At 36.3% G+C, this 121,896-nt stretch overlaps 9 protein-coding genes and 1 pseudogene across 9 annotated transcripts; 8 read left to right on the forward strand and 2 right to left on the reverse strand.

Moving 5' to 3' along the window:
* Positions 1-3,274: 3,274 nt before the first annotated feature.
* On the forward strand, positions 3,275-12,330 carry LOC132266525 (endochitinase-like; annotated as a pseudogene).
* A 6,303-nt stretch (positions 12,331-18,633) lies between these two features.
* On the reverse strand, positions 18,634-27,434 carry LOC132316298 (probable protein phosphatase 2C 78). Its single transcript, XM_059814802.1, has 7 exons — positions 27,408-27,434; positions 27,179-27,289; positions 22,800-22,848; positions 19,886-20,019; positions 19,446-19,751; positions 19,267-19,372; positions 18,634-19,172 (listed from the first exon to the last, which is right to left on the reverse strand). The coding sequence occupies exons 1-7, from the start codon at positions 27,432-27,434 to the stop codon at positions 18,844-18,846; spliced, it is 1,062 nt and encodes a 353-aa protein (XP_059670785.1). The 3' UTR covers positions 18,634-18,843.
* A 5,865-nt stretch (positions 27,435-33,299) lies between these two features.
* LOC132316299 (uncharacterized) lies at positions 33,300-34,250 on the forward strand. The gene has a single exon (XM_059814803.1). It carries the CDS (start codon positions 33,300-33,302, stop codon positions 34,197-34,199), a length of 900 nt encoding a protein of 299 aa, XP_059670786.1. The 3' UTR covers positions 34,200-34,250.
* A 30,735-nt stretch (positions 34,251-64,985) lies between these two features.
* On the forward strand, positions 64,986-65,891 carry LOC132316300 (uncharacterized). The gene has a single exon (XM_059814804.1). The coding sequence runs from the start codon at positions 64,986-64,988 to the stop codon at positions 65,889-65,891; it is 906 nt and encodes a 301-aa protein (XP_059670787.1).
* A 2,780-nt stretch (positions 65,892-68,671) lies between these two features.
* LOC132316301 (uncharacterized) lies at positions 68,672-69,580 on the forward strand. Its single transcript, XM_059814805.1, has one exon. The coding sequence runs from the start codon at positions 68,672-68,674 to the stop codon at positions 69,578-69,580; it is 909 nt and encodes a 302-aa protein (XP_059670788.1).
* A 1,507-nt stretch (positions 69,581-71,087) lies between these two features.
* Positions 71,088-75,403, forward strand: LOC132266528 (uncharacterized). The gene is made up of 7 exons (XM_059767419.1): positions 71,088-71,290; positions 71,408-71,540; positions 73,522-73,625; positions 73,719-73,890; positions 74,039-74,179; positions 74,293-74,381; positions 74,558-75,403. The coding sequence occupies exons 1-7, from the start codon at positions 71,199-71,201 to the stop codon at positions 75,183-75,185; spliced, it is 1,359 nt and encodes a 452-aa protein (XP_059623402.1). The 5' UTR covers positions 71,088-71,198; the 3' UTR covers positions 75,186-75,403.
* Positions 75,404-76,840: 1,437 nt separating this feature from the next.
* LOC132266529 (lysine histidine transporter-like 8) lies at positions 76,841-80,116 on the forward strand. The gene is made up of 5 exons (XM_059767420.1): positions 76,841-77,337; positions 77,824-77,960; positions 78,120-78,547; positions 79,183-79,314; positions 79,403-80,116. The coding sequence occupies exons 1-5, from the start codon at positions 76,943-76,945 to the stop codon at positions 79,892-79,894; spliced, it is 1,584 nt and encodes a 527-aa protein (XP_059623403.1). The 5' UTR covers positions 76,841-76,942; the 3' UTR covers positions 79,895-80,116.
* Positions 80,117-83,023: 2,907 nt separating this feature from the next.
* On the forward strand, positions 83,024-88,270 carry LOC132267500 (cation/H(+) antiporter 1-like). The gene is made up of 4 exons (XM_059768659.1): positions 83,024-83,437; positions 84,673-85,671; positions 86,122-87,035; positions 87,529-88,270. Exons 1-4 carry the CDS (start codon positions 83,285-83,287, stop codon positions 87,803-87,805), a joined length of 2,343 nt encoding a protein of 780 aa, XP_059624642.1. The 5' UTR covers positions 83,024-83,284; the 3' UTR covers positions 87,806-88,270.
* A 1,972-nt stretch (positions 88,271-90,242) lies between these two features.
* On the forward strand, positions 90,243-117,122 carry LOC132316302 (GDSL esterase/lipase At5g33370-like). Its single transcript, XM_059814806.1, has 7 exons — positions 90,243-90,480; positions 90,593-90,957; positions 91,057-91,285; positions 91,594-91,658; positions 102,666-102,677; positions 116,388-116,643; positions 116,890-117,122. The coding sequence occupies exons 1-7, from the start codon at positions 90,243-90,245 to the stop codon at positions 117,120-117,122; spliced, it is 1,398 nt and encodes a 465-aa protein (XP_059670789.1).
* A 1,947-nt stretch (positions 117,123-119,069) lies between these two features.
* Positions 119,070-120,701, reverse strand: LOC132266530 (uncharacterized). Its single transcript, XM_059767422.1, has 3 exons — positions 120,322-120,701; positions 119,935-120,199; positions 119,070-119,549 (listed from the first exon to the last, which is right to left on the reverse strand). Exons 1-3 carry the CDS (start codon positions 120,443-120,445, stop codon positions 119,330-119,332), a joined length of 609 nt encoding a protein of 202 aa, XP_059623405.1. The 5' UTR covers positions 120,446-120,701; the 3' UTR covers positions 119,070-119,329.
* Between the last annotated feature and the right edge of the window lie 1,195 nt (positions 120,702-121,896).

Raw genomic sequence — 121,896 nt, forward strand, 5'->3', positions numbered from 1 at the left:
TGATATTCCCTCGGGTTTGGGCTTGGGCCTGATCAACCCATGTCTCGGATTCGAGGGGTATCACAGCTGTGATGAGGTCGGAATGATTTGTGGCTCTGTGGTTGGATTTGGGTCTGTGATTGGTTTTGTTGCAGATAGTTTTGTGATTTTTGCAATTTGGACTGTATCGGCTGCGATGGAGTCTTAGGGGCAAAATTGTAACTTTAACATTACACAAATTTTTTTTTAGATTTTTTCATTAAACAAATAATTTAACTCTAAAGACAAAAATGTAAATTCTTATCAATTCACTAACCACAAACAGTTAATTTGGGTTTCTCTGTTATATTGTTGCCATTTTTTATTTACATGTATAAGTTAAAAAACTTAAAGGGTCCTTTGCATAATTTGCCCTTATATATATGAATGTATGTGCCATATACGGTTCATAATTCTCCACCCATTTTTGCTCTAATTTATGTATGTATGTATATATATATGTGTGTATGTGTGTATGTGTGTGTACCCAAAAGATTTACAACTCCCTCTTGTAATCCATGTCCGATTGATTTTCTTTGCATTCAATTTCATGCGGTTGATATACATGGGTAACTGTGTGTGTATTTGTGTGATTGGCGGTGGCCCGTCGCCACGGTAATGATGGTGAAAATGTGATTGATGAGTGTGCGTGGATGTCAGTCTAGTGGCGATGGATATTTTAGTTGGTTAACACGAGTTCTATTAGTAGTTAAGTTATTTTATACACTAAATAATTTTTTAATAACTCAATACATAGTTAAAGGGGGGTAACAATGACATTTTACATATAAAAAATGGTCTGACATATTTAAAAAGTAATTTTTGGGATATGAATAAAAAACAAAACAAATGTTAATAAGGTGAGTGATAGTATTTTTAAAAAAATATTTTTAATGTGTTATTTGACCAAACAAAGTATCAGTGTTATTAACCCTATACAATATTATATCTCACAACTTGCTGTGCAATCAATTGCATCACCCGAATAACCTCGAAAATCATATAGTCTACTATTTTGAAGCCAGCCAACCATTTTTCACTTGAAGATAAGTATTTTGAAAACCTTTTATATCTCTATACATAACCTTACTAACTTGTCGTTCTTATCGAATCAAAGTATAGACATCAATCTTGAGTCTTGAAATCAAATAGACAGTTAAAATTTAATCAAACTTGTTTTAACATCAAAATTTGCCAATATATAATATTATATCTCACAACATGGACCGTTGGAATTAATATGTGTAGTACATTTATAGATAGGTACTTGAAGAAAGATCCTTCCAACAATTCATAGTACTGTGGAATCAATTGCATCATCAGTATGATCTCCCACTTGTTGCATCATCAGTAAAATGGTTGTAGCGTTGTGTTTTTCACATCTTTTGTACTCTTGCCATTTCCTCTGCCTTACTTTATTAATGCTCTTTTCTTTTTTTGTGTTTTACACATGATATGCATGATCCACTATTGTGAAGCCAGCCAACCATTCTTGTGACTTGAAGATAAATAATTTGAAAACGTTTTAAATTCAAATTCTCTCAACTTCTCCTGTCCTCCCCCACACATTTACTTTATTAACATCTCGTTCTTATCGAATTAAAATATAGATATGATCTATATTTTCAATTCCGTATTTGATGTTGAGTCTTAAAAATCAAATCAACAATTATAACTCGATCGAACTTGTTTTGACACCGAAATTTGCCAACATATAATAGGCTTAATTTTATTGGCACCCCCTCAAATTTGGCTAAATATCACATTAAAATACTTTTTAAAAAATACTATCACTTAGGTCCAAAATGACTTTTTCGTCAATGATACCGTTAAAAAAGTGTGAAAAGAAAATTTTATCTCTAATTTTTTAGTACTTTTTATTCCAAATTATCAACAATCTAAAATAACTATTTTAACTTCATTCATTCCTCTAACCTACCTGCTCCCGCCTCTCTCATGCATGCAACAAATCATTTGGAATTATTAGGCAGTGTTTTGTATATAACCTGGATATTGCTTTTTCATGGACCATGCATGTGACTGTTAGGTGGATACTATCAGGTTGCCACGAATATATATTCTTATTATTTCTAATTAAAATTGAAGAAAAAGTTTCCAAAAAAAAAAAAAAAGTTGAAGAAAAAGTATTAATTAGTCAATCCAACTTATTTTGACACCAAAATTTATAAATATATAATATTATATCTCACAACTCGGACCACTTAATTAATATGTATAGTACATTTATTGGTAGATTCTTAGTAACTTGAAGACTGGTCCTTCTAACAATTCATAACACTGTGCAATCAATTGCATCACCTCTAAAATCATATAATCCACTATTGTGAAGCCAACCAAGCAGTCTTGACTTGAAAAGACTAAATACATGTTGAAAGATTTATACCTTTAAATTATAACTCAAGTTTTTAAAGAACACGGTAACAGAGTCAAATGTGTTGAGTTCAAATTTCATCATCATCTTAATTAAAAAATTGAAAAATAAGCGTTAAAAAAAAAAAAAAAAAAGAACCGTGAGGTGACGTGTTGAAAGATATAAATATTAAAGTTACACCCAGTCCAACAGCTTAAACTTTTGGAATAAATAGTTTTTTGTTTTTTTGAAAGGTTAAATTCAATTAAGTATAGGTAGAATACAAATATATAGGCTTATATATTAAGTAAAGGTAGATGGCTGTTAACAATGCATGCCCATATACATACCCTTCTAATCTCATCTGCTTGACACATACTAAAAAAGATGGGGTTTTGGACTCTCATTCTCTTTGCCTTGATGATAAATATTTTGAAAACGTTTTTAATGTATAATCTCTCAACCTCTTGTGTCTACACACATTTATCTTATTAATGTGTTATTTTTTATCGAATCAAAGTATTGACACGATTGGTATTTTCAATTTCCCATTCAATCTTAAGTCTTAAAAATCAAATCGTCAATTACAACTCAATTGAACTTATTTTAACATCAAAATTTATCAATATATAATATTATATCTTACAACTTAGACCAATCAATTAATACAATTATAAGTATGTTCTTAGTAACTTGAAGATAGGTCCTTCCAACAATACCTCTAAAATCATATAATCCACTATTGTGAAGCCAGCCGACCATTATTGACTTGAAGACAAATATTTTGAAAACCTTTTAAATGCATATGCTCTCAGTGAGACTCAATACATGCCCTTATATATACCCTTCTAGTCACTTTGCCTTGACACATAGTAAAAATTAAAGATGAGGTTTTGGACTCTCATTCTCTTTGCCTTAGCCTCATTATTAGCTATATGCGCTGAACAATGCGGTAGACAAGCTGGGGGTGCATTATGCCCAAATGGGCTATGCTGCAGTGAAAATGGTTATTGTGGCACCACACCACCTTACTGCGCAGATGGTTGCCAGAGCCAATGCACCGGTGGTCCAACTCCAAGTCCCCCTCCCCCCACTCCAACCCCTTCCCCCTGTGCTGGCGATGACGACGACATTAGCTGCATCATCACCCCATCTCTTTTTGACCAAATGCTTGCATTATTGCATACCAGAATGATGCTAGATGTCCCAGTAATGGATTCTACCAATACGATGCTTTTTTTCATCACTGCTGCGAAATCTTTCAATGGATTTGGCACGACCGGAAATGTTGCTACACGAAAAAGGGAGCTTGTAGCATTCTTGGCTCAAACATCTCACGAAACAACAGGTTAATTAGTTTAAATCTTAACCCTCAAGTTGTTTACTATGATTAAGATTCCTAAGGTCCTGTACTTTCTTTCTTTTTTTGTTGGTTACACGTAGAGCCTAATTGTTTTTGGTGCAGGTGGGTGGCCTACTGCCCCAGGTGGTCCATATGCATGGGGATATTGCTTCATTGAGGAAGTAGGGACACCGCACTATCCCTGTGATGAGAGCTGGCCATGCAATCCCAATACAGAGTACTATGGTCGAGGACCCATCCAACTCACTCAGTATGTTAATTCGACAATGATGATCATTTTATTTTGACACCAAAAAAACACAATATTTTTAACTTTTTTTGATTTTATTTAATTTAATTTTTTTTTTTATAAAAGTTCTATGAAAACAAACTTCTTGTACTTTAATTAGTATATTACTTTATATCTACAAATAGGTCAGTTATTATATATATATATATCCACGCCAAGGCAGTACGGCAACTTCAAGGAAGGTTGAGATGTGGAATCATTTCTACTGGAATTTTTCTGTGAAATAAAAGAATGGGTGCAATCAGCATAAGTATTTGTGAAGATTTGCTTTGGAGATGACTTTAACCTTGCTTTCTTGATTATTATTATTTTTTTTCAGTAACTACAACTATGTGCAAGCGGGTGAAGCCATTAGTGAGGATCTCATAAACAACCGTAACTGGTGCCATCTGGTTTTGAATGACGCCACAGTCTAACAAACCCTCAAGCCACAATGTCATCACCGGAATATGGATACCGTCGAATGCAGACATATGAGCAAATTAGGTCCCGGGTTACGGTGTGATCACCAACATAATCAATGGTGGGCTGGAGTGTGGCCATGGTCCAGATGATAGGGTGGAAAATCGGATTGGATTCTACAAGAGGTACTGTGACATAGTTGGGTTGAGCTATATATGGGGACAACTTGGATTGCAACAATCAAAAACCTTTTAGTTTGGGGTATGGAATTGATTACAAGAGTATTAGTAACGTCTGGTACGTAAAATGATGGGATAGACCATCCTATGCAACTCTCTAAATAAAGAGAATTTGAGAACAACTACTTAACATTGTGTTCTCTACTATTCGAATTTGAAGCTTCTGTGTGAGTTTGTTTTCTACTTATTGTGTTCTCTACAATAGTATATGAATTTGAGAACTACTTATTGTGTTTTCTAGTCTGTAATGAAATCTGAGTCACTCTATGGAGCATTTGTGTGTTTTTAATTGTATTTTTATTTTAATCTATGTTATATATATATGCGCTCGCACACACACATATATATATATGCACACACATGTGAAATGCCAATGATGCCCCTCACCTAAGATGAGAAAACTTAGATAAGTTCCCGAGTTTGAAAGTTGTCCCGACTTCAAAAAATTCTAAGATCAATTCTGTCACTTATAAATGACTTAATATAATTAAAATTACATTTCTAAAATTCTCGGCTCAAGAAAATGACCAAAACAATCCACAGGACCCGCGTGGCACACAAAATAAGGTGCAAAAAATAAATAAAATAAAAATTCGAAAAAATCTATAAAAAAACTGGGACATTACAATTGTATTGATAATTGAATAAATAAAAATTAAATTCTACTCTTTGCAGCACACATATTTATAATAAAATAAAACCTAATACTAAATAAAACTAAAAACATAAAATACCTAATAGCAAAAGAAAAATAATTCTTAAAAACTAACTAAAATTAAAATTCCTATAAAAAAAATAATAAAAATTACTAACTAGATATTTTTTAATGTGTTGTTTTTATCGAATCAAAGTATTGACACAAAAAAACAATATTTTTTAATTTTATTTGATTTAATTTTTAGAAAACATTGTTCTATGAAAGCAAACTTCTTGTACTTTCATTAGTATATTACTTTATATCTACAAATAGGTCAATTATTATATACTTTGTTGATTACAAATTTTTTTTTTTCAGCAACTTCAACTATGCAAAAGCGGGTGAAGCCATTGGTGAGGATCTCATAAACAACCTGGAACTGGTAGTCAACAACTTAATCATATCATTCAAGACTACCCTTTGATTTTGGATGATGCCACAGTATAACAAACCCTCAAGCCATGATGTCATCACCGGAATATGGATACCGTCGGTATTAGATATAATAGTAAATCGGGTCCCGACTCCCGAGTTACTGTGACTTTTGTTGGGTTGAGCTATGGGGACAACTTGGATTGCAACGATCAATTGCCTTTTAGTTTGGGGTATGGAATTGATCACAAGAGTATTAGTAATATCTGAGTGCATAAAATGATGGGATAGACCATCCTATATATGCAACTATCTAAATAAAGAGAACAACTATTTATTGTGTTCTCTAGTATTGGAATTTGAAGTTTCTCTGTAAGTAAGTTTGTTTTCTACTTCTCTACTCTAGTATGAGAATTTTTTTTTTAAATTTTTTTATTTATTTATTTATTATTTTTTTTTGTTGGAAACAGGAACTCCCCTGGGCAGGGCCCCTTAGGGACCCACCCCAAGTTACAAACCTGTGCCACGCGCACCGGCCCCTCAACAGGCACAGCAGTAAATCGAGAGGAATAGATGGCTTGGGAAGAGTCAAACACCGGCCATTTCAAACCTAGCGCCAAGCTCTAACCATCACAGCTACGCCCCCGGGGGCTACTCTAGTATGAGAATTTGAGAGCAACTACTTATTGTGTTCTCTAGTGTATAATGAAATCTACTCTATGGAGCATTTGTGTATTTTTATTTTAATCAATGAACTTGTCTTCAAAATACATACCTTCTTAATGTCACTATTGTATCATCTAGTTCACTTATGTTCCCAACAAATCCAGAATACTGATTACTTTGAACTATAATATGTGGAACTAATTCTGGTGATCAAAACGAGTCGGGATCGAATTGCAATTATTGTTCATCATCAAGCCTCGGTCTAGGAAGCAAAAGTTCGACATTTTTGATTTGATAATAAACAACTATTAGACATGGTAAGTGTGTGAGAATCACTTAAAATAAGGTTACAAATTGTTTTTCTAAAATTAGGGTTTTTTAGCAGTCCAACCAGTTGGTCCTCATTATGGAACCGGTTGCTTTTTCTGTGCAAAAACATGCCTTGGAATGGCCCTTGTAATATTGTACAGTTTTTTCCTTTTCAAATAAATTCTTACCTACCCTCAAAAAAATAAAATAAAATAAAATTCCTTTCTCATGTGGTTGACATAAATGTGCAAGAAACTTGACAATGTGAGAAAATAAAGCTCGACCACGCACATGTGACACCAAAAAAAAATAAAAAATAAAAACCTTTCTCAGGTGGTTGACATTAATGTGCAAGAAACTTGACAATGTGAGAAAATAAAACTCGACCGCGCACATGGTTTTTTTTTTTATTTAGATAAAGGGTAAGCTATAATAGAAGAAGGAAGAATGTACAGAGAGCCCCCAAGTATGGGGGAACAAAAAGAACCAAAACAATACATCAACAGTACAATGAGAAACCCAAGAAGCTTTAAACCAGAGGCCTAATTGTGACGATGCTCATACATACAAAATGAGGTAAACTAATTGTGACATAATCCCATCCTTGGAGATTCCCCGAACAACATCAAATGAGTTAAATTAATCTGGGAGGATCCAAGTGTGACACCCAACAAAAGCGCAGCCATCCAAGAATATCTTCTATAAATCCTCCATTGATCCTTTTTTATTTAGCTCAACTCCACTCTTCAAAACCAGTGATGCAATTCTTGCTCTGATGCAGCTCTTGATGAGATTAATGGTATGAGGGGCACTAGATGTTTTGTTCCTGAAAGCTCTAGCATTCCTTTCAAGCCAAATGTAACAAACAGCAGCAGAGAGCAAGAGTTTGTGAATTGTGTAACCTTCCTTGCTCCAAAGAGATGAACACCAAAGAATTAGTTCTTTCCAACAATCAGGCCTAATGTAGAATCCAGCAACATTTTGAATGAAATCCCATATTGCTCGACTAAACTTGCACTTGAAGAATAGGTGATCAATTGATTCCCAATTAGAAAGGCAAAGATAACATGCATTAGTGTAATGTTTGTGTAGCATTGGCTTTGCATCAAGAGTGTAAAATCTTTCTTTGACTGCCAACCAGAAAATGTGACTGTGTTTAGGGATGCAATGCTTGAACCAGACTAACTTATGCCAAGTAAAAGACAGTGAGGGTGGATAAAAGTATTCCATAATGAGATTCTGAGAAAATCCCAAAGGTAAACTTGGAAGCCATTCAGTTGAATCAAGAACTAGTGATGGTAGGGGGATGCTTTGGAGCTGTGTAGTGAAAGATTCAAAAAGGAAAAAGGGAAAAGACTGTAGGGAGGCTGGAATTGTCCATTGTGAGTTGGATATTAGACTATCAACTTTGACACTTGTGTCAAGTTGAAGAATATCCATCTCTGATAGGCCCAACTGATCACAAATTGGACCATTTGGCAGCCAAAAGTCAATCCACATCCTAGTGTCAGTGCCAGCTCCAATTCTGTGTATGATAACCCCCCTAGCCATATCCCTTTGCTTTAATAACTTTCTCCAGAACCTTGAACTGAGAGAGGATGGTTTAAGAGTCCAAAAACTTTTGTTTTTGATGAGGTATTTATAGGTCCAATCCACCCAAATGCTGTTCTTCCTAGAGCAAAACTTCCATACGTGTTTAAGGCAAGAAACTCTATTAGCAAGGTCAATACAATTGAAACCAAGACCACCATTTAATTTAGGCCTACAAATTGCAGCCCAAGCCACTTTAGCACCACTCTTCTTCAAACCAACTCCAGACCAATAGAAGCATCTTAAAATCTAATTAACCTGCTCAATGACTCTCATAAGGAGAATGAAAGCTTGAGACCAATAAGTTTGGATGGAGTGAAGAATGGATTTAATAAAAATAGCCCTTCCTGCATAGGAGAGGAATCTTGAGGTCCAAGTTGAGATTCTAGGTGTGATCGATTTTATGGACTAGAGATTGACAGTCTGTGGCATTGATTGCATAAGAGGTCAAAGGTAATCCTAGGTATGTGATTGGTAGAACCCCAGCACCAAATTGTAGAAGTGAGAGAATAGCTACTCTGGTATGGCTATTAACTCTAGAGAAGAAAACTTGACTCTTTGCACAATTAATAAAGAGACCAGAGAACTGAAGGAAATTAGTTAGGGCAGAATGTAACACATTGACAGAGGCAAGATTTCCTAAGGAGAAGAGAAGCAAATCATCAGCAAAAGCAAGGTGACTAATGTTCAACTTACTATACCTCCAATGGAACATAAAATAACAGCTTGATGAAATTACATTTTCAAGAGATAAGGATAAGACTTCCATAGCAAGAACAAACAACAATGGAGAGATGGGGTCACCTTGTCTAACCCCTCTCTTTCACTTGAAAAAACCAAAGAGCTCCCCATTGAGTGAGATAGAATAAGAAGGAGTGGAGATACATTGTGCAATCCAATTAATATATTGTAATGGAAAACCAAACTGGTGGAGAGTGTCAAGGATGAATTGCCAATGCAGTGAATCAAAGGCCTTCCTAAGGTCAATTTTCAATGTACAACAAGGTGGGTGGTTGGATCTATGGTACCCATTGAGAAGTTCATGGGCTAAAATGATATTGTCTGTAATATGCCTACCTTTTATGAATGCAGTGTGTGCAGGTTGATGATAGAAGGTAGGGCCAAGTTAAGTTTGTTTGCAATTAGCTTGGAAATGCATTTGTAGCTAAGATTGCAGCAAGAGATAGGCCTAAAGTCACTCACTGTGGAAGGGTTTTGAACTTTTGGCACAAGGGCAATATAGGAACAGTTGATTTCAGAAAGCATTCTCCCAGAGATGAAAAAATCCTTAATTGCATTAATGATGTCTTGACCAATAATTGGCCAAGCATGGATGAAGAAACATGAGTTAAAGCCATCAGGTCCGGGGCTTTTATAAGGGTTAAAAGAGAGAATGCAATCCCTGATTTCACATCTTTTGTACTCTTCCCAGTTTACTCTGTCTTACTTTATTAATGCTCTTTTCTTTTCTTTTCTTTTTTTGTCTTTTACACATGATATGCATGGTCCACTATTGTGAAGATAGCCAACCATAAACTGCTAGTTGTGTTTGTTTATCAGCCGTAAATTGCTTTTAGCTATATACAATATTGAATAAGATTCGAACTCATTTGTTTATACATATGTTTGGAAGGAGAATATAAAAGAGAGACTAAATTACATTGTTTTTTTACAGTGGCTCTCCCCAAAATTGCATCTTGTAAGTTTAAAATTCAGGAAAGGATGGAGGCAAAAGATGTAGAGCTTTTTTTATTATATATATATATATTTTTTTCTGACAAAACCACTTATAGAAAAGAGCAACACAATCACCACTAATTGATACAAAAGGAAGTGTATGGGAGACGCTTTACTACCCTGATCACATAATACAAAAAGTGCGTTACAAGCTCCACGTGAGTTCCAGCGCCAAAAAAATTAATAATGATTGAGGTCTGAAACAGATTTTGAAGCCACCTGTGCACATGGCCTACCATTTCGCACAAGGCGTGGACTTTTCTTAGTTTAGACCTATCAGCAAAATAAGTAACATTTATAAGGTCAACAAGAAAAAAATGAACTATCCTTAAGAGAACCCCATCTGTAAAGATAAGACTCCTGTCATTTTGAATAGGAGGGTTTATTAATATGAACACGCCCATACACCATCATCAGTCACGAAACGAAGCTAAGAGAGGTAGATTTGGCAGCTAGGTATTAGTGCTCTTTTATTTAATTTTTTTTGTCTTTTACACTTGATATGCATGGTCCTCTACTATGAATATTTGTCTTGACTTGAAGACAAATATTTTGAAAACGTTTTAAATACATGTTCTCTGAACTTCCCCTGTTCTCCACAAATATGTAATCGTGTCGTTCTTATGCAATCAAAATATATATATGATTCATATCTTCAATTCGAGAACCCATTCAACTCACTCAGTATGTCTCCAAGTTCTCTAGCTAGCCTGGCACATTAATTCGACAATGATGATCATTTTATTTTGACACAAAAAAAAAAAAAAAAAAAAAAACACAATATTTTTTGTACTTTCATTAATATATTACTTTATATCCACAAATAGGTCACTTATGCTAGAAATTTGGTGTGAATGAAAATTGTTAATCAAGGAGTTTGTAATTGAAGTGGTGCCACCATAACTTTTGCCACATTAATAACCCATGAATCTGATTATTCACGTAGAGTGTTTCTGTAATAAGAGTTTCCAAATTACAGCAAATTATTGACACGTGATTCAACGTAATTGAGAATGGGTTGGAAAGTAAGATAGCATGCATGATGACTATATTTGTGAGTTTGGATTATAAACGTTGACAAAACATAACATTTTGTGTATATTGTAGCAATGTGAATATAGTCGTACATTGAACCATTACAACCCCTTGAAACATTGCATCCAATAGACGTGTATGATGAATGAAATTCAGTTATTGATTAGTTAATCAGGTGCAATGGTTGGTGAACTGACACACCCAATAACCAAGAGACACCAGTTTGTTTTTAAATACCCACATTGGTTGCAGAATTCAATTGTTCAATTCTCTGATTCTTCTCTCTCTCCCTATACTTGAACCCAACCCAAGTGGGTTCAAATCACAAGTTAAGTGGTCCGAGCCACTTAGACTATAATATAATTTCACCGAGTGATTTTAAAATTGGTCCGAGCCATTTGGTTTGAGTTGCACCAATTTTATCTTTTTTATAGTATAGATGTATTTTTTAAGTCAGACGGAGGAGGTTCGTCGTATCCACGAGTTTGTAGTATATTACTAATGGATGTAGATCGTTATATCTGGGAGATAAGTGTCATAGAGTCCGTCAGCACCATGTGAGGTGTAAATTGTCTTAAGAACATAGTATTCAATACTAGCTTTGGTCCAAATTCTTTATTTATTATTTATTATTCTATTGTTTTAATTTACATATGTAATTAAATATCGAATTGCATATTTAATTTATTAATTTTTTAACATATTATTAATTATCTCATGACATATTAGTATAAAGGTTATTATATCTTAAATGTCACGAAGCATATATATTTTCCAACAAGTTTTTATATATTAGCCGGAAGGTTGGAGATGTGGAATCAATTCCTAGTAAATGACGTGAAATAGTCATTACTACTTGATTTTTTCTGTGAATTAAAAGAATGGATGGCAAGTATATGTGAAGATTAACTTTGGAGATGAGTTTAACCTTGCTTGATTTTTTTTTTTTCAGCAACTACAACTATGCACAAGCCACTGAAGGCATTGGTGAGGGTCTCATAAACAACCCGGAACCGGTAGCCAACAACGCAATCATATCATTCAAGACTGACATCTGGTTTTGGATGACGCCACAGTATAACAAACCCTCAAGCCACGATGTCATCACCGGAATATGGATACCGTCGAATACAGACATATCAGCAAATCAGGTCCCGGGTTACTGTGTGGATCACCAACATAATCAATGGTGGGCTGGAGTGTGGCCATGGTCCAGCTGATAGGGTGGAAAATCGGATTGGATTCTACAAGAGGTACTGTGACATAGTTGGCTTGAGCTATAGGGACAACTTGGATTGCAACAATCAAACGCCTTTTAGTTTGGGGTATGAAATTGATTACAAGAGTATTAGTAATGTCTGGTACGTAAAATGATGGGATAGACCATCCTATATATGCAACTATCTAAATAAAGAGATTTTGAGAACAACTACTTATATATTGTGTTCTCTAGTCTGTAATGAAATCTACTCTATATATGGAGCATTTGTGTATTTTTATTTTAATCTATGAACTTGTCTTCAAAATACATACCTTCTTAATGTCACTGTTGTATCATCTAGTTCACTTATGTTCCCAACGAATCCAGAATACAGATTCATTTGAACTACATGCTAATACGTGGAGCTAATTCTTCTTCCTTCACCAAATTTCTAAGGAAAGAATGATTGAACTGCTCTCTTTAACTTCTTGGACATTGCTTTCCTGATTTATATTTTGAACTATTGAGAAATAAAACACTCTCTCCCTCAACTTTATTGTGAAGGGAATATAGCATTGCAATTTCATAATACAAACAAAATAAAAATAAAAAATCATGAGTGTCAAAGGTTGGGGCAAGAACAAACAAGATGGGGGTTCCATATCCAACCATCTTCTTGGATTGAGTTAATCACGTGGGCCTCTCATCTCTGGAAGGGCAACTCTGAATTCCATAGCAACTCAGTTTCCAAAATAAGTTTGGTTACTCTGGTTTACAAAGTTTGGACGGAGCGTAATAGGAGGATTTTTCAGGAGAAGCATCTCTCAGCCAATTCGGTTTTACATCTCACTTTGGAATCCACTCGATCCAAACTACTGCATTCATCAATCACTGATTCATACAATGCTCGAAGAGTGGCTGTTGAATGGGAGCGCTCACTGAAGGGATTGCTAGACCTCCGGCCAAACCACCTGACCACAGGAATTGAAGCTTCAAGCTCGCACTAGGGTTTGAGCTCCATGTTCACCAGATTGCAAGGAAGCCTATAACGGTCATATAATGAACATTTGAATGCAGTCCTTGGGCTGGGTGTAATTGGGTTGTGGGCTTAATATACACTTGGTCCGGTTGCTGTTTGGGCCAGGCTGCACTTTCTGGGCTGTAATTTTGTTCATATATATCTATAAATTGAAATTTTAACTTCAAAAAAAAAAAAAAAATTAATAATAATAATAAAAGACCAAATATAACTTTCAAAAAAAATAATAATCATATTATTAACTTTCAAAAAAAAAAAAAAAAGAAAAAAAAGATCAAATATGATAGTGAGGCAAAACCATTTCTCCATATATCCCGGTTCACCTCATTAACTAGAAAATATGAGTTACTTGTAGAAGAGTAATGCTATTGTTTGACCACAAAAAATTAGTCCATTCCAAGTGGAAGTGCGGGCGTGCCAGGATTCGCGGAGAATCCAATTAAATTACACTGATCTTCTTTGTTGTAATACATTTCCATCCTTGTATAGATATTGCATTTTATGGCAATAACCATGTATTTTAGGACTAGAATTGGAATTTAAAAGTTGTAAAATTGCTAACATCAGTATTTTTCATCATTGATCATGTTAAACGTTATCGGGTTAAAAAATGTAACCTCATTTAATTGGTCAGTGGCAAGTCAACAAGATAATGTTTACCTTAAAACTGCCTTTTTCTTAAATTAGAAAATGTAACCTCATTTAAACATGTAACCTCATTTAAACGGACACGGGTATGACATGACACGGATACAGTGACATGACAAATTTTAAAAAAATAAAACACATACACGACCGGAGTACGCCTATAAAATTGTATATATATATATTCAAAATCCATAATATCATAAATCTAACCTCCCCCACAAAAATACTGCAATAAAATAAATACATTAATTAAGAACAAAACAAAGTTATCAACAACTTTACTGTTTACATTTTACGCACATCCACAAATATAATTGTTCTGATTTCTCTATTTTTCTTGCTACGATCTAAAAGTTTATTTAATTTCAGTACTGAAATGAATGAATCAAATAAAAAAAATAAACATAATGGAATCATAAAATTTAATAAAAGTAGAAGTTCAGAATTTCAGACAAAAGAGTCAAAAGAGTTAAACTTCTAAAATTATATTAGGTACCCCATTTTTCGTTTACAAAATTACAAAATATACCCCGCCGTATCTGGTACGTGTCCCCTGCGTGCCCCTGTCATGTCCTCCGCATATCCCCGCGTGTCCGTGCTGTGTCCACCCTGTGTCTAATAAAAAATAATTTCTGTACACTTCACAAAAGTGTCGAACACGTGTCCCAGCTTCCAGCTTCGGACACGCGTGTCCATGTCGAATACGTGTCCGACATTGGTACGAGATCTTAGGAGGGGTGTTCATGCTTCATGGCCTAACACTAAATAAAAATAAAAACATAAAATACCTAATAACAAAAGAAAAATAATTCCTAGAAACTAACTAAAATTAAAATTTGTATAAAAAAAAATATAATATATATATATATATATATAAGTAAAATTACTAGCTAGATAAAATTATCTTACATTACTTTCTCCTACTTTTCTGGCAAAGAGTTGGTGGCTACTTAGTGGGCTATTGGAGTCACATGGTGCAGTTTAAGACAAGGAAACGAGTTGCCACTCTTGGATGATATAATCTCTCTATCACACACATTTATTTAGAATACATAGATGTGTAGGAATTTTAGTTTATTTTTTTATTTTTTATGTGGAGGCATAATTGTTGGTACATAGCAATGACAAATGCATAAAAGATGCATATAAGACAGGACAAGTTGTGGGATTTCTAAATATATCTACGTGGAAACTAATTACCGCCAGCTGATATATCTACGTAGAAGGTAACAATTAATGCTATTTTTGAAATTCTAGGAATATAAAGAAATGATAAAAAAAAAACAAAAAAAAACAAAAAAAAAAATAGGAAAAACCCAGAAGAAACAATAGTGTATGTTTTTAACACTCACTCAATTAGAGATTTGGCAAGGGTAAAAGTAAATTTCTTTTTTAGAAGTTTTGAAAAGGTAGAATTAAAAAATCAAATAAAAAAAGTATGAAATAAAAACATAATTTATTAGTTTCAATTCAATTCATGTTCATGAACAAGTAATTGATTAGTGAAGTCAAATCCGTATACTGTTTGGCGGTTCTGTTTGTATAAACTATAATGAGATTACACAAGTTTGATTATATAAGATTGTGATCAAACAACTTGCCTTGAACACATTTTAAAAATAATTTTATAATTTTGACAAGTCCTTATTTTTAGATAATGGAGTAATGAAAATACTTCTTCAATTTTTCTTTTTTTGCTTTCATGGATAGATTTCTTTCTTGGCCTACCAAAATAAATTAAAAAAAAAAAAATCTTTCCACTCCGCTGTTTTGATGGATATTTCATTCTTTTGATACTATATATCATATATAACTTCATCCAATACACTAGGATCATAAGAGCTGTGTAATCATAGTTTCAAACTAAAATCACAAAAGAGAAAATCTGTCCTTTGATGAAATTTCCCATAAATTATTTGAAAACATATTCCTTTTTTTTTTTTCCCTGGGTAAAATTTGAAAACATATTCTTTAGATATCCTTAGAAATAATTTTGCTCAGATGTATATTTGTTCAAAATGTATTTCCATGAGTTGCATAGTTGTGAATCATGAATCACTTTTCAATTAAATATTCAAGAGTTCTATCTAATAATATTCTTAGAGATTTTTATATATTTATTCTCTTTGTAAATAAGCTCTTTTCTAACTGCAAAATCTCCAATTACGTCATAGAATGTTCTCTGTCACCTTAAGCTACAATTTTGTATCCACCTTCAACTATCCAACCATTTTAGCCAATCACATCACATAACACGGTTAAATTTGAATTAAGAGAAATTATTTAATGATCTTAACCATTTATATTTAGAGATCAATTCTAAATAATAAATTAAAATCAATCATCTACCAGCGCTTTTGTCTATCACCTTAAACTAAGTGCCAAATAGACATATTTTTAAAATACGTGCCCGCCTCAAAAGCACTTCAAAGTTCAAACCACCGCTCTATCAAAGTTGATCTATCTCTCCTAGTCGATCTTTCTCAGAAGCATAAGTGATAATGAAATAACGATACAACAGATGATGAAGTCTAAACAGAATCACAAGTTATAACAAAATTGTAACGCAATAGCTAATGAAATTGACAACAGAAACCTCACAGCCTTGCTGCAGCTGATGAAATCCAACAGAAACACAATTCACGGCAAAATGCAGTGTCAGCAACTTAGATTCTCACAACAAAAGACTACATTAATTGGGCTTGGTAGCGAGGTATAGATGGATTAACAAATTTATATTTAGTTAACAAGAAATACCAATCTATAATATACTAATCTACGAAAAATAATGTCAACCTAATAATATTCGATCTTGAAGACATTAATAATATTACAAGTTTAAGTTAAACAACAATTAAAGACGCTCAATCCCACCATTGATGATGCAGTAAGAATGAGGCTCTTTTCAATAAATAAAAAAATTGTTCATACCAATTTGCGAAGAAATAGCGTCTACCAACCTAACCAGATCCCTGCAATGAGCCTTTTTGTTGATGAGTTCCCGCCCAGGTCTAATGCGTTGGAGGAGTATGGTAAATGGTCGCCGCATTGGGCCTTATGACATAGACTTGTGCTGAAAAAAAAAAAAAAAATCATAATGGGTGACTAAATTAATGAAAACCATAATAATAGGAAGTAGGAAAAATACAATTCCATAAGAATGAAGGCTTCTCTTTTCTTCGAGATTTTGAAGAAGGTGAACGTTAATACTATTTTTGAATTAGGAAAAATTATTACGTAGTCCTCATCATTGATATTTGAAGATCAATTCTAAAAGATAAATCAAAACCAATCATTTATAAGATTTTTCGTCAATCACATTAAACTAAGTATACATGTCTAATCCACGTCTCAAAAGCAATTAATTGTCCTACGTCCTATCACATTTATTCCTCCGGTCTATCTCTTACAGAAGCACAATAATGAAATTATTGTAGTTGATGAAGGGTTAATAAAAGTACAAGTTACAACAAAATTATAACGCAATAACTGATAAAATCGACAACAGAAACTTACGATCACACTGTAACTGATAAAATCCCGACAGATACACAATTCACCACCAAATGTGCTGTCAGCGACTCAGATTCTCACAACAAAACACAAATCAGCTGGGCTTGGTAGCGTTGCATGGATGGAGTAATAAGACATTAATAATATTACAAGTTTAAATTGAGCAACAACAACAAAACACGCTCGATCCCACCATTGATGATGCAGTAAGAATGAGGTTTTTTTCAATCAAAAAATGGTCTACGCGTTGTAGGAGGATGGTAAATGGTTGCCACATTGGGCCTTTTGACGTGGACTTATGCTGGACAATGTGGAATATGTTTTTCTTCGGGTATGCCCAGATTTTACTTGTAAATTCTTCTTTTCTCTTTAATATTATTCTTACTTATTTATCCAAATATATATGTTTATATTGTTACATGACTCATGTAACTTATTTAATACATTTAAATTAAATATGTTACATGACTCGTGTAACTTATTTAATACATTTAAATTAAATAAGTGATGTATCCCATTAATTAATTTAAGTATAAAATACATATATAATGAAAAATAAAATAACATAATGAGTGACTAAATTAATGAAAACAATAATAATAGGAGCAATACAATTGAAGGGTTCTCTTTTCTTCAATTTTTTTTTTTTAAATTTTTTTTTATTTTTGAACTGTTACATGCATTTCACAATAATAATGTTTGGATACCAAGGTTTTGAAGGTGGTGAAGATTTATGTTATTTTTGAAATTCTAGGAACGGAAAGAAATGGAACTCCTTGAGAAAGGAAAAATCCAGAAGAAACAATAGTGTACGGTTTTAAGTTTTTAAGACTCACTCAGTTAGAGATTTGACAAGGGTCAAATGAAATTTCTTTTTTATTAGTTTTGAATAGGTAAAATTAAAAAATCAAATAAAAAAAAATATTAAAAAAAAAAAAAAAGTATGAAATAAAATCCGCGGTATATTGTTTGGCTCTGTCTGTATAAACTATAATGAGATTACTCAAGACTATGTAAGATTGTGATCAAGCAACTTGTCTTGAACACATTTTAAAAATAATTTTATAATTTTGACAAGTACTTATTTTAGATAAATGGAGTAATGAAAATACCTCTTCAATTTTTCTTTCTTTGCTTTCATTGATAGATTTCTCTCTTGGTCTACCAAAATAAATTAAAAAGAAAATCTTTCCACTCCTCCGTTTTGATGGATATTTCATTCTTTTGATACTATATAATATATATCATATATAACTTCATCCAATACACTCATAAGATAACTAGGAAAAAAAAAATACACTCATAAGATCATAAGAGAAAACACTTACAAAAATAAAACAGAGAAAGCAAATCTCTACGTTCTCAAATTGATGACCACCACGCTAACATTGTTTGAAGTATGTCTGGCCAACGCCAGGCTCGTAAGCAGGGCGGAGGCGCAAAAACATGCCCGGTCGGAATTTTCTTGGCCGAAACCAATTTCCGGCCAGTATAGACTGTTCGACTCTGCAGTTGCAGCTGCCCTCCCACGGAGGCACGTTCGAGCAAGGCGGCGGGCCTTCTCGTTCGTTACCACCTCCCAGAGGCCCTTGCTGGCGAGTATCAAAAACTCGTCACCCGCCGTCCGATCTATGACGGTGACCTCAGGTTGACAAATAACATAGGGCTTCAGGTAGTCATCACCTGCACAGACAACACTCTATAAATAAATAAATATATATATATATATATGACAGTATATGATTGTAATAACTAATGGTAGTAATTTCATTCCTACCAATTGCTCTTGACGTGTTTAGAACCCCTAGAACACGGGGGCAATCCCAGGTGATAACTTGTCCTCCGGCAGCTTGGATTCGGCTCAGCTCATCAGAACGATCGGGCTGTATTGCGAAATTAATAGTCAAAATTTCATTGACGACCAGACATACTATTTAAAAATGACGACCAACAAACCTTGTGATCGACAGAGAGAGGCACAGCTTTGCCTTTGCGGAATAGGACAGCTCGGGAGTCGCCACAGTTTGCGACAACGATCTTATCAGGCGAAACCATTGACACCACAGCCGTAGATCCAACGGCTTCGTACACCGGCATTCGAAGCTCACACGGGCAGTTTCCGTCGCCGTCCAGTTCAGCCACCTCTCTATCCATGCGAAAGAAGCTTCGCTCCATCGCGCTCTCCCAATCTGTTAATCCTTCGCTGCTTTCCAACTCTTCCTTCACTAACCCGTGTAATCGATCCATACACTTCACCGCCACCTAAAAAAAATAACACACAAATTTCTATTAGTACCAAAAAAAAAAAAAAAAAAAAAAAAAAAAAAACACCTAAATTGAAACTTCTAAACATAACATAAAATATCATAACGATTGACTTTAAATTATACACTTACATGAGAACATCCATGACCGTCGTAAACACCGAAGTAGTGTAATCCATCTTCTCTCATGCTAAGAGAGGGATAAACGGCCACCGCGTCCTCCATTTCCCTGCTCCTCCCGCACACCGAGGTGAAACCGAACTTTGGATCCATCTCCTTTGTCTTTGATTTTCCGTGAAATTAAGGTCTCAAATTCTAAACACTTTCAAAGGCTACTTAGTCTTGTATCGCACAAAATTGAAGATAAAATTGAGATGCAGAGAAATATATGAAATAGATTAATCACGAAAAGGTCCCATTTATAGAACATTCAAGACTGTTCGGGCAACGATCAGCTGCCCTTCCAATCACGGGCGGGCACTCTTAAAGATATGGATCCACCAGTAAATTAAGTCATGATTTATTATTATTATTATTATTATTATTATTTGGCATAATCAAGACATGAAACGCCAAACTAATTAAAATACACCACGAAATAAAATGTGTTCACTTATTTTTAAAACTATTCACAATAAGTTAGTATAATCCGTTTGCAATGGGGGAAGTGTGAACATAGCGATAACTATTACAAAAATATAATAAAATAAAGAAAAATTACATATAAATGAAGTCAAAGTTCCATGTTTATTTAGAGGCTAAGTTAAAGTTCTATATTTCTCTAAAATGGATTGCTGAGGTGGCACATGATTTTTTACTGTTTAGAAATTGTGGTGCCTAAAATACCCTTCCGCGAAGGTACTACTTTTTCTTCGAAGGTACTACTTTTTTGAACTGAAGGTATTACTTTTTGACGTCCAGGTACCATGTTTTTTAAACACCCGCGAAGGTACTACTTTTTCTCCGAAGGTACTACTTTTTTGAACTGAAGGTACTACTTTTTTGTTAGGGAAGGGCATTTTAGGCACCACAATTTTCTAAACAGTAAAAAACCATGTGCCACCTCAGCAATCCATTTTAGAGAAATATGAAACTTTGACTCAGTCTCTAAGTAAATATGAAACTTTGACTCCATTTATATGTAATTTTCCCATAAAATAATATCTTTATCCTTTAATTATCTACTAGATAACTTTGTTAAGAATACCCTAAAATTATTATGAAAGTAATGACAAATTGATAAAAATAGGCTACTGCAATATCTAAACAAAAATTTGATCTCACTCTTTTCCAAAACCCAAAAATCACTATCACTATCACTATTTTCTTGATTTTAAATGACTAGACTGTCATTTTTTTCTATGCAACTTTTTAATATCGCTAGATTTTAAATGACTTTATTTGAGTGTAATATATATATATATATAGTTAAAGGTTAAAAAGAATGTACAAAACAGCCCCAACGATAGAGGACAACAACCAACAAGAAGTAAATACAAAACCAAAACAAACAAATCAAAAGCTTTGATGGAAAACTACAACAATGTAGACCAATCTAATAGAGTAACAGCAAAAGCTCAGCAGATAGCAGCACCTCAAGTGAAAATGTATGCCAAAATTATGATACCCAGCAATGTAGACCTCGGCTCATAGCAGCACCATCGACAGCACCAGCAACAGGCAAAGCAAGACAGATTAATCATGAATAAGGGCCTGGTCATATGCCAAACTGCAACCTTCCATGAAAAGTTTCTGCAGGTCCTCAAGTCTATTCAGATTCCTTAGGTCTGATGATTTCTTCAGTTTGAATATTGAAGCCAGCCTCCCTCTGATGCTTTTCTTTATCTAGCAGATGATAGTGTTTGGGGATGAGGATGAGTTCTTGAAAGCTCTATTATTTCTCTCCATCCAAAGGAAATAAACAGCAACAGAAAGTAACAATTTGTGCACCAAGAATCCCTTAGAACTCCAATGTGAAGAACACCAAAGGATTAATCACTCCAAGAAGATGGTTCAATATAAATCCTAATTGTGTGCTGAATGAAAGACCAAATGACTTTTGAGAACTGGCATTGGAAAAATAGATGATCCAATGATTCATTATTGGCAAGACAAAGATAACAAGCATTGAAATGGTGTTTGTGTCTCATTGGTTTCCTATCCAGTGTATAAATTCTTCTTTTTATGGCCAACCAGGTGATGAAGCTGTGTTTTGGGATATGGTGTTTAAACCAAATGATCTTGTGCCATGGAAAAATGAAGGTAAGGGAAGGAGGTAGCTGATTGTATGAGCAAAGGGAAAAATTACAATTTGGAGAGGATAGCCATATTATTGAATCTGTTCCAGAGGGAGGGTCTGGTAACTCATTTAACTGAGTTTGAAAATTATGAAAGAATGGGATGTGGGCAAGTGAGTTGGGAACAATCCAATGATCTAAGGAAATTAGTCTGTCAACTTTGACCCTCAAGTCCAGTCGAAGAATTTCCCCATCCATTTAAGTGTAATTACACATTCTAACTGCAACATATCTTGTTAACCATAAATTATCTTATGTAGTCCTAATGGAAATGACCAAAGCTGAAAACATTTTAACAAAGGGAAAATTACATATAAATGGAGTCAAAGTTCCATATTTACTTAGAGGCTGAGTCAAAGTTCCATATTTCTCTAAAATGGATTGCTGAGGTGGCACATGGTTTTTTACTGTTTAGAAATTGTGATGCCTAAAATACCCTTCCGCGAAGGTACTACTTTTTCTTCGAAGGTACTACTTTTTTGAACTGAAGGTACTACTTTTTGGCGTCCAGGTACCATGTTTTTTAAACACCCGCGAAGATACTACTTTTTCTCCAAAGGTACTACTTTTTTGAACTGAAGGTACTACTTTTTTGCACTGAAGGTATTACTTTTTTGTTAGGGAAGGGCATTTTAGGCACCACAATTTTCTAAACAGTAAAAAATCATGTGCCACCTCAGCAATCCATTTTAGAGAAATATGAAACTTTGACTCAGTCTGTAAGTAAATATGGAACTTTGACTCCATTTATATGTAATTTTCCCCTGTTAAAACTTGCCTTCTTTTGTAATTGTCTCCCTACATGGCGCTTATGGGACTTTCTTTACACAAATTCTCGCCCATTTGCGTGCGCGTATTTTTAATTTTGTTTTCCGATTAAGATGATGATGGTACTACTTTTATTTTAAATTAAAAAATTTCAAGGGATTGAAATTTCAAAAATAATTTTCTTACATTAGCAAATTTCTAACTATTTAAGAACATTTTAGTTTTTATTATATATTGACTTTGTTGAAAAGTACACTTATTTTGTTAGAAATATAAATTATTTGAAAACACGTTCTAGGTATAAATTATTTTGCTAGATGTTTGTTTGTCCAAAATGTACATTCCATAAGTTGCATAGTTATAAATCATGAATCACTTCTCAATCAAACATTCAAGAGTTCTATAGATTTTTATATATTTATTCTACTAGTTTCTACATTTTTTGTGTGTTATTTTAAATTTTAAATAAGGCCTATAAATAAGCTATTTCCTAATCACAAAACCGCCAATTGAATCACAAAGTTGTTGGTCACCTTAAACCACAATTTTCTACCCAAAAAATTATTAAATGATTATCATCTATTATCAGTGTTTTCATCAATCATCTTAAACTAAGCGCTGCTTGCGAATCCACGCCTTTTCTTAAAGTACGTGCCAATCCACGCCTCGAGAAGCACTCTAGTATCCACATCCCACCGCCAATCTCTCCCACAAAAAGCTAATGAATTATAACGTCATACTTGATGAAATCAACGACAGTACAGTATTGATAAAATTCCAAACACAATTCTCAACGAAACGCAACGTGAGTGGTTCAGATTCTCATAACAAAGTACACATACGTAAGCGTTGCTTGAGTAAAATTAAATTTGAATGTTTGTAAGGGGTGATAATTTAGATTATTTTTGTTTTTTTAGATCATATCAAGAACAGTACGTTACACAAAAACAATTTGTTATTTAATAAATGGGATTCTATTTTATTTAATAGATTTAAATTAAATAGGTATTGTAAGTTGTAATCATTAATTAATTTAGGTATAAAATGTATATATAATGGAAAAAAATAACATAATGGGTGACTAAATTAATGAAAACAATAATAATTGGGACAATACAAGTCCACACCAAAGAAGAAAAAGAAGAAAAAAAGGCAAATACAATATCCATATTAAATTTATATTAATTAACTAATATAAATATTCATAATGATTAGGTTAAAATAGGTTATTAGTTAATTGGGTTGAACTCACATGATTAATTAACCATGTCTAATCACAGTTAAAGTCTATTCAAATCCAGTAACTTCGTATTTTTTTTTTTTTTTTTTAAATTTTTACTTATAGAGATGTCAACACAGTAGATTTGGATGAACAACTCTTTTCCAAGTCCATCCTATCAATAAAAATATTTTCTCAAACCTAATTCGGTGCATCTTGCATCGGAGTCAGAGCACCCTGATATACATATTATTTTAAGAAAAACAATTCAATCTTAAATAAAGTTAAGATTAATTTTGGATTTTTTCTATACAACTTTTTAATATGGCTAGATTTTAAATGACTTTCTTTGAGTCTAATTATCAAAACATGACATTCAAACTGCAACATATCTTTATGTAGTCCCAATGGAAATGACCAAAGCCGAAATTTTTTTAACCAAACTTGCCTTCAATTGTAATTGTCTCCCTCCATGGCGCTTATGGGACTTTCATTACACAAATTCACGCCCATTTTAGTGCACGTATTTTTTTAATTTGTTTTCAATTAAGATGATGATACTTAAAAAAAAAATAAAAAATAAAAAATAGATAAAAAAATTCATGGAATTGAAATTTCAAAAACAATCTTCTTACATTAGCAAATTTCTAACTATTTAAGAACATTTTAGTTTTTATTATATATTGACTTTGATGAAAAGTACACTTATTTTATTAAAAATATAAACTATTCGAAAACACGTTCTTTAAATATCCCTACATAGAGATTATTTTGCTAGATGTTTATTTGTGCAAAATGTACATTCCATGAGTTGCATAGTTGTGAATCACTTTTCAATCAAATATTCAAGAGTTTTATCAAATATTGTTCTTAGAAGTTTTTATATATTTATTCTACTAGCTTCCATAATTATTTTTTTTTTTATTATTTTTTTGTGTTATTTTAAATTTAAATAAGTTCTTTTCTAACATCGAAGCCTATAATTTGAATCACAAAGTATTGTAGTACAATTTTCTATCCACCTTAAACCATCTAATCATTTTAGTGATTTTAAATTATTCAATCACATCATATGGTGCAGGAAAAAATTATTAAATGATCATCATCTAGTGTTTTCGTCAATCCCCTTAAACTAGGTGCCTAATACATTTTTCCTTAAAGCACGTGCCAATCCACGCATTGAGAGGCGGGTTGCAATAGTTGATGAAATGGACAACAGTAGTTAATATCCGAACACAAGTATAATTCTCAACAAAGCGCAATGCTTGAATTCTCACCAAAAAAAACACGATTCTCATAACAAAAGTACAAATCAACATATCATGGTAACAAGCGTATATTTTTTTAACTAGAAACACTAATCTACAAATTAAATTTGAAAGTTGTTAAGGAGTGATAATTTATATTGTTTTTATTTATTTATTTATTTTTTACTGATCATAAAAATCTAAATCTAATAATATTATGTTACCATCTCAACTCAAAAACTCGACAAAATATACAACTTGTCTTCACCCAGGGGTTTTGTATCATTTTTTATAGATTTAAATTAAATAGATGATGTAAGTTGTAACCAATTAATTAATTGAAGTATAAAATGCATAAATAATAATTAAAAAAATGAACATAATGGGCGACCAAATTAATGAAAACAATAATAATTGATATATAAATGGGCCACCGGCCAGCGTGTCCTCCATTTCCCTCCTGCTTCCGCACACCGAGGTGAAGCCGAACTTTGGATCCATCTCCTTTGTCTTTGATTTCCCGTGAAAGAAATTTGAATTGCGCAAAAAATAAAAATAAGGTCTCAAACACAAAATTGAAGATGAAAATGAGATGCAAACAAATATCTAGAAGAGAATAATAGTGCAAAGGTCCCATTTATAGAACATTCAGGACGGATCGGGCATCGATCAGCTGCCCTTCCAATCACGGGCACCCTTAAATTGATACGGGTCCACCAGTAAATTAAGTCATGATTTATTATTATTATTATTATTTTTTTTTTGGGCATAATGGCATGAAATGGCAAACTAATTAAAATACACCACGAAATAAATTATCTTATGTAGAATGACAAAAGCTAACCAAACTTGCCTTCCTTTGTAATTGTCTCCTCCATGGCGCGCTTATGGGACTTTCTCTACATAAATTCACGCCCATTTTGCGTGCACGTATTTTTAAATTCTGTTTATACTACTTTTATTTTAAATTGAAAATTTTCAAGGGATTGAAATTTAAAAATTAATCTTCTTACATTAGCAAATTTCTAAACTATTTAAGAACTTTTTGTTTTTATTATATATTAACTTGATGAAAAGTACACTTATTTTATTAAAAATATAAACTATTTGGAAACACGTTCTTTAAATATCCCTACATAAAAATTATTTTGCTAGATGCTTATTTGTTCAAAATGTACATTCCATGAGTAGTTGTGAATCATGAATCAATTTTCAATCAAATATACAAGAGTTCTTTCAAATATTGTTCTTATAAATTTTTATATATTTATTCTACTAGTTTCTACAAAAAATTTTGTGTTCTTTCAAATTTTAAATAATGTCTATAACTATAAATAAGCTCTTTCCTAACCACAAACCCAATAATTGAATCACAAAGTATTGTTCAATCACATCATATAGTGCAGTTAAATCTGGAAAAAAAAAATTATTAAATGATCCTCATCATCGTCTAAACTAAATGTCCATAAATCTTTTCTTAAAGTATGTGTCAATCTACGCCTTGAGAAGCACATCGGACCACAATAGCTGATGAAATTGACAACAGTAATCCAACAATCACACAGTATCCGATAAAATAGGAACAGAAGTACAATTCTCAACAAAATATATCAGAATAACACAATTCTCAACAAACGTAGCTTCAGTGACCTCAGCAAAACGCAATGTCAATGACTCGAATTCTCACAAAAGGTATAATTCTCAACAAAATGCAGCGTATATAATGCATGGGTAACAAACGTATATTTTTTTACCTAGAAATTGTAATCTACCATATATAATACTTTAACTTAAAAAAATATCATAATGGGTGACTATATTAATAAAAACAATAATAATTGAGACAATAGTGCAGCTTCAAACTATTATCACCAAGTGAGAGAGAGTGTCTCACCCGAGCAACAATGCCAAACTTTTCCAACTTTTGAACTGAATCATCCACATCAAAGTTACAGCACTCACCAAACTCTTCTTGAATTAGTTCCTCACACCGCAGGTCAAGGTCCTATTTCAGATTATCTCAAAAATCAAAGACCAGTAATTCCGAAACAATTATATCCAATATGATGTAGGAATCAAGAAAACAATGACTGAAAATGGGGAAAAGGTAAAGTGATGCATACCTGTAGCGTAGCTTTGCCCTGTTCCATCAATATAAAGAATGAAATAATTACCTCACACGAAGACTCTCTCCTGAGAGTCTGAGACTACGTCTCTCTCTCTCTCTCTCTCATAAACGCCAACTATTAGAAACCCCGTTGCAATAGGAAAAGGGGATGGGGTAATTTCTAACAGCATCCATTGAGGTTGATGGACTTTTGATTGACTATCAATTAAGCCTTATGAATCATAATCTAGCAATTCCTTAAATGATTAACACAATCACTGGAATCTATTAACCTAATGGAGGTGGAAGTTTAACCTTAATTCTGCTTTATAGTTTATACTGCAGTGAACGTATTTGTTAGCAAATATGATAGTCTAATAGTCAAGAATAATGGGATGTGACTTACCTTCTTAGCCAAGGTATTATAGACTAAAATTATGAAATGTAACTTTATTTATGCATATGTCTAGGTTAGAATTAGCAAAATCTGCAGTGATTATATTTAGTTCTCTTTCTTGTAATATTAATATTAACATGTGTTTTTTTAGTACATAAATACCATAGGTTGGAAAGAGTGATTATTCTCAACAAAACGCGGTGTTAGTGACTCAAATTCTTAAAAAAAAAAAAAAAAACAATTCTCAACAAAACGCAACGGCAGTGACTCAGATTCTCACAAAAATTACCATTCTCAACAAAACGCAGGGCCAGTGACTCGGATTCTCACAAAAAAAAAAAACACAATTCTCAATTAAATGCAATGCCCATGACTCGAATTCTCGTAACAAAAGCACAAATCAATTAATAAAGTATAATGCATGGGTAACAAGCGTATATATTTTTTTTAACTAGAAATACTAATCTACAATATATAATACTTTGTGATGTACTCAAAAATAATAAACGTAACTTAAAAAAATTATCCTAGAAGAAATTTTTAATTTCACTATTTATAAAAATTAAAACTGAATGTTGTTAAGGAGTGATAATTCATATTGTTTTTATACTGATCATAAAAATCTCAATTTAATAATATTATGTTACCATCTAACTCTAAAACTTGACACAAATAACAACTTTTTTAAACCATTTAATAAGTCCATTTAATAAGTGGGTTTTTATCATATTTTATAGATTTAAATTAAATAGATGATGTAAGTTGTAACACATTAATTAATTAAAGGATAAAATACACATATAATAATAAAAAAAATAACATAATGGGTGACTAAATTAATGAAAACAATAATAATTGGGACAATACAAATTTAATAAGTGGATTTTTATCATATTTTATAGATTTAAATTAAATAGATGACGTAAGTTGTAACACATTAATTAATTAAAGGATAAAATACACATATAATAATAAAAAAATAACATAATGGGTGACTAAATTAATGAAAACAATAATAATTGGGACAATACAAAAGAGAGTGACGAGTGAGGTGGGGCTTCTTTTGGCGGCAGCTCAAAAAAGTCACCTTTGTTAATCATATTTTATCCTTGAAAAAAAAAAAAATCATATTTTATCCAATAGTATTTGCCTCTTTTCTTTTAGTACATCGTAATGGGTGTCACAAGTTGATATCATTTTTTCTCTCTTTTTATATTTTATTCTCTAATTTATTACCCAGGAAAGGAAAATGACTGACGCACGCCTTTCGGCTATTACAACTCCTCGCCTGTATTTCTTTCGTTGGAGTTAAGTCATATAAAATGGAGGAAGAATATGAAAATAATAAATTTAAGTTATAAATAATGAGAATTTAATTCAGAGTGTGCACGAAGCGTAAGAGTATGAACACACTCGGAGCGACACACATTAAGAAAGATTGTGTAATGTAGGTTTGAAGAGAATTAATACCAAAAGTTTTAATTATTTGATAAAATAAAAATAAAAATTAAAGGGAAAAGAAGAGAAGGTGAAAGCAAGGAGAGAAGAAACCGTCCGGACCAGCCCAGCGTTTTTTCATCTCTCTAAGATTGGGTGGAAGAGTTGAGGAAAACAAATAAAAATTGCTCCAAAAATATGAAATAATATTTTCTCCCTTCAATTATTCATAGAATTACTCTGTTAAAATATACTTTATAATTTTCTATCATTCATTCTATTCAACCAAACAATAAGTGAACGAGAAAACATTATTTTTCAAACAATACCTCATATGATTATAACCTTATATCTTCCATTCATTTTTTAATCACTCATATCGAATTGGAGCATTATGATGCTCCAGTCATATCTCCCTTCTACAACGTCGGCAAAATTTGACTAAAAAGGGATGAAACCGACTCTTATAGCCAAGATCCATAAAGAAAATAGAAGAAGAAAGGGAGAGGTATATTTGTCCAAAATATCTCCTGCGAAACCTTATCGATTTCAAAAAATCTTAAAAAATTTCAAAATCAAAATATCTCAGAAAATAATAATGTTGTAACGCTCTCAAAATAAAATATGATGTCCAATGTGTTCCAAATGAAATATATATGTCCAATATATCTCACAAATAATAAATGTAAATTGTTGAAAAAAGAATAACAAATGACCCGAAATCCGAAAATGTTGAAAAAAAAAATGAAAAAAATAAAAAAAATAGACAAGTCCTCATATCAATATTAAATTTCTGAACACTTTTTTTTTTTAAAGATAAATAAATTTTATAAAACCAAGAGAATTACAAGCTAGGAAGTTAGCCTAGCGTCACGAAGTGATTCCTAATGACGCCAGGAGTATGGAAGACACGCATGCTGGTTGGCAAAGAGCAAAGTTTGACTGGGAATGGTTCCACGGAAGGGGCGTGCAGGACCACGGGATGGTACCTCTTTAGAATTTAGGCAGGTCGACTCGGTTGAGTGCGAGGTGCTTGTCGCTGGTCGTGGACTTGACTATGAAGAAGGGAGTTGGCCATCCCTGCACAAATTGGTCGGGAGCTGGAGCCGTTCCCCTAATAAGACCAAGGCAGGTCGAAACCAGTCAGCATGTATCCTTGGGAAGGCAGGTCATGGTAGCTGACCAGGGCGCTTGCGCGAGCTGAAGCAATGTCTTGGTGCCGCATGGGCCGTGCCGCTACTCCAATTCTCTAGGCCCGTGACAAATGGTTTCAGAATAGGACTTGGGGTAAAGCACAGTGGGGTGCCCCCTTGTCGATCCGAGAGGGGTCTGAGAATGAAGACAGTGCACTGAAGTTGCGTCGATGAGGAGGAATCAATGCAGTTGGGGGGAGAGCCTCCATCTCCCCAGGAAGAGGCGTTCGTTGCAGTTGCGCACTGGAGGGCAGGAGGATCGCGAGCACCAAAGTTAATGCGAGCTCCTTGGGTGATGCAAACCATGGTGAAGGGCGGGCATCAAGTCGACAGGAGGCCCTTGTTTGCTCGGGATGTCACGGAGGCGGCATGATGGAGAAGAATCACGTCCTTAAGTAGTGGATGTCCCCTTGGTCCGAGGCCTATCATTAGGCGAGTACAGTGTAGGGAGCTGCACAAGGAAGCGATGGTAGGAAGGCGAGCTTACCGCTTGGAGGCAGACTTTGGAAGGGAATGGACGCAGTAGTGAAGCGCCGTATTGCGACGAGGGCGTCGCAGGATTTGGGTGGGAGAGAATGTCACAAAGTGATTCCTAATGATGCCCAGGAGTATGGAAGACACGCATGCTAGTTAGCAAAGAGCAGAGTTTGATTGGAAATGGTTCCAGGGAAAGGGCGTGCAGGACCACAGGATGGTACCTCTTCAGAATTCAGCCAGGTCGACTCGGTTGAGTGCGAGGTGTTTGTCACTAATCATGAACTTGACTATGAAGAAGGGAGTTGGTCATCCCTGCACAAACTGGTCGGGAGCTGGAGCCGTTCCCCTGATGAGACCAAGGCAGGTCGAAACCAGTCAGCATATATCTTTGGGAGTGCAGATCGTGGTGGCTGACCAGGGCGCTTGCGCGAGCTGAAGCAACGCCTTGGTGCCGCACGGGCCGTTCCGCTGCACTAAATCTCTAGGCCTGTGACACTAAGCTAACCAAACATTACAAGCCCAAAGTATAAGGACTCCACAAAGGCAACCCATACAAGAGCAGCATAAAATAAAAAGTTGCCCAAAGCTGGACACAACACACAACAGTGAGCATGGAGACTGATTCTCGCCCTTCAAGATTTAGTTGCTGTCAAGAGGCTTTGCCGGTGGTCGGATAACAAAAGCTGGGAGTTCCCATTCTTCAATAATATGCCTGGAGCTTAGGGAATTTGTGAGTTGAGATGACAATAGCTTTTGTCTAATTGTGTCTAATACTTGTTGCTGAAGTGCATTTTGGGACAAGAAATTCTTCTTGAAAATTCTCAATTTATGAACACTTCTTGCATTGTAAAAAAAAAAAAAAAAAAAAAAATTAAATTAAATTAAATTTATTAATTGATTAGAGTTTAATTATATATATATTTAACTTAAACTTCTGTATTGATTAGAGTATAATTAAAAAGAAACCGTAAATGAGGAAGAGAGATATAAATCTTTGGGCTCAATACAGAAGGATAATGCCCATAAAATATATATTCATATATGCAATTATGCATACATTGACTGTCAATTTATTCATATTGAAAAAATGTACAATAATAGGTCCATCACCATCCATATTCAAATCCGGAGCAAAAGTACTTGCTCACTTGATTGGGACTAAGGACTACCGGCCTGTACGATCACATGGTACTCAAGAATCTGCAGAAAAGATGCCTCTGTTGCCTCTCTTTTTCAAAGAATTGGTGTCTACTTCGTGGGCTATTGCAGTCACATGTGCAATTAAAGACAAGGAAACAGGTTGCGCTCTTGGATAATATAACATATATCTCTCTCTCTCTCTCACACACACACACATTCATTTAGAATAGATGTGGATTGTGGAGGCATAATTGTTGTTACATAACAATTGGCAATTGAGATAGGACTAAGTTGTGGGATTTATATATAAATATGTATAGATATTACAGCAAGTTAAGGTTTACTAGGGTTATATATTTACTCTTCCAAGTGGTCTTATAAATTAGAAAGTTATAATTCAATTGACTTTATGGCAGCAAGTAGGCTTTTGGGTTGAAAGTTTTGGTCACCAACTCTGAAATAAAGTAAGAAAGTTTAAAGATGCATCATAATATTCCAAATGCTACATAATTAGTGAAAAATCAAGTTTACAAAATATAAGATATAGCCGGTACCCATTATATATATATATATATATATATATATATATCAGAAAATGAGTTCTCGGAACCATAAAAACAATGTTCTTGCCTAATAAACTAATATATATATACACACACACACACAAGGTTGATTACATTCAGGTTGTTTTTAAACTATGCTAAAATTCTATCCACAACCTAAAAATTCTATGACTCATCCAAACCAGAAGAAGCAGTGCATAGAATGGTGACACGCGGATCACAAATAATTGTTGTATGCATATTTTTTTAACTTTCTTTTTTGTTTATGTGCCTTTGATCCTAAGCATATTTTGAAACTTTGTGCATGCATATAAAATTAATTTTCTTTTTAGGTCGTCATATCTCGACTTTCTTTTCTTTATTACAAAAATATATTCGGTTATTGTTGTTGATGACCTGAGGTTCTTCAGTATGAGACACCCTAGACAGCCAGCTTCAATTTTTTAGTAGCAGAGGGTAATGTGGCAATAATTGAGCAATTTGTACAACAAACACATTATAAAAAGACACTTTATTTGATCTTTGTTGGCCAAATGTGTGACAGATAATCAAATTCAAAGGAGAGATCACACTGGTACCACATGCTCATCACATTTTTTATGAATAGTCTACAACTATATGTCTAGGTATAAAAAGAGAAGCACAAAGCTCTTATTTAGCATCACAAATTCGAGCATTCTGTCGAAAAAAAGAGAGCAAATATGGCTGGTTCTTCAAAAGCCAACAAATGCTACAACATTCGATCAATTACTTTGCCTTGCAGATCGCATCCTAGCACCCTTAGAATCGAAGAGGAGCTGAACAAGCTCAAAGCATGGGAGGCATCACCTATGCCAACCGCGGAGAATGTCTGCAATGGTCTGTCCGGACTTGAAGAGTTGTACAAATGTATGGATGATCTCTACAACTTGCCGATGACTCAACAAGCTCTCTCTCAGCACCAACATGAGAAATGGATCAATGAGTTGTTGGATGGATCGTTGAGGCTCTTAGATGTTTGTGGTACTACAAGAGATGCCGTGTCACAAATGAAGGAACATGTCAGAGACCTTCAATCCTCTCTTCAAAGGAGAAAGGGAGACTCGAGAACTGAAAGCAGAATAGTCAAATACAATTGCTTTAGAAAGAAGATGGAGAAGGATGCTAGAAAGTTGATTGCAGCGTTGAAGCGATTTGATAACAAAATTGAGGCCTCGCTGCTGTTAGATGTAGACCACGACACATCATCTGTGATCAGAGTGCTAAGGGAAGTTAGTGTGTTGAGTAGTTGTGTCTTTCAATCCCTTCTCTTGTTCCTTTCTGTGCCTATCTTGAAAGCAAAGCCAACAAAGTGGTCATTGGTTTCAAAAATGTTGCGCAATGGGAAAGTAGCATGCGAAGAGCAACAGGACATTGTCATCAATGAGTTGAAAAGCGTAGATGTTGCATTGCAGACCCTGCGCGGATCTAAGTCAAGTGAAGGAGACGACAACATTCAAATTGCACAAAGCAGCCTGGAGGCTTTGGGAGCTAGAATTGAAGGTGTGGAGAATGGTTTGGAGGGCATGTTTAGGCGGTTGATCAAAACAAGAGCCTCTCTCCTAAATATTGTCTCCCAATAATTTGATCTCGATAGAGTCTTTCATCCCCAAATCCTGCACAGGCATCAAAGTTTTTAGAGGGCATGCTTAAGGATTTCAGTTTTCAATTCAACAGCTATGTACATGAACCAACTATGTAGTTATATAAAAAATAGAATATAACTTTTAGTGTCAAAATAAATATATATTCTCTCTCTCTTTCCCCATTTTTGTTTCAACTGAAAATATAATGTTTTTCAATGCACATAAGCCCTTATGCTTCTGCATAATGTTGCAACATGGAGTAGAAATAATGTTACTAAAGAAATAATTGGAGAAATTTCAGTCCTGGCACAGGAAGATGGGAAATGACGTTACATCAATCGATTGGACTTAAACAAATTCATTGTACTTAGCTTTTATGTTGCATGATTCACGGAAATTTTATCCGTGATCTTATCTACATATCTCTGATCAAAGAGCTAACCGGAGAATGAAGAAGGGCGTCATAAATTTGATACCAAATGAATCTCCAGAGGTCTTTGACTGCACCCAAAAAAAAAAAAAAAAACACAATTTGTTTTAAAAAAATAATTTATTTACTTTTAACTTGTCAAATATCATATATTTGGTTAATAAATTGCAAAATAAATCTCTGAAAACCAATTTGTAATAACTATCAACCAACAAACCCTTTGGAGGCTATTACAATGTGGAGGTGAATGCAACTACAGAACATATTAGCTGTATTTCATGATAATATAATCATATGACTACATATTTGTTAGTTACATGGGGAGGCTGCAAAGCTCAAGGGAGACATCGCGACTGCATGTCACTCGTGCACACATATATAAATTATATCTCCATTATTTTGTCTTACCTACCAATAACAATTTACATCTTGCAATCAATCAATAATATGGTTCTTGTCCTCTATAGATCTCAATCTACAGAATGGCATATTTATATAAGTTTTCATCTTTTATCTAGGTTCTTCATCTCTAGACAACTTCACAATTCCAATTATTTCTTCTTCTTTATCTGAAAGGCAAAGAGCCTTAATGAATATGATTTAATGCAATTTATATATATATATATATATATATCTATATATTCTGTACTTGCTCTCCATGCTTTTTTTGTTCATGAGATGCATACACTCCAATCCACTGGTAAATTTTATTTCAATAATATATCTTTAAAAAGATTGGATTCTTATTGATAAGATGGTACAAACAATGACTGGGGAGGCTAAAAAAGCATACAAACTTTGGCCTGCAGCAAGAAAAGTAATCATGAAAAGTGTTCATGAGCAGAGGAATACTTTATGTTTGATTTATGCAACCTCAATGATTAGAATTTTAATAATCCAAGATAATAATGAATGGAAATACTAGTATAAATTTTCCTCAAATGAATTGTTTATGTATAGACATGTTCTTGTCGAATTATAGAGTCAGAGCCAATAATTCTTTCTGATCTAGAAATTTGCAGTAATACAAACAGACAGTGCTCATAAAATTAATATATGTTCATCTACGCATACAATGATTGTCAATTCATTCATGTTTAAAAATGTACAATGATAGGTCCATCTCCATCCATATTCCACTCATGGAACAAAAGTACCCGTTGATTGGGACAAAGGACTACCGGTCTGTATGATCACATGGTACCCAAGAATCTAGCAGAAAATACATCTGCTGCATAATATATGAATTTTTTTCTTTTTTTTTAAGAGACAAGCAAACAAGTTGCCCCTCTTGGTTAATACAATCTCTGTCTCTGTCTCTGTCTCTCTCCATTCAGGTAGAATAGATGGATGTGGAGGCATGATTGTTGGTACAAGTTCTGAGATTTCTAGGTATATATAATATGTAGTGATTACATCAAGTGAAGGTTATATGCATGTTTACTCTTCCAAGTGGGCTTTGGGTTAAAAGGTTTGGTCAGGAATTCAGAAATGAAGCAAGAAATCTTAAAGATCTGTCCTACTATTCCAAATGCTACATAATTGGTGAAAAATAAAGTTCATAAAATGTAAGATAATTGTTGCATCCATGACTCATCCAAACCAATTGAAGCGTCACTGCATAGAATGGTGACACGCGGATCAAAAATAATTCTTGCATGCATATTTTTTAACTTTCTTTTTTGTTTATGTGCCTTTGATCCTAAGCATATTCTGAAAATTTGTGCAAGCATATAAAATTAACTATCTTTTTTGATCGTCATATCTTTATTACATAAATATATTCTGTTGTTGTACGTTCTTGATGACCTGAGGTTGTTCAGAATGAGACACCATAAACAGGCCACGTCTACGGAGATGAAGCAGCTTCAATTTTTTAGTAGCAGCAGAGGGTAATGTGGCAGCAATGGAGCAATGCAGGGGAGTCAAAAAGGGAGGCGAGTCATTGGCAATTTGTACAACAGACATATAATAAAAAGACACTTCATACCTATTTCATTACCAAGGGGACTAAAGAAATAACACATTATTTGATCTTTGTTGGCCAAATGTGTGACAAGATAATCAAATTCAAAGGAGATCGAGCCCACACTGGCAGTCTGGCACCACATGCTCATCACTTTTTTATGAATAGTCTATAAGTATATGCCTAGGTATAAAAAGAGAAGCATACAGCCCTTAGTTGCATCACAAATTTTAGCATTCTGTGAAAAAGAAAAAAAAAAAATTAATAATAATAATAATAATAATAATAATAATAAAGAAAAAAAGAAAAAGAAAAAAAAAGAAGCAAATATGTCTAGTTCTTCAAAAGCCAACAAATGCTACCACGTCCGTTCAATTACTTTACCTTGCAGATCACATTCTAGCATTGTTAGAATTGAAGAAGAGCTGAACAAGCTCAAAGTATGGGAAGTATCATCTGTGCCAACTGCAGAGACAGTTTGCAATGGTCTATCCGGGCTTGAAGAGTTATACAATTGTGTTGATGATCTCTACAATTTGCCAATGACTCAAAAAGCTCTCTCTCAGCACCAACATGAGAAATGGTTCAATGAGTTGTTGGATTGATCTTCGAGACTGTAACGACCTGAACCCGTGGGTCCGAATCGCTAACTGGGTCCTTATCCGAACCCGAGGTCAACTAAGGACACTACCGTCCTTTCCTACGTCAATATATAATATACGAGTCATACCATGGTTTTAAAGAAATTAGAAGATAACAATAATAATGAAATGAAATCATAGTTACGAAATATGTCAAAACAGTCTACTAACCCATCAAACCCTGTGGAGAAGCGTCGTCCGCCACCTGCCATCCATGTCCTGAAAAATGTTAAAATGATGGGGTGAGCTAAACGCTCAGTAAGAAGTGTCTAAGACACACCTCTTATGACTCCGTGAATCCACATAGAGAATAGAAAGCAAGAGAACGGAATTATATCTCGGGGGTCAAGTAAAGTCACTGTATCATTAACAAACATACCTATCTCAACCCATTACCAAATGCACCACGTATGCCAATTATGTGCCATGCTATGCAATATCACTCCCCATTTCCTAAACCATACCGTTTCAACTTCCAAACCGTTAGTGTAATCCGACCCAAGGTACCTCCAAGGCGTCACGAAAGGGGGATTGGCTAACCATCCACGACCACAAGGCACCTCCAAGGCGTCGCATCCGGCCTGGTTAGCTCAATCACACAGGGTCTCTCCCTAGTCCCCTCTCTAGACCACACTAACACCACGGACCACTAGGCGCCTCCTATGCGTTCGGGTTTTCACAAACACTTTTCAAAAAACTTTTCCCTGAAACAATTTCATTGGTTTTAAAAAATATACTTTTCCCCTTTTTCTTTCCCAATGGATGCATAAATGCTTTATGATTTCAAATGCTAAATTCAACAACTATATTTTATACATTTTACCCATATCATAATCACAAACTTGTAAAAGATTATTTTAAATATTTATTTCTACGATCATGACATCAAATTTCCATGGCAATTGAAATATATAAAGTAAACAACTTGTCATTTCTAAGCATACTTCTTCACTACAAGGATGTAACTAAATTTACAAACTCATTTATCACATAGCATACATCCACCACTTTACATATAATCTACCACAATCACATAGTCAAAATAATTGAAATTAAACATGCTTATACTCAATTTAAGAAGGAAAATTCACATAGAACCTAAGAAATTATGAATTAGAGCACCCCTACCTCAAAAGTAACCAAAATATATCCCCAGCCAGAAAAGTCAACGCCGGTCAACGCGGTCAATGCCGGTCAACAAAAGTCAACGCCGGTCAACAAAAGTCAACGCCGGTCAACGGCGGCGGAACGGAAAAAATGTTTGGTGGGAATGTAGCCGTCAACGAGGTGATTCTACTATTCCAAAGGGTGAGCTTCGGAATCCGACTTCAAGTGGCTCAAAACCTCATTCGAAGCCTTAGATCGGAAAATTTTCAAAAATTCATAAAATAATCACCCCTCCTCCAAAAATTAAATCCTTTGACTATGTGATAGAGAACGATGAGAGGAACGTTTTCTATCAAGGAATCAAAATCAGAAACCCTACCGTTTGGCCGAAAAATGGAAGAGAATAATAAAGCTCAAAGAAAAAAGAAAAAGAAGACAGAGGGAGAGAGATATTGCGCCAGAGAGAGAGATAGAAAATGTCTACAAAATGACCATTGGTCAATATAATGACAAGTCAAAGTGGGGCCAATCAGAAAAATAAATAAAAAAGAAATATTATAGAGGCCCTTAGATATATGTGGTATTACAAGAGATGTCATGTCACAAATGAAGGAAAATGTAAAAGAGATTGAATCTTCTCTTTGAAAGAGAAAGAGAGACTCGAGCACTGAAAGCAGCATAGTCAAATACACTTGCTTTAGAAAGAAGATGGAGAAGAATGCTAGAAAGTTGATTGCAGCATTGAAGCAAGTTGATAAGAAAATTGAGGCCTCACTGCTCTTAGATCCAAGGCACAACGCATCATCTGTGATCAGAGTTCTAAGGGAAGTTAGTATATTGAGTAGTTGTATCTTTCAATCCCTTCTCTTGTTCTTGTCTGTGCCAATTTTGAAACCAAAGCCAACAAAGTGGTCATTGGTTTCAATAATGTTGCACAATGGGAAAGTAGCATGCGAAGACCAACATGACATTGTCATCAATAAGTGGAAAAGTGTAGATGTCGTGCTGCAGATCCTGCGCAGATCTAACTCATGTAAAAGGGACAATATTCAAATTGCACAAAATAGCTTGGAGGTATTGGGAGCTAGAATTGAATCTGTGGAGAATGGTTTGGAGTGCATGTTTAGGCGGTTGATCAAAACAAGAGCCTGTCTCCTGAATATTGTCTCCTAATAATTTGATCTCTATGGAGTTTTTCATCCCTAAATCCTGCATAGGCATCCAAGTTTTTAGATGGCATGCTTAAGGATTTCAATTTTCAATTCAACAGCTATGTACATGAACCAATTCTATAGTTATACGAAGAATAGAACAGATTTTAGTGTCATACTAAATATATTTTCTCTCTCTCTCTCTCTCTTTCCCTATTTTTGTTTCGACTATAAATCTAATGTCTTTCAATGCACATAAGTCTTGTGCTTGTGCATAATGTTGAAACATGGAGTAGATTTCTAAAGAAATAAAGGGAGAAATTTCAGTCCTGGCACAAGAAGATGAGAAATGATATTACAGCAATCAATTGGACTTAAGCAAATGCATCTGTACTTAACTTATATATTGCATAATTCACAGAAATTTCAACCGTGATCCATGTATCTGATCAGAGGGCTAACTCATTCAATCCTTTGATGCTCCTGGAGAATGAAGGAGGCTGGTTGTTCACAATAATTTCTTTAATTCAAGGGCATCATAAACTTGATGCCATATTAATCTCCGGAGGTCCTAATCAAAGGTCTTTTTAACTTGTGGATATATATTGAGGAGGCCCGAAGTGACATGGGCCGGATATGACTTGCAAACGCGACATCCGGTCCGTACCGATGGGTCAGGCCCATAGAAAGACACTGCCATATGGGCCGAACGCGAATAAGCCCATCAAAGATGACCAGAACTCATAGAGGAACGGGCCTAGATCCAGCAGTCCATCGACATTTGTAAATATCTATAAATAGGAGAAGTAATGGATAGAGTAGGGAGAGATATTTTTTGATTGAAATGCAAGAATTCTAGAGAGAGAAAGGGAGGAGGAATTTCTTGCATCTTCAATTGGCGCCGTCTGTGGGAAACGTGGAAGATTGATTGGTCATTGATTAATATCGCGTGGATTCAGACCAATCCGGGGGGAACGAAACTCGATCTTTGGGAATTGGATCCAGATCTGAGCGATTGTGACCTACTCTGGAGGAATTTTAGTTCCTGTTACTTTGGCAGAAGTGGCTTCAGATCTACGCAACAACGAGTTGTTCGATTGTGGTAGGATCTGACGGATTTAGAATTCGAACAATTCAGATCTCGTCAACCGTGAGCATAATTCGGAGAATTCGAATCCAAATCTGAAAAATTCCCACTCACGAAGCTCGGATCTACTCACGAACTTGAGATTAATGCCTTTACTCCGTTCAGGAATAATGATAGGTGAAAGCTCCAATCCGATGGAGGCTGTCCAGCAAACGAAGCTTGAGCAGTTGATGAACTTGATCGAGGCTCTCAAAAAAGAGAATGCAGAATTGAAAGCTGGAATGCAACATCAGCAAATACCTGCGGTTTCGCGTCCACTTCCGGCCGGTGAAGGAGGTGTTCAATCTAATATCGCGCATCAAGGCGAGCAGGACAAGAACAATCAGTCAGCTTTCCACCGTGATGAAAGGAGGATGGATGATTTGCTGCCAAATGCTCGTCGAGTTGAGGATCACGAAGGATCGACTCACGTTGATCCGCGACATGAGCAGATCAGACAGAACAAAGCCATGACCTTCGATCCGCATCGGGAAAGGTTCAACCGAGAGGAGGTGATAGAGGTTGATCGTCGCCAAGTTGCGTCGCCCTGGCAAAGAGAGCTCATAGAGGAACGGTCGTTCGATCCGTCCTACCGGCCCTCCATGGCTACAATTACTCATCACGGTTCGGAGAGCAGAACCGTAGCTCACTGAGCTACCACTGGGCGCCAAAGAGAGAATGAAGCACTCCGATCCGCGGCTCGGAAGGTTGATTCACCATTCACTGACGAGATCCTGAATGCCCCGCATCCAAGGAAGTTTGCTATGCCAGTCTTTATTCTGTTTGACGGAACAACCGATCCGATCGATCATGTGTACCATATCCAGTTGAAGATGGCCCTGAATACGGAAAACGACGCTTTAATGTGCAAATGTTTCCCTACAAGCCTAGCTGGACCGGCGCTCAGCTGGTTCAAGAACTTGCCTAAGAGCTCCATTGGTAGCTTCTGAGACCTGTGTGATCGGTTCATAAGCCAGTACTATGGGAACAAGCGTCCGCCAAAGGACATCTCAAGCCTATTCACAATGAGACAGCACAAAGATGAACGTCTCCAGGCTTTTCTCACCAGGTTTAATCTCACTAAGAGTATGGTGATCGAATACCACCCTTCTACAGCGGTTCAAGCCTTTAAGTTAGCCATGACACGTGGCACTCCGTTCCATACCAATCTGGTAGTGAACACGCCGACGACTATGGATGAACTCAATGAAAGAGCCGACGGCTTTGTGCGCCTAGAAGAAGAGGAGGCAGCCAATGCTCGGACAGCGTCGCTCGTGTCGACCGACGAAAAGTCCAAGGCAAAGATCAGGCAGAAGCAGGCTCAGCCGCAGCGTCAGACCTCCTGGAAGGCAGAAAAGAGGTCCAGGGAGGAAGAGCTGATCACTCCGCTGAATGTCACTCTAGCGAGGCTATATCAGGAGAACAAAGATAAGTTTCATCCACCATTGCCAATTAGGCAACCCCTCGAACAGAGGGATCAGACTAAACATTGTGCTTTCCATTCCGATTTCGGTCATCAGACTAATGAATGCAGGAATTTGAGAAGGCAAGTGGAGATGTTGATAGCTAGAGGGGAGTTCGCGAGTTATGTTCAAGGCTCGGCGACAGAGCAGAATCGACCGATGGAACAAGTAAAAAGGAGTCATAAACAAAGCTCCCATAATTCATAACCAGGTCGTATAATCAATGCTATCCATGGTCGACCTGAGCCCAGCGAAGATTCAGATGAGCTACTCCGAGTGTGCTTACGGCAGGCGCAGATGAAGAAAAGGGTTAGCAGTGTGAATACTCTACACCAGCAGATCACATCGATACAGATAAAGTTCGACAGGACAGACCTGCAGCGTGTTCAAATCCCCCATGAAGACCCATTGGTAGTCAGTTTGACAGTGGCGGACTGCCTGGTGCGCAGAGTTCTGATCGATCCCGGGAGCAGTGCGAATGTCATGCCGAGGGACACATTTGATCATCACGAGATTAAACCAGAGAGGCTCAAGCCCACTGGAAATCCCCTGTTAGGATTCGATGGCAAGAGGGTGGAGCCCGTCGGAATGGTGGAAGTAGAAGTTCAAGCTGCAGAACGAGCTCTTATGGAAACTTTTGTGGTTGTAGAGATTCACCCCTCGTACAATCTCCTGATGGGAAGAGGATGGATTCACAGAGTCCAAGGTGTACCCTCAACTTTGCATCAGGTCATGAGGTGCCTCGGACCCGATGGAAATAAGGTGATAGACATTCGTGGGGATCAGGTTACAGCCAAAGAGTGTTATTCCGTCACACTAAAGTATGCTGGGAAAGGGAAGGCGCCCATTCTATCGGCAAGCCCCAGATAGCAATTACAGGAACCTCCGCCCAAGCAGAACAGGGTGGAGGAGTCAGTTGACTTGACCGAAGAGCCCCTTCTGGATGTGCAGATCGATCAGTCCAGGCCAGAGCGAACTACCAGAGTAGGAATAAGACTGGCCAGGGAAGAGCAGCAAGAGCTAGTTGACTTCTTGTCTCACAATGCCGATGTATTTGCATGGAGTCACCTAGACATGCCTGGAATTAATCCCTCCGTATCCTGTCATTCCTTGAATGTCAATCCCAATTTCAAACCAGTAAAATAGAAGCAACGAAGATTTGCTCCAGAACGCAACCAAATCATAGCCGAGGAAGTTGATAGGCTGCTTGATGCGGGATTTATCAGAGAAGTACACTACCCTGATTGGTTATCCAACGTTGTTGTCATGCAGAAGAAGAATGGGAAATGGCGAGTATGCATTGATTTCTCCAATTTGAACAAAGCCTGTCCGAAGGATAGCTTCCCGCTGCCAAAGATTGATCAAATGGTGGATGCCACCACCGGGTATGAGCGTTTAACCTTTCTGGACGCTTATTCAGGTTATAATCAGATCCCTATGGACCCGGCAGATGAAGAAAAAACTTCTTTTGTAACCGAGCGAGGGACATTCTGCTACAAAGTTATGCCTTTCGGACTAAAGAACGCGGGAGCAACTTATCAAAGACTTGTTAGCAAAATTTTCAAGGATCAAATAGGAAAGATTGTGGAAGCCTATATTGATGATATGGTGGTAAAGAGTAGGAAGAAGGATGATCATCTGAAACATCTGCAAGATATATTTGATGTGCTGAGGCGATATGAGATGAGGCTCAATCCAACCAAGTGCTCGTTCGGTGTGAGTTCCGGTCAGTTTTTGGGACACGTGGTCAACCGCAGAGGCATCGAAGTTAGCCCTGCTCAAGCAGAGGCTTTGATTAAGAATGCCGAGCCAAAGACGATCAGAGAGGTGCAATCCCTCACAGGACGAATAGCTGCATTAAGTCGATTCATTTCTAAGTTGTCAGACCGCTGCAAGCCGTTCTTTGACACGATTTGGAGTCATAGAAGACAGGTCTGGGGAGATGAGCAACGACAAGCATTGACCCATTTGAAGGAATATATGCAGAATCCACCAGTCCTGTCAGCCCCGGATCCAGAAGAAAAGTTATTTTTGTATCTTGGAGTATCTAGTGTTACGACAAGTGCCGTTCTGATTCGTTGCAAGGAAGGGGTGCAACACCCGGTATTTTATGTCAGTAAAACAATGACCGAGGCAGAACGAAAATACTCGAAGGCCGAACGGGTGATACTTGCACTTGTAAACGCAAAAAGAAAGTTGAGGCATTATTTCGAATCCCACCCTATAGCTGTTCTAACAACTTTTCCAATCAGAGTGCTTATGCACAAGCCAGAACTCTCGGGCAGAATGACAAAGTGGGCCATAGAGTTAAGTTCATTTGACATAACATATGAGCCGAGAACAGCTGTCAAAGGACAAGCGGTAGCCGATTTCCTGCTAGAATGTGACTCTGAGGATACGGAAGAAGACCTTAGGTGCGGCTCTTGGAAACTTTATGTAGATGGCTCCTCTAACCAGATGGGGGCTAGAATTGGGGTTAAACTGCAAACCCCAGAGGGTACTTCTTTGAGTCAAGCACTCAGACTTGAGTTTCGAGCCACCAATAATGAAGCGGAATACGAGGCGTTGCTGAATGGGTTAAAGTTGGCCAGAGAGCTACAGGTCAGAAGTTTGACTGTTTATAGTGACTCACAGTTGATTGTTCGGCAGGTAAATGGTGAGTACGCGACCAAGGATGACACGATGGAGGTATATCGTTCTGCCGTTCTGCATAAAGCCAAGGACTTTGCAAAGATTGAATTCATACAGTTACCGAGGGAACAGAACGCAGATGCGGACCGGTTAGCATGTAGTGCTTCGAGTTCTGGCGAGACATTGGCGAGGGTGATTCCAATAGGAATACTGACCCAGCCATCTATTTTTGAAAAACCTTTGGACTCTGACCCTTGGCAAGTCAATGTCATACCGTATGAACCGAGTTGGATTGACCCCATCATCACTTATATTCGAGATGGCGTTTTGCCTATGCAAAGGGATAAAGCTAGGAAAATAAAAAAGAATGCTGCAAAATATGCCATCGTGCATAACCAGCTGTACAGAAGGTCCTACTCTGGCCCATACTTGAAGTGTGTCACCCCCACAGAGTCGCAGCAGGTATTGCGAGCTATTCATGAAGGCGTATGTGGCAATCATTCTGGGGGAAGATCGTTAGCGCATAAAGCAATGACACAAGGGTATTTCTGGCCGAACATGTCAAGAGATGCGGAAGAGTTCTCTCGAAGGTGCGATAAATGCCAACGATATGGACCATTGATCCACCAACCACCTGAGGAATTGCACGTAATGGCCTCGCCATGGCCTTTCGCGCAATGGGGGATGGATGTGGTCGGTCCTCTGCCAACGGCAAGAGCTCAGAACAAGTATGTATTACTGGCCACGGATTACTTCACTAAGTGGGTGGAAGCAGAACCATATCCAAGCGTGACTCAGACTCATGTGAGACGATTTATTTGGAGCAATATTATCTGCCGTTTCGGCGTTCCAAGGTCAATAGTCATGGATAATGGCACGAACCTCGACAGCAAGCAAGTAAGAGAACTGCTGGAGGAGTATGGAATTAATCAGAAGTTGGCTGCAGTAAGTCATCCTCAGGCCAATGGACAAGCAGAAATTACAAACAGAACAATTTTCGCCTGCATTAAGAAGAAGCTGGAGGACCATAAAGGGAAGTGGTTGGATGAGCTCCCGAACGTCCTATGGGCTTACAGAACCACCCCAAGGCGGCCGACTGGGGAGAGCCCGTTTGCAATGGCATGTGGTACCGAGGCAGTTATACCTGTTGAGCACTTGGTCCCAACTATCAGAAGCTTAGCATGGAGTCGAGATCAGAACGACAGGATGTTAAGATTGAACCTCGATATGATAGACGAAAGGAAGGACGCTGCAGCAATAAGGTTAGCATCATACCAGCAAGTATTGACGAATAGTCACAACAAAAGAGTGAAACACAGAGATTTTGCCCCTGACGATCTGGTTCTGAAAAGAAAGGTGGGGATAGTCAAAAAAATGATGCCACCCTGGGAAGGCCCATACAGAATTGCAGAAGTCATAGGCAAGGGAGTATATACGTTAGAGACCATGACGGGAAGGTTGGTCAGCAAGCCCTGGAATGCCACGTCTCTAAAGAGGTACTACCAATAAAAGCTAAGTTTCGGCTTTATTGGGTGTTGTTTGTTGTCAATCAAGTACGTATGAATGTGCAAATTCCTAAAATTTATAAAAATAACTTTCTTCTTCAATGGGTTTTAAAAAAAAAAAATTGAAAAGCCAAGTGGCAAGTGGTATTCTAGCCGAGCGCCAGGCACTTAAGCAAGATAAGTGGCAGCTGGCACCATAAGCCGAACGCCAGACACTTGCTAAAAAAAATGAAAAGCCAAGTGGCAAGTGGCATTCTAGCCGAGCACCAGGCACTTAAGCAAGATAAATGGCAGCTGGCACCATAAGCCGAACGCCAGGCACTTGCTAAAAAAAAAAAAAATGAAAAACCAAGTGGCAAGTGGCATTCTAGCCGAGCGCCAGGCACTTAAGCAAGATAAGTGGCAGCTGGCACCAAAAGCCGAACGCCAGGCACTTGCTAAAAAAAAAAAATGAAAAGCCAAGTGGCAAGTGGCATTCTAGCCGAGCGCCAAGCACTTAAGCAAGATAAGTGGCAGCTGGCACCATAAGCCGAACGCAAGGCACTTGCTAAAAAAATGAAAAACCAAGTGGCAAGTGGCATTCTAGCCGAGCGCCAGGCACTTAAGCAAGATAAGTGGCAGCTGGCACCATAAGCCGAACGCCAGGCACTTGCTAAAAAAAAAGCCAAGTGGCAAGTGGCATTCTAGCCGAGCGCCAGGCACTTAAGCAAGATAAGTGGCAGCTGGCACCATAAGCCGAACGCCAGGCACTTACTAAAAAAAAAAAAATGAAAAGCCAAGTGGCAAGTGGCATTCTAGCCGAGCGCCAGGCACTTACCATAAACACGCACACGACAAAGTTAATATAAAAAAAAAAGGGGGAAGAAAAGGTATATATATATTGAAAATGGGTTTGAACAAAGCGTAACACAAAGGAAAAAGAGAAAAAAGATTTCTGTCATCTCATTCATGATAAGCATTGGAGTTACAAAAAATAAAGTATTCAAGTCACATTGTTACAAAAAAGTATGGAATCGAAGAGTCTGGAGGAGTCCTAGCTAGCTGCCCCAGTACCGACAGCCTCCTGGATGTGCCGATCCGCCTCCTCGGTCCCGTCAGCCATCTCATCCTCACGAGGTGGGGAATCAAGATGAATAACAGAGTCATTCTGCTGGGGGCCAACGTCAGCAGTGACTATAGGAGATACCACAGTTGACGAATGAGGAACAGTTAGAGGCTGAACGGTAGGAGGAGCTGTAGTGATCCTAGAGGAAGTAATATCCTGACATTCATCAAATATGTGCTCCGCTTCGGTGGGTTCTAGGTCAACATAGACCCCTAGAGGATCAATCCCTAAATCCTTATTGACCTCATCTGGAGTTGAGCTGGTTTGTCCCTCAGCCGGAACTCGGTCGGAGAAACCTTCTCGGAATCTCTGAGCATATCTAAGAGCTCCGACTCTTGAGAACCGAGCATAAAGAGCCAGCATCCCACCGTTCACTCTGCTGATGGTATCAATCAGAGCAGTACGCTCGTCCAGAGCTCTCTTCTCGAAAGCCATCCGAGCAGACTGTTCATCAGCCAGAAGGCGCTGGAGCTCTGCCTTTTCGTCTCTGATTGAATCACGTTCAGTCTGCCAGACACTCTTCTCAAGCTGGAGGGCATCCTTCTCATCCTGAAGAGAGTCGTTTTCCTTCTTCAAGACATCTCTTTCTTGTTCGGTTTTTTCAAGTCGAGCCAATACCTCAGTATTCTTGCTGGCGAGAAGGTCGTTTTCCTTATTGGCCACCTCCAGGCTATCAGAGAACTTACGGGCCCTGGCATTTCCTATTTTCACCTGCTTCTGCATAGCCATCATACCGAATAAAGTCTGCATAGATATACATTAATAATGGTTAAACCGATAGTCTGGTCGGACGAAGGCAAGACCAAATAGTATGAGAGGATTCATGAGTTGGAAAATAAAAGTCACCTCCATGGCAGATTGGGGAAAGCGGCTGAACACATCCTTTTGGGATAGGCCTTTCGCCGCCTCAAGGTCTTTCGGAGTCCACATGCTCCTATAATACGCCATGGCGGTCTGGCCATCCTTTAGCATGGTCTCGTTCGGCTTCACGAACGTCCCACCCGTTCGGGTGTACCGAGGAACCCATGGTGGTAAAGTGGGAAGAGAAGGGGAAGCTGAAGCAGAAGCAGAGGCACCAGCTGCAACGGGCCCGGAGGGGGCAGGAGCTCTGACTGGGCGATGCAAGAGAGCACTCGGCCCAGAGACCCGGGTCCTTCTTATAAGAGGTTCCTCCTCAGGGTCGACTCCACCGTCAGGATGAGGCCTTTTGCCTCGTTCTTTGTCCCGAGCGCCCCCAGCGGCAGCAGGGGCATTATTTATTTGTGGAGACGCGCTCGGGTTGGTAGCAGGGGTGCTGACAACAGAATCAATAGCCACCGTGCTCGGGATGGTGTCAGAGATGGTGGCTGAGGAAGAGGCTGATACAGGAGAGGAGGTTGCTCCAGCAGCAGAAGTGGTTGGGGGAGTATTCTTCTTCCTACCAAAGGATGGAATCTGAAGCCTGCTCATGGTATAGCCGAGGGATGAGAGCGCTAAAAGGTTGTCTGAAGTGAGGAGGTCTGAGCAAGAAGGAATATCGTTCAGAACGTATTTCTTCAAGTAATTACTCCTATCCCTGCAAACACTGTAGCTCAAGTCATCACAAGGTATGCCTAAGGAGCGACATAAGAAAGTACAAAAGCGAGAAACGCATGTTTCGCAGGGTCAATCGTTTTTATGAGATTTGAATTTCTTATATGAGGAAACAGAACAGACGCCAAAGGCGCTCAGGATTGGGTAATCCTCTGTAGCCGGCGAAGACCAGGCCCCACTAATGCCCACAATGTTATCCCTCCAACCCTTTTCAGATTTGATTGTGTCCGTACATATGGACATCTTGTCAATCGGGTAGAGGTGGTAGAAGGGCTCGTTAGTTCGAATCTTACTGACCTTATAACACAGAAGAAGATCTATGAGGTCAAGGTCCAGACTTCTGTCACGAATCAACAGTAGCATAACGGATATGATTATAAAGAAATTGGGGTTTACCTGCAGGGGGGATATCCCCAGTCTATTGAAGACATAATTAAAGAAGAGGTGCAGAGGGAACCTAACGACATTCAGTTGAAGGTTTGAAAATAAAACTTCGCCGGGAAGGAGGCCGGCACCGGTCATAATATTAACATCCTTAGGGCAAAACCTAACTTGGATGTTGTCAGGAAGTCTAAGTCTCATACGAAGAACATCTAGATCTACAACCATGGTGGAAGTGATTGAAGGATCTAAAAGGGTAAAAAGAAGCCTGCCGAAAGTAAAAAGGAACAAAACTAACCTCTGAGGTAGAAAGCAACAAAGAGCATTGCAAGACCGCTGGAAGAATGACTCTTGAAGGATTTCACCGGAAGAAATTTAGCACTGTTCTAAAAAGATAAACGAGAGATTTGACTGATGATGGAGACGGTAAAAAGGCATGAAGTGGTATTCTAGAGCCTTATAAAGGCGAGGGGGACCCGAGGGCCGAAGCGTCAGGAAGGCGAGAAATTCATCGAGCCCCGGAACATTGATTCTGGATCTGACCGTCCGTTCCCCCATGTGTGTTTCTCGAGCCGTCAACGTCATGATGAGACGCCTTCAATAATTACCCCCTTATTAAACAAGGGGTAATTATGGGGGCAGTTAAGGAGGCCCGAAGTGACATGGGCCGGATATGACTTGCAAACGCGACATCCGGTCCGTACCGATGGGTCAGGCCCATAGAAAGACACTGCCATATGGGCCGAACGCGAATAAGCTCATCAAATATGACCAGAACTCATAGAGGAACGGGCCTAGATCCAGCAGTCCATCGACATTTGTAAATATCTATAAATAGGAGAAGTAATGGATAGAGTAGGGAGAGATATTTTTTGGTTGAAATGCAAGAATTCTAGAGAGAGAAAGGGAGGAGGAATTTCTTGCATCTTCATATATATATATATATATATATATATATATATATTGTACCCCTGTAACGACCCAAATTCGGTGGGTCCGGATCGCTAATGGTCGATAATACACAACAAGGTCCTTAACCGAACCTAAGGAAAAAATGAGGGTAAAACGATTATTATGTGTCACTTCATTCGTAAATGGGCTCACTACGGTTATATGTCATTTATGGGATTATATCATGGTTGAAATGAAGATCAAGATCAATTATGCAAATATCCGCGTGTATGCAGGTATAAAGGCGACGACGGGTCGCTGGGCACTGGACGACCAATCGTCCAGTGTCCTGGGCACACTCACGCACGAAAAGTGATTGTGCAGGGGCACGCAGCGTGACAACCGCTGACCGATCGTAGGGGGCTATGACCAGATGTCCAAAACAAAACTCACTGGTCTACAGTGAACTGGCTAGGTAGTAGGGTTCCTACAACCGATAATCTTAACCCCTTTTGTAAATCAAAATTGCCAACGTGTATATATAATACTTGAAAAAAACTCTAAACATAGTTACGTAATATTCCTAAAATCCTCCAAAACATTCATTTGTATTTTATATGCAAAATATGTATTTTATATGCAAAATATGGTTAAGTTCATAAGTTATATGCCCAAAATACAAAATAATATTTGTATCACTATGAAAATGCCCCAAATGCAAAAGTGTAGCCCAAAAGAATACTGTTACAACATTTTTACAATAAATTACAAAAATTACAAGTTCATGGCCAAAGTCTTTACAAAAGCTATTGTTATTACAAAACGTGTCAATATTGCCCCAACTCCAATCCAAACTCACGTAACTCACACCGAAAATTGCTAACCAACTTTACCGAAACGAAGTTGACTAACTATCCCTAGGCTCAAAACAAACGACCTTTGGGGCTTAGCTAAATTCAACCATACACATCCTAAACCGGCATGTGCTCCCTCTAGGTTGAGTTAACACTGAATTCACGACTTTTGGCCTTCCTTTCTTAAAACCCTTTTTCATAAAACTTCTTGAAATTTAATCCATCATTGACAAACCAACACAATCCCCACAAGGGCCACAACCATGCCAATGACATGAATGCAACGAATATGGTAGTGTAATCTTTAAGTAAAACCATCCATCACAAGGTCAAATAATCATGCCATTTCATTAAACTAACTCATGCATTCATTAATGCATTTTATCAAACATTTAATAAGCATGATAAAAGAACCAGCACACTCAAACACCAATGGCATAGTATGGTATATTTATTTGGCAAAATTTGCATGCATTCATTACATTGTATAATAGCACAACAATTAAAATCATGGCTCTATTTCAACACATAAACATCTACTTGAGCAATTCAGGGCACCAAAATACACAACTTCAATTACTAATAACATAATAGTTTGAACCCAACCCTAAGCTATGGCAAGTACATCAAATATTAATCAAAATTACCATACTCAACATGAAATAAACATTATAAAACTCACAAAGAGGCAAAGATTAGTGGGTTAGACACCCCTACCTCTAATGGAAGCAAAAAAAACCCCAACTTCCTCAAATTTGAATTTGACCAAATGCCTTCAAGATGGACACCAAAATGAAACTCTTGACAAGTAGATCAACTCTTTCAACTAGCTCTAAGCTTCCATCTAACTTTAAATGGGTGAAATAGAGGGATATATATATGTGTGTGTGTGTGTGTGTGTGTGGATTTATATGTTGTAGAGAGAGAAAGTGATACATGTAGAGAGAGAGAATAGTGATATGGTGCAAAAAAAAATTGTAGAGAGAGAATGGTGATATGTAGCAAATAAATAAATAAATAAATTGTAGAGAGAGAAAGTGATACATGTAGAGAGAGAGAGAGAGAGAATGGTGATATGTTGCAAATCTATATATATATATATATATATATATATATATATATATATCTATATATATAATAATGATGAAAATAATAAAATGAAATTAAAAGGGGAAATTTTTCGGAGCTTCGGATCCCACACGGAATATTCTAGACTCAAAAATTTAAAAATGGCGAAACAAGTAACCAAACATTTTTAAGAGTTTTAAACTCTAAGACTTCTCCAAAATAACTCCCCCACTCACATAGCACGAGAAACGATACCCAAAAATAATAAATACAAAAATAAAGAAAATGCAAAAAAAATTCGGGACATTACAACCCAAATCCATAGAAATTCTAAATGTCACAAAATAACATATATTTAGTTACTAAATTGCAAAATATATCTCTGAAAATGACAATTTGTAACTTAATTTGGAGGCTATTACAAAGTGAAGGTCAATGCAACTACAGAACATATTATTTCATGATAATATAATCATATGACTAAAACCTTTGAGTTTGGTAGCTTTCTGTTGTTAGCCAGTCTATTATGAGGTCTTCGGTTGCACACTGATAATTGTAAAAGCCGAACTACATATATCAAGCCCAGTTATATAAATTTTTGTGTTATTTATGTATCCTATGTTTAAAATGTAACTAAAATTAAGGACTTGAGTCTGTCTTTTTAACCAAAGTTGATATGGGACAAAAACTTCTACCAATTAACGTCAAACTAAGATGAGCTCTCAAAGTTTTAGTATCTTCTATAATGGTTGAGGAGTAGCAATCCGAGCCGCTACCATCATTAATCACCTAATAATAGTAAAAACATCGCCCTCACGACAACGTTTTGCAAATCATATTGAGCAACCAATTGAAACGCATGCTAGAGAGACAAAGCTTCCGCCAAACAAGCATCCGATACATTGGGGAGAGAGAGAGAAAAAAAATAGCTATGTTGTATCGAAGTTGCCTTATTTTTTGTCATTTAAAGGCACAAAGGTCTAAAGTCAAGATGGTATTACAAAGACATAAAATCCAGTCAGAAAAAATATACAAATCTTAAAACAAAGCAAATAAATGAAGAAGAGGCTCCAGATTTGTGGATGAAACAGAGTGTTGTGCAAATGGAACCACCATGGGAGAACGTAGCAAACTGGAGAGACCGTAAGGTCTGGCCATCAATACGACAACCGCTCCAAAGTTATAACCACAAGGCGTTCCGACACATAAAATTTCGCACAAGATCCAATTAAGGAGATAAAGATCAAATCTAAGTGGAAAAAATCCAAACCGGCCTGAATCAGAGATCTATTCGGAGAAAAATAACAGATCTGCTTAAGTGAGCCGAAAACGAAACAAACAGGAGCAGATCTAGCTGAATAAAAATAAAAACAGTGTAAAAAACAACCAGCGCACTTATTCGTACACGCCTAGTTTATTGTAACTGTGAGAGACAAGCTAGCAACTCCCCACCCCCATGGAAGGGAGCAGGGAGTGCCGACTTGTTTAGAGAGAGAAAGGTAAAGAGGGGTGAGAGCGTTTTCTGTCGGTGGAAAAAAAAAATTTGTTTTGTTTCGAAGTTGCCTTTAAGACAATCTTTACTAATTACCAGATTCATTACTTGACAAAAAAAAAAAAAAAAATTACATAAACTATTACCACTCAGCAAGTAATTTAACTTAATTGTTATTGTTATTATTATTATTAATAATAAAATGTTATCAAATTTTTTAATTTATTATTATTTTTTAATATAACAAAAATGAAGATATGGGCTATTTTAAGTTGCCATTTGATCATCAGAGGGTAGGAGGAGTAGTTGGAAAAGATTCAGAGTGCAGCGATTCACTCTTTGTTCGCTACGTTCCCTTTTGGTGGTCAACACCACTCCATCATTACGCTCCTTTTTTAAGGCAAACAATGTTGCTAATGATACGCAAACATCATCTGTTATATCTAATTCTATATATTTTTTAGTGTCTATATCCACTCCGCTCTTGTTTATTCTTACTCTCATTATGTTATGCTCTTGCAAATAAAACTAGTCTTATATATATAGGCATTTTTGTCTATTATGAAAATCTAAAAATCTAAATTAGAGTACTTTTTACCCAAAAATCTTAGATATTTACAAACTTTATTGACTCCTTACTTTTATAGGAATGAAAGTATCTTACAATTAACTCTCAACAGAATGAAAGTATCTTACAATTAACCATGTGAGAATATATACAAATCTCTTCCACCCTTTTATTTTTTTTTTTTTGATACTCACACACACATATCTTCACTGAGACTCAAATTCATGACTTCATTTTAGGAAGTATAAACCTATTACCGCTAGACCGGCGTATTGGTGCCTTTTAAGTTTCTCATTTCCTTTTCTTTGTCTAGGCCTCCCTCCTCCTTTGTTTTTTTTGATAATCCACTTGTGATACTGTAATTATTTCTTGTTCTATATATTAAATTTTTTTTTTTACCTCAAAATTTGTAATAATAATATGGTTCTTTGTCTTTATAGATCTCACACTCCTGATGCCAAATTTTGTAAAGTTGTGGCCCAAATTTTGTTTTGGTCTCGATTACTACGCAATTCAATTTTAACCCGTTTTCTCTTGCGGGTGGTGATATGGTTCTAGAACTATTTTGTAGCCCAATAACATCCAGGATTTGAACTGAAATGAAAGAACACTAATAGTCACATGAAAGAGAGTGAGAGAGAGGGTTTTGAGGCTGAAATACGTAATTTTTAATCTTTCGTATGGTGAAAATTTTCACTAAATATTTATTGGGGACGTAAATTTTACACCGATCTATATAAATTCATATATTATTTGCAAAACGTTTTCATTTTTTTTATTAATTTTTTTTATTACATTCATGGTTGGCAATGTTTGTTGTCACATCTTTATGTACAGATGGAAACAATTCCCAACAATTCTAATTATATCTTTTGCTTTATATGAAAGGCAAAGTGCCTCATGAATATGGGTTTAGTGCAAAAATATGCACCATGTACTGAGATATGCAGTACCAATCAATACCGGGAGATTAATAGATTGATTATTTATTTTTATTTTTTTTCATCTAGAAATGCATGCACCGCAAGTCTGCAATCAATGTATTGGGAAATATTATTATTATATTTTTTTTCATCGATAAGAAACTCACATATTATTCACACATTCACTCTATTTTTTTTTAGAGATTTAAACTCTCACTATTCATTTTGGGATGTAGAAAAAATACCACTAAACCACAAGTTCTTGATAAAAAAAAAAAAAAAAAAAAAAAATTAAAAAATTAGATTATTATTTATTTACGCAAAAATTTCAATTTACCAAAAAAAAAAAAAAGAAAAAAGATTGGACTGTTGTTGATAGTATGGTACCAACAATGGAGTGTAGCGTATTTTTATCATAGCAAGAAAAGTAATCAAAGCTAAAATGTTCATATACTATTAAAGAAAGAATTGAAAATATAAATTATTGGCGGAAAAAGAAACAAGATCAATAAAAAAGTAAGAGTAACCCACATTGACACCATGAAAATGCTCTGTTCTTATAAATGGACTAAACCATTAGTGCCATTCAAGCTTCACATCAAATTAATTGAACCATTTTCAGCACTTGCAAAGAAAGTAAACATGGCAGGGTCATCTCCAAACCTTGGCAGTTTTGACGAATTTATAAAAATTTGACGACTTTATATGGTGTGAAATTTTGTATGCAATGTGTATAATTAGAATATTTGTTAAACTAATTGTCTTTTTTGGTATGGATTACAAGCCCATGCCAATTTTCCTCTTGGGCTATTTCACACTGGTTACATTCGGAAAAAACAATTGAAATGTGCATTTCAGCTTTTCCGGTAAAATGAAAACATAAAGGCAAACGCACAAAAATTACCAACTTAGGTCAAATTTGTAGAATCACAAGAAAAATCAATACAGTATTTATTTAAGGGATAAGTGCAAAAAACACCCTTAAGTATATTCCGCGTAACACTTTTACCACTATTTGAAAAAATGTACCAAAAACATCTTTAATCTTTTCACATTGTGCAAAAATACACCTCAATCAGAAATTTGACATAAATTAGGGGGTTAGTGCAAAAACCACCCCTCTACTTTCAAAAAGTTGCAAATAACACCCCTACTGTTCAAAATCGACCCCTCTAATTTCAAAAAGTTGTAAATAAGGGTTTCTAACCAACATTTTTAACATGTGCCGTGCATGTGAGCAAATGTTGGCCTGTAATACAAAAAATACCCTTTTGCACTACCCAAAATGCCCAAAGGGGGATATTTGCACACTTTTGAAAATACAGGGGTTTTTTGTAAATAATTAACAAAATTTTGAAATTTTGTTATTCTCTCCTCTTTAACGGCTCTCTCTCTCTAAATAATTAATTTTGTTATTTTCTTATTTGTATTAATTAATTTTCTTTCTATATATAATACACATATTTTATATATATAATATTCATTATATTCATATTTCTATTATTTCTCTCCTATTTATTTTATATCCTTCATTTCTATATATAATATTCATATTTATGTATTTTATTTATTTCTTCTTCCTCAGTAACGATTTTCTTTTCATATTTAAAGAACTTCTGTTAAGGTCACTCATGGAACAATTCCGAATTTTGTTACGATCAAGGTTCTTTCAAGAAGATGTGTATTGTTTGATATTCTTTTATAGTAATTTTTTTTTTGGCAAAAATATACTCACCATCTAGTTTTGTCCTTCCAAGCATTTAAACCATCAATATTCTCTTTTGAAAGATAAAAAAAAAACGCCAAATTACAAGATCCTTGATATATTATTCTATAGTTAGAATTATTTTTAATTTTTTCATCGATTTTTAATATGGTAACCAAATTTTATTACTCGTTACTTTATTCTTAAAATTAACGATCTTATGGAGTATTCTAAATTATTTTTTTTGTACTGAATATGAATATAATAGATTATACGAATGGGAGGGACCAGAGGGTTACTTCTCAAAATTTATAGTTTTTTCAATATCGTATACAAGCCTTTAATATTTATTAATTTGAAACTAGAACTATATATATATATATATATATATATATATATATATATATATATATATATTTGGCACTTATTATATAATTCTCGAAAAAAAAAAAAAGAAGCAAAGTTTTATTTAATAATATATGGTTGATTTAATATAACTTACCAAAATTAAATTTTTCTTTATATATATTAGGGAGAAATTGGTTATAGGGATTTAAATCTGAGCTTTTGGCATATCATACACTTGTAAAAAATATGCATTGAAACTAAAATTAGAGTAAACTCAGTTCTAAAATTGAAATAAATATATTATTTGCGCTAATTAAAAAATAAGTTTATAAAAAAAAATTAAATGAATGTGCTGATGTAGTTTAGTAAGAAATTTGTTAAAAATATTATTCAACCGTACAGTTTAATTTTATTTTATATAAAATTCGTAAATTGTTAAGGACAATATAGAGTCGTAGACATAGATCGGAGCGGCAGGGGTAAAAAATGGATCGCCAATAGCACTGCCGCAAACTGTTCCCTGAATAGTCATTTTCAGCGTATTATCCCATACTTCGCATGGATGGATGGAGAGTTTTAGGTATAAATCCAGACTCTGATCAATTCAAATGAGTCAGATTGAAAAAAATGCCGATTCAACTCATTTGTGATCAACCGCATTGCATAATACACCACGTTGACGACGATGTATGTGCAGTCCATCTTTTACTTTTACCAGATAGATTCAGTTGATAAACAATAATTAAATATACACAGGGCAGAAAAAAAAAAAAAAAAAAAAAGAAAAAGAAAAAGAAAAAAGAAAACAAAAGCAAACAAAACACTCCAATATCGTAAAGATTCTGCAATCTTGACGACTTCGGTGGTAAGAATGCAGCGAGGTGGTGTGAGGAGAGATTGGAGGTGGTGTAAGGAGAGATTGGATATTAGGGCTTTCATATATTATTGGTAAGAATTCTTACAAGCGGTCTGATCTGAGATTGATGATGCGGCGGTCAACGGCAAGGAGGACGATGAGGAGAACGGTGAGGCCGAGGGACAAAAACGGCTCGAGGGACAAAAACGGCTTGAATGAAAACCCTCGTTCACCATGAACACCGGCGAGTTAAGAGAAGAGAGAAAAATTCACCCAAAACAAAAAATTAAAGCCGAGAGAAATAAGATTTCATTACCCACATCACCCAAAACGACGTAGTTTAGGTCAATGTCTATTTGGGTAATTTCAACTTCTTCAATTTTTTTATTATTATTGAATAAAGAATATTGGGGGGTATTTTCGTATTTTTACCTACCCCTCTGACAAAAAGCCCTTATTTGCAACTTTTTAAAATTAGAGAGGTCAATTTTGAACAGTAGGAGTGTTATTTGTAACTTTTTAAAAGTAGAGGTGTGTTTTTTGCACTTACCCCCATAAATTAGTGTTGTAATACTCGTTTTGTCATTTTACTCTTCTGAAAATACCCAAGGAGGTATATATGCTACTAATCTCATAGTATATGGGTGTTATATGCACATTAACTTATATATATATATATATTTTGAAACTTTGTTCGCTATATATATCTTTAAACATTTTTTTTAAAAAAAACTTTGAGAATTTGTAAAATAGGATTTGAATTTGAAAATCAGTTTGCACTTTATTTTCTTTTTTTATTTTTAATTTTTTATTTTTATGTTTACTTTTCTTTTATACTTTTATTTTTATCTATCATTTTCAATCATTTTATTTATTTTTATATATTTTATAAAATGGTTCAATAGAGGTAATTTGGTTAGTTTAGGTTTTAAATTTGGCAGATGGACCTATTTGCACCAAATTGAAACTTTAAGGGTGTTTTTCGCACGTGAGGGGAGTGTCCTCCGATATGTTCTTTTTGATCATTTTACAAATTTATTTATTTTTATATATTTTATAAAATGGTTCATTGAGGGTAATTTAGTTGATTTAGGATTTAAATTTGTCAGAGATACTTATTTGCACCAAAATAAAACTTTATGTGTGTTTTCAAAATAAAAATTTATAGGTATTTTTTTGCACATGAAGGGTGTGATATGGACCGTAAACATACTTTAGATATATTTTTTGCACTTGCACTTATTTAAGAACTGCAAAATCCCTTTGGTGGGTCCCCTGAAGAGTTGTGCTAATCGTTTCCGATGAAAGAAAAATTAGTACACACAAATTTTGTTCTTTGCAAATAAAGACAAAATATGGGTAAAATAATAATTTATTAAATCATAAATATTTGAAGTACAATCCTTTGTGATATCTTTTATAACAAGAATGATCATCTGATTCGATTTCCTTTTTGTTGTTGGTTGGATCCAAGGGCTGCACGAACTTGTTCTTGAATCACAGTGGAATTTGATGAAGAACGATACGTCTTTGGATGTGCTTGATATTCTTCGCTTTTGGGTTTGGATTCTGAATTTGTATTTCTAACTTCTGAGTCTCTGGATTTCTGAAAGACGAGTCTTTCAATTTCTGGACCTTCTTGATTTCTGAATCTCTGGAATTCTAGACTCTTGAATTTTGAATCACTGGATTTCTGAACTCTGAATTTGTGTACCCCTTTCTTCTTCCTCAAGGCCTCTATTTATAGACAAAAAATCATAACTGGCCGAGCCGGTTATATTATGATAATTATTCTTAAAATTAATTATTCCAAATATATTTTATTAGGAATAATTATATTTTCATTTAATCATCTGGGCTGGGCTAATTAAATAATTTAAGTGGACCAAGTCAAGACCAATTAAATAACTTAATTAAACATTAGGCCAATATTTAATGGGTCCATTTGTTAAAACCAAAACCACTAAATTTTAATGTCTACAATCCTATATTCATTTCATGTGTTGAATTTTTTAGGTTAGGTAATTAGAAGTTAGAGGGAAGGGGGATTGATTGGGTTGGGAATCGAACTCGAGTCATTGCAACCACTGAAAAAAACCCAAACCACTGGGCCAAGCCACACTCGCATAGCCGTAACTGATTCACCACGGTCTTTTTGGTAAAATGATACACCAAAAGGTCCAAAACTAATATTTATCTTAATAATTTTAAAATAAAAATATTTGTTTATTATTTCCAAATATTATATAAATTATGGGTCAAAAATGTTAAAATATGCTATATAATATATATATATATATATATATATATATATATAGTATGATTAATAATTTTATTTTATTATTATTATTATTTTCACCTGTTATATAGTATGAATTTTTATTTATTTCTTTCATTATTATTTATTAATTTTTATAAAAAAATTATAATCATTAAAAAAAAAAAAAATCATCAATATGTTCCGTTTTGGAAGTCAACAATGTTTGAACATTTTCTCTCTCATTTAAGCCTATTTCTTTCTATTTGTTTTGTAATTACATAAGAAACTCGCCTTATATATATGCACTAACTAAAATATAATATATAGAATTCTCCATCCAAATATCTTAAATATTTGCAAACATTATAGAACTCCTTAATCATCTACAAATCTCTACACTCAATAAATCTCTAATAAATCTCCAATGTTATAGAATGATCCAAATCTTTTAAACACTTCATAATTCTCTACACCACTGGGATCTATTATAGTGCTTGTTTTAGATTAATGGTTGGCGGTTCAATTATTATTAATTCCTACAGCCTTTAGTTTGGATTTTTTTTAAATGATCAAAAAAGTTTTTCATAAATACGTTTCAAAATAAATAAATAAATCTATTACAGCACTGGGAATATAGTGAAAATCAATCTGTGTGGTACTCTTTTCTTTTATGATGTAAGTTAAGTTTGAGTTAGATTTTATTGGTTGATTTAATTATTTTTGTGATCAATTCAGTTTTTTATTTGATGAAACCTGCTTGTTAAATGAATAAAAATAATTATTGCATAAGAACATCCAACATGAGAGAGAGCGAAATATATATATATATATATATAAGATTCATGTCTCTACATATTATATTCATTTGTTACATTGGTGGTAAATGGTATGTTTGGTTATGAGTGTATCATAAAAACAATACCATCTGCCTAGCTCCATATATTTTCAAAAGGTGTAAACTTACGGGATAATTCTAAAAAAAATGGTGTTTTGGTGGTCAAATGTCAAAAAAGTGGAGTCAAACTCAAGTTTTTCAAATTAATGAAATTTTATCAAATGCTACCTTGGACATGAAAGTTTACACTAGATTTTCTGTTAATTCCTAAACTGCCCTGAGGCGAATCTAAGTTTGACCTTGAAGGACTAGACTATCCCTTCCTCTATCTCAGAAACACTCTGTTCTCAAAGGATTTATTATCACGAGAAACTTAAAACATAATCACTCCACCAATATTGTTGCCACTCTACACTTTATCTCTATCTATCTTATCACCACCAGTCCCCCGCCCCGCCCTACCCCGCCCCGCCCCCGTCTCTATTTCTCTCCATCATCACCACCATCTAGTGTATACCACAAAAATCTTAACCCTAGGGTCGAATTAAAAAAATACACTAAAAAAATGATCAAAATTATTAATAAAAAAAAAAAGAAAAGAAAACACTAAAAATTGATCGAAAGAATATCACCACCACTGATTTGTTGGCCAACAAAACCACCACCTCTAATACCCAACACCACTACTAAATCATTTGCTGTCACCTTGCTGGCACCACCTCCTCTCTCGCTGCAGCCATCGGAGAATCATATGGTAGCGTGATAACCTCTTTGACAATTTTAGATAGGGGTTGAAATGCAACGCTGCTGAAAATTTTACAAAGGACTCTAGCTTTTAGGGACATGTGTGGGCTTTCAAGAAATGATGCAAATTGTTGTTGTTGTTGTTGCAATTGTGATATTGGGATTTGTGATGATGATTGGATGGTCTTAGTTATGGGTTTGACATTTTCAGCCAATCGCTCCATGGAAATTTCTTATTAAATGGGTAATTGGGTCATTTTGTAATAGGGCAGTTTAGGAATTAAAAAAAAATCAACACTAAATTTCTATGTCTAAGTCAGCAATTAATAAAGCTTTATTAATTTGGAAAACTTGAGTTTGGCTTCATTTTTTTGGCATTTGACCACCAAAACACCATTTTTTTATTTTTTAAATATCATCTACATGAACTTATTCCAAATTAATTAAAAAAAAAACATTGAAGCTTCATTTTTTTTTTTTTTTTTTGCTGAATTTGGAATTTGAAATTTAGCTGTCCTGTAAAATTTGGATGATATACCAAAATTTAAATTTGGAAAGAATTTACAAAAATTTGACTGACTTGAGAAAATTTTCATACCATATATATAATTTGAATATTTGTAAAAGAATTTTATCTTTATAACTTCACATCATACTGGTAATAAATAAAAATTCATAACTCATTTCTGATGTATTCTTCAAGATGTGGACAAATTTTCTTTTTTGATTTTCATATATATTTTTTTAAACATCAATATATTGTTTTAATGAAACAAGTTTAATTATTTAATCAAATAGATTTCACAAGAAAATCCAAAAACTTTAATGGTTTCAGTCAAATTGAATAATGGAAGTTTGAGTTTGTTTAGAGGCCAACAGTGAAACTAAGGATGATACTTACATTTACTTTTTATATGTATATTTTTGTTGAGTTTAACCATATTACGTAACGTTTTAGAGGCCAACAGTAAAGCTAATGATGATACATCAACATTTGCTTTTTTATGGTATTTTTTTAGGGTCTATCTTATCTATCTAGCATCTACCTACCTTCTTACTTTCACCTTGTTCTGCTTTGTAACTTCACCTGACAAATAAAAGTCTATAAGCATTTTCCTCTAATTTATAGAATTCTCAACCCAAATATCCTTAGTTACGAACTTTCTACTCTTCTAAAAATCTCTACACTATAAATTGTCCCATATAATTGGACTTTAAAGAACTTCTAAGACTCATGTCCCACATTTTACTATAAATTATTTTCAAAATGCCAAAATACTGTTCTAGTTCTTATGACACACAGACTTTAGTGGGCTGAGTTCTGGCAACTCTTCTGGAAGATTTTAGTAACTAGAATTAATGCAGTGAAACTGTCAACTATAATTATAGCTTGGTAGCTTAAATGTTTGTTGCACCACTCCTCTTATCAATAGTAAGTTTAGAGTCTCATATGGTAATTTTTTTTTTACCCTTAAAGGGTGATAATTTATGTCAAGATATATTAAATCGCAAATTTGTTCATTAAAATTAAATTATTTAGATAAATCTTCCAGAAGAGTTGCCAGAACTCAGCCCACTAGAGTCTGTGTGTGATAAGAACTAGAATTAATGCAGTGAAAATTAAATTATTTGGATATTCAAATTTAAGTGACTGTGTCAGGTATAAAGTACTTCTTGACTTGCATGCCCATAAATGTGAATCAGAACAATTGTAAGAGTTAAATTTTTTTTTTTAATTGTTCATTGCTAGAGTACCTGTTACTACAGTGATGAAACATGCAAAAACACCAAATTGGTACTTCGATTTTTTACCACTATTTACGAAACGTTTTAACACTGTGCAAAACAAAACATTGGTGACAATTAGGTGAGTTTGGATGAATTTTGGACTGATCATGAATGGACAAGTGAGTAATGGTTCAATAACCTATTATCAGCCCATTTATAATGGGTCACAAACAGGTTTGGTATAAAATGGGTAAGTTAACCCAAGCCATACCAAATATTTTCAGACACAATTTATCTAAGTTATTTTTATTGTTGAAAAAAAAAAAATTAATAAATATTTTTATTTCATGGGTTACAATTGTTTTTTTCATTTTTATTTACTTTGGTGTTTTTACGATTTCCATCAATGTAGTAACGGCTACTCTAACAATGAACAGTAAAAGTAAAAGTAAAAATAAAAATAAAAACTCTTAAAATTGTTGTGATTCACATTTATGGACATGCAAGTCAAGAAGTGCAACCATAAAAAAAAAAAAAAAAATTCTCACGGTCGATGAATATAATTTGGATGTGTATTATAATTTATAAGTATAATGTACCACCTTTTTTTATATTGGAGATACCAAGAAAAACATCAGAGACAAGGAGAATCATGGTCTCCTCATGGTTTTGATGAGCATGTGAAATACCAATGCTGTGTTTTCGTTTGTTTCACCTTCCTTTTTTCGCATTAGGCTAACATCAATTTCCAAGACAATAGAAGATAAGAATATCCATTACCTTGTTGCCCCTTGTCTCCTATGTACACCAATCTTTCTGCAACCATATATTGTTCCAAGTGATAATTTTCTTTTTTTATGATTTTTTTTTTTTTTTCACTGACATTGTGAGATAAATCAAATAGGAGTAGATATAAATCTTATGTCCACTAGACAAATAGCAATCTACTGCTAAAAATTAATATTTTGGTGGTATTCAACTATGGTTCTTTGAATCAAGAAATTCATGAATATGTCATCCTTAGTGTGCTGTTGTCTGATATGATTTCACTCTCTGAATTATTCTAAGAATATGTTAGAAATGTGGTCGAGAAAAAGAAGAACAAAGAAACGCACAAGCACTAATGGCATCTTGCTGCTGTTGTTTTTCATATTCATTGTAAAATGTTATCGAATTTCTACGTTGCTTATTTCATGACCACAACATTACACAAATAATTCAATCTTGCATGTTGTTGGCGGAAAATGTTACAATTTGAGTACATTATGGATGCCCACCTTGGCATCACATGCATATATGCTGCCTTGGCAGTTGGCACCAATAATTCAGTGTTTGCCTTCATTGTGCTCCTATATATAGATTGAAGATAATCATTGTTACTCAAAGCTTGACTGTGTGTACTGAGTTTTTTCAGCATTTGAAATACAACAACAATGGCAGGCTCATCTGCATTGCCTCCTGTGAGGTCCATCAGCTTGCCCTCCAGGTTGCAGCCCACTTCTGTCAAAATTGAAGACGAGTTAGACAAGCTCAAAGCATGGCAAGCATCATCAGTGTCTGCAACAGAGGCAATAGGAGCCGACACTATTCAAAAAGGTCTAGTTGGGCTCCCGGAGTTGTATACTCGTGTTGTGGAACTCATTAGTGCTCCACTCACTCAACAAGCTCTTATTCGTCATCAAGACGAAAAAGTAGTGGAAGAGGCACTAGATTGTTCAGTGACATTGCTGGACACATGTGGCACTGCACGGGACATGTTGTCGTTGATGAAGGAGCATTTGCAGCACCTTCAATCAGCTTTACGAAGGAGGGCTGCAGAATCAAGCATTGAATGTAGTATTGGTGCTTACATTACCTTCAAGAAGAAGGCTAAAAAAGACATCTCCAAGTGCATCAGAGCATTGAAGCAAATGGAAAGCAAAACAGGATCATTTCCTGTCTTAGTCTTGGATGATCACTTGTCAATGGTGGTCAGATTGCCAAGAGAAGTTAGCACTATAGCCATATGCGTTTTTCGATCTCTCTTGCTATTCTTGTCTATGCCAGTGATGAAGAGCAAGCTTGGTGGGTGGTCATTGATATCCAAACTGATGCCTACCGGATTGGCTGTTCACGAGAAACGACAGAAGATGATCAATGAGGTGGGGAGTGTAGATGTTGCTCTTTGTGCTCTATATGGGCATGTGCAAAACAATGGTGTGAAGGCAGAATTTCAACTGGTGCAGAGGAAGATGGAGATACTTGCTGCTGGCATGGATAGTCTTGAGGCCGGACTAGATTTCGTGTTTAGACGTCTAATCCAGTACAGAGTCTCTCTGCTTACTGTTCTCACTAACTAAATTGAGACGACAAAATTTTTTGTACAAAGCATATTGGTCATTGCTTCCAAATTTTAAAGGATTTGCAAATGTACCAGACTGCAATTGTATGCAAAAAGTGTACTAATACATTGAATTATAGTACTATCTGATTTCCTATACTTTTAGCTATCTTTCTATTTTCTTTTGCAATGCAATAGCAATAATTTGAACATTTTTACTTGATTTTCACCGCTTAATGCTCTCTGAGCCATTGTTTACAAAGAAACTTGATCAGTAACATAACATGCCACCTGAGTTTGCACTTGGAAATATCATCTATTTAGGAGATTAATTGTAGCTATCATAAGGTACTAACATTGTGAGATTTAGTACAACCAAGGTCACAACTGGATTTCCTAGGTCTGATTGGAGTGTGCATCAAAGACTGTTTCTATGGTTGTTCTTATGCATATTTCAGAAAGCACTATTTTTAATCTGATAGTGCAACTCCCTTGGAGTGTTTTTGTCTAGACTCGAGAAACTTCTATTAAAAAAATTTCCATTCTACTTCCAGTAAAATTCGAATTTTTATCTTCTTCTCCATTGCCTGAGCAATGAGCATCTCTCTTGATGGGTGATGAATCAAGCATTTCTTTCCAACAACAACCACAGATGCATCCCAAGCATCAAACACCACTTAATGGACTTGAATTCCATTGGTGGAATATAATTTGGCTTCAAATTACAGTCCCATGTATTATGTATATGAAATGGCCCCTTAACTTCGGAGTGAAGTAATTCTAAGACTGATATTCAAGTTCAATCCCAGAATAACGGAGTGGGGAGACTAAAAAATTTCATGAGTTTGAGAGAAAAAATTGAAATGTAGCCGAAGGTAGCATCTTGATTTCATTGCTTAGAGGCAGAAATCTGTACATGAGGACCACAGAAGCCTGTAAAAACTGGTCAAAACTGTGGTATGTGCTCTTAGCATGTCAGATATCCACAAGAACTTTCAAGCCATCATTGGAGATGTACTGATGAGTGTTATGTAGTTCCAACCCTATTTTAGTGCTGAACCTATTGAAAATAATGATTAAGCTATAATTGTTGTGCCGAAGGTGTGCATCATTAAGGTAGCATAATAAACTGACCACCATTATATATAGTATACTCAGCCCAATAAATCACTAAATCACTTATTGTGCCACTACAGTTCAGCTCAATGCCTAATTAATCAGATCAGCGACTATGTTAGATGTAGGGTCTAATCCCTCAAATTCAAGGATTCTACAGCAGCTAGGAGCTTAGCTGCACAATATTGTTTTGATTAAACATTGGGTGTATGTTTTATTGTTTTTTCAGTTCTCCGAAGCTGTCTCACACTGTCACACGCCACTTTTTGACCCTAACAGGACTTGAACCCTCGTCCTTCTACCTTAAAAGGTTCAGGAGATTCCACTAGTCTACAATCCTTGGTGGTGCTTTCAGTAGGTTTTAGCCTTGTGATGGAATGTTATTTTGTTCTCTGGGAAAGCTGCTGCAGTTTTGTTTGGGCTTCTGGAGAACTGTCATGGGCTGCTTATTTTGTAATTAGTAGCTATTAAAACCTTGAGCATTAAAACCTTAGCTATTATAAATGTTTGAACAACTCCTAAATGTTTAGGTGTGAAAATTTGCTTTAAATTGTGAAGTTGTAATTACTTAGCTATTGAAACCTTGGGCATGCCCCAAAACTGAGAATGAAGTGAGGCCACTATAACACTAGACTATCTGGTATTACAAATCTACATAAACAATCTTAAATATACCATTTTTTACTGCAATAACTAGGTTTTTTTTCCCCCCAATTTCCGGGGGAAGAAAAAAAAAAAACTATTTCCCTCAAATGCAGGGTTCTGCATTCAATTGACCTAGTTAGCCTCTTACAAGAATGCCATCTTGTGATTGCCCTCAGTTCAATAATAGGCTTAATAGCTCAAGACAAAAACATGGGAATGCACCGAACAATTTAAAGTTAAAAAAAGAAATCAAGAACAAGAAGAATCTATCCTTATAGATTTTGCATTCTATATATTGGCGATCAATCATCCGTACATCCCTCATTGTGTTTATATTGAACAGAGCCAATGTCGGATGCTGCAGTAGGATTCATGGATCAAGTAAAAACATAATAGCTGTACCATATGATAATTTAATTAAACTATGCCTTATTTAAATACATTGGCAGATTGAGAACCTCAAGGGAGACATTGTGACGACATCCCATTCGTGCACATATATATATAAATATACATCTGCATTATTCTGTCTTAACTACCATATCCATCTACATCTGTAATCAATTTATAATATGGTTCTTGATCTCTCAAGGTTCAAGGTTCATCACATTTAGACAACTTTGGAATGCACCATTTATTTCTTAATGTGACCGACTTTTATGGATTCATGGAACATTGGAAATGTAAGATGGCGGTGATGGATGTGTACGGGAGAAGATGAGCCTAACAAATCTAGTTTAGTACGAAAAAAATCCAGAAAATGAGATATATGGTACCCAAATTAATACAATTGAGACTAATAGAATAAGTTAGTGTTTTTGGATTTGTTGGTTGAAGATATGACAGATAACACATTGCAGAGAAAGCCCCACACTCCCTTCACATGCATATCATATTGACATTGGAATCAAATATTATTTTTTAGTCCCCTCATTTCTTCTTCCAAGGTGTTGGTATAAGTATACAAGTGAGGATTCATCAGAGAATTACACATTGAACCTATTTTGATATAACCATTCATACCATAAAAGTACAACTATGGCAGGTTTCTCCCCAAAGTCTATTACTCACTACCATGTCCGGTCTATTAGCTTTCCGGCTAGATCTCACCCTAGCACAATAAAAGCAGAAGAAGAGCTAAACAAGCTTAAAACTTGGGAAGCGTTTTCTTCGCCAAAGGCAGACACAATTTGCAATGGCTTGTCTGGCCTAGAAGAAGTCTTCGAATGCATAGAAGAGCTTCTTAGTTTGCCAGTAGTCCAACAAGCTCTCGCGCAACATCAACACGAAACATTGGTCAATGAGTTGCTTGAAGGGTCCATCAGATACATAGATATATGCAGCAACATAAGGGATACTGTTTTGCTAATGAAGGAAGGTGTCCGAGAGCTTCAATCTGCTCTCCGAAGAAGCAAGGCTGCCAATATGAGCATTGAAAGCAATGTCAATGCTTATGTATGCTCTAGGAAGAGGATGAGGAAGGAATTTGAAAAGTCTCTCGTGACACTGAAAAATATTGAAAACAAACTTGCAGCCTCTTCTCTCTTGGACATTGACAGCCACCTCTTGGCTGTGGTTAGAGTACTAAGAGAAGCAAGTTTGGTCACCATTTCTATCTTGCAGTCCCTTTTGTTATTCCTCTCTGTGCTGGTATTAAAGCCAAAGCCGAGTAGATGGTCATTGCTTTCAAAACTGGTGCAGAAAGGAGGAGCAGCATCTGTTGGTGAACAGAACAATATGAATGAGGTGGAGAGCGCGGACATTGCTCTACGCGTCTTATTGTTGCAGAGTTCAAGTGAAGATGGTGAGGAAGAAAGGATCCAAAGTGCACATAGGAGGTTGGAGGATTTGGATGCTGTTGTTGGACATTTTGAAAATGGATTGGAGGGCTTGTTTAGGTGCTTGATCCACACAAGAGTGTCTCTGCTAAACATACTCTCTTGTTAGGATGATCTAGACATCCATTTTTTTATCAGGAAGTCTTCATCCACAGTTCAAAAGAACTTAGTTGAGGTTTTCAATTTTTTTTTTTTTTTTTTTTTTTTTTTAAATGTACATTTATGATTCAAATTGTTTTGTAACATATAAGATTTGTAATTGAGTACAATTTTCAAAGTCAGTGAGCTCTGCCATTGTATATTATGTTCTTCTGAGTTTATTTAAGGGATTATTTGTCCATTGTGTTTGAGATCAAATCCATTTGTAAAATGAGATTTCAAAAAGGAAATAGAAAGGAAAGAATTTGAAATAAATCCCATTTCAATATTTATTATATTGGGTAGGTAAATCACACACACAACCATTTGCAGTTTTTTTGGGACTCAAATCTTCAAGCTTCCATTTGCTTAAATCACATAAAATCTGACCTTGAAATACAATCCAGTTTCGAGTTCTATCAATTCCAAACAATAAAAATTCATTTGAAAATCCAAAATCAATAAAATCCCATAATTCCAATAATATAATTTTGAAAAATACAGTTTATGGGAATAAAGTTACTAATCAGGTAAGGTTTTTTTCATTTGTGACCTCTTAGTATTGCTTTTCTCAGTCAAGCAAGGTTATGATAGTGGTTAAATTTACTTGAAAAAAAAAAAAAGGTTATGATGGTGAAAGTTCTCAGAGGCTGACTAAAATTTACATGAGTTTCTTAGACATTTTACAATACAATTTATCATTGAACCAGGAATTGAAATTCTAAACTGTAATGGGTCTGCTTAATTTGTAGGTCAGAAATAAGAAAATTGTTTTAAAAAATTCAGAAAATATTAATTTTTAGAAAACTATAAAAAATAATCATACGAAAACAAGTTCTTTTTTATTTTAATTTAATTTTCAAAAAATAATTCTCATAAATCATCAATTAAACAAAAAATTTACCATTTTATTCTTACCAAACTGCACCTAACAGATTGCATCTTGAAAGTACCAGCCATATACTATCCTCGGTCAATAAATGTTATTGTTTTTCTTAAATAATAAAAGATATATTGATAATTAATAAAAAATCCTACTACATTATCGATAGGGCATACCCAATATTTTAAAAGAAAATGATAGAGTTACCGAATGATTTTCCCGAATAAGTCCCGAATTTGACGAGTGTTTGTCCACTTCATCTACTTAAATCATTTTCAAAAAAATAATTATTTAACATGTGATAAGAATAACCAACCACATTAAATTCAATATTAATTCAAAAATTTCTTTTCGGTCCCATCATTACTCTACTTTAAATTAATTTCACGAGTCTAAGAAAATAGTGGGCTAGCATGTTTTGGGCCCAGCCCAACATCACACAAAAGACCACCAATTGTGCCACTCCCACCTTCTTCTTTCCACGTGTCAGATTATACAACGGCTCTTTTTTCTCTCCAAAACCGAAGCAGCTGTGGGGATCAAGTCGGTGCTTCATTGGGCCCACGTGAGCGAACATGCCATATACCCTTTCTTCTATTCTTTTCCATCTTTGCAGACCGTTATACTCAGCTTATTACCCTTCATTTCCGCTCTCTCTCTATACATATTTTATCTCTCTCTCTCTCAAAAGTTGGAAAGGGGAAACATGACTGTCGCAAGTGTAGCCACCAGACACTGTAAGAAGGCGATGAAGTTGGGAATCAAGATCTTCCGCAGAGGCTTCAATTCATCCAAATGGTTTGTGCTTAAATCTCTCTCCTCTTCCTCTTCCTTCTCAATTTCTCTTCTCACCCATTTACTGCAAATTTAAACCCTAAACAATTTCTCTCTCTCTTTAATTATATATGGAAACAGCAAGACAGGTGCGAAGATGGCAGTGGCGAGGATAAAGTTGCTGAGGAACAAGAGGGAGGCGGTGGTGAAGCAGATGAGGCGAGACATTGCTTTGCTTCTTCAGTCTGGTCAGGATTCCACTGCTCGCATCCGGGTATTTTTTTTTTTTTTTTTTTTTCTTACACCTACATTGATTGTTGATTTGATTTTCCTGCTTTTTCTTTAGTTGTTTGTTATGATCTCCAATGGGTATTGCCTTGTGAAATGAAAATTGAATTTCTCAGCTTGAAATTGGTTTGTGGGACTCTAAAAACAGTGATTTTGGCTACCCATCTTTTCTTACACCTACATTAATAATTGATTTGATTTTCGTGCTTTTTCTTTACTTGTTGTTATGATCTCCAATGGGTATTCCCTTATGAAATGAAAAACTCATGAAAATTGGATTTCTTTGCTTGAAATTGGGTTATGGGACTCTAAAAAATCCTGATTTTGGCTTATTGTTTAAACGACATATAATCTGATATGGGATTCGATTTCACTAAGGTTGCCACGACTAGCTCTGGGTCATTTAAGCCCGTGGTACAGGAATTTTTTATTTTTTTATATATATATTTTTTTGATACAGAAACCCTATGACATTAAATAAAATTCTGTTCTTGATGAAATAAGACTGCAGAACTGAACCTCTTAAAAAAAAAAAAAAACTGATGAAGCAATAATTAGAATGTCACTTTTTGAGTTTATTTTACACAGTATAAGATATCTTCCCGAATCACTCCTGTGTTTTTAGTTGAATGTAGATGAAACTTTTGCAATTATATCTCGTCAACTTGTCTAAATCTATATGAGGTCATTTTTAGGATTTAAAAGAATGGCCTTGATTCCATATTGATGTGATTATCATACTGATGTCTCTCTATTTACACCACCAAAATTAGTTTGCATGTTTAAAGGATTTTAAAAGAATGAGCTTGGTTTGACATAGATGTGATTATCATGCTAACTTCTCTATTTACACCACTAAAATAAGTTTACATGTTTAAAGGATTTATTTAAAAGAATTACCTTGGTTCCATGTTGGTGTGATTATCATAACCTTAAGGGACACAATAACCTTAAGCATCCCATTTACAAAAGAACAAAACATGTCTTGTCATTAAAATTAAACTCAGATTTAATCAGGAAAGAGCTCATCTGCTTTACTCAGTATCAGCATTCATCATGACTATCCGACCTTTGCTGTTGTTCATGTTTCTGAAATTGTAGAATGATAAATCCCACAGTCTTTTATTCAGACAAAGTTGTTTTGATCACTCCCCTTAAGGTAGCTTGACAATTTTCCCTGAATCGATCATTTGTGGAACAATTGGATCTGGCCAACCACACTGATAGAATATATAACCTTTTCTTCATTAAAATTTTACAGCAGTGATGGAAAGACCCCAACAAAAAGTGTTGGCACTCAGGGCGAACACTCTTCATGGTTGAGGATCACCATATGGTCATGTGACCCAATAAAGATTCGGATTCTCCCCCCTTTCGGAAGAATAGTCATGCTAGCAATCCCTTCTTATCTCATATCATGAATTTGAAGGCTAAATTTTTTGTTATCACACTCTATATGATAGAGGAAAATGATGTAAAGGAGTTTTTCATTTTGCATTTTTTTTTTCTCATGACACTTGCTTTAATAATTGTTGTTCCCCCCTTAAAATGACATAGTAGTTGCACCTTTTTGGCTCAACACAAAGCTGGACAAGTATCTTTGCATTGCTGTACTCGATGTTACTGCACACATTTTCTTTATGATCAATTATGGGGTTTGCATGCATGATTACGGCATAGTGGAAATTTTCTAGTTCTTCATGCAATTTTCGTTGCTCCTATATGCATGTGTGTCTTGAAACTGTTGCTTCTTTTGTTGGAGTTTTACCTCAAACTTGCCTACTTAATGTCATTTATAGAGTTCTTTCCAATCAGCTGCCAAAACAAAGGCTTATAAATGATTTAACTGTTCATAGGTTTTCAAATTAAAGTTTAATCTAGAAGTCAATTATCAATATAAACATTGTCCATACTTATTGAAATTTAGGCAAAATGTGGTCTTTGAACGAGTTCTTGTGATTTCTTAGGTGGAACATGTGATCAGAGAACAAAATATTATGGCTGCAAATGAGGTCATTGAGCTCTTCTGTGAACTAGTTGTGGCAAGACTTTCAATTATTTCAAAGCAAAGGTATTTAAAAACTGAGTGGTTTTACTGAATTGTATTGTGAGGCACACATCAACTCAAATTCTATCTGTAGTGATCTGGGTCCTTTCATTCTAGGGAATGCCCAGCTGATCTTAAAGAAGGGGTATCGAGTTTGATATTTGCAGCTCCTCGGTGCTCAGATATTCCAGAGCTGCAGGCAATCCGAGATATTTTTGAGAAGAAATATGGAAAAGATTTTGTATCTGCAGCTACTGATCTAAGACCCAATGCTGGTGTAAATAGAATGGTAAATGTGTTCCTAGTTCCTACCATGACTTCTATAAGGAAAGGTTCAATTTTTTTTTTTTTTTGGGTGCTTCATAGCTTTATAATTCAATTCGTTTCATCATTATAGACACCAAGTTGGATAAAGTGTTTGCCTTTTTCTTTTACAGCTCATTGAGAAGCTCTCTGTTAGAACCCCAAGTGGTGAAATAAAATTGAAGGTCATGAAGGAAATAGCCAAGGAATACCAGATTGAATGGGACACAACGGAGTCTGAGACGGAGCTTCTCAAGCCTCCAGAAGAGCGTATAGTGTGTTCCTCTTTGTGTGTGTGTGTGTGTGTTCTGTGCTTTTTGTCATTTTCTATATGGTGCAAAAATCAACTCATGTGGCCTGCTTACCAATCTGTGCTCTGCTTGATCAGGAAGGACCACGCACTTTTGTTAGTGCTTCCAGCATTCCAGTGAAATCTACACCAAGGCAGTCTATTGAGCCAAATGAGCCAATCACTAGGTAATTAGGCACTATTTGATTAGCATTAATTAGACGCTATTTTTTTTTTTAAACAAGAATTAGGCGCTATTGGGATAGCATTTTAGTAGTAATTCTACTTTCTTTTTTGCTTTAAAGAGCTGAAAGTTCTTGACTGTTACGCTAGAAGTAACAATTTCCGATGTCATTTAATTCAGGAGGTATTCAGGTAGTGAAGGAAGGGACACCACACAGTTTAAAGACACAACATCAGCAGCTGAAGCAGCTGCTCAGTCTGCAAAGGACGCTATTGCTGCTGCAGAAGCTGCTGCCTATCTGGCCAACAAAGACTCGAATCAGGTCAATCAAGCATGTTGTTTTAATAATACTAATTTGAATGGTTCATGCATTAATCATTCTGGCCATTCCACTAGAATTTTCAAGCGAAATGATCCTCCAATTGAGTCCCAATCTGCCGGTACTCAATCTAATGTGCTGGGGAGGATGTATGAGTCACGAAGCTTTACAGGCTCTCATTATTTAAGTGATGACGAGATGACAACGCAGCCTACCAATATGGACCCAAGAAAGGTTTATCGGAGACACAGCTACAATGTCCCATCTGCACATTCAGATATAAAGTTCGATGAATCAGACTGTGAAGAAGAATTTCAGATGGAAGAACCTTCTGGTGATGTTAATCCACCACCCAACCGGCTTGCACCACAAGTACCTTCGGTTCATGTTCAACAGAATTCAGTATCTCGTGTTCATCCCAAGTTGCCAGATTATGATGCACTTGCAGCTCGTTTTGAAGCCTTGAAGTATCGCAAATCACAGACCTAAAGGAATATAAGATTCGTTATTCATATATTGTTTTGCTTATACCCTTATACGTTGTATGCATTTTGTTATATCATACAGGTCCTATAATTTTGTGTACTGTCATTGACATAAATCATTTGTAATTTTGCCAGCTTTGTCTATTGTAATGCATAGTATGGAATAAATATAGAAAATCGATTGTGTTGTTACTGCAACCTAAAAAGCTACTCATCTTTCATATCTGAGCTTGTGATACTGAAATAGGGCCTTCATTACTCATTTTTCTGTGAACTTGCTATCTAACATTTACGTATTTGTCTCTGACTTTGGTAATTTTTACTTCAAGAATACTTCACTTTGTGTGTGTGTGTGTGTTTTGCAGGTAATTAAATCTGACTAGGTAATAATAAGAGGGTTACCATATGAGTGGCCTCTCTCTTTCGATCTCAATGGATGATGTTTATATTCTTGTAAAGTCTAATACTCATGTTTTGCAGTCTCTAATCTAAGCCCAAATTGGATAAGTATAAAATTTGTTTACAATTTCAGCTTGACGATGGCAATGTGGACATGATTTTGCAATTAAGATAAAGTCAAATGTACAGGGAAAATGTCTCATTCATATCGTCGATGTACCATCAGATCATGACAAAAGTAATCAATCACTGTTTGAAGTTTCTAGGAAACAAGTTCTTTCATATAGCTGGCCAAATGATTATGGTTGCTGCATTTTCGTTATCAGTTGGATTACCTAATGTGAAATGTTTGAATAACCCTCTTTAGTAAATAAACAATTCAAGGAATGAAACAGAGAAACTGTTCTGTGTTCAGATTGTTGAATTGAATTTTTTCATGTCTTGACTGATTAATTAAGTGCGTAACAAAAGAAATTATAAGAAAAACACGTGTTTGGAATCTTTGTTGATATCATTAGGGAATGACATTATAATAATGTCAGCTGATGCCACGATGATATCATCGCTCACTTACATAAAAAAAAAAAAAAAAAAGTGGGATATCTAATTATGTATTATTTTCATATTTACACAAACTAGTATTATTTTTAAAAACTTTAAAAATTAAGCTAATCGGCCGGCCACCGTTCGCGAAATTAATATAAAAATTAATGGTATTTAATCCCCAAAAAAAAAACTCCTTGTTGCTTCAAAGTAATTGGACCATATATTCTTGGGACCCAGACTATTAAAGCATTTCAAAGTAGATGATCATCAACATCACCCTTAACTCAAGGGCCCGTAGGCATTGACTCAGCATTCATTATTCAATCCGAGTACATGTCCTTTTGCTGGTCCACCCCAAAAGCAGAGTAATTTAAAAGGAGACGACCCTAAACATATACTACTGTTTACTGACTCCTATTATTCTGACTTGGTCCGCGTATCGCCCATTCTAACAAGGCACAAACGTAGTTCAATTTTTTATGGATTCAAGCACATGAGGTTAAATGAAAAAAGATAAGAATGGCAGCCAAAGTTGTCCGTCAAACCATACCTTTATTATTCTAACCACTCTACCACCAGTAGCTTACCAATGCAATCCAACTAATAACCAACTATTCCTACATTCCTATCTATCATCACACACACACACACATTGACCAAATTGATAAATTTGGAAGCTAAGGACTAACTAACTATATATATATATATATATATATCTCTTGTATGAGCTACATTGTGTGAGAAACAAAAAGGGCACCACCAAAAAGGCCTAAAGAGAGCAAGCAAGTAGCGCAAGTTTTGGGACACGACTCAAAAATGAGTGAAGAGGTGTCTGAAATAAGTTCAGCTCCCATAACGCCTAGGACGGGGACTGTGGTGCCCGTGCCATCACCACCGCCACCAGTGTCATGTTCGCCGGCTCAGTATAACTCGCCTTCGTTGTCTAGAGTGCCAATGCTTAACGCTGAGCAAGTGGAAGAACCTCTGCCACCTCCAAGCAAGTCGGCTAAGACTACTCCGAGGTTCTTGACTCCGCTGGGGAGTCCTGTAAGGAAGGCTTTGCATCTCACAAAGCTTGATCCTCAGGATGCTTGGCTGCCCATTACTGAGTCTCGAAATGGCAACGCCTACTATGCTGCCTTCCACGCCCTCTCCTCCGGGATTGGATTCCAAGCTCTTGTCCTTCCTGTGGCCTTCACCATCCTTGGCTGGTAAGACTACCAAACAACTCATTTCATTAGCTCCAGACTCATTCAAGCAAGAGAGTCAACTCTCCTAAGTTTTAGCTAATAAAAATTCACTAAGCCTAGTCTAATTCTCTTGTACTAGTGACCATAGTAACAATGCTCTAGAATTATATTCAAACACATCATAAATATGTGAACTAGTGACCATACACTTGCTTGCATAAGATTGAGTGACATTTTCATAAATATGTGAACTCAACCTTGGTGGGGTTGAATATTTTGTCAAATTTTTTGATAAGAATGCCTTTGTTTCCGTATGCATAAAATATATAGTTTCTTATCTAAAGAACAAAATTTGAAAGTTCAAATATTTTGTTTAATACACACACAGAATGAAAAACAAATGTACATATTTATTATTAACTTAACATTCGTAAGGTTTCTTGGTAAATAAAATTCCAAATTAGATTGTTTTGATGAGAAGTACTTCTATCTTGTATTTGATTTCAGGACATGGGGAATAATTTGCTTGACCCTCACATTCATATGGCAGCTCTACACCCTATGGGTGCTAGTCCAGCTCCATGAATCCACAGAAACCGGGATGCGTTACAGCAGATACCTCCAGCTCTTCTCTCTTACATTTGGTATATATATATATATATATATATATATGATACATTTGGTTGATCTTCTTCAAGTTCATACCATTTTTTCTTTTTTTTTTTCTTGGAAAAAGAAAAAAAAACTTCAAAACAATTAGACCATAGAAGTTCTTATTAGTATTATTGAATTTGATGCCTCAGGTGAAAAGGCAGGGAAGTTACTGGCCTTGTTTCCTATCATGTACCTATCCGGTGGCACTTGTGTCGCACTGATCATCATTGGTGGCTCAACCTCCAAGCTCTTCTACCAGATTTTATGTGGCACCACATGCAGCGCGAGGCCATTGACACCAGTGGAATGGTACCTCGTGTTCACATGCGTCGCTGTGGTGCTGTCTCAGCTGCCAAACTTGAACTCCATAGCCGGGGTGTCTCTGGTCGGAGCCCTCACTGCAATAGGGTACTGCACTGTCATATGGGTGGTGTCCGTCGCAGAGGGCAGACTCCCAAGGGTGTCCTATGATCCAATAGTGGTTAAAACCCAGCCTGCCAGAGTTTTTAGCATCCTTAATGCACTTGGGATCATTGTTTTCGCTTTTAGGGGTCACAATCTAATTCTTGAAATACAGGTACACAATTTTGTTACTTGATCAACTAATGCAGAAGATGATTATCACTTCTTTTATATATATATATATATATATATATATATAATAAGATATATTGAAATAAGTTTTATAATTTGAGATTGGTTTGAAATGGTGTAATTTGGTAATCTAGGAATAAGTTGCTAAACTACCAGATTCCATTCTTGACCTTAAGCATGACATATCAAGCTCTCTTTTTATTTATTTATTATTTTTTTTAGTATTCTATTAGAAAATGTTTCAAACAAGCACTTGTTCGGTTTAAGTTTTACCTTGTCAATTCTTAATTTTGAAAAATATATTTAATTGTTTTTTAAAATTTTAAAATTGGGAACCTTGACTTTTTTAACTCTAGGACTTCTCCATACGCAATAGCTTCTTGTTAGTATTATCAATTTGGAATCTCCAGAGCCTATCTTAAGGGCCTATATATATATATAGTCAACACGGAAAGGAAGGAATTTTTTTGTTTTTTTATTTTTTTTTATTGAATGGTCTTTAGTTATTTCATCTGTTAAAAAATCTGAAATTTGGGTTTTACCCAATTTTTTTTATCATTTTTTAATACTTGAATTTCAATGGTTTTTAATATAGTATATGTTATAAAAATGTTGCAGGCCACCATGCCTTCAAGTGAGAAGCATCCATCTCGAGTACCAATGTGGAGGGGAGTGAAGTTTGCATATGTAATTGTTGCAATGTGCTTGTTTCCACTTGCAATAGGTGGTTATTGGGCTTATGGTCAAATGGTATGTATCCAATATTGTGTCACTTGATAATATCGTGTCATCACTATTTTTACGAGCATTATTAAAGTGTTTTTCATTATATTGGCAGATACCAGCAAACGGTGGTATGTTTTCAGCCCTCTACGGATTCCATTCCCGTGATGTTTCACGGTCTTTGCTAGGACTCACAAGCATACTTGTCATAGTAAATGCAGTGAGCTCATTCCAAATTTATGCCATGCCAATGTTCGATTTCATGGAGGCTATGTTCGCGACGAAATTCAAGAAGCCATGCGCGTGGTGGGTGCGCTTAATTTTCGTCCGTGCTAACTTTGGGTTCGGATGCTTCTTTGTAGCAGTGGCAATCCCATTTCTGGGCAGCCTAGGTGGTCTGATCGGAGGGATTGCGTTGCCGGTAACCCTAGCTTACCCCTGTTTCATGTGGCTCAAGATCAAGAAACCAAAGGTGTATAGTGCAATGTGGTGCCTGAATTGGGGACTTGGAGTGTTGGGCATGGCTTTGAGTCTCATTTTGATTGCAGCTGGGATCTATGTTGTGGTTGACACTGGGATTACAGTGAACTTCTTCAAGCCTCATTAATAGACTAACCATTTTACAAAGAGAATTTCTATTTGGAGGAGTTCTTGTAAAATTTGGTTATTTCTGTCAAGTGTTTCTTTTTTGTTATGTTCTACATGTTTGATGTCCAATGTTGGATTTGTAATTTTAGAATGGAAAAGTAGCAAAAAATTGTATTGTATAATGTATGTATGTGGCATCTACATAGTGGCAAATTAAAGGACTGATATCAACTTTGAACAATCTCTCTTTAATTAATTTCTCATTAACATTCTCTCTCTCTTTTTTTTTTTTCAGAATTTAATACGAGTAAATGCATGTTCATTAAATATAGCATCATACCATTTTACCTAGGATATCTCTCTCTCTTTCTCTCTTTTCTTTTTCTTTTTCTTTTTTTAGAAAATTGAGATTATATTAAAGGGGAAATAGTACATAAGAGTCAAAGTTTGCCCGGTGTCACGATCCGATTCCTAACGACGCCATGAGCATAGAAGAAACGCATGCTGGTTGGCTAAGAACATTCATTGACTGGGAATGGTTCCAGGGAAGGGGCGTGCAGGACCACAAGATGGTATCTCTTCAGAGTTCAGGCAGGTCGACTCGGTTCAGTTCGAGGTGCTTGTCGCTGGTCGTGGACTTGACTATGAAGAAGGGAGTTGGCCATCCCTGCACAAACTGGTCGGGAGCTGGAGCCGTTCCCCTGACGAGGCCATGGCAGGCCGAAACCAGTCAGCATGTATCCTTGGGAGGGCAGGTCGTGGTGGCTGACCAGGGCGCTTGCGCGAGCTGAAGCAACGCCTTGGTGCCGCACGGGCCGTGCCGCTGCGCCAAATCTCTAGGCCCGTGACAAATGGTGTCAAAGCAGGACTTGGGGAAAAGCACAGAGGTGTGCCCCCTTGTCGATCCGTTGGTCTTGAGAATGAAGACGGTACACTGAAAAAACGTCGGTGGGCAATCAATGCTATTGGAGGAGAGCCTCCATCTCCCCATGTGGATGCGTCCTTTAAGCCGGAGGGCCGTGCGCATCGGATGGCCGGAGGGCCGCGCGCACCAAAGTTCTTGCAAGTTCAAGAGGCGTGTAAACCGTTGTGAAGGGCGGGTATCAAGTCAGCCGGAGGGCGCTTGTTTGCTCAGGGTGTCGCGGAGGCGGCATAACATGGGGTTGCGTCCCGAAGAAGTGGGCGTCCCTTTAGCCCGAAACCCTATCATTGGGCGAGTGCAGCCAGGGGTTGTACAAGGAAGCGATGGTGGGCAGGCAAGCATACCACTTGGAGGAGAGAGACTTTGGAATGTTGGACGCAGCGGAGTCAGCGCCGCACTGCGACGAGGGCGTCGCAGGATTTGGGTGGGGGAGAATGTCACGATCCGATTCCTAACGACGCCATGAGCATAGAAGGCACGCATGCTGGTTGGCTAAGAATATTCATTGACTGGGAATGGTTCCAGGGAAGGGGTGTGCAGGACCACAGGATGGTACCTCTTCAGAGTTCAAGCAGGTCGACTCGGTTCAGTTCGAGGTGCTTGTCGCTGGTCGTGGACTTGACTATGAAGAAGGGAGTTGGCCATCCCTGCACAAACTGGTCGGGAGCTGGAGCCGTTCCCTTGACGAGGCCATGGCAGGCCGAAACCAGTCAGCATGTATCCTTGGGAAGGCAGGTCGTGGTGGCTGACCAGGGCGCTTGCGTGAGCTGAAGCAACGCCTTGGTGCTGCACGGGCCGTGCCGTTGCGCCAAATCTCTAGGCCCGTGACACCAGGCTAACCAAAAGATATTCACAGCCCAAAAGTAACAACAGGCCCAAGAAGAAGCAACCCAACCCAGGCAAAGAAATGGAAAAACTGTTGCTAGCTCCACATTCATACCGAGATGACCATGGAAGAAATTCCTCAATCTTTTCAATCCGGTGGCTCTGGAGGAGGCCGTAAAATAGAGGGTGGTAGCTCCCATTCCACAATTAGTCTCCTAGTATGGATTGAGTCAATGAAAGATGAAGATAGCAGCTTCAAACGGACTGGTTCCAGTGTGAGATGGAGGAGGGAATTAACAGACAGTCTTTTCTTCTTGAACAACCTTCTGTTGCGTTCATTCCATACATTATATACCAGTGATGAAAGGGCTATTTTGGATAAAGTGTTGCAACCCTGATTGTTGCCTCTCCAATGATAAGCAGCCGATGAGATTAGATCAGTCCAGTTGGAAGGCATAATGTAGAGCCCACATCTTACATGCTTGTAGAAACGTCCACAAGGGTCTAACAAAGGGACATTTGAAGAAAAGGTGGTCATGTGATTCGAGATCATTACTGCAGAGGAGGCAAGTGGTGGTGTTAACGTAGGCGGTGCATCTTTTGTTAAGGGTTAGGAGTTTGTGTTGAATTGCAACCCAAAGGGTGAAAGCATGTTTTGGAATTAATGTTTTAGACCAAACTAAATTAGTCCAAGGAAGAGAGGGTAGGTTTTGGTTCAGGTGTTTCATAGTGACTGCAATTGTGAATTTCCCATTTTGGTGATGGTGTCCAAATGAACCTATCTTGCTTTTATGGGATTGGAATGGGAATCTGGATATAGGTAAAAGTTGTGGCAGGATATCTCTCTCTAAAAGTATCGTCAATACCTAAACATTCAACAGTAGAGGGTTACAAAGGAAGTGTTGTCCCGTATCAGTTCTGATCATAGAGAAAAAAAAATAATTAACTATATATGAATTGTGTGTTAATCCAACCTAATTACTTAAATTTTGACTAATCACAAAGCATTTCGTCTGTGTTAATTGGTATTAGAGACAAACACAATTCTTTAAAGCACATGTCACAATGAGCCTACCACAACAGTGGCTGGAGCCAAGGAATACACAGGATGCACAAAGTCTAGATTTGCTGGTGATTCTTTTATCTTTTCACTTGTCTATTTTTAGTAATAACTCCTAAAATTATGGGGTACATTATCTATACATCCAAAAATTGGGAAGAATTAACATAATATACCAAAAATAATAATAATAATTCTCTCTCTCTCTCTCTCTCTCTCTCTCTCTCTCACACACACACACACACACAAACACGTAAATAACATTATCTTTTCCAAGCCATCATCCGTTAAGCACGGCCCTCCATCCCTAAACAAGGGATGTGAAGCCAAACAAAACTTGCAGACAACCACCATCTCCTCCTCCTCCTCCTATCTATGGCCTTAACCCTCTATGACACCAACAAAGGAAAACAGAGAAATAGAGAGAGAAAGTGTTTCTTCTCTCAAGGGTTAAGGAAGAGAGGAGAGGAAGGGTACCTTTCTACTACCATCTTCTCCCTTTCCTTGCCTCTTCTTCAACATACATACATACATTCTTTGCTCAACCCACGTACTAATATAACCACATTTTTTTAAAATTTTATTGCCTTTTTCTTGTAAAAATGGACGCGACACGGCGTGTTGCGTGCCACGAGGATTTGTTCAACCCAGTCCTCACAATGGGCATGCAGGTTTCCTGCATTCTTGTTCTCTCTCATGTATTTCAACTTGTGCTCAAGCCCTTAGGCCAACCTGGACCCATTGCTCAAATTCTCGTAAGTATGTCATCTAAACACATACATTTCGGTATGTTCATACTTGCATATATATATATATATATATATATATATATATATATATATGTAACTCTGCGTATATCTAATCCTTCTCAGACTCTGCAATGATTGGGGTCTCGTGCACTAGGCTAACCCTTTTATACTTCCATAATCATAAACATTATATATTTGCATATGTACGTAGTTACGCATATCATGTGCACGAGCATATGCCACTGTGGAGTTTGAACCCTCCACTTCCCCCTTCGAGGGAGGATAGGTTATACCAGTTGTGCTAATGGCCTAATGGTTGCATGGGCATATCTCCTCAATTGATACATAATTTTTGTAAGTATATATACACACATTAGCCATAAGATGCATTGCTGTTTCATGATGGTATCTTATTAGAACACTTGATGAAAAAAACGTTGATGTACTGTCTTCTTTGGTTTCAAAGAATATGTTCAAATTTGGAAATGCCGTGACACAATCGAATGCACAGTTTTTAAACAGGTTGTAACACCTTATATTTTCTTTTTCCTTGACTATTCCTTCTGTAATTCCAACCCATTTAATCTTTATAGCATATGTAAATTAGCATAATCCAAATCAATGAGTTGTTTGGCTCAACAATGTCATTAGTGTTCCTTTTTTTTGGGTATGTAAATTGTTAGTACTTATGCTAAACACTCTATGGAGCTTGAACCCCTCACTTCCCCTTTGAGGGATCGAGGCCGGAGAGGTTATACCAGTAGAATGACCTTGTTGTGCCACGATCACATCTCTTCAATGTATCGAAACATAAGTTTATATACACACAGTAGTCATAAGATGCATTGGTCTTTCATGATTATATCTTATTATAACAATTAATAAATATTGACAAAATGAAATATTTTTGATGTACTATCTTCTTTGGTCTCAATTTTATTTTTTTATTTATTTTATTTTATTTTATTTTTTTTTAATTTGGAAATTCTGATGTACTTGATTGCACATTTTTTAAACAGGTTGTAATTAAAGCCCTCTATTTGCTTTTTCCTTGACTATTCCTTCTATAATTACAATCCATTTGATCTTTCATAGCATTATGTATATTTGCATTATCTAAATGAATCAGTTGTTGGGCTTAACAATGTCATTAGTGTTCCTTTTTTCTTTTCTTTTTTTCTTTGGATATGTAAATCGTTAGTACTTATTGTTGGTATATGCTTGTGCATTACTTATTTCAGGCTGGGTTGGTGCTAGGTCCTTCAGGACTATCACATATAGAATATATAAAAAAGATCTTCTTTCAGAATATGGCTGCAGATTACTATGAAACCTTGGCATTGTTTGCTCGAATAATTATTATGTTCCTATTTGGCCTTGAAATGGATGTTCCTTTTTTAATGCGCAACATTCGTCCAGCAAGCATCATCGCGTTTGGCGGATGCATAATATGTAGCATCTTTGCAGCAGCCATCACCCCCTTTGTGTACCAAGAAACTGCAGCCCATGGCCCCATGATCATAATGGCCTTAATGATCACGGTGATCTTAGCCAACACGGCTTCCCCAATTGTTATCCGTATGGCAGCTGAATTGAAGTTCACCACTTCAGATTTTGGGCGCCTTGCCATATCTTCTTCCTTGATCAGTGACATGTATTGTGTACTAATTGTGATCGTTATGTCAAGAGGCAGGGTTAAAGTTGGATTTTTTCTATGGACTTTAGAGGGCTTCTTTTCGCTCTTCATGGTTGTGGTTGTCATTGTTGTCAACATGTACTTAGCAAATTGGCTGAATAGACGGAACAGAAACTTGAAGAACCTTAAAAATGCTGAACTATTTGGCATTCTTTCACTCGTCGTGGCTACTGCATTGGTTCTTGAAACAATGGGATTCAACAGCATAATCGGATGTTTTCTCATGGGCTCAATGTTCCCTAGGGCAGGCCGGACAGCTAGAACATTGTTGCCCAAACTTAGCTATTCTGTCCACAGCTTTGTACTCCCAATTTACTTTGGCTACACTGGGTTTCAAGCAGATATAACTAACATAAACTCTCTCATTCATTTCGCCATTGTTGTCATTGTTTTCTTGTTGAGCCTCGGAGGCAAGATTAGTGGCACCCTTCTTGCTTGCCGTTACCTAAAGATTCCTCTGAATGAAGGTGTCATCCTTGCTCTCTTGATGAACTTGAAAGGCCATCTTGATCTCCTAGCCTTGACCACCGGATTGCAGAATAAAGTAAGTTTTTTTATCGACTTAATATGGTTTTGTTCACTACATCAATTAGAAGCCATACTTATGATTAGGAGTGTTCTACAAAGTTTAATTGCATTTTCATTTCCACCAAACAACTATTTTCAGTTGATGATAATCAAAATTCTTGTAAAGACGAGAAAACAGCCTCCAGTCCTCTTGATATTTTTGTTGTTTTAGGTGCTTAGAAGGAATAGTGGACACAAATTGCTATTTGAATGACAAACAAATTAAGGGTGAGAAAACCAACAAAATTCTAATATAATTACTTTTCATTCTTCTTTTTCACCAAAAGTAACATGTGCTAATGCATTATTGTGATATATATACTCCTCAATTAACAGCATTTATACTTTATTGTGCAATTCCTAAATTCTGCTGTGATAGCAAATTAAAGACTGAATTGAAAATTTGTTTGTATCTATATATATACAGCAAGTTGCAAGCCATAATTTTTATGGTCTTATGATGACAACTATAGTGATTCAAACACTGATTGCGGGGCCAATTATAGCTTTCATGGTAAGAAAAGAAAAAAACTACCTCGGCTACAGGCACAAGGCATTTGAGTTACAAGATCCAGAGAGTGAGATCCGAATACTGGCCTGTGTGCATAATCCTCGGCCTGTGTTAACCATGCTTGGGCTCATTGCAGCATCTCGAGGGTCTGAGAACATAGGCATCACCCCCTACTTGATGCACCTAATTGAGCTCCCAGAGAAAAGAAAGACCAATTTGATGTACCACCAGAGAGAAAACGATGAACATAGTGATGATGAAGACTATGGTGGCAATGATGTGGTGGAGATCAATGATGCTGTTGACACCTTCACTGCAGAGACAAGAGTGATTATTCACCAGGTTAAAGCAGTATCCCCCTTTCTAAGCATGTATGCTGATGTGTGTGGGCGCGCTGCAGACATTCGCGCTTCTATCATATTCCTTCCCTTCCACAAGCACCAGAGGATTGATGGGAAAATGGAGAATGATAAGGAGGGTATAAGGACCATCAACCAGAAAGTCCTCCTCCATGCCCCGTGCACGGTAGGCATTCTTGTGGACAGGGGACTTGGTGGGACCACACAATCTTCGGGGTCAGAATCACTGCGACAAGTTGCACTTTTATTTTTTGGGGGAGCTGATGATCGCGAGGTGTTAGGATATGGTAGGCGTCTTGGAATGCATCATCACATAAACCTCACTATCATTAGGTTCCAACTGGCATCATCAAAGGACCAAAATGAGGAGATCAATGTTGTACACAAGGAGGAGGATGTATTAATGGCGATATCAGATCATGAGACAGAGTCTGTGGCAGACAATAGAGCATTATCAGACTTTTATGGCAGGTAAGCTGCATTTGCAGTACAGAATTCGCACTTTGAAATTAAAAATGGAGAAAAAAGTAGTTTAAAATTTGAAGTATTGTAGTATTCCACAATTCCTATGTTCATAAGAAATAACACTTAAATTGTTACTATTTGAGTATTTTAGCTTCCTAAACACAAGCACTTGGTCCCTCTTAACTCCTGGACTCTTGTTTCAGGATTTATTCAAACCTTAAGATTGATTTTTACATTTGTACAGTCCTTATCATTTGCAGTTCCTATGATTATTAAGAAGCAACATTAAATTGTCACTATTAAGAACTTTAAGTTTCTAAAAACAAGCACTTGCTTCCTTTTAGCTCTTGCATTCTTATTCAGGACTTATTTAATTCCTAAGATTTGTTGTGATGAACTAAAATCTTTTATTAGCATAATTGGAAGTTTTCAAAACCTAAGTCGTTAATCAAGATGTTTTTGTTTCTATGAGTAGTAACAATTTGTTGTTTATCATTAGGTATGTGCAATCAGGTCAAGTGGGATTCGTAGAGAAGTATGTGGAAAATGGAGCAGAGATCGCGTCTTCTCTAAAGGACATGGCTGACATGTATTCATTGTTCATAGTAGGGAAGGGAAGACGAGGAAACTCTCCTTTAACAACTGGAATTAGTGACTGGGAAGAGTGTGCTGAGCTCGGTACAGTTGGAGATCTCTTGGCATCTTCAGACTTCGATAGCAGTGGCTCAGTTTTGGTCATTCAACAGCATAGACCTTCCATAAATGACGATGATTGATAGAGATAAGTGGCTGCTTGTTACCTCCATCCCCACCACATATCTTGTGTGGCAAAAGGCGAAACATCATGTTAAAATGTGTATAATTGGTAGGATCAACAGATCAAACCCACTCCATTTCATGTTCAAGCCTGAAATACATGTGACCAAAGACTACAGCCAGTGATCTGCAATGGGATGTTGATAATATATGGTCCGAACTGAATTTTTTTTGTGTGAATTACCGGTCCTTGGTTCATTGATCACCTTTGCATGTCAAGAGATTGATGAGATGGTTTGTAGAGGCGAATGCGCGCTGGATTGCTGGCTTGATTATTCGATGGGGGATTCCAATGTATGTTAGGTTTCTCATAGGATCACATATTTGTAGAAGACAATGTTACTCTTATCTTAAATTTTCCTTTTCTCTTATTTTGGTGAGAGAAGGAAAGATTGGGAATGCTTGTAGAATGAAGATTTTTGTAGAAAGAAAACAGAGCTTTTTGCATTTTTCTATTTGCAGCATGGTTATTTTCAACTTTGTTAGGTCTAAAATTTGAATGACCAGTTAGTGTTTTAAAAAAAAGAGGACAAATTGCACTAAAACCTCCAGTGCTTTCAAAACTGGGCTCCCCTGTGCTTTCAAAAGTTGCACAGTGCCACCCTATGTCACACTTACGGATTATTTTGACAAAAATTGCATTTTGCATGACCATTTTACCCTTTCCAATGTTTATATATGTGTATATATTTATATATATTTATGTATGGTGCCGCAATGAAATGAAATTGTAGCAGTACGTTAAGGAGCTACTGCTCATCAAGCGCCATAACATTAGCATTCATGTGCCATCAAGAGAAAATACTAACAATGGGAACAAGACTAACCATTCTAACCATTTATATGACATTTTAATGTAAAATTCTTAACTTTAAAAATAAATCATTTAACTAAAATGGTAATCATGATGTTTAAATCCTGAACTATTTTACTGAAATCTAAAAGTGGAGAAAGATGGTTAAACTCCTATTTTTTTTTTTCAAATTGTTACGTTTTTATTATTATTATTTATTTACTGCAAAAAGAAAAATTGCTCCATTCAATAGGTAATATTTTACACGTGAACAAAACTATTCAAATTCTATGTGGAAACCCTTGTAGGGTTTCTTCCTGACAAGTTTCAATCTACATATACGCCCATGTACAGAAGTGTACGAAAATAAGTAATAGGTTATACAATAATTAATTTTAATTGTAACAAATAAAATACTCTTGCAAAATGCAATTTTTCTATGGGGAGGTATTTTGTTACCTTTTGAAAGCACACTAGAGTTTAGTAATTTCGTTTTCAAAAAATTATCAATTCTACTCTATTTATAACTCTGGAACTTGACTCCCCTGAGATCTCAACAAAATTGATTTTTGGATTGGATATAGTCTTCTGTTGCTTCTTTACAAAAATGTTCTGGAAATTAAATTTTTTTAGAAAGTTCCAAAATTTTCTAATACAACCTGGAATTCAAGCTTTTAAAGTTTTAAGTGCAACATATATATTGATACACCTAGCTGGGATCAAAATGCACAGCATGTTCTTTCAGGCATGGTCTACCACTGACTTATTGGTGTGACCAAAAATAAATAAAATGTCATGAATGGAAGCGCAATTATGAGCGAAATACCGCCATAATTGTCATGCTTACAATAAATTGAGGTCACACAATTTGGATTATAACAGGAACGAGTGTGTGAGAGAGAAGTGGTGCCAATATTAAATTATCTAATACTCCGTATGATTAAACTATCCAAAAAAAGGAAAAATTAGACAGCACGCTATTAGTCTCATCATATATGTTAGTCGAGGAAGACAAAGATTATGAATCTGAAACTATCAAGATTAACATTTTTGATGAGTTTTTATTTTTATTTTTTTGTCCATAAATCATTCTCAATGAGTTCTTTTTTTGTCGGGAAAAGTTATTCTTTTTCATCTTAGCTTGCTGAAAAAGACCTTCGTTCCAACCAAAGACAGATTAGGATTAATTAATAGAGCTACTGATTCCATGATATCTGTAAACCATTACAAAACAAAATTTATATATAATTTAATTACAGTAGTAACTCTAAATTTTGTATCATTGATTTGTCTAATTGCCTTTAATTAATCAAGCATAATAAAACAACTTTTGTCTTGATTTCACAAAACAGTGACAAATTAATAATCTGCAGCCATGACCATGCATGCTCTTCTGGTCAAAAAATTCTTTTTCTTTGTTCTTTGAGCCTGACCTTCCAGGTTGGAAAAATGAACTAATTAACTTTTCCTCCCTTTTTTTTGGTATAAATATTTAAAACTCAAACTTGTCATACAGAAGCCTAAATAGAGAGAGAGCTTGTCACACAGAAGCCTAAATATATATATATATATATATAGAGAGAGAGAGAGAGAGAGAGAGAGAGATGGGAAGAAGATGGATTCTTCTTGTATCACTTGGCATTTATGTTGCCTCCATGCAGTACTTGGCCAAAGCAGATTTGCCAGCCATATTCATATTTGGTGATTCAATTGCAGATGTTGGGACAAACAACTTCTTGAAAAGTCTTGCAAGAGCTAACTATCCTTACCATGGGATCGATTTTCCGAATTCAAAACCAACAGGGAGATTCAGCAATGGCTATCACACTATTGATTTTATTGGTACATTTTTAGACATATATACTCTATAAGCTTAAAATAGCTATTGCTTTCTGATTTATTTATTTTCTTTTTTTTCTTTTTATCTTTATCTTTATGGTGTTTATTTGCTTAGCGAAGCAGTTTGGTTATAATAGCAGTCCACCACCTTTTCTCTCTCTTCTCCAACACAATCTCAGTTTCAAGAGTAACATACTGCGGGGAGTGAACTTTGCATCTGCGGGAGCAGGGATTCTTGATCCCACTGGAATTCAATTATACGTAAGTTTTTCTCACTCTTTTTTAGTTTTTTTTAAGGTCGGGATGATAGTTGGTAGAAAGTACATCTCCCAAAATGAGTATGCTCATATTCGAGTCCCCTTATATGTCAGGATTTGTCAAAAAATAATGTTTCTTCAATTCCTCTGGCCATTCCTATTAAAAGAGTTCATTAAGAAAGTGCAAGAGGCCGGGATTGAAGAAAAATTAGTCACACATCCAGTCATCTATCATTATTTTTTTTTTCCTAGGAAACAAACATGACACTGAGTCACTGACATTATATTTAACTCAATGGCATGGTGTTTCACAACCCAAAAGTGGGATGTGGTCTCATTGAGAGATCAAATCAAACAATTCGAGACTGTTTGTGGGAATATCACAGAGGTTTTGGGTGCATCTAAGGGAAATTCTCTGCTTTCAAACTCCTTGTACCTCATAACTATCGGAAGCAATGACATCTTCGACTATCAACATAGCCTCCGATCGCGAGCTATCCCTCCGCAGACATTCTTAGCCACTCTCCATGACACATGTCAACCATTTGAAGGTTTGAATTTCAGTAACCTCTCTCCTTGCAAATAAATGGAGTTTTATTTTATTTTATTTTATTTATTATTATTTTTTTTTTGGGAGGTTATTTTTAGTTTAGTTTGGTTAGGGAAGTAGTCACGCAATCGACAAATGTCTACTATATTAAATTCAATCAACAAATATTTACTATCACCATAATAATTTGAAATTCGAAAGTCGGACAATTCTGATTTATGTGAGTGTAGGCTGACGTCATCATAATGTCATTAATATTCCTAGTGTGATGATAACATCTTAGTTAGTTTAGTTTGATTAGGTAACTAGTCACACAATCTATTTACTATCAGCATAATGATTTGGAGTTCGAAAGTCAGACAATTCTGATTTATGTGAGTGTAGGCTAACGTCGTCATGATATCATTAATATTCATAGTGTGATAATAACATCAGCATCTCCTCATATAAAATAAGTCGAATTTGTCCGATTGTTCGGCTCATTACTCTTACTATAAAACTCGAACTTCGATCATTTTTCAAGCGAAAGAAGTTATGTCATAGAGAGAGTTGTCTATAGACAAGGGAGAATTGAATTTAACCCCTTTAACTTGTAACATTTTGACCTCATTTTGAATATAGGGTTAAAATCATAAAACTCTCACTACTTTCAAATTTTGATCATAAGACCCCAACCTATTTCAGAAAACTCCTACATTTTAAAAGTAATCACATTGCCCTAATATTCATATCCGACCCGTTAATCGGGTTATGAAATGACACATTTAACCTTATTATTTAATATTAAATTAAAAACTAAATATTATTTTTAAAAATTACACAAATACCCTTTAAAATTAAAAAATATATATTTTAGAGAGAAAGGGGTGAGAGTTTTAGAGAGAGAGGGGGGGCATAATTTTTGTAATTTTAAAAATATTTTTTAGTTTTTAATTTAACATTAAATAGTAAGGTTAAATTTGTCAATTCATAGTCCGATTAACGGGTTGGTCATGGATATTGGGGCAATATGATCATTTTTTAAAAGTGTAAAGATTTCCTGAAACAAGTTGAGATTTTATGATCAGAATTTGAAAGTAATATATGAGGGTTTTATGATTTTAACAGTTGTATATATATATGCCAAAAAATTCATCAACTAATCGAGTGGGATTAGTTTTACTAAAATACCCCAACCAATTAAAAGTCATACGTGAGTTTATTATAATTCGACCAATAGTGTAAATTTAACTAAAAGATTTTTTTTTTTAATTTTAAAATCATATTTTTTGTTATATACGCCACCATACTTTAAAAATTCATTATTATGAGTTCAACAACATGTTTCTTTAGCATATGTTAATACAGTTAAATTTTGTAATATTGTTTCTCCTCAAAAAAAAAATAAATAAATAAAAAATTCTATTCAACCAAACAAAATAAACGAAAACTATTACTATTTTATGTCATTGAATTACTTTTTGTAATTAAATTTGGCATTTATGAACAATGGGTTCATTGATTGAATTTGGCAGAATTTATACAACTTGGGAGCCTGAAAATTTGGGGTAGTAGGTGTTGCGCCAATTGGATGTTGTCTATATCAACGTGCTCATAAGCATAATGTGGATGGTGGATGTTTTGAGGAATTGAACGACTTGGCTCGAGCTTTCAACAATTTGACAAAGGCTTTCTTGCAAACATTGAGTTCCAAGGAGTGAAGTATTCATTTGGGAATGCTTATGACATGACCATGCGTCTCATTGATGAACCATTTGGATTTTGTAAGCTTTCTATCTTCTTAGTCTAGTCGGGTAGGAATGTCAATTTAACTCATGGGTTTTTTTTTTTTTTCGTTTTTTTTTTTTTTATTTCATTACCGAAGTGTCTGGGCTTTATCCCTACTAATTCACGGGAACCGTGTAAAGCATCCCCCACAACACGATCGGATAAAACTCGGATTATATCCGCGGGCCTGATCCTAAGGAATTGTTTGCACCCAAGAGAAATCGAACTTAAGACCTAATACTTCACAAGACACTGGCCAAAAATTTTCCAACTAAGTCAACCCTTAGGGTTTTCAATTGGGCACTTATCTTCAATTATTTGAGCAAAAGTGGTCCTTATTTCTTACACTTCCATTACAATCTAAGCATTGATATATAAAGCTATGTTCAATAATGCACTAACTTGTCTACAATTATTTGAGAAATGGTGGTGTTCTTGTCTGCTATTTTTAAGCAATACTAGCCCTCAATTACTGTTACATTTTAACTACGTTATTAGTATCAATATTCAAAGTCGCTTAGAAAAGAAAAAAAAAAAAAATTGAAAGAAAGTTAATCATACATTTCTGAGGAGGCCCAGGACGACATGGGCCGGATCTGATTTGCAAGCACGACATCCGGTCCGTACAGCTGGGTCGGCCCATAAAAAGACACTGCCATATAGGCCGAACGCGAATAAGCCCATCAAAGGTGACCAGGACTTATGGAGGAACAGGCCCAGATCCAGCAATCCGTCAATATTTGTAAATATCTTGTAAATATCTATAAATAAGGGAAGGAATGAAGAGAATAGGAGGATCTTTTGGGTTGAAGTGTAAGAATTCTAGAGAGAGAAAGAGGGTACGAATTTCTTGCATCTTCAATTGGCGCCGTCTGTGGGAATCGCATGGAAGTTTGGTTGATCAATGAGGAATATCGAGTGGATTCAGACCAATTCGGTTGATCGAGACTCGATCTTTGGGATTTGGATCCAGATCTGAGCGATTGTGACCTACCCTGGAGGAATTACAATTCTTGAAGCTTTGGCAGAAGTGGCTTCAGATCTACGCAACAACGAGTTGTTCGATTGTGGCAGGATCTGACGGATTTAGAGTTCAGACAATTCAGATCTCGTAAACGGTGAGCATAATTCGGAGAATTCGAAACCAGATCTGAAAAATTCTCACTCACGAAGCTCGGATCTACTCGCGAACTTGAGATTAATGCCTTTACTCCGTTCAGGAATAATGATAGGTGAAAGCTCCAATCCGATGGAGGCTGTCCAGCAAACAAAGATTGAGGAGTTGATGAACTTGATCGAAGCTCTCAAAAAAGAGAATGCAGAATTGAAAGCTGGAATGCAACATCGGCAAATACCTGCGGTTTCGCATCCACTTCTGGTCGGTGAAGGAGGTGTTCAATCTAATATTGCGCGTCAAGGCGAACAGGACGAGAACAATCAGTCAGCTCACTACCGTGATGAAAGGATGATGGACAATTTGCCGCCAAATGTTCGTCGAGTTGAGGATCACGAAGGATCGACTCACGTTGATCCGCGACATGAGCAGATTAGACGGAATGAAGCCATAACCTTCGATCCGCATCGGGAAAGGTTCGACCGAGAGGAAGTGATAGAGGTTGATCGCCGTCGAGTAGTGTCGCCTTGGCAAAGAGAGTTCATAGAGGAACGGTCGTTCGATCCGTCTTACCGGCCCTCCATGGCTACTATCACTCATCGCGGTTCGGAGGGTAGAACCGTAACTCACAGAGCTACCGCTGGACTCCAGAGAGAGAATGAAGCTCTCCGATCCGCAGCTCGGACGGTTGATTCACCATTCACCGACGAGATCTTGAATGCCCCGCATCCAAGGAAGTTTGCTATGCCAGTCTTTATTCTGTTTGACAGAACAACCGATCCGATCGATTATGTGTACCATATCCAGTTGAAAATGGCCCTGAATACGGAAAACGACTCTTTAATGTGCAAATGTTTCCCTACAAGCCTAGCCGGACCGGCGCTCAGCTGGTTCAAAAACTTGCCTAGGAGCTCCATTGGTAGCTTCAGAAACCTGTGCGATCGGTTCATAAGCCAGTACTATGGGAACAAGCGCCCGCCGAAGGACATCTCGAGCCTATTCACGATGAGGCAGCACAAAGATGAACGTCTCCAGGCTTTTCTTACCAGGTTTAATCTCACTAAGAGTATGGTGATCGAATGCCACCCTTCTACAGCAGTTCAAGCCTTCAAGTTAGCCATGACACGTGGAACTCCGTTTCACACCAGTCTGGTAGTGAACACGCCGACTACTATGGATGAACTCAATGAAAGAGCCGATGGCTTTGTGCGCCTAGAAGAAGAGGAGGCAGCTAATGCTCGGACAGCGTCGCTCGTGTCAACCGAGGAAAAGTCCAAGGCAAAGATCAGGCAGAAGCAGGCTCAGCCGCAACGTCAGACCTCTTGGAAGGCAGAAAAAAGGTCCAGGGAGGAAGAGCTGATTACTCCGCTGAAGGTCACTCTGGCGAGGCTGTATCAGGAAAACAAAGATAAGTTTCATCCACCACTGCCAATTAGGCAACACCTCGAACAGAGGGATCAAACTAAACATTGTGCTTTCCATTCCGATTTCGGTCATCAGACTAACGAATGCAGGAACCTGAGGAGGCAAGTGGAGATGTTGATAGCTAGAGGGGAGTTCGCGAGTTATGTTCAAGGCTCGGCGATAGAGCAGAATCGACCGGTGGAACAAATAAAAAGGAGTCATAAACAAAGCTCCCACAATTCACAACCAGTTCGTATAATCAATGCTATCCATGGTCGACCCGAGCCTAGTGAAGAGTCAGATGAGCTACTCCGGACGCGCCTGCGGCAGGCGCAGATGAAGAAAAGGGTCAGCCGTGTGAATACTCTACACCAGCAGAGCCCATCGATGCAGATAAAGTTCGACTGGACAGACCTGCAGCGTGTTCAACTGCCCCATGAAGACCCGTTGGTAGTCAGTTTAACAGTAGCGGACTGCTTGGTGCGCAGAGTTCTGATCGATCCTGGGAGCAGTGCGAATGTCATGCCAAGGGACACATTTAATAGGCTCGAGATTAAACTAGAGAGGCTCAAGCCCACTGGAAATCCCTTGTTAGGGTTCGATGGGAAGAGGGTGGAGCCCGTCGGGATGGTGGAAGTGGAAGTTCAAGCTGCAGAACGAGCTCTTATGGAAACTTTTGTGGTTGTAGAAATTCACCCCTCGTATAATCTCCTGATGGGAAGAGGATGGATTCACAGAGTCTAAGGTGTACCCTCAACTCTGCATCAGGTCATGAGGTGCCTCGGACCCGATGGAGATAAAGTGATAGACATTCGGGGGGATCAGGTTGCAGCCAAAGAGTGTTATTCCGTTACACTAAAGCATGCTGGGAAAGGGAAGGCGCCCGTCCGTTCGGCAAGCCCCAGATAGCAATTACAGGAACCTCCGCCTGAGCAGAACAGGGTGGAGGGGTCAGTCGACTTGACTGAGGAGCCCCTTCTGGATGTGCAGATCGATCAGTCCAGGCCAGAACGAACTACCAGAGTAGGTATAAGACTGACCAGAGAAGAGCAGCAAGAGCTAGTTGATTTCTTGTCCCACAATGCCGACGTATTTGCATGGAGTCACCTAGACATGCCTGGAATTAGTCCCTCCGTATCCTGTCATTCCCTGAATGTCAATCCCAATTTCAAACCAGTGAAACAGAAGCAGCGAAGATTTGCTCCAGAACGTAATCAAATCATAGCGGAAGAAGTCGATAGGCTGCTTGATGCGGGATTTATCAGAGAAGTGCACTACCCTGATTGGTTGTCCAACGTCGTTGTCGTGCAGAAGAAGAATGGGAAATGGCGAGTATGCATTGATTTCACCAATTTGAACAAAGCCTGTCCGAAGGACAGCTTCCCGCTGCCTAAGATTGATCAAATGGTGGATGCCACCACCGGGTATGAGCGTTTAACCTTTCTGGACGCTTATTCAGGTTATAATCAGATCCCTATGGACCCCGCAGATGAAGAAAAAACTTCTTTTGTCACCGAGCGAGGAACATACTGCTACAAAGTTATGCCTTTCGGACTAAAGAATGCGGGAGCAACTTATCAAAGACTTGTTAGCAAAAATTTTAAGAATCAAATGGGAAAGATTGTGGAAGCCTATATTGATGATATGGTGGTAAAGAGTAGGAAGAAGGATGATCATCTGAAGCATCTGCAAGATGTATTTGATGTACTGAAGCGATATGGGATGAGGCTCAATCCAACTAAGTGCTCGTTCGGTGTGAGTTCTGGACAGTTTCTGGGACACGTGGTCAACCGTAGAGGCATCGAAGTTAGCCCCGCTCAAGCAGAGGCTTTGATTAAGAATGCCGAGCCAAAGACGATCAGAGAGGTGCAAGCCCTCATAGGACGAATAGCTGCATTAAGTCGATTTATTTCAAAATTGTCAGATCACTGCAAACCGTTCTTTGACACGATTCGGAGCCATGGAAGGCAGGTCTGGGGGGATGAGCAACGACAAGCATTGACTCATTTGAAGGAATATATGCAGAATCCACCAGTCCTGTCAGCCCCAGATCCGGAAGAAAAGTTATTTCTATATCTTGGAGTATCTGGTGTCGCGACGAGTGCCGTTCTGATTCGTTGCAAGGAAGGGGTGCAATACCCGGTATTTTATGTAAGCAAAACAATGACAGAGGCAGAAAAAAGATACTCAAAGGCCGAACGGGTGGTACTTGCACTTGTAAATGCAAAAAGAAAGTTGAGGCATTATTTCGAATCCCACCCCATAGCTGTTCTAACAACTTTTCCAATCAGAACGCTTATGCATAAGCCAGAGCTCTCGGGCAGAATGACAAAGTGGGCCATAGAGTTGAGTTCATTTGACATAACGTATGAGCCGAGAACAGCTGTTAAAGGGCAAGCGGTGGCCGATTTCCTGCTAGAATGTGATGCCGAGGATACGGAAGAAGACCTTAGATGCGGCTCTTGGAAACTTTTTGTGGATGGCTCCTCTAACCAGATGGGGGCTGGAATTGGGATCAAACTGCAAACCCCAGAGGGTACTTCCTTAAGCCAAGCACTCAGACTTGAGTTCCGAGCCACCAATAATGAAGCGGAATACGAGGCGTTGCTAAATGGATTAAAGTTGGCCAGAGAGCTACAGATCAAAAGTTTGACTGTGTATAGTGACTCGCAGCTGATTGTTCGGCAGGTAAATGGTGAGTACGCGACCAAGGATGACACGATGGGGGCATATCGTTCTGCCGTTCTGCATAAAGCCAAGGACTTTGCAAAGATTGAATTCATACAGTTACCGAGGGAACAGAATGCAGATGCGGACCGGTTAGCATGTAGTGCTTCGAGTTCCGGTGAAACATTGGCAAGGGTGATTCCAGTAGGAATACTGACCCAGCCATCTATTTTCGAAGAACCCTTGGACTCTGACCCTTGGCAAGTCAACGTCATACCGTATTAACCGAGTTGGATTGACCCCATCATTACCTATATTCGAGATGGCGTTTTGCCTATGCAGAGGGATGAAGCTAGGAGACTCAAAAAGAATGCTGCAAAGTACGCCATCGTGCGTAACCAGCTGTACAGAAGATCCTACTCTGGCCCATACTTGAAGTGTGTCACCCCCGCGGAGTCGCAACAGGTATTGCGAGCTATTCATGAGGGTGTGTGTGGCAATCATTCTGGGGGGCAATCGTTAGCGCATAAAGCAATGACACAAGGGTATTTCTGGCCAAACATGTCAAGAGATGCGGAGGAGTTCTCTCGAAGGTGCGATAAATGCCAACGATATGGACCATTGATCCACCAACCACCTGAGGAATTGCACGTAATGGCCTCGCCATGGCCTTTCGCGCAATGGGGGATGGATGTGGTCGGTCCTCTGCCAACTGCAAGAGCTCAGAACAAGTATGTGTTACTGGCCACGGATTACTTCACTAAATGGGTGGAAGCAGAACCATATCCTAGCGTGACTCAGACTCATGTGAGACGATTTATTTGGAACAATATTATCTGCCGTTTCGGCGTTCCCAGATCAATAGTCATGGACAATGGCACAAACCTCGACAGCAGGCAAGTGAGAGAGCTGCTGGAGGAGTATGGAATCAACCAGAAGTTGGCTGCAGTAAGTCATCCTCAGGCCAACGGACAAGCAGAAATCACAAACAGAACCATTTTCGCCTGCATTAAGAAGAAGCTGGAAGACCATAAAGGGAAGTGGTTGGATGAACTCCCGAACGTTCTATGGGCTTACAGAACCACCCCAAGGCGGCCGACTGGGGAGAGCCCGTTTGCAATGGCATATGGTACCGAGGCAGTTATACCGGTTGAGCATTTGGTCCCCACTATCAGAAGCTTAGCATGGAGTCGAGATCAGAACGACAAGATGTTAAGATTGAACCTCGATATGATAGACGAAAGGAGGGACACAGCGGCTATAAGGTTAGCATCGTATCAGCAAGTATTGGCGAATAGTCACAACAAAAGAGTAAAACACAGGGATTTTGCCCCTGGCGATCTGGTTCTGAAAAGAAAGGTGGGGATGGTCAAAAAAATGATGCCACCCTGGGAAGGCCCATACAGAATTGCAGAAGTCATAGGCAAGGGGGCATATACGTTGGAAACCATGGCGGGAAGGTTGGTCAGCAAGCCCTGGAACGCCACGTCTCTGAAGAGGTACTACTAATAAAAGCTAAGTTTCGGCTTTAATTGGATGTTGTTTGTTGTCAATCAAATACGTATGAATGTGTAAGTTACTGAAATTTACAAAAAATAACTTTCTTTTCCAACGGCCTACTAAAAAATGAAAAGCCAAATGGCAAGTGGCATTCTAGCCGAGCGCCAGGCACTTAAGCAAGATAAGTGGCAGCTGGCACCATAAGCCGAACGCCAGACACTTGTTAAAAATTTTAAGCCAAGTGGCAAGTGGCATTCTAGCCGAGCGCCAGGCACTTAAGCAAGATAAGTGGCAGCTGGCACCATAAGCCGAACGCCAGACACTTGCTAAAAATTTTAAGCCAAGTGGCAAGTGGCATTCTAGCCGAGCGCCAGGCACTTAAGCAAGATAAGTGGCAGCTAGCACCATAAGCCGAACGCCAGACACTTGCTAAAAATTTAAAGCCAAGTGACAAGTGGCATTCTAGCCGAGCGCCAGGCACTTGCCATAAACAAACACACGGCAAAGCTAATATAAAAGAAAAGAGAGAAAAGATATATATGTATTGAAAATAGGTTGAACAGAGCACAACACAAAGGGAAAAAGAGTTCTGTCATTTCATTGATATTAAGCATTGAGTTTACAAAAAGTGAGATGTCCATCGTTACAAAAAGATATGGAATGGAAGAGTCCGAAGGAGCCCTAGCTAGACGCCTCAGTACCAACAGCATCCTGGTTGTGCCGACCCGCCTCCTCGGCCCCATCAGCCGTCTCACCTTCACGAGGTGGGGAATCAAGATGAATGACTGAATCGTTCGGCTGGGGCTCAGCGTCAGCAGTGGCTATGGAAGGTACCACAGTTGACGATTGAGGAGCGGTCAGAGGCAGAGCGGTAGGAGGAGCTGTGATGATCCTTGAGGAAGCAATGTCCTGGCACTCATCGAATATGCGCTCCGCTTCGGTGGGTTCTGGGTCGACATAGACCCCTAGAGGTTCGATCCCTAGATCATTGTCGACCTCATCTGGAGTGGAACTGGTCTGTCCCTCATCCGGAACTCGGTCGGCGAAACCTTCCCGGAATCCTTGAGCATATCTAAGAGCACCGACCCTTGAGAACCGAGCGTGAAGAGCCAGCATCCCACCACTCACTCTGCTGATCGCATCGATCAGAGCGGTACGCTCGTCCAGAGCTCTTTTCTCAAAAGCCATCCGAGCAGACTGTTCATCAGCCAGAAGGCGCTGGAGTTCTGCCTTTTCGTCTCTGATTGAGTCACGCTCAGTCTGCCAGACGCTCTTTTCAAGCTGGAGGGCATCCTTCTCATCCTGAAGAGAGTCATTCTCCTTCTTCAGGATATCTCTCTCTTGTTCAGTTTTTTCAAGCCGAGCCAGTACCTCGGTATTCTTCATGGCGAGAAGGTCGTTTTCTTTATTAGCCACCTCCAGGCTATCAGAAAACTTACGAGCCCTGGCGTTCCCCATCTCCACCTGCTTCTGCATAGCCATCATTCCGAACAATATCTGCATAGGTGTACATTAAGAACGGTTAAGCCAATAGTCAGGTCAGGCGAAGGCAAGACCAAATAATATGAGAGAATTCATGAGTTGGAAAATAAAAGTCACCTCCATAGCAGATTGGGGAAAGCGGCTGAACACATCCTTCTGGGATAGGCCCTTTGCCGCCTCAAGGTCTTTCGGAGTCCACATGCTCCTATAGTACGCCATGGCGGTCTGGCCATCCTTCAGCATGGTCTCGTTCGGTTTCACGAACGTCCCATCCGTTCGGGTGTACCGAGGGGCCCATGGCGGTAAGGTGGGGATAGAAGGGGGGCCTGAAGCAGAAGCGGAGCCACCAGCTGCAGTAGGCCCAGAGGGAGCAGGAGCTCTGATCGCACGGTGCAAGAGAGCACCCGGCCCGGAGACCCGGGTCCTTCTTATGAGAGATTCCTCCTCAGGATCGACTTCACTGTCAGGATGAGGCCTTTTGCCTCGTTCTTTGTCCCGAATGCCCCCCGCGGCAGCAGGAGCTGTGGTAGTTTGGGGAGACACGCTCGGGTTGGCAGCAGGGGTGCTGACAACAGAGTTAATAGCCACTGTGCTCGGGATAGTGTCAGAGATGGTGGCTGAGGAAGAGGCTGATGCTGGAGAGGAGGTCGCCCCAGCAGCAGGAGTGGCTGGGGGAGTATTTTTCTTCCTGCCAAAAGAAGGAATCTGAAGCCTGCTCATGTTATAGCCGAGTGATGAGAGCGCTAAGAGGTTGTCTGAAGTGAGGAGATCTGAGCAGGAAGGAATATCGTTCAGAACGTATTTCTTCAAGTAATTACTCCTATCCCTGCAAACACTGTAGCTCAAGTCATCACAAGGTATTCCTAAGGAACGGCATAAGAAAGTACAAAAACGGGGAACGCATGTTTCGTAGGGGCAATCATGTTTATGAGATTTGAATTTCTTATAGGAGGAAACAGAACAGACACCAAAGGCGCTCGGGATTGGGTAACCCTCTGCAACCGGCGAAGACCAAGTCCCACTAATGCCCACGATGCTATCCCTCCAACCCTTTTCAGATTTTATTGTGTCCGTACATATGGACATCTTCTCGAACGGGTAGAGGTGGTAGAAGGGTTCGTTAGTACGGATCTTACTGACCTTATAACACAGAAGAAGGTCTATGAGGTCAAGGTCCAGATTTCTGTCACGCATCAACAGGAGCATAACGGATATGATTCTAAAGAAATTGGGGTTTACCTGCAGGGGGGATATCCCCAATCTATTGAAGACATAACTAAAGAAAGGGTGCAGAGGGAACCTAACAACATTCAATTGAAGGTTCGTGAATAAGACTTCGCCGGGCAGGAGGCCGGCACCGGTCATAATGTTAACGTCCTAAGGGCAAACCCTAACTTCGATGTTGTCAGGAAGTCTAAGTCTCATACGAAGAACATCCAGATCTACAACCATGGTGGAAGTGCTTGAAGGATCTAAAAGGGGGTAAATAGAAGCCTGCCGAAAGTAAAAAGGAACAAAACTAACCTCAGAAGACTGCAAGATCGCTGGAAGAATGACTCTTGAAGGATTTCACCAGAAAAAGCTTAGCACTGTTCTAGAAAGAGAGAGATTTGACTGATGATGGAGACGGTAAAAGGACGTGAAGTGGTATTCTAGGACCTTATAAAGGCGAGGGGGGCCCGAGGGCCGAAGCGTCGGGAAGGCGAGAAATTCCTCGAGCCCCGGAACATTGATTCTGGATCTGACCGTCCGTTCCCCCACGTGGTTTTCTCGAGCCGTCAACGTCATGATGGGACGCTATCAATAATTACCCCCTTATTAAATAAGGGGCAATTATGGGGGCAGTTGAGGAGGCCCAGGACGACATGGGCCGGATCTAATTTGCAAGCACGACATCCGGTCCGTACAGCTGGGTCGGCCCATAAAAAGACACTGCCATATGGGCCGAACGCGAATAAGCCCATCAAAGGTGACCAGGACTTATGGAGGAACAGGCCCAGATCCAGCAATCCGTCAATATTTGTAAATATCTTGTAAATATCTATAAATAAGGGAAGGAATGAAGAGAATAGGAGGATCTTTTGGGTTGAAGTGTAAGAATTCTAGAGAGAGAAAGAGGGTACGAATTTCTTGCATCTTCAATTTCCCTCTATAACTTCTTAGATTTTAATGAAACTAAAACGGCCTGCTGTGGAATGGGAAAGTTCAACGTAGAATTGTATTGCACGGTAAAGGGTAACCTCTGTCCGAACCGCGACGACTACCTGTTCTGGGACTTGTACCATCCGACTGAGAGAGCCTCCAAGTTGGCAGCTCTAACCCTCTATGGTGGTGGAATAGAGTTTGTGACACCCATGAATTTTAGTCAGCTGGCTGCAATTGACATTTAAGCTGCATTTCCCAAGAAGTTGCAACGTGACCAAGTGCTAGCTCCAGATCATGCCTCCGTCCACCGCTGCGACCTCCGGATCATCATGCCTCGGAAAACCCTAATTTCAGTGCTCTGTTTTGTCTTCTCGTCCCCAGAGTGAGCAAATTAGCCGTTGCAACGGCAGTTTGATTCAGTATTAAGACTTGGTTTGGGCATTTTGGTACCAAACTTTTTGTTGGGCCAACTGACTCTTCTTTTCTCTTTTCTGGGTTGGGCCTTGTATCAACCCTTTACTGTATATATTTTAACCATCAATAAAATTGCTTTTAAAAAAAAAAAAGATTTTGTGTTATATGTATGTTTGATTCAGTGATAATTGTAATGCCATTGTAAGGCTAAGAATGTTACCAAGGGTTTTGTGGTTTAGTAGTATCTCTTCTACTTTTTAGAACAGATGATGACGATTCGAGTCTCAAAAAAAGTAAAGTAAATGTGTGAGTTTATGTCTAATGATAAAAAAATAATAATAGATAAATAGCTAAGAACATTATTTGTTGGCCTTAAATAAATGACCATAATGAGTGGAGAACTAATCGAGGATTGATTAATTTTGGGGTGTTAACTACCCCTTTTACGGGTTTAAATATATATTTGTTTACAAAAAAAGGAATATATATATATATATATATATATATATATTTGGTAGTAAAGTATGAAAATTTTACATTATTCCCTTAAACTTGAAAAAATCTACTTTCTTATTTTAGAACAATTGATAGGGCAAATTGCATAAAACCCTTTTCTACTTTTAATTTTTGGCACAAAACCCTGAAAATAAAAATTTAACATAAAAGTCCCCTTAAACTATAATGACAATTGATGTTGCCTATTAATAAATTAGGCTGATTTGCTCTTTAATTCCACTCCTTAAATGTATAATTTCAAAAGAATTAAATTGGTAGCATTAATTTGTCAAAATGAAGTATTAACACCATTTTTATTTTCATTAACTTGCCTTCACATTAGTACGAGAGCTAAAACTTAATTTCTTTCAAAAATGCTACATAAGCCAATACCATCATTAATAGGGTTGAGATGAGGGTGGGCCTAACCCCAGCAATTTGAACCCCGCCTCAAGATAGTACTCCAGAATATTAATTTGTTATTTTCTCCAATCAAATAAAAGATAGGTGTCTTTATTGCTATTTTTTATACTTGAATTTTTCATTTGCATAGATTATAATTGCGAGCTTCACCTTGGTCCAAATTCAAATTTCTACTTCTACAAAATCATTCTTGCTCAGTTTTTTTTGTCAGAACGTTGTCTGATTAATTAACAGATTCAAATTTCAACTTCTCCAAATTTTTCATATAACAGATGTAAAATCATTAAGGGCGGATTTAGGGTGGGCTCTGATGGACTTAAGCCCACATCAAAAAAACAAAAAAAAAAAATTTACTAGAGATAATTTTAGCCCAGTCAAAAAAAAAAAAAATTGTTAGTACTAGCCTACTTCAAAATAGATTAGCCCACCCATTATGCATTTGTGAGTCCGCGCTTGAAAATTATTCTTGCTCTGTTCTTTATTTGTCAGAAAGTTGTATGATAATGATTTTATTTTATTTTTTGTTCAGAAAATCATTCTTGCTCAGTTCGATTTTTTTTTGTCAGAAAGTTATTGTCGCTGAGTTCTTGGTTCCAAAGAGACGGTGCAACATCTTAGCTTGCTGAAAACGACCTTCGTTCCAACCAAAGACACCATAGGATTAATTAACAGATTGAGCTACTGATTCCACGATATTCATTCGTGTCGTTTCGAAGCATAATAAAACAAATTTATAATGTATAATTTTAATTACCATAGTAACTCTGAATTTTATATATATCAATAATTTGTCTACGCAAAGCATAATAAAACGAAGTCTTGTCTTCATTTCACAATGCAGTGACAGATTAGTAATTTGCAGCCATGGCCTGATTAACTTTACCTCAATTTGTTCATTTGTTAAATACTTTTTGGTATAAATTAATTAAAAACTTTTAAGTCAAACTTCCATGTGATATAGAAACCCTAGAGAGAGAGAGAAGATGGCGGGAAGAAGATGGATTGTTCTTGTATCTGTTGCCATTATTAATGTTGCCTCCCTGCAGTACTTGGGCCATGGCAGATTTGCCAGCCATATTCATATTTGGTAATTCTATTGCAGATGTTGGGAGTAACAAATAACTTGAAAAATAGCCTTGCAAGAGCTGACAATCCTTAGAATGGGATTGATTTTCCTAATTCAGAACCAACTGGGAGATTCAGCAATGGCTATAACACAGTTGATATAATTGGTACATTTTAGGCACGCACACACACATATATATATATACACATGCGTGTAGTACATGTATTACGAGTTGGGATCCTTTGCTACTGAGTGATGGTAGCCGTCCGTGAGCATGTACTCGGACTTTCTACAACTGAGGATCATAACTCATTTTTATACTATTCAGTGGGTGTTTGTGATTGCTTCTATACTATTCAAAAGTACTTTCATTACAAAAATTACGATCGAATTTGTTTGGTAAAAAAAAAAAAAAAAATTGTTTTTAATTGATAGAGCTAGGTTAGGTCAAAAAAACACGTTTAAGAGAAGTTAGAAATTGCACCTTTCAAAATTGCGTAAGCCCTTTATATTTTTTATAACTATAATTTTGTCTCTGCTAGAAATAAATACCAAACAATATCCTAGTTATTATGGGATTCTGTAACAAACAAACAGGGGGAGCTAGGATTGCAAACTGAGGGGGACTAAAGATATAAAAATTTATAGATGAACACAATAATTTTTATGATAGATATGTTATATATATTCAAAAATAGCAAAAAATAATAAATAAATAAATAAATGATGGGCTTGTAGCTTTGGTTACACTAAAAGAGCTATTTGAATGGAATGAATATTCTCTTATAAGATAAGTGAGATTTCGTTGCTTCTTTATTTTGTTCAGAGAGTTGCTCATTGCTGGGTTGGGCCATTTGCTAATTTTGTTTTATTATGGATTGGGCATGGGCTAGGCTATGGCTGATAGGAAGTAGTAGTACTAATTTTATTTTATTTTATTGGACCTGGGCCAGGTTAGCCCACACTAAGTTACGCCCCTGCAAACAAATATCCTAGTTTATTCTAAGACTCTCCAATGACCTTCCATTTATTTTTTAGTACTAAATACAAATTCTATATAATAAACAAAAATGTGATATTTAAAAATAATAATAATAAAAAATAAAACGATACAAGTTGATTTTTATAAATTATTGAACTCAATAAAATTTTATAATAATATTTAATATTATGGAATTATCAAAATTTAAGTATAAGGGTAAGATAGTAAAATTAGTAATATTAAAAGTAACATTAGTTATGCATTTGGTAACATGTTTTAAGCAACATTATTACCAAACAAATTTAAAAGTGTTTCAAATATAAAAAGTGCTTTATACAATGTGTTACCAAATGCATAACTGCGTTTTACTAATAACAAATTTATAACGGCTCTACTAATAAAAGCGCTTTCAACATTCTAAAAGCAATCTCAAATGAGCTCTCAATATAAAAAATTAATTGTTATTTCTTTCTGAATTTTTTTTTTTTTTTTTTGGTTAATGGATAAGCTTGTGTATAAAGTAGAAAATAATGTACATGGAACCCTAAGATAGGGAAATACAAAAATGAAAAAACCAACCAAAGGCAGCCTAATGCAACCTCTAACCAAAACACTAGCTACAATAGTGATGTAGAACAAATACAATAACAATAACACTATTAGCAACCAACTAAAACCTTATGAAACTAGCCAAGAGTGCACACAGGAGGTGGAACAAGCCTGCACAAACAAACTATGAAGGTCTTGCTCAGTTGTGATTAGCCTAAGATCATCACTCCTCTTTAACTTGATTGTTGCAAGCCTTGCTCTGATACAAGTTTTGATTTGGGAAATAATGTGGTGAGGAGGAGTAGAAACATTCTTGAAAGCGCTTGCATTTCTCTCTTTCCAAAGGAAGTAAATTGCTGCTAACAATAAAAGTTCATGTGTTAAGAAATCTGATGAAGTCCAATGAGTTGAACACCATTGTATCAAATCCAACCAACAGTTGGGAAATATGTAAAACCCAACAATATCTCATGGATAAATCTCCAAATCTGTGAACTGTAGCTACACTTGAAGAACAAGTGGTCCATAGACTCACTCTCAGCAAGACATATGTAACATCTATTGACATAGTGTTTATGGAGCATTGGTTTGGAATCCAGTGTGTAGAGCCTACCTCTCACTGCTAACTAAGTTATGCAGCTGTGCTTTGGTAGATGATGCTTGAACCAAATTAGCTTATGCCAGACAAAAATTGGGGATGGTGGTGTAAAGTAAACAGTGGTATGAGATAATGAGAAAGTACCAAAAGGACTAGGCAACCACACAATGCTATCATGTTCTTCAAAGGGAGGAGGTAAGGAGTACAGTTGGGAGAGAAAGTCCAGTGACTGAAAGAACTGAGGGAAGCTCAATGATAGAGGTACCATCCAATGATTGCTGGAAATTAGGCTATCAATTATGGCCAAAGTGTCTAGTTGAAGAATTTCCAAATCATTCAGTCCTAACTGCTTTAAAATTGGGCCATTTAAAAACCAGTAATCAAGCCACAACTTCATGCATGTCCCACTCTCCACCTTATACTTGATAATACCTCTAGCCATTTCCCTTAGCCTTAGTAAACTCCTCTAAAAACCAGAACTAAGAGCAGATAGCTTGATAGTCCAAAACTATCTATCCTTTATAAGGTAATAGCAAATCCAGGCCACCCAAAGACTCTCCTTCCTCAAACACAACTTCCAAATATGTTTAAGGTTTGCAATTCTATTTGAAAGCTCAAGATTAGAAAACCCCAAGCCACCATGAACGTTTGATCTACAATCTGCAATACAAGCAACCTTGGAGTCCACCACCTTTCCTCTCTCTTATCAAACAAATGCCGGGTTTCAAGAGTAACATACTGCAGGGAGTGAACTTTGCATCGGGAGGAGCAGGAATTCTAGATGCCACTAGATTTAAGTTATCCGTAAGCTTTTCTCACTTTAAAATATCTAAAATAAATTTATCAGTAAAAAAATTTTAAAAAAAAATTATGTAAACCTATCTATAGATTGGATTTTGATCTAAATTCAATAACTCCGATGTAAATTAAAGATTTGATATGGTAACCCGTTAATTATTCGAATTCGATAATCCGTTAGTTAAACAAATCAAGTATGAATTATATTCCCATCTGATTCGACATAATATATTATTTAATATGTTCAAATTATACAATATAATGCAATAATATCTACTCCCTCTGTCCCAAACAAAAAAATGTGCACGTTTTTATTAATTTGTTGTCCAAAAATAAATATCCCAATAGAAAATTCAAAATACTATTTTTGTAATATTACCAATTTAACCTTTTATATTGAACTGATAAAATGTAAAGCATCACATCTCTATTAGGCTGCACAAAAATCCGGTGAAACTTAAAATCCAAATCGGACCAGACAGTTTGGTTCGGTTTACTAATGATTTAATTCAGTCACGATTTCAAATTTGTGGAACCGTAAAAATACGGTTTGGTTATGGTTTGAGGTCTTTTAAGACCAAACCGGATCAAACCGAACCGTTAAATTATATATATATATATATATATATATATATATATATACACATATAGTATAATTTAATCTAATTCTACAGTTGAATGTTGCTAGTTTTCTGAATTGTGGTGTTTGTTATTGAATTAATAGTTCTCAATGTATTAGGCTATTAGCAGTTCTGAAGAGGTGTTCACTAATTCACTTCAGTTACAGAAGTGACATAGAAAAATAAATATATTAGCAATTTTGAATGTATTAACTTATGTTTTAGAAGTGAATGTATTAGTAATGAATATGCTAAATTTGGTTTATTATTGTGCATTTGGATTTTGAATATAAATATTTTTATAATAGGAAAAAAAATTGTGGAATCGACTCAAACTGAACTGAAGTTTTACGGTTTAGTTTGGTTCAGTGCGGTTCGGTTCATAAATAAAAAATATTAAAAATCATGGTCTTAAAAAGTTAAATTTTTAAAAAGGAACATTTTTTTTATATATAAGGACGGACGCAGTAATATTTATATACTATCAAAATGTTATTTCTCTACTCCTTCCAACTCTCTCTATTTCTTACTCCTACTATTAAGGTGGGATCTAAATTTTTTCATTAAAATGCAAGGTTATTTTTGACAATATGACGATGTCACTATCATTTCTCAATCTTCTCACTTTTAGAAGAACTGAAAAAGACATTTGGTGGATAAGCTCTCTCCAAATCTCTTCAAAAAAAAAAATTTCCCCTCTCCACGTTAACAAACCAAACATAAAAATTACTATACCTTTCTTTTAAAGTGCAGGGGATTGAAAATAAATTAGCTAAAAGTCTATTATTTCTTTTTCCTAGAAAACAAACATGACTCTGACTTGATATTTAACTTAATTGCATGATGTCGGCAACCAAAAAGAGGGAGGTGGTCCAAATCAAACAATATATTCAAAACTGTTTGTGGGAATATGATTATTTATTTCCTTTTCTTTCATTCATTATTTCTTTTTCTTTAGTGGTTTTTTTTATATAAAAAAAGAGAGAGAGAGAGAGAGATTAGGAAGTAAACTGCCTAAATAGGGAGGTTTACTTGGGGGAGAGAGAATTAAGAAAAGTTTTATGCAATTAACCCTTTACTAGTAATATGTTTCGCTAGATTGGAGAAATTTCAACTTCTTATCGGATATTTTGACACCCGATACCCTTGCAATCAAAGCTCTTGTTGTTTTCTTTAGTAAATGGAGAAGCTTTGATTGATAAGATATCACGAATCAAAATACTCCCGGGTTAACTTATTCCGATCCCTATTCACTGGCTCAAGCTCAGTTTTTCAAACTTGTGACAAGTCTAAAATCAAGTGTAAATAATTTTGAATTCTACCTGACTCGGCTCATTTGCACTATAATAGTTAGATGTCTTCTTTTCAAAGAGGAAGTCGAGCCCTATTATGGATAATATATTTTTTAGAGTATTTGAGGAAATTTAATCGTACATTTTTCTCCCTAATTTTTAGATTTTAAGGAAATCAAAACAGCCTACTGTGGGATCGGAGAGTTCAACGGAGAATTGCCGTGCAGCACAACGAGTAACCTTTGTCGGGACCGCAACGACTCGTCGACTATCTGTTCCATCCGACTCAAGCCGCCTCCGAGTTGGCAGCTACAACCCTCTACGGTGGCGGAATAGAGTATGTGACAGTGACACCCATGAATTTAAGTCAGTTGGCTGCAATTCACATTTAAGTTGTATTTCGCAATAAGTAGCAACAGGAGAAAGTGTTTTATTACTTTATATTATATGTGTGATTATGATTACAATTGTAATGCCATGGTAAAGGCTAAGAACGTCATTTGATTGCCATCTTAAAAAATGGCCTTGATGAGTTGTTTTTGTATAATTTAAAACATAATAAAGTGGAGGATTGTTCAATTTTGGAACCTTAACTACCCCTTTTTATGGTTCGAATATAACATATTTGTTAATAAAATATAGTATTAATTCCTACATTATTTCCTTAAAAAGCCATGTTGTTAATTGTACTGAGACAATGTATTTGACATCAATCCACGTTTAAATCTTAGAGCCAACATTGTATAGTTACATGTTATTTTTATAAAATAAGGTTAAGGTTGAATCCCTTAGTAATATCTATCAGTATTTTTTTTTTTTTTAATATATATATACATACTTTAAAAATATATATATATACATACTTCGACACCACCACTTAATTGGATTTGTGACTGTAAGGTATAACCTAAACGTGCAAGACAGTTCCTAAACCAGACACGCCTAAGTCAAGATTTGCAATTTCAATGCTAGGATCACGAAAAAGTTTGTCCCGGATCCCATCAATCACCGCAACACCTAGAGGGCTATTTACGATCTTCACTTTGGTGCAAATTCAAATCTTCACAAATTTTGTTCCTCTTCTTCTTCGAGTATTCGCGTCTATGTCCCGACTAATTGCATAAAAAATATTTGTGCACCAAATTCTTGTTAACTGTATCTTTTTAATATATTTAATTTGATTTAGAATTTGATGACAAAGGTGAGTTAGGTGACCAAACACAAAATGTTCAAACTAAGTGTAAATTATCCCAAAAATGAAAAAAAAAAAAAAATTGAAGAACTCATTAGTTTTCCCGTTAAAAACACGCATGTTTGGTCAAGTAAGACAACGATTATAATTTATAAAGGTTTGTTATGTTGGAGAAGAATCTGAAAATATATAGGATATTCTTGTTGAATTTCTTAATTTTTTGTCGGGAAATCATAAATTCTTGCTGAGTTGTTGGTTTTGATTAAGAGATGGTGAAACATATTAGCTTGCTGAAAATGACCTTCGTTCCAACCAAGGACACCTTATAATGAATTAACAAAGCTACTGATTCCACGATACTAATCCTTACGTGTCGTTTCAAATCATAATAAAACTAACCATTTTCAACTTTATATGTGGTATAATTACAGTAAATAACTCTTAATTTTATATCATTGATTTTGTCTAAACAACCTGTAATAAAACAAAGATTGTTTTCATTTCACCATATATTAGTAATATACAGCCATATATGATCATGATGTAGAGTTTGACAATCGAACACAATCGATGCGAATAAGAAATGACGTTATATATGATAATGATCATAACATTCTCATATTTAATGACGTCATATTGAAATCATTCTCTATTCACATAAATTTTCAAATAACTACTTATCATTATTCATGAATCATGATTATATATATATATATATATATATATATATATATATATATGCTCTTGTGGTTATATGTGAAAAGGAATTTTTTTTTATTAGTAAGTGACATTTTGTAACAAACAAAACCAACACATTACAACCATGAGAAGGGATCTTCTACTTAACTAATATGGGCTTATTACTAGGAGAATCCGCCTAAATAGGAAAAGTTGTTTTCTTTGTTCTATGAGCCAAACCCTTCCAGTTGGAGGAACAATGACCTAATTAACTTTACCTCATTGTTCATTTTATGATATTTTTGGTATAAATGTTCAAGAACTTTAACTCAAAACTTGTGATACAGAAGCCCAGATAGAGAGAGAGAGAGAGAGTGAGTGTGCGAGAGAGAGATGGTGATGATGGCCGGAAGAAGATGGATTGTTGTTGTATATATTGCCATTGTTGCCTCCCTGCAGTACTTGGCCAAGGCAGATGTGCCAGCAATATTCGTATTTGGTGATTCAACTGCAGATGTTGGGACAAACAATCACTTGAATAATAGTCGAGCAAGAGCTGACAAACCCTACAATGGGATTGATTTTCCTTATTCAAAACCAACAGGGAGATTCAGCAATGGCTATAACACAGTTGATATAATTGGTACATGCATGTCAACATATACATACATACATACTTACATATATATATATATATATATATACTCTAATTGTCCATGTATTATACTTGTTTTTTCAATCGCTGGTGGTAGTGTCAGCCCTCTTAAAGCACTCTCATAATTCATCGCAGGATACACATAGTCTCATGTTTCACATGCACTGGACAATTACTTGAGAAAAATATCCTGAAATAGCTATTGGTTTCTCTTTTTTTGTACTAGTACGTTAAGCTAGAAATTAAATAGCTATTGATTGCTTTCTGACTTTTATTATTTATCTGTATGGGTTAGCGAGGCTATTGGGTTTTAAGTGGAGTCCAGCACCTTTTCTCTCTCTTGTCGACCGCATGCCGAGTTTCAAGAGTACCATACTGCAGGGAGTGAATTTTGCATCTGGTGGGTCTGGAATTCTCGATGAAACTGGAAATTTAACATTCGTAAGCTTCATTTTCTCTCTCTTGCTATGATCTGAAAAATATTTTTTTCTAAATCTTTGGCTTTTCATGATGACTATTTAAAGACTGAATTTGGAGGGAATCCAGTGTCTTGGTCGTTGTATAGCTAATGCAATACGACAATTAAAAAAACATTGGCCTATGATTTATTTATTTATTATACATAGGCCAATAATTTATTAAAAAAAAGTGAAAAATCCCCTGAAATAATTATTTACGTTTGACCCAATTAATTTTTATTGCAAATAGGTTTATAATTTATAAAATTTTACAAAAATGTTGAATAAAATAATTATTTTTTTTAAAAACATCTTTAATTTTTCCTTTCTTCTCATTCTTACTCTTCTTCTTCTTTATATTCTCTTTAAAAAAAGTTACATTCCTTTATTAAAACTATTTTTTTTTTTCTCTTCAAAGTTTGGTAATTAAATTTGTTACTAAAAGGGCTTCTAAGGTCGGTATTTTATGTTTCCATTTTTTTTTAAAATAATTATTTTTCAAATTATTAAATATTATTATTCCACCATTATTACCGTTCTATTTTTTGGCTTATTGTCTTGCATCTAGACGTCTTACCTATGGTCGGGGTTCAGGGGCATCTGAGTCCTATTGAAATCCCTTTTGATCTACCTCGCCTCAACATCTGGAATCCTTTTTTGTGGGGACGCATAATTAGGTTTAAGAATTTTAATCAGGGCAATCGTCTGTCGAGGATTAGATCCTTGGATTTTGGATTGAAAGACTATTCGCTTGAAAAAAATATAATTTATTCTCTTTAATATGACGCCCCCATGAAACAAATTCTTGACTCCGCCCTTGTTTTTTGTCTCGTCTACCTCTCTCTTTCTTCAAACCATGGAATGCATCTCCGTCCGTCTCACTCTAATTTCACTACTTTATAGCTCTCGTAGTATTTGGTCAAAAAAGGTAAAATTCATAGGGATGAGTGCATTATTTTTTAAATATTTCTAATTTACTCTCATTGTCTTAAAGTTACAAAAATAATTCAAGTTATGTGGACCATCATAGAAGAGTACATTTGAAATTTTATTACCTACCCCTATAATAAAATCTTTATATATATATCTATAAACTACACTCTTAAAAAGTTAGGTTTTAGAAAAGAAACATGTTTTTTTGGAACAGAGATAATATTTTTTTATTTTACCATGTTTGTGTGTATATAAATATATTTAAGTTTATTTGATAGACATAAATAGTAGACTCTTCTCTCATTTTTTTGGGTCAAATAGAAAAAAATAATAAAAATAATAATGAGCGGAAAGGATATCACAGTATTTATCTATGTTAGACACATGTCAACATGTAGTTGTACTCATAATTATGAATTTTACTCTTTTTTATTTATTTTTTTCAGCTTTACTTCAATTAAAGTATGGTGATACTTGTAATAAAAATATATATATATATATTCAAATATTTATTATTCAAGAAAGGAAAATAATTCACACAATTGCATAAAATTCCCTTGGTGGGACTATTTTTGAGCAAAGGTCAAAAAGTAATCCCAAACTAGGTGTTTACTGCAAAATGCAATAACTCAGAGGTTTAATAAAGTTTACCATATATATATATATATATAGACACCGACTATATATTTAACTTGGATGATGCGTGTTGACAACCCAAAAGGTGGAGGTGGTCCCAATGAAAGACCAAATCAAACAATTCCAAACAGTTTGTGAAGGCATCAGAGAGGTTTTGCTCGCACCAAAGGGAAATAGTCTGATTTCAGACTCCTTGTACCTCATCAGTGTAGGAAGCAATGACATCTTCGACTATCAACGTTCCAACCAATCTGTGTCTCCGGAGGCACTCATCACCTCTCTCAGTGAAAGATATGCCAACCATTTGAGGGTTCGAACTTCCTTATCCTCTTTCTTTTCGAATTTATTATTATTGTTATTATTATTTATTTATTTGTACTCACACATGCTACAAATGGCTACTCAAAGGCTCGGAACTCAATTTCTGGAGAGAAGTTATTCTAGTTGGAGAGTTGCTTATAAAAATAATGTGTGCACATTTTCCAAAAAATATTTCTTTTTTTTTTTTATTGAATTTTTTTCAAAAAGGTTTGATTTGTGTACATTTATTGAATGAGCAAGCGTAATGAACTCGTTTATTAAATAAGTTGAAAGAGTATGAAGTATAAGAGTGTTGACTATCTCTAACCTTTAGTGTAATTTAAGGCAGGAGTTAGTTTGTTACACATATGTAATTAGTAGGGAAGTAACTGTAATTATCTAAAATACAAAGATGGTAAGTGTAATAAATCCTAATTAGAGGGGTTGTAAATGTAATTTATCCTATATGTTCGGCTATATGGAAAAGTCTTGGAATTGGAATTGAAAAAAACTTATAGTTCAAGTTTATAAGTTGTTTTTCTCTAATTCCACGAATTTCAATTCTAAGGCTCCAATTATATGTAGATGTGTTTGGTGGCATGAAATTAGAACTTTGAATTGGAATTCATAGAATTGAAGAAAATTTTAGTTCAATTTTCAGAGTTGTTTTTCTCCAATTCTTCCAATCCCAATTCCAATTCTAAAGCTACTGCTCCATGTCCCTAAACTAATAAATGTAATTAACTTGTGATAGAGTTCAACTTTGGCTTTTCAAACTCCTATCGAGTCCAAAATCGATTGTAAAACTATGCTTAACTCAGCTCATTTGCAGCGCTATAATAAGTCTGCGTTGTGATTTAAACTTAAATAGCAATAAATTCTAATAGTAATATATGTATATGTATAAAGAATTGTTCTTGTATTGAATTTGACAGGATTTATACAATCTGGGAGCCAGAAAATTTGGCATAATAAGTGTTCCACCAATTGGATGTTGCCCATTTCAACGTTTTCTCAAGCGCAGTGAGGATGGAGGATGTTTTGAGGAATTGAACAACTTGGCTCAAGCATTCTACGATGCAATAAGGGATGTCCTGACAAACTTCAGTACAGAGTTCGTGGAAGTGAAGTATTCATTTGGAAATGCTTATGCAATGACCACGAGTATCATTCATAACCCACTCACATTTGGTAAGCTTTCTATACTCTCGATCTGGAATGCACAAAAGAGTAAGGGTCCGACACTCCGACACATTATACTAAATTTTATGTGAGTAAGAAATGGCGTCGTCATTATATTTAATGATGTCATAATAATGTCATTTTTCACTCATATAAATCGGTCGGACTGCTGTATAAAAAAAAAAATAATAATAATAATAAAATAAAATAAATTTGAAGAAATATAATGATAGATTTCCCTCTTTTACTTCTTAGGTTTTAAGGAAATCAAAACAGCCTGCTGTGGAAACGGAACGTTCAACGGAGAAGAAGAGTGCAACCCAAATAGTAAACTTTGTCCGAACCGAGACGACTACCTGTTCTGGGACTGGTTCCATCCGACTGAGGCCGCCTCCGAATTGGCAGCTCTAACCCTCTACGGTGGTGGAAATGAGTTTGTGACACCCATGAATTTGAGTCAGTTGGCTACAATTCCTATTGGCATTTAAGCTGTATTTCCCAATAAGTTGCAACATGAGCAGTGTTTACTTAAAATTGTAAACATTTACTTAAAATGTTTGATTTAATTAAAATTGTAATGCCATTGTAAAGGCTAAGAACGTCATTTGTTGGCCATCTTTAAATAAATGGCCTTAATGAGTTGTCTTTGTTTAATTTTAAAACATGCTAACATGTTTGTTAATAAAATATGGAAATTATATATTATTTCCTTAAACTTGAAAAACTATCTACTTTCTTATTTTAGCAGGATTGATATCAGTTTTTTTTTTTTGGTTTTGGAATTTCTATTATTGTATATTTTATTGCAACTAGGTCTTCTTTGGGTTTAGCCTTTTTTATGATCCAATTGGGTTTCCTTTGATTAATGTTTGGTATAGTTCACTTGGGGTGTTGCACAAGAGGAAAGCAAGGGCAATTCATGTTGCAAAATGATAAATTTTGGAATGTCATGATTAGACTCTTTTCATCTATTAATTTAATTTCTTAACACTTTTTACCTTGAAAAAAAAAATCGTTGCATATTGATAAATTAGGTTGACCTGGTCTTTAATTCATCCTCCTTAAAAAGTATAATTTCAAAAGAACAAAATTGTTATCATTAATTTGTCCAAATGAGGCATTAACACCATTTTGTTAATCCTTATTATATTGAGTAATAAATAATCACATGATAATACTTAGGTTCTCATCCGTAATGTGGACCAATAATTAATGGGTACATAACCAACTAAATCAGAAATTGTATACATATACCACATCTCTGATTTGGTAACTGAATACTCATCCACCACATGTGATTTGATAAGTTAATATATATTCCACCTATCTGATTTGATAATTAATTTAAAAATATATATTCCACCATATCTGATTTGATAATTAAAGAGCACATATCTATCTCCTATAGGTCCACAGGATCATCACCGCTTATATTACACGTGGTATAGTCAAATTTATTTTTATAAATATTAAGGCTACATGTTTAGATTGGGATAGAGTATAGACCTTGGAGTCAAAAATTTTTTTTTTTTTTTTGTAGATTCTAAGGCTTCATAGTATTTATAAAATAATGTTAAGCTGGAATGCTTTACTAGGTCACATAATATTCTTTTCAGTAATTAACCTAACTTGTCAAAAAATAATAATAATAATAATAAAATCTATACTAATTGATTCTAAAATCAAACTTAGAAACAAAATGACAAAACATATCCACTTTACTTTCAACTTGAAGAAAATTAGATGGAAATGAGAATGAAATATGACAACTTCACTTTATTCGGGGAGGAGAGAAGAAGAGAGTTCTAAATTATTTACTATTATACTCTTACACTTACTTTATTTGTGAGGTTAATCTAATACATTTATAAGTGTTTAGATTAATTTATAATTTTGGATTTTAGATGTTTATAAGAACCGTCCAAGTCCATTAATGGCATTTTGGACAAGGCCTAGCCTTGGCCCAACCAATTACAGCCAAGAAGTCTAGGCCCATCTTTGGTGAAGCCCAGCTAAAATCCAAGTCACATAAACCAAGAGCCACTGGGAGAGGGGGCAGAAGAATTAAGTCGATAAGTCACATAAATCAAGAATCAAGAATGAGAGGGAGCGGAAGAATTAAGTCGACACCCGTATGCTAAAACTAGATTTCAAAAGTGTCAATAGTGGGAATCGGGTCAATCCGGTGATCACAGTGTGCAAGCAAAGGACATTTCCTTTTGATAAACAAATTATGGTAGGTAAAGCAGTCTTCTTATTCTTTTCCCATTTCTTTCGATCTTATCAGCATGCCAAAATAAAATATGCTTATTTATCTTGAAATAAAGCCTTTGAATAATCTTTCAACACTCTAAAAAAGTAAACCCATGATCATAATACTTTAATTATCCTATCTAATCAAATCTAAATTAAAACCAAAATAAGACCCCACAATATAACCAAATCACAAAGTCGTTGCATCCCATTCCACACACAATTTACAATCTATGTACAAAACCAAAGCCAAAACCAAAAAAAAACCCTAGAAATGAGACATTTGTACCTCGTAATCATACTATATTATAAAACCCTCACTTTCTTTTCCATTTTGAAACTCGGAACTGCTAAGTGCACTCGCGATTGTAAGGACAATATCCATTTGCCATATATGTGAATTCTACTGAGAAACTTGTGAGATCCAATTTTTAGGCACGGTCTAGGAAATGCACCTCATGGAGTACGTTGGCACAGTAGAATCCACTGCGGGTGCACCGTACACCCTCGGGTGATCACTCTCCAATCCATAGTCCATCATCGGACGGTACTCCAGTTCTTCATCATGATCGTACACGAAATCAGGAACCTCAATCTCATTCCTCCTCACGTGCTCCCACAAGTAGTCCAACCTGCTCACGTACTTCAGCTTCCCATAGAAGCTGCAATTCCATTACACCAAACACAAACCCTCATAAATACACAATATATATATATATATATATATATATATATATATATATATGTATATAAACACACACTGTCACACACTACAGGGGTGCACGCCAGATTGAACTGGTTAAAGGTATTTTAGAATCAAATGGATTAGGGGTTTAATAAAAATTAGAATCAAACCGTGAAATTAATAAAATGAAAAATTTTCTGATAATTTTTTTATTTTTATAATAATATTTTTTCAATAAATATACTCTTTACTGTTTCTAAAATACAGAAAAACTAAAACTAAAAATAATATTATGATTCTTATTTAAATATGCATATATATACAAAATATATATTCATATAGAGAGAGAGGGTTGTGTTTACCCTCCGCTGAACATGAGGCGGCCGAAGGTGGCGAGGAAGAGCCTGGACTGTAGGCCAGGGTGGAGAAAGTACACCGCTTGGAGATTCGACATGACGTTGATCGGAATAGACTCGTAGATCAATCGGAGGGCAGAAATTCCCGGAAAATTCTCACACCTTTCGACATCGGTATGCACATACACCACAGAAAACGCTCTTTTCTCCAATTTGGGGAAAATCTTCTCCTCCAAATACTTTTTCACAGCATCAACACTCACAATCCGAGCTGATCCATCCAAGAACAGATCAAAATCTCAACATACACACACACACAAATATTATATATATATATATATATTCAAAAGTTCAAAATCAACATATATATATATATATATATATATAGATTACCAGGGAAGAATTTTCCGAGGATGCGAAGGATCTTGCGGCCTTGTTTGTCTCTGCCTTTGATCTTGAAGATTTGAAGCTTGTCGATGAGATGGTACTGATCGGTGAGAGATGGTTGAGAAGACATTGTTGGCGGTGTTCTTGAATTTGTTTGTTTGAAGATGGATTTGCGAAGACTGCTAGATTAGCGGGTGTTAATATATGTATATGCTATATACGTAAGAGTACTCTATCTGATAAGTCTTACAAGGTAACGCTTAATTATAGTATTATATTTTATATACGCGTTGCGTCTGTGTACGATGAGAGAGAGAACTGTGTGTGTGTGTGTGAGAGAGAGAAAGAGAGAGTTGACGGTTATGATTGGGTGAGCAGTGAGGAATTAATGGACGGTAATGGGGAAGAGGACAAAGCCTATTTATCCGTAATAAATGGCTAGAGAGAATATTCTGAAGCATCTTCCATTTGGACCCGGGTTTTGCTGGTCCAACCTCCTGGACCCATCTGATTCGGATTTGGGATCATCTTTGGTTTTGGACCGTCCGTTTTTATTCAGATTTGGTGGGATAAAAGAAAATTTATGAGGTGATATATTGGGAAAGAAAATGTAATTTTAATATTTGATCCTTTTTTTTTTTTAACTCATGATTAACACATATGTATTCCATTTGTTTGAATTAATGCATTTGATTTTAAGGTTTCACTGGAACCGTGTAGGGGCGTTAGCGTATATGTTAGTTTGAGGGCGCTGAGTATACGTTAGAAGTGAATTAACCTCCTTTTATAATTTCGTAGTACTCTTACCGTATTCCTTAATGTCAGATCATCTAAGGTGAATTTGTGTAGTCGTTATAAGTTAAATTTTTACTTTTTATTTGTAAGAAACACACGCACACATACTTTACCCTCTTAAACTTGAATCCTCAACATCTTACTTTAAAAAGTAAAAAAATACTATTAAATTATAATAACTTTGATTATGCACGAAATCTCAACCTTTGATTTAAAATATACTTTTAACCTATGATAAACATAGGAAAGAATCAACTTAAAATATTCACTTATTATTATTAGTATTATTATTAGCATTAAATTGAATTTTTAATAATTGGATCAAAATGTGTTATCACAGCCTCTTGATCAATGACAATACAATGGTACATTACACCTATATATAGAGTACCGAAATATCACAAAATTAAAATTGGAGAAAATTGAGACATGATAAATGCAGGACATTTTTAACCAAGCACACTCCTTTTTTTATTTTTTCTTAACATAAATGACAAATATACAGCTTTCATTTTCTTATTTATAAATTGAGAATACTTATGCCAGTCATCTGTTCCGTAAATAGGAGACAATGAGAGAAAAAGAGAGGTGGAGGAAAGATACTAAGAAATGAGTAATTTTTATTTTATTTTATTTTTTTTTCATCTAGTAAATAGGAGAAAATGAGAGAAAAAGAGGGAAGATAAGTGTGGCCGTTATACAAATTTTAAAAAATGTTTTCATTTTTATTTTTGGTTGTTCCAAAAATATATATCCCATTTAAAAGGTCTACTATAAATAGATTTG

The sequence above is a fragment of the Cornus florida genome, unplaced genomic scaffold (genome assembly GCF_030987335.1).
Source record: "Cornus florida cultivar Cherokee Brave unplaced genomic scaffold, ASM3098733v1 CherokeeBrave_3.0.0_Hap2_Chr07, whole genome shotgun sequence".
NCBI lineage: Eukaryota > Viridiplantae > Streptophyta > Magnoliopsida > Cornales > Cornaceae > Cornus > Cornus florida.

Excerpts from the sequence above, each read along its gene's own strand:
- LOC132316302 (XM_059814806.1), top strand. The coding sequence starts at position 90,243 with ATGGGAAGAAGATGGATTCTTCTTGTATCACTTGGCATTTATGTTGCC. Across the intron at positions 90,481-90,592 it reads TCACACTATTGATTTTATTG|CGAAGCAGTTTGGTTATAAT; the intron begins GTACATTTTTAG and ends TTATTTGCTTAG. Across the intron at positions 116,644-116,889 it reads TCATAACCCACTCACATTTG|GTTTTAAGGAAATCAAAACA; the intron begins GTAAGCTTTCTA and ends TTTACTTCTTAG.
- LOC132267500 (XM_059768659.1), top strand. The coding sequence starts at position 83,285 with ATGGACGCGACACGGCGTGTTGCGTGCCACGAGGATTTGTTCAACCCA. Across the intron at positions 83,438-84,672 it reads GACCCATTGCTCAAATTCTC|GCTGGGTTGGTGCTAGGTCC; the intron begins GTAAGTATGTCA and ends TACTTATTTCAG. Across the intron at positions 87,036-87,528 it reads TTATCAGACTTTTATGGCAG|GTATGTGCAATCAGGTCAAG; the intron begins GTAAGCTGCATT and ends GTTTATCATTAG.
- LOC132316301 (XM_059814805.1), top strand. The coding sequence starts at position 68,672 with ATGGCAGGTTTCTCCCCAAAGTCTATTACTCACTACCATGTCCGGTCT.
- LOC132266528 (XM_059767419.1), top strand. The coding sequence starts at position 71,199 with ATGACTGTCGCAAGTGTAGCCACCAGACACTGTAAGAAGGCGATGAAG. Across the intron at positions 73,626-73,718 it reads TCAATTATTTCAAAGCAAAG|GGAATGCCCAGCTGATCTTA; the intron begins GTATTTAAAAAC and ends CTTTCATTCTAG. Across the intron at positions 74,180-74,292 it reads AGCCTCCAGAAGAGCGTATA|GAAGGACCACGCACTTTTGT; the intron begins GTGTGTTCCTCT and ends CTGCTTGATCAG.
- LOC132316299 (XM_059814803.1), top strand. The coding sequence starts at position 33,300 with ATGGCTGGTTCTTCAAAAGCCAACAAATGCTACAACATTCGATCAATT.
- LOC132266529 (XM_059767420.1), top strand. The coding sequence starts at position 76,943 with ATGAGTGAAGAGGTGTCTGAAATAAGTTCAGCTCCCATAACGCCTAGG. Across the intron at positions 77,961-78,119 it reads GCTCTTCTCTCTTACATTTG|GTGAAAAGGCAGGGAAGTTA; the intron begins GTATATATATAT and ends TTGATGCCTCAG. Across the intron at positions 79,315-79,402 it reads ATTGGGCTTATGGTCAAATG|ATACCAGCAAACGGTGGTAT; the intron begins GTATGTATCCAA and ends TTATATTGGCAG.
- LOC132316300 (XM_059814804.1), top strand. The coding sequence starts at position 64,986 with ATGGCAGGCTCATCTGCATTGCCTCCTGTGAGGTCCATCAGCTTGCCC.
- LOC132266530 (XM_059767422.1), bottom strand. The coding sequence starts at position 120,445 with ATGTCTTCTCAACCATCTCTCACCGATCAGTACCATCTCATCGACAAG. Across the intron at positions 120,200-120,321 it reads CCTCGGAAAATTCTTCCCTG|CTCGGATTGTGAGTGTTGAT; the intron begins GTAATCTATATA and ends TGGATGGATCAG. Across the intron at positions 119,550-119,934 it reads CGCCTCATGTTCAGCGGAGG|CTTCTATGGGAAGCTGAAGT; the intron begins GTAAACACAACC and ends ATGGAATTGCAG.
- LOC132316298 (XM_059814802.1), bottom strand. The coding sequence starts at position 27,434 with ATGGAACAGGGCAAAGCTACGCTACAG. Across the intron at positions 20,020-22,799 it reads AACAGGGGAAAATTACATAT|CAAAGTTCGGTTTCACCTCG; the intron begins AAATGGAGTCAA and ends AGGAGATGGATC. Across the intron at positions 19,752-19,885 it reads ACGGTCATGGATGTTCTCAT|GTGGCGGTGAAGTGTATGGA; the intron begins GTAAGTGTATAA and ends TATTTTTTTTAG.